General features: G+C 44.3%; 7 protein-coding genes and 1 long non-coding RNA gene across 12 annotated transcripts; 5 read left to right on the top strand and 3 right to left on the bottom strand.

The window, feature by feature from the left end:
* Nucleotides 1–3,334: 3,334 nt before the first annotated feature.
* On the bottom strand, nucleotides 3,335–23,514 carry LOC139328026 (uncharacterized). The gene is made up of 3 exons (XR_011601690.1): nucleotides 23,393–23,514; nucleotides 10,962–11,111; nucleotides 3,335–3,715 (listed from the first exon to the last, which is right to left on the bottom strand). It is a non-coding gene; the product is annotated as an uncharacterized lncRNA (long non-coding RNA).
* A 2,404-nt stretch (nucleotides 23,515–25,918) lies between these two features.
* Nucleotides 25,919–29,340, top strand: pou3f3b (POU class 3 homeobox 3b). The gene is made up of 2 exons (XM_070958105.1): nucleotides 25,919–27,799; nucleotides 28,148–29,340. The coding sequence occupies exons 1-2, from the start codon at nucleotides 26,588–26,590 to the stop codon at nucleotides 28,244–28,246; spliced, it is 1,311 nt and encodes a 436-aa protein (XP_070814206.1). The 5' UTR covers nucleotides 25,919–26,587; the 3' UTR covers nucleotides 28,247–29,340.
* A 19,807-nt stretch (nucleotides 29,341–49,147) lies between these two features.
* Nucleotides 49,148–57,602, top strand: mrps9 (mitochondrial ribosomal protein S9). Its single transcript, XM_070957609.1, has 11 exons — nucleotides 49,148–49,265; nucleotides 49,592–49,774; nucleotides 51,759–51,821; nucleotides 52,215–52,245; nucleotides 52,339–52,418; nucleotides 54,614–54,699; nucleotides 54,785–54,860; nucleotides 54,961–55,129; nucleotides 55,242–55,350; nucleotides 56,108–56,277; nucleotides 56,843–57,602. The coding sequence occupies exons 1-11, from the start codon at nucleotides 49,167–49,169 to the stop codon at nucleotides 56,932–56,934; spliced, it is 1,158 nt and encodes a 385-aa protein (XP_070813710.1). The 5' UTR covers nucleotides 49,148–49,166; the 3' UTR covers nucleotides 56,935–57,602.
* A 238-nt stretch (nucleotides 57,603–57,840) lies between these two features.
* Nucleotides 57,841–71,321, top strand: LOC139327697 (SLAIN motif-containing protein 1-like). 3 transcript variants are annotated; one of them, XM_070957612.1, is made up of 10 exons: nucleotides 57,841–58,408; nucleotides 59,889–60,025; nucleotides 63,629–63,772; nucleotides 63,853–63,966; nucleotides 65,642–65,791; nucleotides 66,392–66,434; nucleotides 66,517–66,876; nucleotides 68,106–68,152; nucleotides 68,253–68,586; nucleotides 69,332–71,321. In XM_070957612.1, exons 1-10 carry the CDS (start codon nucleotides 57,984–57,986, stop codon nucleotides 69,405–69,407), a joined length of 1,830 nt encoding a protein of 609 aa, XP_070813713.1. In that variant the 5' UTR covers nucleotides 57,841–57,983; the 3' UTR covers nucleotides 69,408–71,321. The 3 variants fall into 3 exon arrangements, with proteins under 3 accessions (XP_070813713.1, XP_070813712.1, XP_070813714.1); XM_070957611.1 differs by lacking the exon at nucleotides 66,392–66,434 and having other exon boundaries at nucleotides 68,003–68,152; XM_070957613.1 differs by lacking the exons at nucleotides 63,629–63,772; nucleotides 63,853–63,966; nucleotides 66,392–66,434 and having other exon boundaries at nucleotides 68,003–68,152.
* A 798-nt stretch (nucleotides 71,322–72,119) lies between these two features.
* Nucleotides 72,120–80,286, top strand: fam171b (family with sequence similarity 171 member B). Of its 2 annotated transcripts, none has more exons than XM_070957912.1 (8): nucleotides 72,120–72,517; nucleotides 73,441–73,674; nucleotides 74,895–74,987; nucleotides 75,234–75,392; nucleotides 75,536–75,706; nucleotides 75,852–75,968; nucleotides 76,078–76,201; nucleotides 76,330–80,286. In XM_070957912.1, exons 1-8 carry the CDS (start codon nucleotides 72,313–72,315, stop codon nucleotides 77,651–77,653), a joined length of 2,427 nt encoding a protein of 808 aa, XP_070814013.1. In that variant the 5' UTR covers nucleotides 72,120–72,312; the 3' UTR covers nucleotides 77,654–80,286. The 2 variants fall into 2 exon arrangements, with proteins under 2 accessions (XP_070814013.1, XP_070814011.1); XM_070957910.1 differs by having other exon boundaries at nucleotides 72,173–72,517; nucleotides 74,895–74,991; nucleotides 75,238–75,392.
* Nucleotides 80,287–80,353: 67 nt separating this feature from the next.
* Nucleotides 80,354–82,351, bottom strand: zswim2 (zinc finger, SWIM-type containing 2). Its single transcript, XM_070958175.1, is given in 9 exon segments — nucleotides 80,354–80,490; nucleotides 80,493–80,557; nucleotides 80,961–80,981; nucleotides 80,983–81,064; nucleotides 81,067–81,164; nucleotides 81,526–81,649; nucleotides 81,652–81,741; nucleotides 82,031–82,153; nucleotides 82,201–82,351. Coding segments are annotated over 9 exon segments (891 nt in total).
* A 5,629-nt stretch (nucleotides 82,352–87,980) lies between these two features.
* calcrlb (calcitonin receptor-like b) lies at nucleotides 87,981–93,495 on the top strand. Of its 2 annotated transcripts, none has more exons than XM_070957708.1 (12): nucleotides 87,981–88,052; nucleotides 88,653–88,803; nucleotides 88,967–89,080; nucleotides 89,253–89,365; nucleotides 89,452–89,546; nucleotides 89,734–89,860; nucleotides 89,952–90,105; nucleotides 90,187–90,247; nucleotides 90,361–90,427; nucleotides 90,976–91,194; nucleotides 91,496–91,537; nucleotides 91,672–93,495. In XM_070957708.1, exons 1-12 carry the CDS (start codon nucleotides 87,984–87,986, stop codon nucleotides 91,876–91,878), a joined length of 1,419 nt encoding a protein of 472 aa, XP_070813809.1. In that variant the 5' UTR covers nucleotides 87,981–87,983; the 3' UTR covers nucleotides 91,879–93,495. The 2 variants fall into 2 exon arrangements, with proteins under 2 accessions (XP_070813809.1, XP_070813810.1); XM_070957709.1 differs by having other exon boundaries at nucleotides 88,970–89,080.
* A 6,296-nt stretch (nucleotides 93,496–99,791) lies between these two features.
* LOC139328062 (collagen alpha-2(V) chain-like) lies at nucleotides 99,792–111,464 on the bottom strand. Its single transcript, XM_070958176.1, has 47 exons — nucleotides 111,397–111,464; nucleotides 111,091–111,135; nucleotides 110,885–110,938; nucleotides 110,721–110,774; nucleotides 110,177–110,230; nucleotides 110,039–110,066; nucleotides 109,836–109,889; nucleotides 109,546–109,590; nucleotides 109,407–109,460; nucleotides 109,265–109,309; nucleotides 109,130–109,183; nucleotides 108,883–108,981; nucleotides 108,731–108,775; nucleotides 108,538–108,636; nucleotides 108,348–108,401; nucleotides 108,150–108,257; nucleotides 107,962–108,015; nucleotides 107,757–107,855; nucleotides 107,284–107,337; nucleotides 107,059–107,157; nucleotides 106,854–106,907; nucleotides 106,705–106,758; nucleotides 106,561–106,614; nucleotides 106,276–106,329; nucleotides 106,098–106,142; nucleotides 105,880–105,978; nucleotides 105,655–105,762; nucleotides 105,442–105,495; nucleotides 105,253–105,306; nucleotides 105,071–105,124; nucleotides 104,884–104,937; nucleotides 104,673–104,780; nucleotides 104,505–104,558; nucleotides 104,279–104,332; nucleotides 104,014–104,175; nucleotides 103,818–103,925; nucleotides 103,611–103,718; nucleotides 103,395–103,448; nucleotides 103,189–103,296; nucleotides 103,015–103,068; nucleotides 102,815–102,922; nucleotides 102,577–102,630; nucleotides 102,383–102,490; nucleotides 101,300–101,654; nucleotides 100,940–101,130; nucleotides 100,551–100,793; nucleotides 99,792–100,466 (listed from the first exon to the last, which is right to left on the bottom strand). Exons 1-47 carry the CDS (start codon nucleotides 111,462–111,464, stop codon nucleotides 100,320–100,322), a joined length of 3,966 nt encoding a protein of 1,321 aa, XP_070814277.1. The 3' UTR covers nucleotides 99,792–100,319.
* Nucleotides 111,465–112,409: the final 945 nt, after the last annotated feature.

Here is a 112,409-nt window from a genome sequence, read left to right on the forward strand (position 1 = left end):
TGTCTTTGCGTAAAATACGATCTGCGATTCATTCCCCTCTGAACCAAAATCCGTTTTTCCTCACCTCTCTTCTGGGCTCAAAACCACGTTTGAGGTTTATTTTCGGGACCTTGCAGTCGCACCTTTTTTTTGCAGCAAAGTCAGCAGCGCACGCACACATCTTTCCTGGCTATCTCATTTTTTTGAAGAATCTGCTGTCTTTTAAGGCAGGTGCACACTCGCATCTTCAGTCGCACCAATTCTTTCCAGAGGCCCGAAGTGGAAAAACCACCTTTGACGCAACGGCTGTGAACTTGGTTTTCAAGACGAAGAACTGGTCCAAAAAGTCGGCTTCTGAGAGTCGTCTGACCTATTCTTGGCAAGAATTATATAATGTCTGCAAAGTAAGTGGGTGGTGTAGTGAGGAATGTTCAGGTGAAGAACAGAATATCAGCACTATACAAGTTGTTTGAGAGACGAGTGTCTGAACTATGAACTTAAATGAGGCCGTGTGCAGGATAGGTGCGGTTTACAAGTGGGAGGACTCATGAAACTCCGTAGCAGTGTGCTGTCGAGGTGTCGATGTAAACATAGCTGCATGAGCCCACAAACAAGGTGGCATCTTGTTGCATCAAAATACTGCCCTACCTCTGAGTCTTAGCTGAATATGAGCCTTACGTCAATCAGACCTTGTAGCCAGTTCTCTTTTATCAACGCAGCTTGGAGAGCCATTAAAGTCAGCAAGATGGTTAGCTATGTTTGGTTATCTGTGAAGGTGGCATTTCTTGATCATAAGATAAGTCAGATGTATCAGTGATGTTTTAGCCAATACTTTGTCAAAACAGCCAACACTGTCGCTCCTGTATGTCAGTGAAAGCTGTGAATTCCAATATGGCTGCCAGAGGGTGTGTTATATAACCTGAAAGGTCTCTAGCAGGATTATTAGTGCCAAATATTATATTCAGTGCATTCTGGTTGCAAAGTTTGTTCCACTCAGCTGTCCCATGTGTCAGCAGCACCTTTTCCCCTCCAGGGGACAGCAGGACTGACGCTGACAGATTGGACCCCCCATATGGCAGGCAGTCCGATCCTGCGATGAATGAACTGCCGGCTACTCTGACCTCCGCCTGCACCGAGCACGCACTGAACATGTGCTGCTGCTGGATGGGAAGAGCTCAGCGGGGGGTTGACTCCTTCCCCTCTCCCTTCCCTCCATTCCTCCCGCTCCGACTTTCAACGTTTTCTCTCCTCTCCGCCGGAGTCAGCGGTCCATCTCGCACCACAGATTGCCTGTGACAGCCGAGCTATTTCAAGTCCGGGGTTTGAGCTAAATTGGAGTGAGCAATACCACCTGTGCCTGCTGAAGGGCTGCTCTGGTTCGCGTTGTTGCTCCGCAGAGAGGGAGGAGAGGGGTGGCTGGATGGCGGGATGGGGAGGGCAAGGGGGGGGGCAAAAAAGCTGCTACCTGCAACCATCAAAGCCTCTGTTTCACATGCAATCTGCCCAGCTGGCTCCCCTGTGAGGAGGGGTGAGCTCAGAGCAGAGCTGGATGTTTGCTGCTCTCTCACTTCCATCCTCTTTATTCCTCTCTCCCTCATGCTCTGCTCCCCACCTTGCTCTCTCTACAGGTGCGTTTCTTCCTCTCTCTGCTCTCGCTCTTTCTCTTGCCACCTCTTCTTCCCACCTCCCTGTCTCCTCATGTATCCGCCTCTCACATTTTCCCCTCCTCACACTTTTCCAACCCTCTCCACTTCCCTTTCCACGACAGTCGTGGAGGAAACGTGGTAGCTCTTTGGTTGTGGATGGAAAAAATGGGAAAGCTGTGACGACCCACATCTGCAAACAGACCAATCAGAATACAGCGTGGAATGACGTCACATTGTTATCACGCGGTATGTAGGGGAATTTAGTCTACCCCTGCACAAACCTCAGTATTAGGCTGGGACCACCACTTTAAGCAGAACTCATTCCTCAGCATCCACCACTCGTCTCCTCGCTGCATTCTCTCTTTTACAGGGGATGAAGGTTGTCGCGTTCTAGCCTGCGGCACTATTTTTAGGCACAGTTTTGCACTCGAGGTTGATTTTTAACTGTTTAAAGTCATATATTCACCCTTGATTATTTTTTTAGCTTTGCGTTTTAGGATTACACGTCCGCTCAGGGGCTGCCAAAAAAACGCTCCGTTCATCTTACGCTTATGTAACACGTCAAAAACCTTTTGTGGAACCTCTAAAATGCGTGGCAGCCAAATCGAAACAACCTTTGGTTGTATTTACATCATTAAAATGCATATCATGTCAATCAAATATCAATACATTAGTCTTTTATGAGAATTTTGAGCATGAAAATGATGAAATCTATTCCATGCATTACCTTCTAAGGCTCCGATTAGAAGTACACCAAAGCTTTCAGCTGAACTGAGAAATACTTCCTGTCCTATGCTAAGACAGATAAGCATCAGCTTGTAAATGTTTACTGTAATATAGAAAAACTGTGACCATCATTTGGCAGGATCCATTGTAATGATTTACTGTTCTCGCACAAGCTGAGCACATTTCTGTGGATTGTTGAGGTGCTGCCGTTGAAATAAGAGATTCACAACAGCAAGAATTCGACCCATGCTTGAAGCCATGCGATAATTAAACTCAGACAGACCAATATTGAGCTAAAAATGGTTTCAGCTGAACAAGGCAGAAGTAAATTTTGGTGTATTTTTTATTGGCATTTTGATTTGTCAGCGTTCCAAAGCCCAGTAGGCATTTACTAAAGTGCTGCACCGAGTCGGACCATTAATCATTACAAACTCATACATGAAAAGTGTTCAAACCAACACAACTTTATTTTTCAATTCAACATCCCAGAGTTTATAAAAAGCCTGAATTTGAGTCTTGGAGTCATCACATGACCTACTGTAATGTGATAGCAGGTGGTCATGTGTGGGGTAAGCTGTGAGTCCTGTGGGAATAAGCAGGAAATGCTGCTGAAAACCCTCAAAATTCAGTTAGAGGACTTTTGAGCTGAGATTTTTTGTTACACACATTGTTGCAAAAGGTCAAAAAAGTATATAAAAGTATAAAGTATAAGTACAAAAAATACTCTATAAAACTGGTATTTGTGACTAAATGAGGTCAAACCAAAGTTATAAAGAGATTTCAATATTATTAAGCGTTTAACACTCAAAAACCAGCTGTCATCGGACTCTCATTTAAAATGTTGCCGCATCCTGATTGGAGCTGATTGTCACATCACCTGTTCCCAACTGAGCCCCGCCCACTTCGAACCTGTAAGGAGAGAGGGGAGAAAAAAAAATCTGAAGTAAAATAAGCAAAACTGTTTGAGAAACGTGAGCGTTGGTGCAGGATAGCATCACTTATGGTGAGAAGCTGATTGAGAAAATAAGTTTTCAGGTCCTTTAGTTCAAAATGTATTTTAACGCTTAAATATGTTTGCAGCTATTCATACAAGTTCAACACCGCTGTCACAGATGTGCAGCCAGAAATGTCCCCTGTAGGTGGAATTAGCACACGTCTTTGCTCCTTTGGTCCTCCATGTTGGCTGATGAGAGCGAACTGAGAGGAGGCTGGGACTCCATCCTCCACCCTCCTCCTGGGCAGGATACAGTAGGCATCATTTAGTGGAGAGAGCGGTGGAAACGGTGTGGGGGTTAGCCATGAGGTCGCCACACTTACTGCACGGCCGAGCTCATTTCCACTGCTGTCCACAGCCCGGGCTTCCCCTCCGAGAGAGACACAGAGAGAGAGGTGCAGCCGGTGAAATGGCTCATTCACTTTCTGATCACAACCCGCCACTCTCCCCCTCACACACTCAAACCGACACACTCGCTGCCTTCACCGCGTGGTTATTTGCTATTTTCGGCCCTCGCTCCCTCGATGTCATGAAATACTTCCTCGGATTTGACGGTTTGTGATCGGCATTACTAAAGCACGCTCGCCAGATTTCATTAAAAATAAACTTGTGTTTTAAAGCTATCAGTGCATCGTGCATCCCAGAGTCAAAATGTGGACAAACTAATATATTTTTATATTTTGAGCGGACTTAAACCAGCAGAAGAAACCCAGTATACAGGCAGCCAGTATCACAATCATGCTAATCCCTTTCTCAAACTAATCTGATAAGTACAGCTAATGATATTTCAAAGAGTAGCTTGTGCCAAAACGGGCTATAGCTGTCACACACAAGCTTGAATGTTTTTCCACTTACACACACACACACACACACACACACACACACACACACACACACACACACACACACACACACTAGGATTTATGTGCAGGCACCCCAGAAGGTACGGCAGTGCTGAACCAATCCGCTTTTGTTGGCTTGTACCTCTGCCAACTCTCACTATGAAGACGTCTCAATCAGCCAAACGGTCAAATACCTTCGCTGCACGGCGTGTAATACATTTACTTACGTTTTAAGCATTTAGCTAATGCTGCATGCTGTACGGGGCCTGAGCTCATTCGCTGTGAGCTCAACAGCACAGAGTGGCAGAAAGTGGCCAAGTTTGCCGTCAAGCAAAACTAAATTGTCACAATGTGACGTCATGGGGTCCAAAAACACGGAGCAATGGCAGATTTGGAAACTTTAGAAGACTTCCTGCAGCAGCTACAGGTTCACAGGATGTCTCGCAGGCCATCAAATAAACACCTGTTCAGCCTCAGAATGCCTGCTGGGATTGTTTGAAGCCTCTGCACTTTGACGAAAGATGAGACAAAATATTAAAGTTACACAAAAGAGGTAAAAAAAAAAAAAAAAAGATGAAATGTTTGTTTCTGTTGAATACCACCAGATAAACCATCCTCTGCTGCTTGCAGAGGAAGGTACACCTGCAGGTTAGTTTCAGATTTTTTTTTTATTTGACATTTGACAATTCTGCAAAACCCACAGTGCATTCAATAATTCCTTCTTTTAACCTCCACTGCAGTGCAGTGTCTCCACACAGATTTCAGTCCTGGTAGATTTGGCACTTGTGGTTACTGGTAGTAGCAGCAAATGTGATTCAGTACGAGAGGTCACATAATTCTGGAGGCAGCCAAACAAAGTCCAAACTACGATAAGAAGTCAGGCAATAATTGGACTTTCAGTCTGCGAGCAGCCGTGATTTGAGTCTGCAGGGCACAGTGAAACTGAAAAGGAGTTCTTCATCTACCAGCTCACCGGGGCTGCTCCTTCTTCTTCCATTACTATTTAAATGTCTTTAATTTGAAGCTGCAGCAGTAGTAGGAAATGTTTGCTTTAGCAGTAACTTAATACAGCAGTTTTTTCCAGCAACATCAGGTTACTGCAAATATTTAAATTCTGCAATACTTCATCAGCGGGCCATAGTCTCAATCACTCTTATGTTAACTCATGCTTTAATACTGTTAGTTGTACAAAATGTTGCATGCATGCAAGCTGCAAAGCATCTAGATATCATTAACAATCCACAACACATCGTGACCCAATGATGTTTTAGTTTGGTGAAACAACCCCTCAGTGTTATAGAAACACACACTGGGTGAAACGAGCCGTTTGTCTTGGCTTTGATTGCACCCTGACCTCCACACCCTGACTTTCTGCTCTGCTGCATCAGGGCTCACCGCTTCTTGAGGTGCAGAATTGGCCAGTGTGGACTTCATTCCTGGGGATTCTGGGCTGGATGAAAGGGATTTTTCCAGGCATCACATCCAGACAAATGTTGTGTTAACACACTCACCACAACAATACCATTTTATGTGGTGGCCTAGCCATCACAAACTGATGTCATTCCATGTAAAGGCTTCAGTTCAGGCAAATTTTGGGCCCCCATTCCCTTCCCTCTCCATCTCTCCATGTAAAACATCCTCCTCCAGACACGTAATTCTGTTAATTCCAGGAATCAGTTTCCATAAATCCCTCCAGTTGTTCCCTGTTCACAATCTATTTGTGCGAGGAGGATTTGGCCGGGCGACTTTCATCTGTGCTCGTTCCATTTGGTTGCAAATAGCACAACAGTTGCTGCAGCATATTTTGGGGAAGTGTTTTATTTCTTTAAATCTTTGCAGATTCCAAACAAATGGAGCCAGAGTATCGGAGTGGTGTGAATCAAAGTGTAAAATATAAATATACACTCGAGGACCAAAAAAAAAAGCTTGTATTGATACCAAGACTGGCCCATTTCATTGCATTCCTTATGCATTTTCTTGAAGCGTGCATTTGTTTTGAAGACGTTCTGGACTTCCAGAGACCAGTTTCTACTCTCAGAGCTAAAAATCGCTCTTGCTCTGATTCTTAACTTGTCTCCGATACGTTTTCCCACTTGGGCACCAAGTGGCTCATCCAGGGATCAATACCACCACACACCACAGCCCTGTACTCACTCTCCAGCCTGGCAGTAAGGGATTGCAGGGAGCCGGTGGGTCAATGGCCGGGTCCCGGTTGGTTCATGGGCGTTCGTTAAAGAGCGGTCGACACGGAGTTAACGGTGTCAGCCCCGATACTCCCGCCGGGGCCGCTCTCTTCCTAATGACCAGCCAATCAATAGCCGTCTGCCCTCAGCACTGACCAATGAAATTGACATCTTATGTTGACACATCGTACCGGAGGGGACGTGGAAGGTTTTGTCGAGCTACAAGTCCAATCTCATTTATGGATGTGTGGCTGCGGTGGTGGAAGTACATGATAGTGCTGGTTTTATGATGATGGTAATGAAGTATTATCGACTCATTGGTTGGATATGTACAGTTTGCGTGCAGGGTTAAAGAGTGATTAAAACAGGAAAGGAAGAAGACAGTGGCATATATTCAGTTGTTTTTGTGGCAAAATGAGATATTGAACATGTCCAATTTGAAAAGGTGTTTTTTTGAGTAATTCTGGAAGGTTTCTGTGAGCAGAAACAAACACTACGATGCCACTCTGCATCAGCTTTTTGCACTTTTGTTTCTGTGACAAATTCACCTGTGTCTCTGCTGGTGAACTTGTTTTTTTTTTTCCCTCTTTTCTCTTTTGGGGTGAGATATTTTTATCAGCTCCATGGGGTTTCTTTCTCTCAACCGCACAGTGTGTATTTCTGCCTCCCTGTCTCTCTGCTTTTGTCAGCTTTTGGCATTTGCAAATAAACCAAAAATATTTGTGTGTAAATGAGGCCAGGAGCTGTTTGAAAGTAGTTATCATTGGGAAACAGCCCAGTCTTGTGACACCGCCATCCATCGCCGCGTGCTGCATCATGGTTTTGTTGTGTTTGTGCGAGCGAAGGGACAGGAAGTGGACGAGTTGTGGAGATGAAAGGGGATTCAGGCCACGTGGCAGCGGCCACACTGGAGCCTCAGTCCTCTGTGTCTGTCGCTGAGTCGCCCCGTCGGTCCATCTGTCCAGGCGCCCTCAAAGGGACGTTTGTCCCGCCACAAGGGTCATTCAGAACGCGCACACACATACAGATGAGGACAGAAAGAAGCACACCCTCTTCTGACTGGACAAATGGACACTCGGTGACTCTGAGAGAGGCACTTCAGGTCCACTTTAATCGCCGCAGACAATGAAAGTAGAGGACTTTGTTTTTAAGACTTAACTGCGTAACGTAGAAACACTTAAAGGACAAAACAGACATAGAGCAAAGCTTCTGTCATTCTGCTTTTATTATCATTAAATGAGACAAGCATGAACATGCAGTATTCGCTGTTTTGCAGTCAAGTGTCTTTCAAAAGTCCATTATTTTTTCTGACAATGTCAAGGAAATGCATTGCCACGGTCCTGTGAAAACCATCATCTCCAAAAGGTAGTCCTTCCATAAGCTATGAAAAACAGCCCCATTTTTAGCTTTGTGAAGAAGCATTTTGATATAATCTGATAAGCATTTAAATGCTTTCATTAGTAGATTCATTCTCTCAATCAAGAGAGGAATTTTATCTGTGACCACTTATCCTCCAGTTTATTTGGTAAATTCAGAACCACCATATTCAGAGATATGTGGTTTTAACTGGACGGCGATGACCTGTAATACGTCAGAAAACATTTGTACTGCTTTAGGTTCTACAGTCCGACAATGCTCTACAAACAGACAGAAGAAAACAGCAATAAAAACGATGCTTTTCTCAACGAGTTTGGAATGAAAAACCTCCACATTTTATGCATAAGATCCTTCAAATACAGCACGAGTGTGTGATTTGACATCATGACACAGTTGCAAAACTCCACATTTACCTTGCTTTTGATGTATTCATGCTCAGTACAACACTCTTCACATGGCGTAAGGTTAATAAAAATGGTGTGCATGATGTGGAAAATTTCCAGTTACATAAACTCCTAAGTCCCACCTCAGATGTGCAAAAATACCTTACGAAACAGTATGAGGAACTGGCGATAGAGTATTTTCAGTAGGAGACGTGACAATGTGACATCATGCTGTGGGGAAATGAGCACGAGCAGAGATATGTTTAAAAAAAAAATAAATAAAAAAGAAGAAATTCTACCGGCTCTATCCCTGAGCTTCACTGACAAAAATGTCTTTAGGTGGTGAGGATTATGGATTAATCTATAATAACTAGTGAAGGAAAAGAGAAAGGAAGGAAAAAACAGTCTCCCGAGCCCCGAGTCTGCCATACCACCGTGAGAAATACTGCCTCATCATCTAATGTTTGCACTAATATTCCCAAATTATATCGTTTAGACCTGTATCAGCGCTGGAGAATTAATCATCGTTTCTCTGACACTGCCCGTCCCCAGAGTTCATTAAATAAACTCCACCCCCCCCCCCCCTTAATTTCTACAACTTGTGGAGATTTTTTTTTTCTTTTTTGGTCCCCTCGCCCAACCCCACCCCTCCATTCCTTGATAATCTGTTTATCCGTAAGTGTCACATTACATTTGCAAAGCAGCTGGGGGGACCACTGCCATCTTGTATGGAGGGGCTTGAGTGTGATTACCCGGCCTCATATTTGGCGCGCACTCAGACTTGTCAAATCCTTTGATCTGAACTGTCTTCATAATCACTTCAGAAAGTCTTCCTGAGAGCGTGAGGGCTTTACAAATGTGCTTCCCACTATCACAGGGCTGCACTCTTTATTCCCTCAGTGTGTGTGTGTGTGTGTTTTCTGATTCTATGTTTAAGTTTCTACTTTTGTATACATGTGGGATTGGCTCTTTCCCTGTCTTCTTCTGTGTGTTTTTGTGTGTTTTCTGTCCTTCTATTGGGAAACAATAACTTGATATATACATATATTTAGTTTTGTCTCATCAGCTTCATTGATTTTTGTAAATATCTGCTTATTCTGTCGGGACAGGAGCAACTAAAGACTGGGAAAGATGTGGAACGCTCCAAAACACCTGTTTGGAATATTCCACAGATAATCAGGCTCATTGGTAACAGGTGATAGCATCCTGGAAAGGCTCAGTCGCTCTAAAGCGAGGATGGAGCGAGGTTCACCACTTTGTGAATACGTGATTGGATAAAGGATGTTAATGAATGAGCTCAGGATCACTTAGTTGTTGCCTGTAAGGGAACAGAACAGCAGACTAACCCTAACCCAATTCTACACCTCATACTACTACTGTGTACTACAGTTAGCATGCTTGCACTCCTATTAGCAGCTATCTTTGTTACGATGCAAAACAATCATGTTTCTCCAGGATTTGATGCTTTTTGTTTTTCTGGCTGAATATCTTTTGCAGCGGACCGTGTGCAGAGTCACTTCCTGTTTATTTGTTGCGTTATATTTACTCCTTACTGTTTGATTTGAGGGTCTGGATTCTGTAATTTACGCTCAATAATGTAAAGTGCCCTTAAAAATTCCCACGATGCAACACGTGTACGCTGCGGTCTTTCTGCCAATCCAACACTCCAAAGTGGCACGTTTTACAGATGTGTAAATGTCAGCGATGGCGTAAACTGATGATCATCCACAAGCATCTTAAATCTTAATTTCCTGCTCGCTGTAGATTGAATCGCTGAGCGTCAATCAGGCACAACTGCTGTGGAGCCGCCACCTGCGCATAGCTTCTCTAACGATGGTGTCACTGAGTCCATTGCATTGTGGGATTTACACCAACAGCAACTTTTATTGTTTTTTTAGTTTGCGTACTGATATATACTATAGTAGTACTATAGTATACTTGTATTTATTTTTACATGATGGTCTTACAACTTTTACTTAAGCATATTTGTCACAGTAGCAAGTGACATCGTCAACATGTCCGATACAAGGACCCTGAAACTGAAGCAGCTAAATGGAACTCGGCCATCCTTACTTTTATCATTTCCCTGCTGTGGCATGTCAAAATATCTGGATGGAGTATTTTTACACTGCGGTATTAGTGTATCTCTTTTCTCTTTGCACATTATTGCACCTGTTAGGGCGGGACCAATTCCACCTGTTTTATTCAACCTTATGAGCTTGTTGACACATGTTGGGACACATTTCATCCAGTCTGTCCTCTCACTCTTTCTCTTGTCCTCATCACTTCAGTTCAAGTAAGATTTAGTGGCAGGACGATTGAAATATGCTGCCAGAGACGTGAGGGCTCTCATTAGCTGTATGTAGCTGCACGTCTCCCTCTGTATTCGAGCACTGGTGGCGTTGCAGCATATTTTTAATATCCTGCTCCTGCTGTCTCTCCCTCTGTCTCCTCGGTCAGACCTGAAGCCCTCTCCCTCCTTCCCTTCCTCCCCATGCAGCGGATGGGTGGATGGATGGAGGCCGAAGCGGCAAGGGTGGCGACGGCGGCAGGGAGGTGAGGGGGTGTAAAAGGAGCGCCCCCGCCCCCTTTCGTTCTGCGCTTCAACAATAGCATTTGCATATTTTTATACTCTGTCTCTCGCCCTCTCTCTCTCTCTCTCTCTCTCTCAAAGAAAACAGCCTGAAGCGTGAATACTCCAGCAGCGGGCGTGCAGAGGAAAACGGAAGCTGGGGAGACGGCGTGTCCGCTTTTGCTGGGGGAGAGAGACCGTACACACACACACACACACACACACACACACAGAGACGCACACAAGCTAAGGCCCTTACCTCCAGAGGTTGTGCATCAGGAGGAGGATGGGGGGACAAGGAGGGGTGTCATAGGAGGACCAAAGTTTGGTGTGTGTGTGTGTGTGTGTGTGTGTGTGTGTGTGTGTGTGTGTGTGTGTGTGTGTGTGTTGCCAGGGGACCGTGGCTCTCCTGAAAGAGGAAGAGACAAAGAGAAAAACAGACATTTGAGTCATATGTTGCACTCTTAAAAAAGAAAATGGTGAAAGTGTGTTCACGTGTTACACTGACAATATGCAAAACCAGTGAAGCATAGTCATTCAGTGCATTTGAAAGGTGCTTGTATTTGAGATACTTGTACTTGAACATGAGTATTTCCATTTGTACTTTTGTACTTTAACAGCTAAGTCACCTTACAAATTAAGATTTTACGCACAAATCACAATATGCTTGAAAAATATGACTTCAGTAAATAAAAATCAGCTCCACCTCAACCAGCTACAACAATAAAATACCACTTACAGCTTCAGTACTAATAATCACATTATATGATATGAAGTAATGGAACACTCTCAATACTTTTACTTGTGCTTACATGCTTGTACTTTTGCTGGTAATGGAGTATTTTTACAGTACTTCACTGAAATACAGGATCTGAATACTTCTTCCACCACTGATTACTTCATGCTTCTATGACACTCCACCTCAATTTTGTACTTTTTCCACTTTATCTACCAGCTTTACTACTAGTTACTTACAATTTTACATAGAAAACACGGAGAATGCTTCATTATTATAACCGAATTGTGTGGTAATTGTTTGTCTTTTGAATTATTTATCTGACTCAGCATATATTTTTGCGATGTAGTGCATCCAGGGTGCTCTTGCATGTTGTTCTTTTTCGGTGTTTCCATTCTGGTCCTTTTTAATCAGAGCCCAGATTGACCTTAAGGTAGTGTCGGACAACTTTGCTCTGACGGTTCGACCGGGCCGAGTGCACCTGAGTGTGTTTGTGTCTGCTCCGTGTCTGATGAAGATTCTCAGGATAGAAACGCTGCTCTATCAAATGTCATTTACCGGCTGCTATCAGCTCTACCTGACTTCTGCATTCAGCTTGTTGCTTGATCCGGCTCCTACAAACAGTGCATACAGCGTTTCTGAGCGTGCATCAATACAATAATCTTGTATCTCATAGATAGACTGAAGGATTACATGTTCTTTCTTTGGATTAAGAAAACTCTTCGACTTCTTACACCAAATAATTACATTTCCAAACAGAACTGGTCACTTTTGACACTTAAAATCACAATCTGTGGCATTTCCACGTGGTTTGCACAAGGTTCACTTTGTCCCAAAACTGATTTCAGCAAATATTTGTTGACGCCCCCACCACTGCCTGTCGTTCAGCCTATAGCGAGTTCATGAAAGCTCTCCCATTTGCTGGTCCAAACACTCTGCATCTGGCAAGTCTTTACTGGGAACATGATGTGTTTTCAGTTTGTATGGAGTCACCAGAAGAAGAAGAACAGGGTACTTAGCATAAGCAGCAATGGCCCTGCTAGCTGAGAAGAGATGCAGCTAAGAAACTCAAATGTCAACAACAGAAAGTGGATGTAAGAGGACGAAACAGTGCCGCCCACACTGGTTGATTGACAGGTGCAGTAACACAGCAGTGAGCCAGAGAGATGGTGACAAATGTTTGAAATGAACTGATTATCTTTCTGAGTTTTCACCAGAGCCGCTTTGTTTCCAGAGCATGTGAGCGGCCATTTTCCTCAAGCCTTGCTTCCAGAAACTTCCTGAAAGACATGAAACTAATTGGAGAAAGCGGAGCAACTGAGAGAAACTTTTTCATTTGAAGAAAAATAACCACTGCCTAGCCCCTAACCCCTAAACCCTAACCCTGAAGCCTCATTGACTTCAGGGCAGCCCAGTGGCCAGAATAAATCTTGGCACCGTACATCTCTGCAAACCACAGATATAATAAAACTTAGGGTTAAGAAAAGGTCACAGTTTGGCTAAAATGCCAGCTTTGGTTGCCACGAATACGCCCGGAAAATCAGCTGATACACGTCACTTTGATACCTGTTGTAGGAACGTTGATATGATACGTACAGAACTGAACATGTCTGTGGTTTGCAGGAACGTGCCATGCCAACATTTTATTGTGGCAACTTGGCTGCTGAAGGGTGTGAATCTGCTTGTGAATAAAGATAAAGTTAATACTGGAGCTGTCAGTCACCCCAATTGAGTAAAAATCTGAGCTTTGCAAAAAAAAAAATGAGTGCAATTCCTTGCGCAGCGGCAAGAATGACTGCTGCCTTAACCTTGAGATCAGCTGTTTCCTCAAACATCTTGCGTACGAGCAGACCTTTAAACATCAGAATATGGATCACAGCTCTGACACAGACTCCCGCGGGTGCAGTTTTTTCCAGAAGAGGACTCAAAGACATCCAGCCAGATTACTGGAAGAACAGAGCGGCGTTACGTAACAGTGTCATTCCGAGTTTGAGCTGCAGAACACACAGGTTGGGTAAATGTAGGCTGAGTTTCTGTGGCAGATACTGACGATGTATTGAGACGTGTGTTAGTCATTGTCGGGAGGATTTGTGTTTGTGGACCGCTAATCCGAAAGGTCTACGACAAACACAGCCACGCACACCAGGGAGGACTGATTTAAAACACCATCGCTCGCACAGTCGCCAACCACAGGCGGAACCGCTGAGAATTGGCCATGCTTTGCTAAGCTTTCGTCTCACACCTACAATCTGAAGGTTACAGTCTGAGAACAAGACGCACAGCGCTGTGCAGAGGAGAGAACGGCGCGCTGCGTGTAATTTCATTTTACATGACACCCTGCATTATCTCAAGTTCAGTCATACAAAGGAGGCGTCCCTGTGGAAGACCTTGATTTGGAGGTTGTAGGAACATAATACAAGCTTTCAGTCTTTTTTTTTCCTATTGTGACAATGAAGACATCCACATGAGCAGCGATACTGTTTGAGGCGATATATATTAATACCAGCATGTGTGGTGCCATATGCTGCCTTGAAAAGTAGCAAAAAAAAAAAAAAAAAGTGTTTTGTCCCGAATTGACGGCACATGACGTTTGTAATGTGACACTACCTTTCAGGCAGTGTGAAAAATCCCCGAAAAAAAAATATCAAGACAGAAAAACCTGTTCGAATCCTCAGAAGGCCAGATTTTAATGTGATCCTGCTCGGCTGAAAACAAATCCTGGTGTTCGTCTTTGAAGCAGCCAATGGAGACGCGCGCGCACGTGTGCACTTCCGCGGCGCTCGTGTTCACACACACAGTCGACGTCGCTTCCTGGAACGACGAACTGACAGAGCACGACCAAAAGCCAAAAGCTGAGAGGGATATTTGACTTGACAGTCCATGCTGAGGCAATTTTCCAACATGGTTGAACAACAAAGTTCTATTGTGTTCTCATCTGTGCTGCATTGTTTAACTCTCCTCTAACTACCCATCATTTATACAAGCTAAAGACTCCCCTTTCAAAGTGAAAACCCAGCTCCGAAACAAAAACACAGGAAAGAGGTTAGTAGTGTAAGAGTCCCCCTCCAGTCCTGTGACACACACTGTTTCCTCGCCTGGTTTGCAGTCTGCACTGAGGCCTGCTGGTGAGTAATGTGTGGTGGGTGTGAGCTCAGAGGGGTCGGCGGCCAGCGAGCAATCCCCTCAAAGCCGCTTTTGTGATGCTGCTGGCTTGAATGCTCGCGCCAGGCCTGGACGAAGAAGCAGGGAGGAGATGTGGCGGCGGTGGTGGTGGTGGTGGTGGTTGCGGGGGGGAGGGGCTAGCAGCAGCTCTGTGAAGCAGGGAAGAGACAGTGTGCCTTTAAGTGTGGCCAATCAGACTACCAGTGTGGGCTTTGCAGTCGACACACATCCAGAAAACATGTCTGGAGTCTCTGTAAAGTTGAAATTTTATCAAGTTCTGTGAGCACGAAGGAAGTGCAACAGCATACTTTCTAGTTTAAAATATGCAATGATTGCATGAACTAATGAGAAAGGGAGTGAATTTGTAGAGGTCCTGCAAAGCAATGCATTAGCAAAGCAATGATAGTGATAGCATGTTCATTTCTCTCTAAATAAATTTGTAATAAAAACTGATGACCAAATAAAATCAAAAGAGCTCAAAAAAGAGGGGTTCAGGGTTTTAAAAAATTTTGTTTTGAACATGCACTTAAGTAACTGGGGTAGCAAGATGCCAATTGACTAATTTCCACAGGGAGGGTTTTGAGAGTTCTCCTCGAGTCTTAACTCCATCAGGGGGAACTTCTCACTGAGGTCGAGTGCAGGTGTGTGTGGACACGAAAGCTCACAAAGGTATGCTCGGGTCAGAGCGTGGAGTCCCGATGTGCATCTCAAATATGCGTGGCTCGATGAGCAACAATCAAAGTTAAAGGCGTATGAATAATTCAAAACTCAAGAGCGAACAAACAACAATCGTCAGATTTTTCTCCTGCTGACGCTAAATCCTGATTGGTGCACAGAAGTATGTGACTTTTTCTAAACATGCCCCACTTACTTCAAACTCAGGCAGAACACTGAAAAAAAACTAAAATACAGAAACGTTTCTTGTTAAACTCTTAAAAGATTAGAGGATATTTGTGTGTTTGTGTCAGATTGAATTGCTAATAGGAAGAAGCTTGTTGAGAAAATAGGTTTTGTCTGGACCAAGGGCCTACTAGAGGACTTTTTGGTGCATATTGGCACAAAAATATGCTAGAACCAGAGCTCAGGGTGCTTTAGCATAGGACAAACCTTAAAATAAACTGCAAGTAATGCAAAATGGCTAGAAACAGGGATTGTTACATCAAATTCAAGATGAAAACAAAATCCAGAATTGACTCAAGATCATTGAATCTGAATGAGGGAGCAAAAGTTCAGCATGTAGAATCATAATGGGCTTTTTATACCCGCAGCCACCCATGCTGAATACCTCCAACATGGCCGACAGAGGGTGAATTGCATCACCTAAATGCCCTGCATGTTTGTCGCTTCCAGTTTCCCCGTTCTGTATGTGTGTATGCAAGAGCTGTAAGCCCAGGGAGGGGAAGAGGGAGAGTCATTTGGAGGAAGATGTATGTAAACCCATTTCCAAACAAATGGGCCTGACTGCACGGCAACAGGGAGAGGTGCCATAAGCGTCCGGCGTGCATAATGCCCGCATGAATCAAGACTTCCCGGGTGCTGAACGTGACCACACAAGCTCGTGTATGAATAGCACATGTCAGCCGTGGCCGCATATCATCAACAACAGTCGGCGACCCCAACAGCAAGGCCCCCGTCCTGAAGTTGGGAGCCACTGATCATTATTATAGACGCCGTGAAGCCGCAGCTAGCTAGCCACGCTCAGCCAGTCGTACATGTTTACTCAGTGTGTGTGATGGAGATGCAGAGCGATATAATATATGCAAAACCTGCAACGCCTAATGCAGGGGTCTTAAAGCGTGGCCTGAGGACAAACAGGGGCCCTGCGGAGGCTTTTAAAGGACCATGAAAATGTGTTTGCAAGTTTTAGCTCCTTCCCAAATTAAGCTTCAGGCTTTTGCTGACTTTCCCTTCAAATATGTGGTGTATTGTTTGAGTTCTGGATGTATTTTTCCAACTCTTGCAAGCAGCCATTGGTTTCCATTCATTTGTATCCAATATGGAAGTCAATTAGCACACTTTTGAAACAAGCGAAATCACGTTACCGTGTTTGAGTGTTCTGAATGCATTTCCCCTATTGCTCCAGGCAGCCATTGGTTTCCATTCATTTCTGTGCCGTCTGAAAATCGATTAGCATTAGCTTAAAACTTGCTGTAGTTCATAATCCGTGACAGTGAACATTAAGCCTGCATTCATTTTTCGTCTGCACTGCTTTACCTCTTAACATTTACATACAGTGTCTGTGAATAGGTCAGAAAATCAGTCAAAATCGATGTCTGTCTCGGACAAATATGTATTAAAATCTGCAAAACTGTGCAACATACTTTTTGAAATGGCCATTAAAGTCAAACGCATACATGTATACATCATACAGGAATGACTGGAAGCTAATGGATGCCTGGGGTGGTGGGAGAAATACTTTGAAAACACAGCAGCGTGATTTGCTATGACTAAAATTGCAAGAAATTTGTCATGCATGGGCAAAAGAGTTGCTCAAGAATTCATCATAATAATCCACCTAAAACATAATGATCTTTTAAGGGATGAACAGCAATGAGCATACAAGCAGTTAGCCTACATTTGCACACAAACTCCTAAATATTACAACTTTCTAAATGCTGATTTTGGAATTTACTCCACTTCATGCTCGCATCCTCTAACCTGCACTGGTCCCATTAGAGCTGCAAATTTTCTGCTCATTTGGTAAGCATCATGCATCATCAGACGAACGCCGATACGTGATGGCGAACAGTTTCGTGCTGTCTGTCTCTGCGTATGCATCACACCTGCACCTCGACACATGCACTGCATATACTGTACAAACACATGCACACACAGGCTGGATAAACTTGGCAGCTTTGTAGGGATACTGTGTGCACACTCACAGACACACTGGATGCTATAGAAGCCAAATGTGCAGCTTTCTGTGGAATATTCCTCTGGTACACACATTTAGTGCATGTATTACACCATACAGGCAGGCTGCCTTTACCCTGAGAGGCCTGGCTCTGAGTCAGGACCCCGCCAGCAACTCCAGCTAACCCTGGTACCCCCTAGCATACATGGCAGCAACAGTATGTGTGTGCAAGCATGTTTCTACAAATGTGTTTGCATGCATCTCTGTGTGTGTTTGTGTGTGTGTTTTTGGGGTGGCAGGTTTGCCTCCAACGCCACACAACGAGGCCATCATTTATCCCTGATTGGGACCAAGGCAGCAGCGTTGAATTTGCGCTACAACGCGGCGCCCATAAAGACCGAGAGACGACATTTCCTCCCCATTTCCCTCATGAATATCAAAGACGGAGGTACTGCCACCGCCACCACCACAGCACATAAGGAAAAATTACAGCCCTATTATTTTATTTGCATTACCTATAATAGGCAGCATATTGGGTGGTGTATTTATTGCCTTATCAGCACCGGCTTGGCTGTAAACATTTGCTGATTTATTAGCCACGCAGGCTTTGCCCAAACATCACACGTAATTACTCAGCAAACAGTGCAAAGACGGTATCGGGCATTTTTGTTGTTTTTACCGCTTTGTGGGTTTGCGATGGATTGACCAGACTTAGCGGAGAGAAAGCGGGCAGCTTTGGTGTTGGAGGTTGACGCGTCTATTACAGATGGGGGATCTTAGAGGCTAGTTTTCCTGCTGCTGGCCCGGACCCAGACATGCCTACAGCTTCGACAGGGAATCAGAGAACGGCTGTTATTTGTACAGCTCTATATCCAGAGTCACTCCTGTTGGGGATGTGGTTAGTGTTGTTTTTTCTCTACCTGAGCGCCCGCTTCCATCCAATTATGTTGTTTGTCTTCTCAAAGGCCTCAATACCTCTAGCTTTGCACCCCCCCACCCTCCCCTCTCTCTCTACTCTTCCGCACACACCGTTCCACAAAGTTAGATAGAACTAGATCCATTAAGTTGGTGAAATGAGCAAAAAAAAAAAAAAAAAGAGAGAGAGAGGGTTACCCTAGATGCGCCCGTTCTTCTGTTATCCAATTTTACTGGGATTTGGAGTGATTTGCGCCTGGCTCCCCGAGGGAAATAAATACTTTGATTAATGTAATCCTGGGCAGGGAGGTGCCACAAACCCCCCCTCTATCCTCAGGGAACGCCACTGTTGAACAAACAAAAACAAAAAGCAGCGACTATGGAGAGACATGCACAGCGGCTGCAAACCAGGCTGCTGCAGCAACCAGACTTCTATAGATTTGATTTCCTGCGGATTTAGTTTATTTATTAATTACTCTGCTTAATAACACAATATCATTCTTGATTAGCATGTGTAATACAGTCTAATAGAATAGAAAAATACCAGCGTGTCCGTCCACTGATTTGCATACACAATAATGCTGTTTTGATGCTGCTGCTGGAGGTGGGGGTGTTTAGGCATGTGTGTCCATGCTGATGTGTTTTACATCTGTGTGTGTGTGTGTGTGTGTGTGTGTGTGTGTGTGTGTGTGTGTGTGTGTGTGTGTGTGTGTGTGTGTGTGTGTGTGTGTGTGTGTTTGTGTGTGAAGGAGAGAGTTACAGAGAGAGAGAGAGAGAAAGAGAGAGAGAGAGAGGGATGTGCCGAGACTGTGAGGCAACCAGCACCCAATGTGCAATGGGTGGAGGGATGATGGTGGGGGTGGGGTGAAGCTGAAGACTGACAGACAAAGTACCCAAACACACATACACACACACTCTCACACACACACACACACACACACACACACACACACACACACACACACACACACACACACACCTCTCTCCTCTCTCTCCTCCGCCCCTCTGACTCTGAGAAAGCTGCACTTCATCTTATCTTTGCCGATCTGTCCTCCGTCACTCACCTCCTCACTAGCCGGCACTAGTGGGTCTTTTTTCTGTGTGTGTGTGCAACTGCATTCAGACCAGGCCATGCCAGCCCCCCCCCCCCCCCCCCCCCCCCCCCCCCAGACACACACACAAAAAAACTAACCCCAATGCAACTTTTGACCTTTCTTCTCCAATTAATTCACACCTCACGTATATTCCTGACGCCACCACGTTCAAATAAAATTACAAATTTCAATCTGTTGCTTGTTCCCAAATAAAAAATTAATTAATTTTTTACCTAATTGAAACACTTTTCCTGTGCTGAAACATTTACCTTCATTGGAAAAAAAAAAAAAAAAAAAGAAAGAAAGAAAAATTAATTCAATACCAAAACACACACTAAAAGAAATCGCTAATAAAAAGCACACATGTTGCAGACGCCCTGTCCTCTAAACTTAACCTATTTTAGGCCCAATTATGACACCCTTATTGATTTCCAATCCACGATCAATACCAACTGTGCTGATACATGTCTGATGGTGAAATGAGCACTGAGCACCACTGGAGAGCCCTGTGATAACACTAAACATATAATCTTTACCTGCATGTCAGCCCATTTGCAAGCGCTATAGGTCCACAGCGCTGCACGTCTTAATGCAGGGCAATTACTAACCCCACGCAATGCAATAAGAGGTGTATATGACTCCATACTGGCCTTTATTAATAGAATATTAATAAAGAGCCTCTGTCTCGTTTGAATGGGTCAAGAAAAAAATCCCATTCGTGTCTGAAATTGAAGGCATGTTTAATGCTTACACTGGTATTCAGTGTAGCCCATTTAATTAACGGTATAGTAGCTACATTATCATTAAGTGCTCCAAGTTGGATTCGGCTTTAAATCAACGTTTGGCCCTGACGTGAGACACACTCAACGTATGTCGTTTCAGATTAGTGACTGGACCAAGGGGAAGAAAATAAATTATGGAGCCCATAGGCAACTTAAGTGGGCCATAATTAAAACGGCAAGAATTGCGTCAGTTTAATCTGAATATTGTAAGCAGGGGCTGCGGCGGAGGCACCTGCGCCGGCTGCGCACACCTTTCTGCGGCTCACATAAATCCGCTCGTCAGGTGTCATACTGTAAATTCATGGCGGCTGCAGAAAGTGATGAGACTGTGAGGATGTTTTATGAGGGAGGAAGATTAGAGTCATGTTGAACTGGTTTCTTGTTCACATTAGACGTTCTCATCCAACTTTTGAATATGATTATATCCGATCATCTTTTTTTGAATTAACTCACCTTTAAAACACTCCCTCGTCACCTCACCCGATTAGTATTATTATTATTATAAATTCAGATGTGTGTATCAGTGCAGCTCGTGGTGTGTTTCCATTCAGAGAAATCCATGAAAGCATCTTGATGAATTAGACAATCTGCTCCTGCAGGAATAAATAAACGGCCTCCTGCTACCAATAACCGTCACTGTACAGCATGACAGAATGGGTGCATAATGCAGAGTAATAACGCACAGGGCTGCTTTGATGCTTTGTTGCTGCTGCTGGTTTTAGTGGCGTTGCTGGTGGCGATGATGACGATGATGAAGAGGAACGCCGTAGAGTGCCGGTCAAGCGATGCGGAGAGCAAATGCACCAATTCCCGGGATGATTCATGAGTCCTGCCCAGCCCTCATTTGCTAATAATTCTTAAAGTCACCGGTTAGTCATACGTTTCCACACAGACCTGCTGGCTCAGACTTATGGCTTATAGGCTCCTGCAGATGGCGACTGGCTTAAAACAGCGTGCAGGGCCTATCTAATCACACACTGTTTTGCATACCAACGAGGGCTGTCATTGATAGGCCTGGACTGATCGATACAAGCAGGTTTTCTTCATGCAGTTGCTGATGCTGATGGAGTAGAATACGTGGGGAAAGAATAAAACAAGTGCGGGTCTAGCCTGCAATAAAATAGGGTGGGATATCTTTAAAAACTGGATAATTAAATTAAGGTGGTTTAATTGCCTCTGGGATTGAGGGATGAGCCAGAATATAGTCTGAGCCCTCATTTTATTTGCCTGTTTAGCCAGAGTCAGTGTTATTATTTATGAAACAGCTGATGTGCCGCCTCGGTGTGTGACATTGTTTTTCCCTCACTGACCCTCGGAAATCTGTCCCCGTCCAGTCATTTCCTCCGCTGATATCTTAATTACCAATCGTGTCATCCGGCCATCACTTCGTGTCTGTTCTGGAGACCATAAAATGACAGAACGCACCTTACGTCAAGGACCTTTGATTCAGCCAATCAGCTCAGCAGAGAAGAGTGTGTCAAACAAATAAATTAATAAATAATTAACATAAAATTATTTAGAAATGCGACATAAAATGGGCTTTTTTTTTTTTTTTTTTTTTTTTGCAGTGTAAGCTTTTTGCATCATGAATGAGCGCGACACCTGGCGGCAGTAATGATTTTTTTTTTTTTTTTTTTTCATTAATGATCGAGCCAACAATGACTCCCAAAATCTGTTTCACCTCAAACCCCTGACTCCAGCTACCACATCCTGCAGCAGGCGCCACATGGAGGCTTCCAGTGATGCTCAGAGGGAACGAATTTCTCCTAACTCCGTTCACAGGGTGTCAAAAATGATCATAATTAGCAAGTGCGTCAAAGCTGTGCGTCAACGTTTGGCTACTTTTCCATTACGCACCACATAATGAACGCTTCTGCTTATTTAAAACATCGCGATAACTTGCAACCAAGTCATGATTTGGCTCAATCAAACCAAAAGTGCCTTAAATATTTCTTTATTTATTGACGCTGTCAGTTTTTTTGTAAGACGCATGATGAAACCCGACGCGTAAAGCAGATATGATCAATATTCGTTGATAATTGTGCCAAAAAAAATCAGAAAATGGCCGTAAAAGCAAACGAACAACTTGTTTTTCAGATGGAGTGGTGTCGTTACAGTAACGCGTTACCGCCCCAGCACCGGTGCTGCTGGCCCGGGACACCGAGCCTCTTTTCATCTCGACTCCAGTGCACAAACATACAGCTTAATGCGACTAGTGTTTCCCCCCTTTTATGGGGCTCACCATGGCTACCAAGTGCGGGGCTCAGCAATGCGCTCCCCATCAATGAAGGAAAAGGAGTTAACCCGTGAGAAAAAAAATAACCCTCTAAAAAGAAAAAAGGAAAAAAAATCGCGAAAACCAAACGACTTGTCCCCACATTCAGGTTAACGTGAATCCTCCTGGACTTTGAAAGTTAAGACAGACACTGAAGCGATTGTCTATGAACCAGACCTCCTTTAAAAATATGCTGCTTTTTAGTTTGAGTTTTCGCTCCTTCATTCGCTCCTTGAACGTCCCCAACACCCAAACAGAAAAAAATACAGCACAAACCGCTCGGCACTCATTACAATCACAGGCTTTTTAGAAGCTGTCTGAGTCGATGGGTGCAGCTAAGCACCGACAAGCTGCTGCGTGTAAACTTTAAACAAACTTTGCAGCAGCAAGATCGATTTATATTAAACGATTTCATATTGCACTTGCCTACGCGGTCCCTCTGGAGGATTCAAACGAGGGGTCTCTCTCTCCGCTCCCTCTCTCTCTCTCTCTCCCTGCTTAAAATGTGATTGATTGCACTTTTCTCCGGTGGACATTCAGTACAAAACAGCACAGCCTATCCATCTGCCCGCTATTTATATAAAAGGCGCAAAAAAGGGAGAGTCTGGGGCGCAAAAGCAAACAGCGGCGAGCGTATTGATTTTTACGCATCCAGTGGGGAAAAAAGACGCATTTGCGATTGGTTTTAAATATAAGTTACAGGGAACATGAGTGCAAATTGGGCTCAGAAGTAGGCTGAAATATCACTTAAAGCAACGAGCAGTCTATGAGGAAGCACATCATAGGCACAGTGCAGCAATGCGCGACAAGGCGATAAAGTCGAACATTCCTCAAGCGTAAAAAGAAATCCGCATAGATGATTGTTGACTTACCTCGTGTCCAAGAAAAGGGAAATAGCTTCACATTGTTCACATGGCGCCTGTAAATGGTTATCTCCCCTTCCGACGACTCGCTGCTCCCTAAGATTTTCTTTCCTCTGCCTCAACTGAGCAGGAGCACTCCTCGGCTCCCGCTATTATTTTCACTAAAATATATGAAAATTTATGCAAATGAAAATCAGCACTAACTGTTCGTCTCTTGTTATACTTGGGGATGATTTTTTTTTTCCTCTCCCCCCTTTCTTTCTTTCTTTCTTTCTTTCTTTTTTTCTCCTTTTTTTTTTTTTTTTTTTTTTTTTGCATACAAAATAAATGAACTCCCCCAGCAGGGAACTTGGGGACCTTTTTATAATAAGCAAATAAATAATAAACACATCATATATCAGAGAGGGCTGTTTTTTTATGGGCGCACGGTGATTTCGCGCAGCATTTCTGATTTTGATTCCTTTTATATACATGTTATGTATATATATATATATATATATTTTTTCCTCATTTTCAGGGGGTTATCATGCGTAAGGAGCCCTCTTCTCAGTACCCTTGGTGTCACGTTTCTGCTGGCCGCCTGAGACGCCCTTTCAAAGCGTGCAGTGCGGATTGAACAGCAGTAATTTGGAGCGAAATCCTCACTGTATATTAATGAATGGAGGGCCCCATGGTTCTGGCCCCTAGCCTGCCTATTCAATGTAAACAAATCCACGAGGCTCCCTCGGTTTTGAGCCCAGTCCAAATTAAATCTACTGGGATGAAAAGAAGAAGAAGAAGAAGAAGAAGAAGAAGAAGAAGAAGAAGAAGAAGAAGAAGAAGAAGAAGAAGAGGGGTGGGGAGGTGGGTGGGTGGAGGGCACTGGCATGGAGTACACAACTCCTCCACTGCTTTATATTTGCCCTTAAATCCCTTTTGCAATGAAATCTGTGCGCCATCTTTGAGTTGGGGAGCTTATGATGTTTGGGGTTAAGGCATGACATGCAGTTCTGACCTTTAGACAAAATACAGTTAATCCTGTCAGGAAATCACCTGCCACGCGCTTTGTTTTGGCCAGGTGGACTCAACAGGCTGCAGGCACCCTAACCCAGGCAACGGCCTCAGTGGGACCTGTGTCTGGGGCTTATTACCACCCATGGGTGCGTTCATATAGGCGCATGGGTCCCCCGCACTAACAAAGGCCCATTCATCTCCGGGGTAATGTGGTCACCTTGAGGGATGGTGCGCATTTTAAGGGCCATATCGATGGATGTGTTTTCTCTTTCCTTAAGCGGACGCTTCCAGCACCGCCACCCTGCACGCACGAACCCCCAAGGACTGCTCAATTTGCCCTTGTTTTGGTTGCCACTTTCTCTTTCACTGTGCCTCGGTGAGGTCGCCTGTACGCGGGCGTTTCCGCATGGAAGCGTCCCCGCAACCTTTGTGCGTTAACTCCTGCGGAGCCGCGGCGCAGGGCTGCGCTCGGCTCTCGGCCGCTGCGCCTTTTTCTGCACTCCAATCGTGACATGTACACTTCCTCCCTCTGCTGTGTTGTACATACGTGCTGCTGCTCTGGGGTTGAGGGGGCAGTGTCAGGTTTTTGTATTAACAATCACGAGCCTGACGGAGGTTTCCTACTTTTATATGCTCATAAACAATTAAGTCGAGCTGGCAAAAAAAAAAAAAAAAAAAACATTTTTGAAACGCTAATCTGGCCATTTTAACACACAGTGCACGTCATCTCGCATTGTAGGTTAATATAACAAGATAAAGCGTTGCACCATTTAGTGAACCTTTTTCTTCTTCTTTTTTTAAATTCATTAAGTCTCTCCCGTGTTTTTCATGGGTGGCCCAGAGGGAATTAAACCCCTAACCGTGGCAGTATGGAGGCCTTATTCTGTTACACAATCAGTTCAGGCTAGCAGATAATTATAATTGTTACCAATAGATCTTATAGTGTCAAACGCGCGCGTGCAGGTTTTGAATAAACTCTCGGGCCTTGCATTCATCCTGGATGTGTTTGCAACCAGAATAACAGATAATAAGACCACTTATGTACAGTTGTTTAACAGTTGCATCTATTTGAGCACCTGCATCTTGATAACATGCATTTATATGAAACTTTATACTTTAAAGTAGGTGTATTTCCGTGTAAATAAAGGGGAAATATTCTGTTGGAGCGTTTCTGGGGAGGAAAAGAAGTGATCACGGTGATACTTTGAGAGGTCAGAGTTTATCAGCCATTTTTATTTACCCCTTCACCCCTGTTTGTGTACTAATATCTCAGTACTATTTACTACCAAGTTGTGTTCCCCGTTCTGTTTGGACTCCAATTAAAAATCAGCCAATTGGAACAGCCGGAAGGAGGGCTCGTGAGCCCGGAGCAAGGCTGGCGAGAGCTGCCAATCACACCCCGGGTAGCCAATCAGCGGGCACGCACAGGGTAAACATCCGTGCGTCGTCGGGGTTGGAGGGGGGCGGGACTAAAGCGCCTGCCGGAGAGAGAGAGAGAGCGAGCGAGAGATATAGAGAGAGAGGTGGAGAGAGAGAACAAGCGAATGAGAGAAGAGGCTTGCAAGCAGCGCCGTACACTGTTATACTGGATTGTACTTCAACGGGAGTTTGCGGTTTGGCAGGTTTATATACATCAAAACAGAACAAAGAGATAGGCTCAGTGCTATAAAAGAAGAGAGAGAAAAGAATAAAGCGAGGGAGAAATCTCGGCGACTGAATTACAAAAGAACCGAGGACACTCTGCTAATGTTTTTCACATCCAAAGGGGACATAAACTGGGACTTTGTACATTGTGGAGAATTTGCAAGGCTTTTTGTTTTCTGCGACCACCAAAAGTTTGTTTGGGACAACGCGTTTTATTCTGCTGTATATTTTAATTTTAATGTCCACAATTTCATCCCAGTGCGAAACTTTCTGAACGGACTGCACATGGTTTCAAAGGGCTTTTGAAAAACCTGGATTTTTATCGCCGATATCCATGCACAACTGTTTGAAGTAGAATGTTGTAAATACATGCGGATTTTATTCAGTTTTCTGCCACAGTTTTTGAAGCTTTTTTTGCGTTTTTACGCACGTCGATGGTATTTGCCAAAAACCTACCCATACTTTTAAAGTTTGAATAATTCATGAGATACAATTTGCCTGCTCGAAAGAAGTGACTGTAAAAAGGGAGGGGGGTTATCCACAAACATATTCATAAGGGTTGACGGAATGGCCACCGCGGCTTCCAATCCTTATCTGCCCAGCAATAGCATCTTATCGTCCGGCTCCATCGTGCACTCTGACTCCGGAGGTGGTGGCATGCAGCCGGGCAGTGCTGCGGTTACCTCGGGGTCTGGGGGCTACAGGGGAGACCCCTCAGTCAAGATGGTACAGAGTGACTTTATGCAAGGCGCAATGGCAGCGAGCAACGGGGGACACATGCTGAGCCATGCCCATCAGTGGGTGACATCCCTCCCGCACGCCGCAGCGGCCGCAGCAGCAGCCGCGGTTGCTGCAGCTGAAGCCGGATCGCCCTGGTCGTCGAGTCCCGTCGGGATGACGGGCAGCCCGCAGCAGCAGGACGTGAAAAACTCCGGCAGAGACGATCTGCACACGGGCACCGCGCTGCACCACAGGCCCCCTCACTTAGCTCCCCACCAGACTCACGCCGGGGCTTGGGGGAGCACGACTGCGGCTCACATTAACTCCATATCCGGGGGACAGCAGCAGCAGCAGTCGCTGATCTACTCCCAGCCCGGTGGATTCACTGTGAACGGGATGCTGAGTCCAGGGAGCCAGAGTCTGGTGCACCCGGGCTTGGTGAGGGGGGACACCCCGGATCTGGACCACGGCAGCCACCATCACCACCATCACCACCAGCATCCGCATCACCAGCACCACGGTGGCGTTAACAGCCACGACCCGCACTCGGACGACGACACGCCGACCTCGGACGACCTGGAACAGTTCGCCAAGCAGTTCAAACAGCGGAGGATCAAACTGGGCTTTACGCAGGCGGACGTCGGCTTGGCTTTGGGCACCCTGTACGGGAACGTTTTCTCTCAGACAACCATTTGCAGATTCGAGGCTCTGCAGCTCAGCTTCAAAAACATGTGCAAGCTCAAGCCTTTGTTAAACAAGTGGCTTGAGGAGGCCGACTCGTCCACCGGCAGCCCCACCAGCATCGACAAGATCGCGGCGCAAGGGAGGAAGCGAAAGAAGCGCACATCCATCGAAGTGAGCGTCAAAGGGGCTTTGGAGAGCCACTTCTTAAAATGCCCCAAACCCTCAGCCCAGGAGATCAGCACCCTGGCGGACAACTTGCAGCTGGAGAAGGAGGTGGTTAGAGTGTGGTTTTGCAATAGGAGACAGAAGGAAAAACGGATGACGCCCCCAGGAGTGGCACAGACGCCGGAGGATGTGTACTCTCAGGTCGGCAATGTGAGTGCAGAAACACCGCCCCCCTCCATGGACTGCAAAAGAATGTTCAGTGAAACATAGAACAGCACACAAGAATATTTTATATGAAATTAAACTGATTAAAAAAACACACAGACTATCGCCAAGATAGCCAAATTTTTTGATACTGTGATTGTGAGGGAATATGAATGAGACTGCAAAATGTGTTATCTATTTTTCACCAGAAAAGAGAAAGAGAAAAAAAAAAACAGCAACCTTTTCCATCCCCTTTTTCCTCCCAACCCCCCTCAGAAAAAAACGCACCGTTAACCTTCTTCCAGGCCCTGAAATGTCTTAACCTAAAAGGTTCCTTCTGCTTTTTTCTTTCAGGGGCATTTTTTAGTAGATTACTTAAAAGATGCAAGTGAAGCGAGCGACCAGAGGGTGACAACCACAAGTTCATTCCACCAGGTAATTTTGGCGCATTAAAACACATCAAGAGGAAAACCCCAAGTATTGTTTTTATTTCTCTTCCCCCTTTCCAAAAAAATCCAAAAGAAAAAAAAAAATACCCCCCTCATTATCCTGTGTTTGATTGAAGAAACAAAGGAGCAGGCATTTTGTATATTTCGAAATGGGACTGATCCGCCTTCCCCTCCTCTCCAAGCCTGACAATAACAGAGGGGGAAAAAACTGCAACACTATGAATAAGAGTGGCATCCACGACGCTTCCATCATGATTTCCAGCTCTTTGATTTTCCTCTGAGGTGGACTGCATGGTTTCATTCACACGCGCGCGCACGGAGGATTTGGGGATTTCTTCTTCTTTTTTTTTTCTCACGTTGGAGGCCCTCGCGAGCCCAGAAAGAAAAGACAACCAGGACCAGGACTTGATCTCAAAGATCACCTTCTTCTTCTTCTTCTTCTTCTTCTTCTTCTTCTTCTTCTCCTCCTGTTTTTTTAATTATTATTATTTAATGGACTTTGACACCGTGAGTGGATTTTTCTCCCTTTTTTTCAACAAATAGAGCATAAGACATTTGAAAAAGACTTCAACTGCACTTATTTGAGAAAAAAAAATCTGAAAATCTGTTGCCAAGTGTGACTGAGTGGGTGCTGTGGATATACTATTAATGCTGCCCTTTCTAAGCAGTGTTCTTTGGTAGGTTTTAATAAACAAAACTCTGTAAAGCCGGCAATATAGATCACTAGATCAGATACTGATCTGACTTATTTACTTTATATTTTTCATCAGAATTACTTGTTTTAATATTTTATTCGGAATACATATGAATTATTCCAAACGGTAATTTATTTCCCCTCCTCCCCAGGAACTTGTGTAAGATGCTTTCCTCCCCTCCTTGTTTTATTTCCATATTTTTTCTTATATTTTTTGTTGTTGCCCTTATTTGTTTAATTTTGTATTCTCGTTTCTTAAAGGAGCACAAATCACCATAAGCTGACATTGACCGTTGTTAGGTAATAAGGGTATATTTTGATGTGATAATTTGATTGTAATTTAATTTCAGTAGTGGTTCCGTACGAGCTGATTGAGACACAATAAATTTGTTAGAATGAAATGCAATCATCTTGTGTTCTGACATTTATATTCTTCTCGTATATTCTGGGCTGTTTGTGGAATTACCCTGTGTGCTATGTTTTGCATGCACAGCAGCAGCTAATGAAGAAAATGGTGGACTATTTTGTCCCAGATGAAGCTGCGAGCTAAGAATAACCTCCATTAGAATAATGCAGACCAAAGGCTCTTTGTTGACTGAAACATGAAAATACTCCTTTAAAAGTAAAAGAAAAGCGGGGTTTTCATTTACTAAAAATATAAAACAGAGAAGTCGGCGTATTAATCCAGCGTTTAGCGCTTCAAGAGCTCATAATTTATCGCCTGTAGGCTTAAATAAATGTCCACCAGCGCTGTTATCATCATCCCATAACTGTATATTACCATTTAAATGAAGCATCGCGGTCACTTGCAGGCCTGCACAATGGCTCGACTGTTTGTTTACATCTGCTGCCTCTTGAGGCCTTGGGCAAAAGGCAGGAGCCCCAGCCTCAGCCTGCAGGATGGAAATTTAGATTTGGTGTAAAAAGACACAGAGAGAGAGGGGGGAGAGGGAGAGCATCGGGGATTGTTCGAGGAAGAAAATCAAACCGGACACCAGCCAGACGCGCCAGAATGCGCGCGTCCTCATGTCCTGCCTTGCATGTTATGTAATATTTAGGTTGCAGCGTACAGTCCAGACAGAGCAGCGATAAACACATCATTATTAGGCGGCTTTACGAGCGCCTGATCCACGCACTGCAGTCTGCAAAATAATTGATTTACACTCAGTCAAATAGTCCAAATTGAATTTGGTCGCTTGTGAGATTACGACCGGATGCCCCTCATATCCAGGTCCACCTCGAAAAGGGGGCCGGCACAGGCTCGCCAGGTGCGTTTCTCAGGTAGACCCGGCGGAGCCTGACGCGCTGTTTTCGGATGCGGGGCACTGGGTCACAGAGCTTATCGATCCCGTCTGTCCAAAGCTGAGCAGCCCACAGGCTCAGCTGCCTCTCCGCTGCACTTTACCGAGGATGAGACGGTGAAGTGCTGTGTGACGGGTCGAAGGCTGCAGGTTCATATCAGGGATGTTGTTTCAGGACTCAGAGCGGTTGTTGTGTTTGCCGGGCAGGTGCAGAAAAAACACCATTCCTGATGAGTTGTGTTATTTAATTATTATTATTATGTGTTATTTAAGTGGTTTTTCTCAATGCTTTATCTGTGGTGTCATGGTTATTCTTATTTTATTTTACAACAGGACTACTTGTCCCTACGGCTGCACGAGGCCAGTGTGTTTCCTGGGTTTCCAACTTTCTTGTTTCTTGACTTGTCTTGCTCGCCTATTCAGCAAAACTCAACAAAACGTGTCCTCGCGCTGCAGGATTTGAATTTCGCGGATGATTTCCCATACTAGTTGCTTAGCAACTGAATTCAATGATATAGAGAAGTAGGCATCATTTTTCTTTGTCTCCATTAGGAAAAGTGGCAGCAGAGACGCGCTGTATGTGCAGCACCCCCACCCCACCCCCCAAAAAACTTTACATTTTGTGATTTATTTGTGCGCGTGTTGCAAGCACGTGCGGTGTTTTGCAATGTTAAAGGCTGCTTAAAGACAGACTAATTATGAGGCGACATAAGGCTCTCTTTATTTAATTGCATTTATCTTAAGTATTTGGCGCGTGCTGATGGAGCAAGGCAGAAAAGTGTGGAAAATAAAGCCCCCGTGCAGTGAGGCTCCACTGTGGCCTCGTGCTGCCTACCTGTGCACCCCCTCATTAAGATGCGGCTCCCGCGCTCCTCTGCTATAAAAACCCGATGCAAAGTCACATGACGCGCCAAGATAAGCCAACGCACAAGACCTTCACCGCACAGAGGGAAAGCTTTGAGGCTTCCGTAAACAGCAGCACCTGAGCATTTACATCCCGCAACACAGCTCATGCAGAAATATCCCAAATCTTGTAGTGAGAAATGTATTTATTTCTCTCTTTTTTTAACCAAAGGCGACACATGCACCAAGAAAAAAAAAAAGAAAAAAAAAGAGTTTCAAATCTCATAATGGGTTTTGGTGCGCCTATTCTCCAAAAGCTTTGCCTTTTTCATGGGTCTTCAAAAACCATGTTGGCAGCAGCATGTGTGTGTATGTGTGTGTGCACCGATACGTTCAGGCCTTAGGAGCACTTTTGCTTTCCCTGCTATTGATTTAGGACGCCAGTGGCCCAACAGGCTCGTCGCGCCCATTGGCGCTAATTAAAGCCGCTCGTTGTCACACCACTCTGCTCTTTAAAACAAGACTTCAGCAGGGACTTGGAGTGCAGGGACTCCGGATCGGTCCCGTAAAAGCTAACTTTTAATGCCTTGCTGTTATGAATATTTCAGGTGGCTGTCAGTCCCTGCCTCTGACAGTGTTGGAGCCACAGAGATCTAACACACATGATGTCTAATGACACAAATTGATATTTTATACAGAAATCAGAGCAAATTCTAATCAGAAAATAAACATCTGTTCCACTTTACACTGTGGCACGATTGTAGCTTCAGGCCCAACTTAAGTGCCTTTAATTAATAGCTTTTATACTCATCATATTGCTTCAGAAATACCGTTTTATACTTGTAAGCATCATGTTTTATTATGAGGCTACACCTTTACAGTTACATATTCCTATATAATGCGCACTTTTTAATTACACACACAGGCTGAGGCTTCTTATCTGTGTGCATTTGAGCCATCTGAAATAGGCTGTTCATATTGGAGATATTTTGTGCTCCATCATCCGCTGCAGTTCCTCTGTGTCACTGAAACACGCTGAATGTATGGCGTCAGGCTCTTTTCCAACCTGCTGAAACTGTGCATCCACACAATGCTACCCCCCCCCCCCCCCCCCCCCCCCCCCCCCATACTGTATTTACTCCACGTGTCGAGCGCATGAATATGGATTATTCTGAGCTGTTCTCCACAGGGAGCCTTCCTCTTCCACGTCCACATGGATTTATCTGTGCTGCGGGAAAGAAAAAAAAAAAGACGCTCAGAAAATCTCCTGTCTGGTTGGTGACTGCTGACTTTTGATCACCATTACTGCTGTTATTTTACAGTAAGTGTGGTGGAGTGTTTCTTGGATTCATCCCTTGTTTGTGTCGTTGTCATCGTGGCAACACGATAAGATGCTTTTTTTTCTTTTCTTTTCTTTTTTTTTTAAGAAAAAGATTATTCCGATTTACATTATTTTTACTTCCGGAATCAGCGTCTTTATTTAGTTAATTTTATTTAATTTAATGAAAATCTAAATTTCCCATTTGTTATGCTTCTTGCCACATGTTAAAATTAATGCATATATACACAAATTGGCCTTTCATTAGTGTTTAACTTGTGCACTATTATTATTATTATTATTATTATTATTATTATTATTATTATTATTATTATTATTATTATTATTATTATTGTTTATATAGTGCACGATATTTACAGGGCACTTTCTCTGTAAAAAGCAATAAAATTTAGGAGAACATCTAAAGAAAGGATTATAACAGGCCTCCATGTAAATGTGGCTTATCAAGTCGTTTTAGTGGCAGCAGCAGCAGAAGAAGAGGAGGAGGAGAGAGAAGAAGAAGAAGAAGAAGAAGAGGAGAGAAAGACGAGGAGGACGTTTTCAAATATGACGTGACTCTCGGGGGTTTCCTCTCTATAAATTGTGAAGGTCATGGTTTTGTGAGCAGGCAGGATGGATAGGTAGAGGAGGGGTGAATGGAGTCTGCAGGCAGCTCAGCCACACAGAGGTAATGTGCTTCAGCATCTCATCTGCCTGTCTGCATTTCAAAAGCCTTCATGCTGGAGTCTAATGTTTCTCCTCTTCTTCATCTTCTTCTTCTTCTTCTTTCCAAATGCGGATTTAACGCCTGTAATTCGGCAACATGAGTGATTTTGTTAGATTCAGTTTCCACGTCCCACAGCCTTCCTGCGCAAATATCGACCATTTTCTGCGTAGATATTTAAAGTAAAGGAAGAAACTTGACTGCAAACATCACAATGAAGCTTTTAAACTGCGGCCACAATGATGGAGGGAAAAACATAATACTACTGTGGGAGTTTAGAATGACTTTTAATGTTCTAGTTTTGGCTTAATGTCGCTCCAAAATGTTTTTTTTCTCCCCTTAAATTAGTAGTGACGTTTTACCGTTATAATCCCCTTCATATATATATATATGATATTTTGTGACATAGCAATATATATAAATTTTCTCATATAATAATTTCCCATTAATATTGATTTTTACAACTTTCAGACTTTTTATACACAATCCATCCTTTAATTTCTAGTCTGTTTGTATCCGCGCGCGGACATTGTGCGGACTTTATGAGCGCCTGATTGCATTTATTTCACTTTTCCCATAGACACACACACTGTAGCACTGTGGAAAGTAGAAATAATAGCGGTTTGGTCTCTGCTGTAGGTCAAGCCAACACACACGCGCGCGCGCGCGCGCACACACACACACACACACACACACACACACACACACACACACACACCTGAACCAAATGGAGGAGTTGCTTCACGGCTTGTGTTTGGACATGTTTAGCTGAACGCATTATTTCTCTCACAAAATACATCCTGAAGAAACAGTTTAGTCTCTCATTTTCTTGTTGTGGCAAAGAAACAGTTTAAAATAGTAGAATCACTTGATTAAAATCCTAAAAAAATATGGTTTATTAATGTTTTCTGTCATTAGAATTAAAGCGATTGAATCAATAATTCCTATAACGTTATTTCCAGAATAAAATACTTCATTCTAATCCATAGTCAATCCAGAACACCCCCCCGTCCTTCTTAATGAAATGCACAGCAGAGGAGCGCTCCTCTCCAGTTTCCCTGACCTTGCAGCGCCACCCAGTGGCCGTCTGGGCTGCCTCCACAGTTCAAACGCTGCTGTCATTATCTCCACCAGAATCAGCTGCCTTAATCAAAGCTAATTAATCAAGATGACATTTTGATGGAGTTTGGATGAGGAGGACTTAGGTTTTGGAAGAGTTTGTAGCCGCTTTGCATGTTTTTTAAGGCTCTGTAGGCTGTAAGGCTTGTATGTTAATTTTCCAGGAAGTCTATTTTAAAAGTATTTGATTGAAAATGTTGCTTCATCAATTCAATCAAAGTCTATTTACCATCATTTAAAACTGCCCCACTGCACTTTTTGCTGACTACCGTGTTAAACGGCGCAGATGATCTTAGCCAAGTGGATGAATATCATGTTCATGTATTTGTATACATGTTTTTTTCATTATTATTTTTATTTTAGAAGCTAAGTTTTCAACTTTGGGAACATATCAGATGATTCAGTGGGTTTTAATCCATCACTTCATGTGAAAGAATGAGCTTCATCAAACATGGAAGTCTCCAAATCTCCAAATTTGGTGAGTTTGAATTAGAAAAATCTACTTCAGAAGCTTAAAAGTTTTTTAAAAAAAGATGAAAAGCTGCTTTTCTAGGTTTCCTCGACAGCATGCTCGGGCTCAGACACCATTTTTAAACCTTAACTGGCTTCCTGCAGAACTCTGTTGTGCAACTTTTCTGTTTTTTTATGCAGTTTTGTGTCTAAAATTAATTCAGTCTCACACATGCAGCGTCTTGTTTCAGCCTGGGTTCAACACGTGCTCCACCCGCGCTGATGATCCCCCATAAAAGACGGCCGACTCTGCTTTATCAGTTGCCATGGAAGCCAGGAAGCTAGTTAGTGATCTTTCACATCTCCCCCTGTTGTTTATTCGTGTGACGTGAGAGACAGCTTTTCAGTCTGCGCACATGTGTTGGGAGAGCATTGTGCAAAGAGCCATAATACCTTTTGAGGATTATTGTGATTTGGGCTACTTTGTTGGTGCTGATGGCATCCGTAATCACTCCCATGGGTGTCATTGCTGCAGGGGATCGTCTTGTTAAGTCTTATATGCAATATTTCAGTTGTTGAGGAAGAAATGATATCGTTTAATTAGGTAAAAGCAGAAAAAATAGGACACTTGTAATCAAACATGAAGTGAAAGTATGTGCAACAGATGCATCAAAAGTAAAAGCTCTGAATTGTGAAGTTATGCATTAATCTGAGCAGTTGTATCCCTAAATCTGGCAAGATGGTGCATTTCTAGATATATTTCATTTAGAAATGCAGCAAAAAAAAAAAAAAAAGATGCATCTAATGGAAATCTCCTCAGAACAATCTTCTCAGGACCTGGCAGCATGAGTGGCATGTGTCCATAAAGTTATCTTTGAACAAATTTCCCAGTGAGGGTTAGCTCAGCCTGTGATGCAAAACGCCTTGGTCCCTACCCACAATCCCTCTCAACCCAGAACTGAACCCAGCTCCACCCCGCGTCCAGCCGGGCCCCGCATCTCGCAGCGTGAGCTCCGCCGCTTCCAGAGCCTCGTGTCAAAAAGCTGGTCAGCATTTCAAAGGAGTCCGAACATTCGCAGAGACTGACGCCCACAGCCGCCGACGGGCCGGTGCCAACAATCGCTGTTTGTGTTGGCTCCGGGAGCCATCATACAGAGAGAGGGATTCAGAAGTTGCCAAGTAATGACTTGGTAACGTCGAAAAAGTAGAAGAGAAGAAGCGATTCTCCAAAGATGTGCCAGGACTCTCTGTTTATGAGCACAAGCATCACATGGAGGATGACTTCTTTCTTGAACAGAGAGATTCGGAGGCAGATGTTTTTGTAGTTCAGGCTTTGAGGTAAAGGTTTTGAGGGACATTTTTTGGCATTTGGCAGCTTTGCTGTTGAGTTGGATGAAGGCACACACATCTCGAAATCATCTGAGAACAATAAGATCAGAATCGGTTTTGGCTTTCTGGGCTAGTCGACAAATTCAGTAAAAGTTATCCAGTATTTTTCAACTCGGCCCCCTATTTTATATATTTTGGGGTCTAAATGATTTATAGGTACAAGAAGTTTTGGAATTAGTTAGTTATTAGTAGATCATCTCAGCCAGCAGCCACAAAATGGGCTGCGATGGCTGCAACGTAATCCTTGGGGGCCAAATACACCCATCAAAGTATGTCCTCTTCAAGTGTGTGTTTTTCCACTGTCAGGCTCAGATTGTGACTGACAACATTATGGAAAAGATCCCAACAAAGACACACCTGTTTCCTAACTACGACTAAAACACCAAAGCAACATAACACCACAAACCAACTAACCCATGGAGGCAGAGGCTGACCAGCAACGCCCACGTTCTGCGAGGTAAAATGATTGTTTTTGTCAATGGAGTCTGGTGGCTTTGAGGAGAGCCATGTCACGGCTGTTTCTGGTTAAACAAAAAGGATCTTACTCTTTAACAGGAAGGTTTGTCTCTGTAGGGATCCCTTTCACAATGTCATCAGACACTTGGATTGACAGTCTGAGCCTGTCAGTCACAAAAACACACTTTCAGTGGATGTATGTACTTTGACGGGTGTGTTTGTCCTCAAGGATTGCGTTGCAGACATTGTAGGCTGCTTTGGAGCGGCTGTTAGTCATTTAGATGGCAAAATATGTAAAAAATATGGCAGAGGTTTAAAACTAATGGAATTACCCTTTAAAGCATGGGTGTGTGTGTTTTCTTTGTGTGTGTGTGCCCTGTCCTACACCAGCGAGCGTCCCGGGTGGTGACGGATCTCAGCAGCAGACGGATCGATGGTCGGGGACAGAGGCAGGGGTCAGCTGGTCCTCAGGGGTCCGCCGGTGACATCTCCTGCTGCAGCTCGCCGGCCGGCCGCCAGCTCGGGTCAGCTATCCCAGCAGGCCGTTCTCTCTGGCAGCAGTTACCAAGGTGACAGCATGTCAGCACAGCCCCGCAGCGCCGCTGAGGGCGGGAGGGTGAGGCGGAGGGGAGTGAGCAGGGAGCCCGATGCATCACCGGCTCTGATAGGTTTGTCAATACTGCTTAGATCCAGGGGGAGCCGAGTCCGTGGTGACACACACTGGGCCCCTCCAGAGAGCCAGCACACACACACACACACACACACACACACACACACACACACACACAGCTGACCTGCAAACACACACAAAACACATACAAACAAGCATGCACAAAAATGAGCATCCACATGTGCATACTATATGTGTAACATGCTTTTTGGCTAAGAAACAGCTGCACAGGCATACCAGGATACACCCACCAATTTGGAGCTGTGGTCTTATTTTCATACATGCATTTCCACAAATTCTCCCCATTTAGGAGGACGATCTAGTGAATTGAATTAATTTCCTTCAGACTTGGAACTTTAACTTTAACCACTCCACGTCTAACCCTGAAAAAGCGACTTCGCACTAACCTGTAATGGTTTGCCTTGTGGGGACCTGCTTTTTGCCTCTAAATGGGCAGTGAGTCTCCACCATGTGACCTTGTGCGAACACATGTTTTTTTTGTCCCTATGATTAATAGAAGTATCCTTGCAAACACACATATCCTGTACATTACATGCACATGAACAGTCACACAGGCATGGTGCAGGATACACACAAATATTGTGTTGGGGTCTTATTTGCTCACATTATTTGGTCACATTTTAGTCCCGAAATACAAGAAAGAGAGGAAAGAGATACATGCACACACACGCACACACACGCACAAACTTCTTTTTGTAATTTAGGAGGACATAATTAATTCCCTCGAGACCTAACCTTAACCATCACCGCTACATGCCTAATAATCCCCAAATAAGAGGTGAGTCCCCACAATGTTATTACAGGAATACAGTCCACCTGCAAGCATTCACATTAGTGTTTTGGCAAACACACATCGCACACGCACACACACACGGATATCGTGTTGCATGCTGATATTTTAGCATGAAATACAAGAAAAGCAGGAAGCGAGTCACATGCATTCACTCCCATTCATCAACAGATTCAAGTACATTGCTTTCATTCCCTGGAGACCACAACATACCAACCCGACCCAACCCTAAAATCAGTCTTACTCTGACCTTAACCCAAAAGATACTCCAAGGAAGTTTTGAGTCTGGAGTATGTTCATACTGGAAAACTGAAAAAAAAATACACATACCTACTAAGAAGCTTACTGTTGATGTCAACTACTGTCCCCCAGAGCAATGCACAGAAAGGAAACAGAGGTTTTACTCACAGCTGCGAAAGGTTTAAATAAATTGCAAATGCCGGTGAGACAGAGAAAGGCTTCACGAAACTAGACATATTGAATATTTGTTTTTTAAAAAAAAAACATTTTGCTTTAATTTGTGAAGTTTCACGGTCGCTGTCGTTGTAATGTCACAATGTTATTGCTGCCAGATGGTGCGCACGTTGCATCATTTCCTGTTAGCATAAAACAGTAAAGCATGTCAATTTCTTGTCAAGTGCAAAGCAATATACTATAAAGAGTAGTGTACACACATATATGCATCCTGTAATGTGCAGCATGGAATTGGGATGCAGCTCATGTCTCAATCCTGAAATTTAACGGCTGACCTCATGAGGATTTGTTTTTGTTGTTTTTTTTACCAAAAGGAAAATAAGTCGTCACAATGCAGCGTGCCAACAGATTTTTGTCCCCACAATGTGATTTATAGAGGCACACCTGCAAACACAAACACTCCCATAGGCGTGCAGCCTGTACGCACACACACCTACATAGCAGAATAATTTTGCCATGCTCTTCTGAACACATCGACATTTAGCATGAACACACACGCAGCCGTACACTACTGACAGAGTGATTGTTGGAGGAGGCCGGATGCGTGGATTAAGCTGTTGGTGCAGGAGTCGACGAGAGCGAGCTGGCAGATAAAAATGAGTGTACCGTGTGCTGCAGGACCAGAGAAAGAGAGCGAGGTGGAGGAAGAGAAAGCACGCTCGGGCCGTCTGACTCTGTATCTCATTAACCAAAGCGAGAGGGGGATTGGAAAAGCAGCACCAGCCACATTCACCTCAGAGGGACTCGCAGTGTAACCATTTCTAGGCCGTGGATTTAATAGATTACTAATGATCAGCCACAGGTATTTCCAAGTTAGACATTAGAGGCAGACGTCCAAAATGAGATCATTTGCTAATCCACGCATTTCCACCTCTGTGATTCTTGAACCACGCTTTGATATGTGAATGGGAGCAGGGTGTGCATGTTGGGATTCGAAGCAGTTAGTGTTGGAATGTATAGGGGAGGGGAAGGTTTACGGCTAATCTGGCGCCGCTATCTTGGTGTGGTGAGGTGTTGTAAGCACAGAGGGAGAAGGTGTGAGGATATGTGGAGCGCTCATGATTCCTCGTCGGCTCTATATCCAATCTGACCAATCCTCTTAGCAAGAGAGAGTTGAGCTCTGCCCTCCCCAGAGAAGACTCTTTTCCATTCAACCTATTATGTCAATGTTTAATGCCTAAGGAGGGAGAGCAGAGAGGTGAAAACATTATGACTGTAGCCTTGGCAGAGCTTGTTTGCAGCTAATACCACAGTGCTGAACCGCTCCTGTCAATTTCTCAGGCTTGTTTTTGAAACGTCTGCATCCGCCGCAATTTGCCCTCTTCCTCCACAACAAACGCGGGCTTTCGAGCAGATTCTGACTTAAACAATTTCACGTGCGGGGCGCCTAAATGCTTGTCTGCGTGGCAGCAGAACACGACTTCCACATTAGCAAACACAGAGGTTGCTTGTACTCAAACACGGGCGCCATTCGACTGGCTTCCGCTGCCGTTTAAAAGCTTTGCTCGCTGAAATAAAAGTAATTAATTGGTGTTATACACCAAGGACATAATTATCTTTTCCAGTAACTGGCACATATTTAATTACCAGTAATTGTTCCCCGAGCCTTGTTCAAAAGTGTTGCGCGCCAGACAGTTCTGATATATTATACACTAATCCTGCACTTGATACTCAGTCAATTAGGAAATGTGTGTCAAAGAGCAATCATGTAAACAGCATAGTGGAACACACACATCCTTCTGAGACATGACGCCTATGTGGGCCTTTGCCAGTGTCCTCACACACACACACACACACACACACACACACACACACACACACACACACACACACACGCACACATCTGTCTCACTGCTCTGCACTTAGTTTCCCTCCTCAGGGTACAAAATCCCGACCTATCCCGTTCCCAAGGTGTTAATGCCTGCCAGATTGGAGGAAAGTAATTTGAGATCATTTTGCAACAAAGGCCGCAGATACTGATTAACACAAGGGCTACTCTCCAGCCAAGTGCCGTGGTCCCATTTAAAAAGCGTAAGGAGCTAAATTTACTCCCTTGTGCCTTGGGGTGCATGGGGCCAGAGGCTGCAGTGGGGCCCTTGAACATGAGAACAGGGTTTAATAAGTAAACAGGAGAGGCAGAGAACAGTGCTTCTGATCAGGGCTTATTTGCCCAGCCGAGCCCCTGGTATGCGCTACTAGCTGATTAGCCTTGCCGATTGTACCTTGTAATTGCAGTGCTTTGACCCCCTCTAGGCAAATATTAGATTTTAGTGGTTTAACCTTTCCAGTCGTCAGAGCGGGATAAATTGCCCAACCAGATGTTAAGGAGCCCAGTGGTAGTCCGTAGCCCTTCTGATCAGCAGGAAAAAAAGCTTGCAGATTGAGCCTTTTCTTTTGAATATTGTCTCAATTTCCTCTGGCCTTTCAAGCTGATTTTTCGCAGCGGTTTCCTTCCCCGAGAAGTGGTCATTCCTCGATCCTTATCCCGTCGTCTGATGTCAGGTTACAAGTGAGGCATATTATTTAAAATCAGCCCAGTCACAGTCATTAGCGGGGGGACAAATGATCAATGAAAAGATCAATGGTAGATATTAACCTGGCAAGTAGTCCCTCAGTTCAATCAGGCCAACAATTTGTCACCTGGTGAGGTGCAACGCCTCCATTTGAGCAGGTCTTCCTCCAAATGCTATGGGGGGAAAATCAGACATTTTTACAGACAGAGAATCTCAAAATGTTTTTGCAGTTTGTTCAAAAAGAGATCTGAATGTCTAATTTTGGAGGAAAACAGCAGCTGCTCTTATTGTTAGATTCCTTTCCTCAGCTAAAATCATTACATTTCAACCAAAACACTGCCAAGACATCTGTGGTTAAATTTTGATAGCACCCGCCCTCTGCTGAAACCAGTGAAGTTCATTCGTTCCTTTGGTCGTCCGACCCCGCACAGAGGGAAGATTCTCCTGTGAGAAAGCAACACTGCAGCGCACAGACAACAACAAACTACAGACATGGCAGCAGGGTGTCGATGCTCTCAAACTGCCTCACACCCCAGCTCTCAGGTCAAGCAAGCAGCAATTATACAATCCCATTCCTCGGATACAAAGCATTATTTTCCGCCAAATCCCTCTCTGTAATAAGGTGGTGATTGATGTGCGACTGCATGCGAGAGCTCGCTCGGAGCGTCTGACGGATGGAATTTCCCCCGACTTTTCAGATCCAGTACGACATTTAAAAAATTCACCCAGATATGTAAATCTCCCTCCACCGCAGGCCGAACAGCTGTGCCTGGTTTCGATCATGCTTCAAGAACCTGTAGGTGTCGACGCAGCCAAAACAGAAAGTGGAGGAGGTCACAGACACTGGACCAATTAACATAAACCTCCATCTCTGCCTTACAGTACAGTAACCTTCTTATTTCTAATCTTACATGCAGTATAACCTCAGAACTTCTACAATGTGAAAAAAGTGGACGGTTCCCAAGTCTGGTTTCTGTGTATTTAAGCTTTCACACATGCTTGTCTGAGTCTGTGGGCCTTTGGGGATCCCCCGCCGTCCAGGGGGGTTTTTGCAGACTGAGGCCAATATGGGAAACGCTTTCGGACAGGATGGGACGGGACGAGGATGGCGGAGAGGTGGCGGAAGTTTTTCTTGGGTTGTTCCCAGCCGTTTCCAGAGATCTCGGGTTTCTCTCCATCCAGCTTCGGATCCAGATCCTCTTCCTCCCTGACAGGCCAGGCAGGGTTGCGTCTCCAGGCCCCCCTTTCACCCCTCATGTAATAGTTTCCTTCCTCCCCGAGCCTCTCACCTGAAAAAAGAGTCGGATGGGAGACGGGGAGGGAAATAGTCATCTTTTCATCCTGGGGATGGACTGAAGTAACCCTTCAGCTGGAGAGGAAACCCAATACTGCCTCCAGGTCGCTGTCTGAGAGGACAGAGAGGAGAGGGCAAGGGGAAGGGGGGGGGGGGGGCAAAGTGGTTCCATGTGAGAGGTGGAAGTGAAGTCTGGGAAAGACAGGGATCGACACCCTGAACACCCCTCCTTTTCACCCCCAACTCTAACCACCTCACAGAGTCCCATCCTCTGGTCTGGACAAGGCCTGATCAGAGTTTCAGGAAGCTCTCGGCTGCTGCTGCCTCCAATCAGAAGCAAGAGGCAGCGATGGCTCCACGCATGGATGCAACCTTCCTTCATGTCTAAATGAAACCCTCTTTAGCCTCAACCTTTAAGCCAACATGGACATGACTCACTTTAAGTGCTGAGGAAACTGAACATTTGGATATCTACATCGTGACAAATGGGCAAATCCGCCGAAGAAGATCATGGGATGTGATCGAAAGCATGAATGAATGAACCAATATAAATTATTTAATTGTCCTGTTTTTATTTTTTAATTGTGTCAAGTGCATTATTTTAGCTAATTTAAAACACTTGAACACTTGTCTGTGTTTCTTCTTCTTTGATTTTATTTGAATCTGTTTTATTTGCCATCTCATTTCTCTGAAATGTTCATCCATCCTGCTCTACTTTTCCTTTCCCGTGCTCTTCTCCTCTGGTTGATTTCTTCACTAGCCTTTGCTCCGGTTTCATCCTCTTCTCCACTCTCCTACCCCTCTGACGTGATCTTTCTTTTGTTTCATCTTCATGGTCTATTTATGTCTCATTTCTGTTCTGTGCACTTTGCTCTCTGCATTACATTCTGTTTATTTGCATTGGGTGCTGTTCTATCTAATTTCTGTGCTCCGTTTTCTTCTAGTCAAGCCTGTGCATTTCTGTTAGGCTCAGTCACAGTCAGCTCTGTTTGATTCTGTTTTAATATGAAGCCCTCTCAATGCCTCCTGAACCTGCTGGTGCAACAGAAGCAGCAGCAGCAGCAGCAGCAGCAGCAGCAGCAGCAGCAGCAGCAGCTCCAGTCTGTTCAGGTAGCTTCCTCCCCTGTGGAGCTGCTCTGAGGAGGAGGCCTAATATCTGCAGACATCTATGGCCACCGCCCAATCTGTTGCACGCTCCATTCATTTCACGCACTGCCAGAAGTGCTTTGTAATTATCCTGATATTGATGAAGGCTGATTCCAGCAGGTAATCGCTGGCAGTTCAGCTGTTTTTACGCATCTCAGCAAAATGTCTCTATCCATTACCAGTGGCAAATTAATTTCCACTCAATGACCATACTTGTTGATAAACTACGAATTGGTGTGTGTGTGTGTGTGTGTGTGTGTGTGTGTGTGTGTGTGTGTGTGTGTGTGTGTGTGTGTGTGTGTGTGTGTGTGTGTGTGTGTGTGTGAAGGGGGATGAGAATGGTTGGCATGGTTTGCCTCGCACAAAGATAACTGTGGGTGTTGACGCAATGGACCTCAGCACAATGCTGCACATGCCTCAGTATTACTATATGCAGTATATATAGTATATATATGTATACATACTGTTATTGAAGTAAGAGTAGTAGTGGCAGCATTCTATATAATAGTACTGGCCTTGTAGCAGTGGACACTGTAGAAATTACTATCAGCAAACTAACAGCAAAAGAATAAGAAAAGAAACAGGAATAGGAAAAGAAATTAACATGGAAATTGTAATGTGAATAGAAACTGGAACAAGATCAAGAAATGAAATAGGAACAAGAATGAGGATGTGTGATAGAAATGGGAGTCAAATGTAAAAGAAATCGAAGGCGAGGGAGGAATAAGAATAGAAATGTCAAGGGAAATTGATATGAAGATGGAAAATAGGAGTAGGAGTAGGAATGGGAATACAAATATTAATTGGAATAATAAACGGGAAATGGGATGACTGAATTGGCGTAACAATACTGATGTGATAGAAAGGGAAGTATCATAAGTATAGAAATGGGAATATGAATAAGAATAGAAATGAGGAAAAAATGGGAATGATGGTGTGAATAATAATATAAATGGAATAGGAATAGAAACACAACTAAGAATTGATCTGGAAAGATGACTGGGAACAGGAATAGAAATATGAATAGGAAAAACAATATAAATGGGGTGATCAGAATGGGAAAGGAATGGAACTAAAAAGAGGAATAAGTATTGAAATTGGAGTTGGAATAGGAGTGGAAATGGCAACAGAAATACAAATGGGAATAACAATAGAAATAGGAATAGATACAAAAAGGAGGGTTAGAAATGGGAAAGAGAATAAAATGGAGGGATTAAATGTTTCATGTGATTCATTCACACTAGCAAATGGTGCTGGTTGTGTGTGTGTGTGTGTGTGTGTGTGTGTGTGTGTGTGTGTGTGTGTGTGTGTGTGTGTGTGTGTGTGTGTGTGTGTGCGCGCGCGCGTGCAGGGTACATACAGACTGAGGAGACTCCAGAGTGAAGCCAGAGTCCCTCCGGCCCTTTTTGCTGCTCCCATGCTGAGGCTCCACAATGACTCTGCATGTCCTCCAGACCACCTTCTCCAATCACTGGCTCTATTTCTAAAGGAGCGGAAGCCAATCAGCATTGGTGATGTGGATCGACACACGAACGGAGCGGAGCGATGCATGTGATGGTAATAGGTGGATATGAGGGACAGCGTGTTTTCTAGAGTGCCTTTATTTCGCACATTAAGAGAAATCTGTGGACTTTACGTTCTGAACGGCATTAAATGGTTTCAAACTTCATTCAAATCCCACTTCCTCTTTTGTTAATGCATCCCGAGGCCTTTGTGTTCTGGAGACAACAAAAGATGACAATCACTTAAATCTTACATCATGACTTCCCATCCTTCCTTCATATATTCAGATTTCTGTGTTTGCTGTGTTATAAACAAATATATGCTTCATAAAGATATGCAGCTCAGTGTCGTAAAGATGTGTGATTCATGCTATAAATGACCACTTACGCTTCAGCACGCCATTACAACCTGCTGTGATGCTTTGTGGAGTACTGGAGATCCCTTCCGCCACAGCACTAAGGGTAAATAAATACGCTTTAAAAGAGTAAATGAGCTTGAGCAAAGTGGCCCTTTGAGTCCCCATGTTTGTGGAGCAACCATAATGGATTCTTTAGAGCTGTGAACGGTTTATAGGCATGACAGCCATGTTTCAGCACGATGGGCTTATCCCTACGCAAGGCGCTAAGGATATTAGGGAATCAGCGTAAAGCAGCATGGAAATGATGACTGGAGCAAAGCCTCAGCTCGCTGGTATTATAAGCCCTCAATTCTCCAGCACTCCATCCTCGGGAAAGAGAGGGAAGGAGCGGACTTGGCACAGCTCCACGGCGTGATACCCTCCATTATTTCTTGCTCCATCTCTGTTTTAGCCGTACGATTAAAAGGATGTCACAAAATCTGGGGACGGGACAAATTCAGAGGAGGTCAGTGTTGCCTATTGTGGTGTTTCCTTTTCAAGACGATGCAGGAATCCCTGTCGTCCATATGGAGATCTGTTGGAAGAGCTGGATGAGAGCCAACTCTCTGATGCCTGGCACTGAGCTACAGCCTCATATGAAGCACTGATGGGACATGCCAAGCATGAAAAGAGACGCCCACAGGGTTCCCTAAATGAATCTACGTCACTGTTCTCAGTGTGAATTCGCCATCTTCACAGCAACTGTCATTGTTTGGCTCTCATTCACAAAAAAGTTCGCAGTCGTCACAGCGTCAAAGTAAGTTTACCTAACTCCACAGTGAGCTCACCAAAACGAACGTCTCCACCCAATCCACCCACGGTGGCTCGCCTGTCAGAGAAGGGCCACGGCAGAAGGATGATTTATGTCCCACCTCTCACCCCCCACTGTAAATTAGAGACCATGGGTCGAAACAATTTTTCTTGGTGAGCAGGAGCACGCTTGTGGCTAAAAAGGAGGGCAAACACTGTTTATCATCTGCCCGACGACAGCCCTCCTCGGGGCAAATTAACCACGCAGCCGTATCGACTGGCACGGGCCGGGAGTCAGTGCCCCTTCACTTTGATTAATCTCCCCGTGTTCCTGTTCCAACTCTATCAAAGTGATCTAAGTGAAGACACACAGCATTGATCTGTAAACACAGCACAGTACTGTACTGAAAACACACACACACACACACACACACACCGAGAGCCACAGTTACTGGAGGTGAGCCTCTCAAGGTAACATTAACCAAAGGAAGTCCTATTTGAATGGATTATAACAGGCCAGCACCTCTTCAACAGTGGAAAATGTCATGTTTGCTTATTCCTGGATATGGTTATCATATTTGATGGAGGTCACTGAAAAGTTATGACAGTGTTTCACACATAAAGGTCTTAGTGCCCCATGAAATGATAGAATGACACAAACGATGACAAAAAAAGCATCACCTACACAGTAATAGCTAAAAGCGCTACATGCTAAGTGCCTAATGGTTCCCTGCAAAGCCAAATCACAGCTACGCACTTGTCTTATCCTTTGATTTCTGCAGGAAAAGAAATCAAGAATTCATCAGACATAAATATTAGATGCTTCTCCTTCTCACCTATGGGCAGCGTTAACTCGGAGGTGAGAGAAAGCATGACAGGACTGTACATGTGTCTCGAACTGGCCGTGAAGCCAAATGGAAAAACCTGGCGAGCTGCACGAAATGAAGATTATTTTCATCCTGATCTGTAAAGTTTGATTAAGGTGGCAGATTGTGCTCATCTATTCAAGGAACCCCCACAAAATGTTGTGCTAATCCATTTCTGCACTGCCCAGCACCGACTGCACCACATATGCAAAACAATCTGTTTTACGTGTCGCCTTGCCAGCGTGTTTGGCAGACAGTGACTGAGCATTTTTTATTGTGTTATTTCTGATAACTCATGTGGATCGGCTGCTTTAAATCCTGTGGCGTGACATTTACAGTGCCGTTCCTATTGTCAGTGATTTCACACAGAGGACAGATGGTGCTTACATCAGTTCGCGTTAAACCGGACGGAGCATCAGAGCCTTTAAAAGTGCGAGCGGATGCCTTGGGTCAGAGTGATTTCTGATCATTGTGTGTGTTGGCAGGAAATGTTTGTGTGCAAAAAGAAAAAAATGGTGATTGTGTGGTGTTTAAGACTGAAACAGTGGCAGAAAAAAAGATGTGCAACTATAGAAACCAAGCTGATCTTTGAACAAACAAATTCTTCATTAAGTCGCTGGTCTCTGAGTAATGCAGAGTCAATCTTGGAACCCGTCGGCATCCAGGTAACGGATGTCCACACCAAGACTTCCTCCTCTGTGCAACGTGACTTTCAAACTTTGGTTAATGGTCCAGTGTGGAAAATTTAGTGGCATCCAGTGGTGAGGCTGCAGATTACAGCCAACTGAATACCCCTCAATAAAAAACGTGAAAAACATGCCCATTGTCCATTCTGGACCACTGTAGAAACATGGTGGACTCCATGGAAGAGGACCTGCTTCATCTTTAAATATGCAGTGCTCATTTGAGCGTAATGAAAGTGCAAAGATTCTTGTTTTATACGTGAATGGAAACATACATGTACATGCAATATTCCATTTTTGTCATATTCTGCAAATATTTAAAGGTAAAAGAGTCAAAGTAACACTTTCTTTTTTTCTTTTTTTTTAACTGCAGGCACACGTTTTAAGTGGTTTTAGCATTGAAGATTAAGGCGATGGCTGGTGTTAATTTACAGCCTCAGACAAAGACATGAGGAAAAGCTTTAGTCTGCTGGATCGCTGCAGATTTTGCTTTTAGCTGCAACGTGCGGTCAGCATGTTTTGAATTTCCAGGATCGCACTGAACACAAGTTTTCAATGAGCTTGGACGTTGTGATGTGATGTGGACTGACGTCTGAGAGATTAAAGACAAAAGATGAGTGATTGAAGCAGCCGATGTAAGTCACTGTACCCAATTGTTTTAAAATGTACTGTCCTTGTTGGAATTTAAACATTTTTATTCATCTCATTTGTCATTTTGTGCAGATTATATAATTTTGCGGTCAGCTGTCATGTGGCTTGGATTATCCACATCACTTCTTCTTTTTTTTAAGAGATGTTTTAAACCTTTTTTAAATTAATCTTCATACATTTCCACATTCCCTTTACATTCCTGATGTTTTTTTTAAATCTGAATATTTTACCACAGTTTTTATCAGTCCCTTATTTGAGTTGTCACGGTCTGAATGTACAATAGATTAAATAAAACGGCCTTGTCTGCTGTGTCTGTATCTGTAGAAATATAACTTGTAAACACACTTATAATTTAAAGTCAATGTGGTGAAATCTATGAAGTGGCTGTGGAGGGAATGTCCAATTTCTATGCTCATTGAAGAATGCTTGAGTACATGCAACAGGATACACAGAAGTCAAAGCTTTTGAGAGGCACTCAAATGCAACATCTGTGCTGCTTTAGAGGCAACTGGTTCAATTTGTTTGAGAATAAGAATTGAAAAACGTGCTATATTGCGTGTAATACACTAAATTCCCTTTGTAGATTTTGAAAACGAATTAAAATAATATTTTTTCACCAAGCTGACCACTAAAGCTGAGAAATCATGTTTATTTTTCTGCCTTTTTGTTGTAGTTTTTGTAGTTTTTTATCTAGATATCTGACATGATGACCAATAAAAGCTTTAATGAAGCAGTAAAAAATAATCGTCATTCGGTTATGAACAATAATTGCAGAACATTCACAATTTGTTGTCATTTTTATTATGAAATTCATCTCACGTGTCTCTGACGTATTGATACTTCCGCCGATGACGCCAGTGCTGCTGGCAAAGATGGCGGCGCCCGGTGCGCGAACCGTACGATTGTTTTTCGGAAAATATGGGAATTGCAGCTGGAATTTCAACAAAGTCACGTCGCAGTTAAGCCGACAGGTGAAGTGCGATTTTGTTTTTAAGACATTTGCCAGTTGTGTACGTAAAATAAACGTTAACTCGTCAAGATTTATCACAGTGCGCAAGCACTGACGTCCTTGAGTTAGCATCCTGTTGCAGCTTCTGACAGCCAAAACTGGTTTGACGGATATGTGAAATTATAATCAACCAGCGTTGCATTTGGTTTTAGCGTGGTGTGATAAACTTTGGGTTATCATAAATTAAATGACTGGACCCTTAACTAGAGCTCGGCTATAGTAGCTGCTCCAGATATTTTCCAAGGTGGCATGTTCTGGCTAACGTGACACATTTCTACATAACTTCAGGTGCAGAGCAGGCAGATCTGTGTGAGCTCTGCCCTGCACAGAAAGAACCTGGCGGCTGCAGGGCCAGAAAAGTTCACGACGGAGTTCATCCAGAAGCAGGTGGAGGAGTTTAACATCGGGAAACGGCACCTGGCTAACATGATGGGAGAGGACCCCGAGAACTTCACCCAGGAGGACATAGATGTAAGAGACAGAGGGCATTGTCATTTGCATCCATTGCGTTCATTTCATGAGACCTTTAATATTTACTGTTCTACACTTTGAGGAAGTGTCATGTGTTCGTTCTACATTCATTCGGCTCATCTTCCATTTTTGTGACTGCGTAAACAAAAACCCAGATTTAGAAAGCCACATTAGTTCAGACAGCTTCTCATAATTTAATGAGAATTTGGTTTCAGCGAAGTTGAACTTATCTGAATAATATTTCAAGGTAGAAAGTGCAAAGTCTGCTTTGATTTTTAAGCACTGAAATGGGTTCATTGAAGATCTGCTCAATGCGTTTTCCAGAGCATTAAAGCCATAAGCGGTCAAAGCATTTAAACATTGATTAGTCTCCATCTTTCACCAGCAGCAGGCAGGTGGGGCCACCTCTGGCTAATCCACCACATCAGGAATATTAGCAACGCCCTCAAACACACACCCACACGCTGATCTCAGATTTTGGCACTGCACTGGCCCTCATTGCTCCACTCACTTAGCTTGATTTCCCACCTCCCCCTCGCGCGGTCCCCAGTGTCCCTCACAAATAATGAAGAGAGCTGTTGGCGCCAGGCTGTGAAAACCAAAGTGACGGCTAGCAGCACAAACTCAGATGTGCGGAGGCAAAGAGGAAAATTCGGGAGGACTGGATAAATCCCTCCACTGTGGTTTGGAGTCCAGACTCTTCAGGTGTGACGGAGAGAAAGAGCGAGGAAAAATCTGATGTTTACAGCCAAATTACTTCTGGCAAAAGAAGCATAAATATCTCTAATGACTGGTTGTCAACTGTTAGTTTGAGCTTCCTTTTGGCTCCCTCTCGGACAGTTTGTTGATTAATCGATCAGCTGATTGACAGAAATGAATTATTAATGTCATCTATGGAGCATCATACCAAACATCCCCTGGTTCCAGCTTCTCGAATGACAGAATGTCCTGCATTTATTTTTCTGTTATGTCATTGCAGATATTTAATTTGTCGCTAATTTTCCAACATTTTGTCAAGAGATTCAAGGAAACATCACTTTACAGATTAGTGCTGCTTTTTAAATATTAGGATTTGCTTGATTCGATTGTCTCCTTGTAGTTTCTGAGAAGCTGGAACCTGCAAACGTTTGGCTTTTTTTGGCTTGAAATTCAGTCCGTCTTTGCCCTCTCTGGGATCTCGGCCATATTGTGCTGAGGCTCAGGGGACACACAGGTGTGTCTTCATCTGTTCCCTGCCTGTCTCTCCCTTTCCCTCTTTTCTTTGTACCCTTTAACTTCTTCCTCTTCCTGCCTCTCACACACACACACAGTTCTCGGGCCGGCCCTTTTCCTCCGGCTTTCCGTCGTTTTGACAGCCTTAAAGGCAGCAACCTGCGTGCAGCACCTGCTGCCTCGCTAATTGAACCGCCGGAGAGGAGGAACAAACGACAGAGGAAGAGGAGAGGTGGTGGGACGGAGGAATGGAGAGATGAACAGACTGTCTTGATGAGTGTGGCGGGGGCCAACACACTCCCTGTCTCGCTCTCTTCTATCACACACACACATTTCCAGTGCCATCTGTAGCCCTGCTAACAACACGCACACACCGAGTGGAGGCTGAACTTGGAGTGAACTGTTGGACGTCCACGGTGTCCTCTGCTCACTGTCAGCCATAAACTTGTGCCTTTTTCTGCTTGTTTCCTCCTCGCCACACACACACACACACACACACACACACACACACACACACACACACACACACACACACACACACACACACACACACACACACACACACACACACACACACACACACACTCCACGCTCGCCTTTCCTTGAACCCGCCAGCAGCTTGTGCCTCCTCTTCTGTCACTTTCGCTGTCGTCCGTCGGTGCGACCTCTGTTGTTCGGACATGTCGCCGTTGTCACAATCCGCCGTCGACGCGTCTCTCAAACTGCCGTTTCCTCTCTTGTTGTTTATCCCATCTTTTTTTCTCGCCCACAGAGGAGCATCGCCTACCTCTTCCCCTCCGGCTTGTTCGAGAAGAAGGCCCAGCCCCTCATGAAGGTACGTCTGTGCAGCTGACCACAGGGCGTTGTGGAAATAATACTGGAAATATGATATTTGTGTTATTATCCAGCTGTTTTGTACTGCACAGGGCGTCAGAAGTGAGCGATGACATAAATGCATGAATTCTGGGTATCAAATCGATCGCAAATAGCATAAACATGTGGAATATGTGAGCCAGTATTTACTGTTGGTGTGAATAACTCACAGCAGCTGGACCTGCTGACCTCAGTGGATGAATCACTTCAGTAACTCCGGCGTCACTCTTCACACATTTACTGCTCGTTGGGCCGTGACGGCGTCGATTTTCACGCTTAAAGAGAGCAAAAAAATAGTGCGTTGTCGGCTTGTGTGCGTGTTTGACTTCAGAATCTCCTCTGCTTTCGTTTCCAGCATCCAGAGGAGATCTTTCCAAAGCAGAGGGGTATGTTTTTATTTGTTTGGCTTGAAATTGGTTCCAGGATTATGAGTTTTGTGTCAAGTGCTTCACAGCTGGTCCTCTGTCCTGTCTTTAAAGCTGTCCAATGGGGGGAGGACAGACGGCCGTTCCACTTCCTGTTTTATACCGGCAAACAGTCCTACTACTCCCTGATGCATGTGAGTACTGCTGCTCCTGCAGGCTCCTCCCTGAGGTAAATCTTCATCCAGCTCCCTGGTTCTTCCTTACCCGCCTCCCCCTGCACCCTTAGGTCATCTCCTATTCAGATGGAGAGGGTGGGGGGGTCCCTGAGGGGAGGCAGCATCAGATCCTCTTTTCCACACAGAGAGCTGCACCTGAGCAGAGTGCGGTAGGGAGGGAGGAGCGAGGTGAGCAGGGGTCAGAGGTGGTCCGGTTTTAAGGTGGATCCTCACCTCTGAGCTCCTCTTCCTCCCTCCATCTTTTGCTTTCACGCTCGGCTTCCTGTCCTCTGCCGACCTTGTTCAAAGACATTTCACATATAAGAGGCGTGCGCCTGTATTGAAAACACAGAGAGGTGTGATGTCTGAACGTTGGTCCAGGCTCACACACACACACACACACACACACACACACACACACACACACACACACACACACACACACACACACACACACACACACACATTGTGCCCTGCAGCTGCAATCTGCACCCCCTGCTGTTGGTTTAAATAGGTATGTCAGACATGTCTGAGGGCTCGTGCTGTCTGTCTGCAGCTCTCTTCTACCCTGATTTTTCCTCCTCTTTCTCCTCCTTTCACTCTTCTTGTGTCCATTCCAGGGTTTTGTTTTTTATTTTTTTGAACCGTTATCACCAGCCGTCCCTCACACACACACACACACACACACACACACACTCTCACACACACACACACACACACACACACCCCTCAGGAGTGTTGCCAGGAGGGGGCAGTGGCGTGTAAAGCAGCCTTCCTGCTCGGCTGCTCTCCTCTGGCTGGCATGGGGCTCAGCCAGCGTGGTGCATTAACCTGCTCGCTGCTCCGCTGAGCCCTTTATGGCCACAACCCCTGGGGGAGCTGAGACCCCCACTCACCCTGCACACCTTCCCCCTTCACTTTAACCCGCGTGCAAACAAACGCACGACACCAGAGCCTCTTTTAGTCGTATTTAAGGGCTTCTCTGGCAGCGAAAGCTTGAACTGGAGGGCCTTGCTGTGCATACAAAGACTTACTGAATAGTCCGTCTCTGTGACAGCCTCGACTTAAACCTGTCCAGATATTGGCCCTCTTCCTCTCTCATCCAGCCAATCCATGCAAATTATTCCTCGCCATTGTAGTGCCCTGTATTTGCAAACGTGTAACGCAGCCCCCCCCTCCTCCTGCCTTCTCTTTTTTTCTGATTTTCTATTAAGCTTTTTTTTTTTTTTTTTGCTCAGAAAATTGGTTTTTGCTTGATGTTTGCTTTTTTTTTACACCCCTCCTCCTCCTCTTCCTCCTCCTCTCCCTCCTGCTCCTCCTGCACCCCTCTGTCGCTGGTCGGAGTGGCAGCGGATTAGGCACACTCTATCAAGAAGGAATTAAACAAACATCTGGTGAATAATTGACGGGGAAATGAGTTCTCACCCAGGCGCTGGGCGGCTGAGGTGGGGTGTCTGCCTCCGGGACGTGACCAGCATGCCCACCCTCCCCCCCCTCAATCCTCCGTCTGTCTCCGGCTGCGCCCGTCGATGCGGCGCACTCGCCCTCGGGTTACTCCCAGAGCGAGAGCGATCTAATAATGAGTGAGCCCCGGCACTGTCCTGCCATTTATTGGGGTTCAGTTCAGTCCTGAAATGTAGAACATGAGCGAATGACGTTTTTCTTCCTGCGTCCAGGAAGTGATCAGCAGATCACAGAGGGCAACATTAAACACATGTTTTTTTGATCATCTGGACACCAGAATATTTCAGGATTTTATTGAACTGTTTCATTGGAAATTAGCTCTCTTAAATCATCAGTTTGTTCTGTGCAGGGCCGTCTTCCCTAAAGAATGAAAGGTGACGCCCTGATACTGTTCAAAATGGAAAGATTTCCACTTTATGAATATAAAAACCTGTATCAGTGGTTCAGGATGTGCATCGGCGGCTGTTGGTGTATGTGCATCCAAACATGACACACACACACACACGTGATTATAAAGTGTTCAGCTCCATAAACGTGGACACTGAGCTGCTGCTACATCCTCCGCCCATCTGCTTTGATGCTTTGCACCCTGGCTGCAGGTGTTTGCTCCCATTCAGCCGCGTGATTGTTCCTGAGGCCCAGCTCTGATGTTGGGTGATCAAGCCTGGCTCGCTCCAGAGTGCCCTGATGGGCTTTGTTTTGCGTTTCAGGAAGCATACAGCACGATCCTGAAGATAGAGAAACACCAAGATCGTCTGAGAGCCAAGGGTCTCTTAAATGAGGACGTCAAGCAGATGTAAGTCAAGGAACGACTTTTGTCAGCGCTGTATCTGTCTTCCTCAGCTCTTAACCTCTGTGGACTTGTGTCTGTCTTCCATCAGCTCGCTCAACACAAGCAGGTGGCTGACGAAGGAGGAGCTGGAGGTGCTGCTGGTGGAGAACATCTCCACTCATGACGTAAGTTCTCTCCTCGTCCGTCCTGTCTTTTTGGAGGAATGAAAGACAGCTGAGGTGGAGTTTTGCAGACTTAAACGAGAGAATTTGTTGTCTCCTTCAGTACGATCGCTTCCTTCAGCTGATGGGACGCCTGCTGGCCATGCCCCACTGCGCCACAGAGGAGGAGTTTGTCCTGCGTTACCGCCAGCAACTGGAGGGCCAGTCCACGAAGCAGATGATGCCGGCGCTGGAGAGGGACGACAGGGGGGTGGCCTTCAGCACCGCAGACGGTAGAAAACTTGCTTCTCCTCCAAGCAAAATCGTTATTTTTTAACATTAAGTTTGGTGTCATTCGTCAGCCTGCATGATAAGGAAACAGACGTAAGGTGTGCTTCCTCTCAGGTCGCAGGAAGACGTCCACCTGCTCCGTGGTTCTTCGAGACTGTGGCTCAGGACGCGTCACCATCAACGACCAGGACTACCTGCACTACTTCCCCGTGCTACAAGACAGGTAGGACAGGCGTGCACAGACCCTTTCCACATGGCAGGCTGCTTCATTCACGGACACAGTCTCCTTTAAAATGCAAAGCGTGATGCGTTCGACTCCCCCACGACCCCCCCCCCAAAAAAAAAAAATTAAAAAGCAGCTTTTTCACTCTTCACAGCATCGCCTCGTTTTTTATTTATCTCCTTGTAGTAAGTTAATTACACAGTTGAGTGAGTGTGTGTGTGCGTGAGTGTGTGTGTGTGTGTGTGTGTGTGTGTGTGTGTGTGTGTGTGTGTGTGTGTGTGTGTGTGTGTGTGTGTGTGTGTGTGTGTGTGTGTGAGAATGTCCAGAGCTGGTGTTGTCACGCAGTGTGAGGACGGGCTGTAATTGGAGCAGAGAGGTGACAATTGACTTTGTCAGCAGCCATAGGCCATTCAGCCTGAGACGCCATCCAGAACACACTTTCTTTTCTCACACGCACACACACACACACACACACACACACACACACACACGGTTTTATCCCATTCCTGCTGAGTCAGAAGTTGCTCTGTAATATGTGGTGGTGAGATTGTGAAAGAAAGCTTTTCACAGCGCCGGGATCCTCTGTGCTTGTCTGAAAAGTCACCCAAGCAGACATTAAATTAGCTAAGCCTCCGCCGTTGATACTGCTATCTGTTAAATAGCACGCGCTCCCGCTCCGCCTATTCAACCACACTTCATTCCTCCACCTCTTCTTCTTCTCCATTATTATCTCTCTGTTTATCCCCTCCCCTCTCAGAGCGCAGCTGATGTTCCCGCTGCAGTTCAACGGTGTGCTGGGACGCTTCGACCTGGAGTGCAAAGTGAGCGGTGGCGGGCGGTCCAGCCAGGCGGGGGCGCTGCGGCTCGCCATCTCTCGGGCCCTGCTCAGCTTCCTGTCTGAGGGGGAGATGGAGAACATGAGACAGGGTGGGTGCTTTTACTCTGGCAGTTCTTCATGTTTTTATCTGTGTTTAATGATTTAATTTCCTGTTTTCACCTGTCGGCTTTAATTCTTTTTTCCTTTCCTTTTAAGGAACTTTATAGCTTATAATGAAAGTTTACTATTATTTCTATTACTGATTAATACCAGAAATATTTTACAACAAATTGGAACAGCCTGTGGTAATGAAGACATTGGTGCTGCCATGGAGCACCTGAAAGCACCTTTCAAACACCGCTCTGCAAAAACAAACTGCATGAGGAAGTCTGAAGCCACTGCAGAATGATTTTAATATAAATTAAGTCAAGCAACACTAAAAACTGACACTATGCAGCAGTGGAAGCAATGCAAATGACACTATTTGTAGTTAATGTGCAAAGAACATACTAAATTATCATTTCTTCATCCACATTATCATAATTCTAGTAGGTTCGCCGTCTTTCAAAAGAGCTGAAAGACAGACTTTTGGAAATCGTTGCTCTCACGGCGACAGACTGAGATGCATTGAGACAAAAATTTCCATCCAGTTTCATCCTTTTTTCTTCATCCCAGCTGGCCTGCTGACCTCTGACCCGAGAGTGACGGAAAGGAAGAAGCCTGGCCAGGAGGGAGCGCGAAAGAAATTCACCTGGAAGAAACGCTGAGGAGAATCAGCTCTCCTGAACTCAAATGTTAAGCTGGCTCGTGGTATTAATGTGTTCCCATGAACAGATTCCCTTCCCACCTGAACCCCTCCTCACTTTATTTAAGCTCTTGGAAGAAGGAATAGCTCGAATGTCTGAGCAGGTCGCCATTTTTTCACACTGCAGTCCAGGAAGCTGCATTGAGCCTGTTCAGCCAGCAGATGGAGGTGTTTATCAAGGAATAAATGAAAAGGCTGAATGTATTTATCAGGCTATCAGACAATAAAAGGTTTTTCACAAAATACACCTTTTCTTGGGATTTTTTAAAGTATTTTTCTTTTTCTGTCATTATCAGGGAGTTTAACCATTTTACGTGTTTTCTGCACGTTTTCTGATATCACAATGTCACATATTTATTTTCTTATTATTATTTTACGGTTTAAATTATTGATTGATTCTTCAGTCTTTTCACTACGCTAAACTTTTCCAAACCTATGTCATGCAAGAAATTGTCCGCCTCATGTAGTAACCAGCTTTGGCCACAAGATGTCGCCTAATGACCGGAAATTTTTGCAGGGGCGCCTCTGACGATTATAAACCTGTAACAACTGAGCTGAGATTGATTAAGTCATCGATTGAATGGACGTTGATCAGTAAATAAATAATGTCTGATGTGGTGTGTCTGCTTGAAACATGGTAAAATATGTGGTTGTAATTAAATGTTACAGGTTTACATTGTAAAGGTCTAAAATAGATTTGTTTTGGATTTTTGCCCACAATTTAGCCTGACAGGTGCACCGTCCACCTGTAATCAGGCTCGTGGGTTAGGAAGGCGGAGGCTGGGGTGTGTGTAGTGGAGAGGTGGAGTCTCATAGTCTCCCATTGGGTGACGGTCCAGACAGGCGTACTAGACAGATTACTCCCGCTTCCAGAATACAGAAACCAGTCTGAGGGCGACGCGTGAGTCTGGAGCGTCGCAGCAGCTGGGCCCTACCTGTCCTCCATCCCTCATCCCAATTGGAGGTGCGGTAGCGGCTGAAATTACGCGTGTTTTACTGTGTTATGATCCAATGGAGGCAGCGGTACTGAACCCCGCGATGATGACCGAGGTGGACTGCAACAGCAACACCCTGAACGCCGAGCTGGAGGTGAAGAAGCTGCAGGAGCTGGTGCGGAAACTGGAGCGGCAGAACGAGCAGCTGCGGACGCGGGCGAGCGGCTGCTCAGGCGGGCCGCATGCGCTGCCTCCATCCCCGGCGTACGTGCTCGGCGGCGCAGGTGGATACTGCCTCCCCAGCCCGCTGCCCACCCTGCTGTGTCACTCGTCCTTCGTGCCCCCGGAGGAGCCTTTTGACTATTTCCTCCCGCACACCGGCGACGATGGAGCGGCGGAGGCGGCGGAAGCGGAGGACGGATCCGAGCCGTCGGTTCTGGATGAGCTGGAACTTTTGGACTTGAATTCTTTGTCCTGCTCAGATGACTCCGAGGAAACATGGTAACTATCCAGTGTTTGCATTCATTTCCAACCATTTGTTGCGTTTCTTCTCTGAAGTCATGGCTCCTGCGCGCAGAGGTGATTTCTCCTCATTGTTTGTGGGCGTGAGCTGTGGCACCAGCCTGTCCAGACTCCTGCAAAAAAACGAGACAAAGCAGCACACCTCAGGAGAGAATTAGGCAGCTGAGATCAGGCCTGTCATCAGGGCTGCACCAAGCTGCCAGTCCTTCTCTGTGCAGCAGACAATCATATGAAAAATGCCACACAGGCGATCAAACCCTAAACCACGACAGTGCCATGCTTTAAAACCCCAGTCTCCATGAGATAGCGTGGCTGTTTGGCTTAAACCTCTCCAAAAACCTGCAGAAAGACACTTCAATCCTAATGTCAGCCATTATGATCTGTTATTTATGGACTCTTTCCACTGAAAAACACATCTGAGGTTGTTGCAAAGAGGCCAAATCAAAAGGAGGAACTGAAATGTTGCTGATTTGCCGGATGAAATGACAACAGGAAGCCTCTCAGTCTGAAGAGCTGACTGCTTTTGTTGTGTAATAGGGCTTTAACTAAGGCTGCGTTCATTAGCGACTAATTGATTTAGCTTTGTCAGTTAAGTTGGTTAGTACAAGTGGTCTCACCAGAACCAGTGATGTCTGCAAATAGCTTATAAACTTCAAGATATTCAGTCAATGAGCTTTAGAAATAGTTCTGCACACATCTTTATCTCACTGGCCAGTGGTTAATTATCTATTAGTAGATTTATTGATTTACCATTTAATTGCTGTAAAGCTCACTAAATAACTTGGATGTTTATGGGCCAGACAGTCACGAAGGATATAACGTTCAGCCTCTAATATTTTGTCCACCCCATTTACATCAGTGGAAACACAGGAGACCAGAGTGAAGAGAGTAACTGATTCTGCACCGCAGCGCGTTCAGATTCATCTTTTATTGACTGTATTCATGTCGCAGGCGTTTCCCGTCCCCGTGTCCAGGAATAGCAGCTGAGGTGAGTTTCCTGCGTCCCCTCCAGGTCAGGCTCACCTGATGTCAGCCAGCGTTTTAATCTATAATTCAGCTCCCTGCATGTGGGCCCCGCAGAGCAGAATGGTGGAGGAGTTGAGGGCTGTCAGAATAATCAGATCCGCTCTGTTTGAACAGAGCTGCTCCTCTTCATCACATCTAAAAAGCTTAGCGTCACCTTGAGCCAGGGGGAGAGATTCCTCTGAGTCTGTCAGGAACTGCGCAGAGGAATCGTCCCAACTGGGTGATTTTATTGTACTTTTTATCCAGTGAGGTCTTGTGCTTGCACAACAGGTGGAATAAAAGCAAATCTCTCCTAAAAATCTGGAGTAATTGACATCCACATGTTGGCAGTGTGCGTGTCTGAAGTTAGCATTTAGCTCAAATGGCTGCAGACTTCATGCCAAGTCTCATCCAAGCTCTGCCGCTCAGCATTTCAATCTGCGTCTCTTTCCAGGTTGTACGTGTCCTCAAAAGCTCAAGAGTCCACGGGCGACTCCCTCACACCTCTGCAGTGGTGCCGGCAGGGTCTGGACGGCCCCAAATCTGAGGTGGAGGCCGCCAGGCGATCGCTGTCCCTCCGACTGGAACAAGGTAGGTTCATTTCATTTTAACCATTCTAGGCCTCATCAGCATCACTCGATGAGGTCTTGTTGTCTTTTAGTGTCACACGTCGTCGTTCACCCACCCTCAGTTTTTTGTTTCGTCAGTCAAACGTTGCAGACTGAAGCAAAGGCTGAAGCAGAAGATTAGTTTGCAGGCTGCTGTTCTCCTCCAGGCTATTTTAAACTGATGAACGCAGCTTTTAGGTGTCGTGCCAAAAACACAGGAGCGCACTGACTCACACGACTCAAATCTTGGCCGAGGAGAAGTGCTAAAGTGCTTCTCGTCTAGACTTCACTGCAAGATGCTCTCGCTGACTTGGGAAGGAAGCAGTCTGGCACCAAAATGAATGTAATTATCTTGAGTTTCAGATCGCTGGGTGGGTAATCTGTTTGGGTCTGTATCAATCATCTTACAGCAGCTATGGAGCTGCTACTACAATGGATGTATTTGGGACTAAACTACCAAGCAGCCTTTGGGAGGCTTTTTGCCATCATTTACACGCAGAAAAACAGTAGAGGAAGTAGTTTTGGGTTTTGAATTACATTTTTGTTAAGTGAACATCTCGTCAGCAGAGGAAAGTCACTCCCACCACTGTTCATGTGCTGCTCGGCAGTAATATGTCATTGCACATTGATTGCCTCCAATTATTAAGGGTTTTGTTTCAGACGTGTGAAGGGTTCTTCATGGAAGACAGTTTAATTGTGATTTTTGCATGTTTTTTATGTAGAGATTCATGTCAGTACCAGAAGAATATCCCCAAAATCAGTCAGCCCTAATGTGCATTCGCTCATGGATTAACTGTGATTTCCAAAAGTGTAAAGGAGCCGTTGTGCCCAATCTGTGCTTTTATTCCTGTTATTTAAGCACATTTAGAGGTGGCTGTGGCTCTGCAGGTCAGCACTTTGGATAAAAGCTCTGCACTTACAGCACTTCGTACAGCACTACCTGCATTTGTTGTGGAGTACATTACATTCACATTGTTGTGCTGATACTCTTGCTTGGCCTCCATGTATCTCCACAACGTCAACTTTCATTGGCTTATGAGCAAGCTGTCTTCAGCCAGGTAATGACAAAAAGTGACTATTCAGAGAAAGTTTTCCTTCATGGCCACAATAAGCAGGCCGAAGCCGGATCACCGTCATCACTTCCCTGCGGCTAACGGGCCTCAGCAGGCCCTTCCAGGCTATAATCCGTCCACGCCTCACAGCATTAAGCAGATCAGGCCTGGATCACCTGACCTACATGTCTGCTGATGACAGGCATCACTTAATATCATGCAACACTGAGGAAGAGGAAGTGATACTGAAGAACAGCATTGAGGAAGTAAAGCAGGAAGAGCAGCGACTGTGCTTCCTGTCCCATCAGCTGACAGGATATCTGGAAAAAATCGATCGCCTCACACGCCTGAATATCAGCTCTTTAAAAATAGATTTCATGTCTTGAGATAACGGGCAGCTGACGTGGGAGAAGCAGATCGGGGTTTTGAGTCTGAAGGGATCCTCGAGCGATGGATGGGTGTGTTTGACTGTGAGGGGGCTGCGGCTGAAGTGTGAATGGAGGCGACAGCTCCCACGGCCTCGGCCGAACAGGCAGCTTAGCACCTCAAAGCCTTTAATGAGAGGAGACGGCGCTCGACTCACCTGCGTGGGCGCGCTTGTGCCTGCGTGCGAGGCCGCTCTGCCTCCCCACACTTTGAAAATAAAGTCATTATCTGCGGCGCTTTCAAAGGAGTGCATCTGTGCTCAGCTGCTCTTTTGCCTTCAGTCAGCGGCCGGCTCACCGAAGACTCTGCCACCACCACCTTTATAAAAAAGAGAGTTGGTGTAACGCCTGATGTAAAAATAGAGGGTGCTGTATGATTGTAGCCCAAAATTTGTGATTTTCAGATTCACCAACAATGACGAAATGTACCAAAGATGCTCACAACCCATGTGAAACAAGCACCGATCTGACAGATTAACATTGGACTGATTGGACGTTAAATTGCACTGTTGTGCTGCTTGGCGTCCACATACTTTTGGCGAGCTCTGACGTGGGTCACAGTACTCGACCTCTGACTTGGCTGAGTCCTCTGAAGTTGCACCGGCTGTGCGGGTTGTTGCATCAGAGGCGCTGAGCCTTCCATCCACAGCGCTAATGGTCTCTCCGCCGGAGCCCGAGCATCACTGTGAGCGGCGGAGGAGTCCTCCCACCAGCTCGGCCCCGCTGTCTCCCTCGCCGCCTCGGGTTGAGCGCAGTGAAATGGAGAGCTGTTGCCGTGGCAACCGTTTACATGAAAGAAGCGCACCCCCTGCTTCATCACTAAGTGGCTTACATTCACGCTGACAGGTAACAGAGAAAAATCCTCCTCCTGGATCTTCAATAGGAGATGCACAATGCAGCACAGTTTTATTCATCTTTGTTCCCTTATTGCCTCAGTGTTCACATCACAGGTGCCGCAAAGCAAGTCGAAGTTTCTCTCCTGCATCTGTGTTTGTCGGAGACGCTCAGCACCAGGTACAGCTGCAGTGTGAGCAGCTCTGTTGTGTTGAATGCAGCTTTGTTGTGGGGCTGCTGAATAGAGCGGCTGGTGGCAGTCACGGCGCTGCTGAGGTAACGGCTGCACAGTGCTGCCCCCTCATCAAAGCCTGTGCGCTGTGCATGAATATTTCTGTCTTTGCATTGTTGTGCCGGAGCCAGCTTCTGCTCGTGGAGCTCTGAGATGAGAAAGGGTCTGTTTTGAGGTCTATTTTAAGACTTGTGTTCATATTCTGTGTGCGAGGATGCGGTCTGCAGAGGCTGCACACACTGGACTCTCAGTGAAGAAAATCCCCATTTTAACTGCGAGAGATGAAATGGTTAACATCTGCTTTTCTAAATGGATTGAGCGCTCACAAATGATTTGTGTGAGGGCCCACCATCAAAGACAAACATGATTCAACACATGCATTAAGAGGCTTTTTGCCACCTTTTCTTATTTAAATTTGATGAAAAGTACAACATAAAAGGAAAGATGTCAAAGAATACAAAGGAAATAAAGAGGGCAAAAGGGAAAAATAGAAAGCCTCTTATGATGTGCAAAGTAAACAATGGAGTTATTGGTATGAAAAACTGGAGTGTGTTAATATGCATGGAGGTGTGAGAGCTGAGCTGTGCAACACAACCAGAAGAAGAATCAACTGTTACTTTGAAATGAGGAGAAGAAGAAAATGTGGCCTGTTGCATTGCTTTAACAGCACAGCGGGAGACGAAATTTTTCTTAGTGGCAAGAAGAAAGGTGGTGCATGAGGCGGGCGGTGTTAATATGGAGACAATCGCACTTTATGTCAGTGGAGGTGCAGTCGGTAGAGAAACAGAACCAAAGAAGCGAGTATCTGTTAGAGGTATATGGTGGCAGATTAGTTTTTTTTATATAAAAATCATCCTTCATTGACTCATTTGCACTGATCGAAGCACATTTACTCGAGTACTTGTACTGTATTTTACTGCACTACTCGTTACTTGTCAGATTACTTCTCTGATTCTTCTCCCATAAACTGATGTAGAAATGTTGAACTGAGGGTACCTTGTTGTTAATATCCCCTCTGCTTGTCCTCCGCACCCCCTCCTCAGTCTCCAGGTGGCGTAGCTCCCTCTCTAGCCCTTCTCCCTCCTCCTCACCTGGCCCTCCTCTGAGCCGGGTGGCCGGAGTGTCAACCATCAGTGCTTCACCTCCAGCCAAACCCTGCTCCACCCCCCAGTCTTCTGAAAGACACGGTAACCACAAAACACATGCATGATTGTAATGGAGATGATGCTTAAGAGTGAAGTTTCAAATTCCTCCTCTCCTCCCTCAGCTCCATCCCTCTCCTCCCCGCTCCACCCGGTCCTCCATCGCACGCTGAGTCCCGTAGGGAAGGAGCTCTCCCCTGTAGCTGAAAGGACTCCCACCTTCCTCCCTCACCACCGCAGTAAGCCTCAGCGCTTTCATATCAACACATCTCACTTCCTGCCTCATACGGAGCAGGACATGAAACTGAATATGCTTCTAGTAATCAGAATACTAATGTGTAGGTGAAGACGCCGTACAGAACTGGGTCAGCCACAAGCTTTTTAGATACTATTTCAGCTCATGGAAGTCGTGGGAGTGAGGAGAATATATTTTCCCCGCAGCATTCGAGCGATGCTCCACTCGCAGAAATTAAACTGTGCCACAGCCTTTTCTGTGCATTATTTGTGATGGAAAAAATAATGTTCCAGACACAGCAGAGGGCAAAGCTGCAGGGAGAGAGTGAGGCCACATTGGAGGACTGTTCAGCCTTCATGGAGCAGCAGAAACGAACTGCCACGGGGAGTCGCTGGTGGCTTTTCAGCCCCGGGCTCACTTCCATGACGGCGCGAGTCCTAACAGCAACTTTTCTTTTTACGTATTCTGCTTTGTTCCAAACATAAAACTCCCTTTCATCTCTCTGCCACACTTGTTTCATCAGGAAGATGTTGTGACATTTAGAGCCATAGTCAAGCTCTTAAAAATACCAAGTCTGAATTCCACCAACCAAACTCCATAACGATTTTTGAGTATTTCAAAAAAACACACCCAATTCATTTAACTAGTGCTATATTTTCTGGAAATAGTATTTGTGAAGATTGTCATCATTGTCAGCCTTCTTCATACTCCCAGCCACATAATTATGGCCATTTTGTACCTAAAACAGTGAGATTAATCTTATTACAAAGGCCTTGCAATGCAGAACATCTTCTAGCCAGTTCTAGCCAGCCAAGGTTTCTGCTCCTCGGACCTTCCTCAGATAAAATTAATTTCCCTGCTACCCAAAGCGCAGAATATAAACTCCCCAAAGTCCCAGAAATGAATGAGGGATTGCATCACCCGTGAGTCTGATGATTTGTCAGGTACATTTTGAGCTGCAAAGATTAAACAGCGAGTTTGATTCACGCACATCAAGAAGGAAAGAAACCTTTCATGGTTTCAGGTCATCTTTTAGATTTTTCTTGGTTTCTCAGTCCAAGATTTGATGTATGGCTTTTAATTCGAGGTGCTAATAGTCTGGAAAAATCCAGGATGAGAAAGATTCAGCAACAGAAACCCTGTTTGCCTCACTGTAAACAGTTAGAGACTGTTTGTTCAGTGGAAAGCAGTTCAAGTGAAGCACCATTAGAGTTCAGTGAGAAAATGTAAAATTTGGGTGAAAAATGACCCAAAATCTTTGCCTGAGTGACCACATAAGAGCAAGAAAAGTCATTAGAATAATACAAATGATGGAAAGGATTATTTTAGCGAGCAGTCACAGTGTGCAGATATCAGGGATATCATTGACTGGGGAGAGGTTGGTATAACCTCTGTCATAATATTCCTGCCTCGCTGGTGCTTAATAGGCTCTAATTCTCAGAGCCAAGTGTCATCCTCCATTAGTTTGGATCCTCCATCTTTGTGTAGAGGACACTCAGAAGACTCGAGGGTGCTTTTCTCATCACTGAGCCGCCAAAACAGTGCCAGTTCTCATTTGTTTAACACCGGCGGTTGTGTCGCAAACGAGCCGGAAAGGTAAGATGAGATCAAGGGGAGGTCGTCGGTGAGGAAAGCTGGCAGATTCTACTTTCTTACACCGGTTTTGCTTTCCTTTGAAGGCCGCAGCCTCCGGCGCTCGACCCTCAGCCCCCAGTCATCTGTGGACAGCGACCTCGGTGCCTCAGAGGTGGATGACGACTCCATCGCTCTGGGATACAAACTGCAAGACCTCACTGACGTCCAGGTTATGGCCCGACTGCAGGAGGAGAGTAAGTTATTGACTCAAACAGCACCAGGCAGGGAAACATGCAGTAGTTTAGCTCTGCCTGTTGAGATTTGTCAGCCCTAATGACAGGATTTCTGTCCCCAGAGCAGCTCTTGCTCTGAGAAATGGTGTATAATTAAAACTCCAAATTGTAGGGAATGCAATTGCAGATGGTTGCAAAAACGTGTGCTGAAAGCAGATAAGTGTTCATTGCAGAAATAAAGTGAAGAAAGAAACAGAGGAAGCGACTAAAGGCTGAACTGAAGTGGCATAAAATGAAATTGGATTTGGGTGTTTTAAGCTGCGTGTCGTCGTTGTGTTTCATAGCAAAATACTTTTTCACTGGCGTACATTGTTCAACAGTCCAAACCTCAAAATTATTCCAAATAAATGATTAAAATGAGTAAAAGGAAGCTTCACATTTGAGAACCATGAAATTTTCTACATGAAAATGAGCACACAAAGTGGCGTGAAGCATAAATACTTGAGTGTAGTACATGTACCTCAAATGTGTATTTACTGTCAGTACGTGTGTCTCATTTCTTCTGCTGTCCATCTGTCTCTATTGTTCCCTCCCTTCTAATATTTTAACATATGGCACCAGATCTCAGAGCTCATCGCTACTTCAGCTTCATTAACCCTAGGAGGTGATGATTGTGTGTGTTTGTCCTGGCCATGTGTGGGTGTGTGTGTGTTTTGCACGCTGGTCCTCATATGTCGCTCCCTCAGGTCTAAGACAGGACTACGCCAGCACATCATCGGTCCTGGCCAACCGCCGCAGCCAGAGCTTCACCTTCCAGCTCAGCCAGCTCAGCGCCGGCCCCGACCTGGAGGAGGAAGACGAGGAGGACGACGAAGACTACGGCCTCCTGCCCCCACCGCAGCCACGCCTCACCCGGCTGCCGCACTCCCACACCTTCTCCAGCATTCGAGACTGGCGAAGAAGCACAAGTTCCCTGTCCACCCCTCCTTCCACCCCCTCCACCCCTCCGTACCCTTCCGCTGGGTTCGCCATTCAACCTCAGCCCCTGGGACTGGGACTGGGCAGCCTCTGCGCAGCCGAGCCGCAGGGCTTCAGACCAGGATCAGGTGAGGGAAGACGCTTTTGACATCAGTCGGTGCAGATTCTTCCTGCAGTTGAGGCGAAAAGAAGGCTTGAAAGAAACCTTAAAGCAGTAGATCAAATTACTTTTTGTAATGTAAGGGGTCTGCTTGTGCAGAATTATCACCAACACAGCATATTCTGTCAGCTCCACAGTCGTTTTAGAGTCTTTGAGCTCATTGTTTTGGTTTTAAAGACCACAACTTTCCTGTAACTACCACACTCTCAATTGCATCCTTTTCAGACGCCACAGGCATACAAATCAATGTTGGCGACTACAGAATACAATAAATCATACTTTTTCTAGGACAGAATGAATCAAAACATTGATCCTACACTTCCCATAATGCAACTTAAATCTTCAGAGTCTCCCTTTAGTTGTTAGTGGAAAAACAAAATGCGGTAGAAACATGCTAGCTTAGACCTTGCTATCTTTTCTATGTCCCATGTGATTGCTGTCAACAGTACTAATCAGTTATCTCTTTGTTTACATGTTTTGTACGTGAAATACTTATGTGTGTATTTGTATATATGTGAATGCCGTTGGCCGTATTGTTTTGGGGAAACCTCGTCATGGCGTCCAGCCGAATTTGAGAGTAAGTCGACATTGTTTAACACTTAAATGAGATTTCAGTCTTCTAACCTCATGAACATTGAAAGTTTGCGATTGAACATTAATCCAACTTCTGAAAGCACCTCCGTTAAAACCATTAATTCATAGCTTTTTTGTCATGATTTTCTCATTTTGAGGTGGGCTCTTTAACCATCCATCGACACCTGGACTGACCCACACAGATGTCCTCGCAACTTAATAATAACTCTGTCTAAGCCTCTTGTACAACCGCTTTAAAGCTCTCAGACCGGCGTGTGTTTCCGCTCCGAGACCAGAGAGCGTTTGATGGGATTAAGAGTTAGGAGTGTATATCTGAAACTGCTGTTACGGTGAAGGAGATCACGGGCGGCTTTACGAGCTGTCTTAAGGGATGGGGTTGTAATAAAAGTACAGGCAGGTATAGGCAGAATACAGGTGTATTTCTATACTGAAATCAGCCCTTGTGCATCTCATATCTTCACGTGTTTCCATTTGTGTGGGTTTGTCTCTGTCTCTGTTAGATAAGCTGCGGAGGAGCATGCCTAACCTTGTCAGAGCTCCCAGCATGCCTAGTGTGCCCATTCCAACCAATCCTAGTGCTTCCCCTTGTTTGCTTCGTAACAGCCAGAGTTTTGATTCGTCCAGTGGGCTGACTCGACTGCAGTCCTCCAGTAAGATGCCACTTCTCTCCTTTCAAGTGTTGTTTTGGATTGAGGTTCATTATTACGCATCACTAATTACAGCTTTCTTTTCTGCTTGTACATCTGTTAGTCCCCTCCCCAGGCCAGCTCCAGAACAGGGTCCAGAGCGTCGGGAACTTTGCCTCGTTGTCACGGCAACCACTGAAAGCCACCGCCTACGTCAGTCCCACCATCAAGGGCTCGGCCTCGATGCCGACCTCCACCAGCCTCCAGTCTCTGAACTGCAGCAGCGGGGGTAACAGCGGGGTGGGCAGTGGGATCCCTCTTCTCAGTAAAGCGGCTGGTGGAGGGGGGACACCCACTTCCACCCCGACCACCCCCCGCAGCAGCCTGCCCCGCCCCGCCTCCTTTGTTGGCACCACAAGCTCCACCCCTCGCAGCAAGGTGGCCCAACCGGCACGAAGGTAACCCCTCTTTTATTCCTCCAGAAACACAAATTTATTATTCCTGGATTAAATATTATATTCAATAAAGGTTTTCAATAAGTATATGCACTAAAGTGGACAGCTGTCTTTCAGTTTTTCAAATGTGCTTGTCCTCTTTATTATTATTATTAACACATACTTTCAGGTGTTCCTATTTATGGGAAGATGGAAGAAAGGAAAGGAAATATACACAATTAGAGAATGAAGTACTCAGTGACTTTTTGATGGATTGTTATCAAATTTGATATTGATGATCCACGTCAACTTTGAATGTGTCCAATGCTTTGATTTCTGACCAAATACCTGCAGAACTAATGACATTCCCATCAGCCTCAGGTGCACTTTGTGTTTACAGCTAATGTTAGCATGCTAACATGCTGACCATGGTTGACATAATTCCTGCTCAAAAAGCGATTGTGCCTAAGTGCAGCCTCCCGGCGCTGCTAGCACGGCTGTAGACTCTTCTGTTTACAATAATCATCAAAGGAGTTAAAGAACCCGCCAACTAATGTTCCAAATTGACTTTCTTTTGCGATCCATTGCTTTAACAAAATGCGTCTTAAACAGCAACATCAGATCTTATTTAGCAGCTTCTGTACCAGCAAATCAGGTAAAACTGGGCTTTTGACTTGGTAAGTATGCCCCTAAAGCTGTAGGTTTAGTAAATAATTTCTTGTCTGTCTTGTCAGCTGATTTTCAGACGTTTTTTTGTTGTTTCCCTCAGTTTACTGACACCTCCAAAGAGCTTGTCCACCCTCAGTGCCCTTCGTGACAGCACCTGGAGAGACGGCTGCTACTGACAAACGGATGAAGCGGTGCAGTGGCCCCCTGCTGGCTGGGGTTCGTCACTACGCCTCAGCAGGAATTGAGACGTTTGAATGGGTTTGACCAAAAAGTAACTGAGTTGACCTTAAATCTGAGATCCTGCATAGAATAATCCAATGTTCAAACAGTTGAGGGTCTTCACGTGAACTCATCCATTCAGTTCTATGCAGAATTTCTTCGGGGAAGGCGGGTTGTTTCTTTCTGGATTTGAGCGAACGCACGTTGGGTCTCACTTTACTGACACCTCGACTGAGTTTGGTTCGTGCCAAGAGGGAGTTGTTCCCTGCTGCTCTTGTGCAATAAACCACCGTCTGTAGGGCACCAGTAACACTAACCTATTAACGAGGGCTGCCAGTTTTTAATCAAACGAGTCTCACAGTACTGCATTTATTTCTAGAATTATTTTGAACAAAGTTTTTGACGAATCAGGTGTTTTCCCTCTGGCAACAAGCGCCAATGATGCTGCTAAAATGTCACCAGTTCCTGTTCGTTTGGGCACATTTGCTCTAATTTTTACAAGACATTAAAGTATGTATTCGTGTACAATGCTTAACTATCAAATGTGCATACATGTAAGTATATAGAAATATATAGATGCAATATTATTGAATTTTAAATGTGAATCTTGACCAAAAGGAAAATGTCTCAATGTGTTTACAAAATTGTCTCACCATGGCATCACAGAACTTTGTGCATATTAACACTTTCAAATGGATTAACGACCTATAAGGGATCTGTTCTCGTTGCACTTTGTATAAATCTCTGAACTTACTGATATTTTTATGTTGTGTTTACTAATGTTTGCACTTCTTCTGCATTTTATCTTCTGGGTTTATGGAATAAAGGAGTGAAGGACTTGTTTCGGGGGATTTCACGTCACAGTCAGCATAATGTAGCACCCTTTGTTTGTAATACTCCACCTGTGTTTTTAAACTGCAACCACATTTCATATTTCACAGAAACCTGAGACTTTTGTTACCTGGTGGACTGAATGAGTGAAGCATTTTAATAAAACACACTGAACTTAAGATGACTTCAATAAACATGCAGTGATTTAACATTTAACATCACGAGGCAGCAAGCTGTGGTAAAGCTATTTCGAGTGTGGTCGTTTTTGCAGAAAGAGGTCAGGAGATATTCTGTCTTCAGTTAAGGATTTTTATTAACACACTGATAAAATAGAGAACATGTACATGGATCTCAGTCTTTCGGGAAATCGCAGTCTGCAAGCAGTTAGCTGCAACCACCCGCCAGAATGAGAATGCCTGACTTACGATTATACAGAGTTTTAAAAAGAAATGTGCAGCTATCTGATTGGTCAAAACAGGTGGTGATCATCGTGGTTTAGACTTTAGTGCTCCCTCCTTGGTCCACAGGCTGGTCCCAGCCTGTTGGCACACGACCCATCCAATCCATAGGAGACAGCGCCCTGAAAGAGAAGATAGCTAGACCCCCCTTCTATATGTAAATTATGTGTTACCTGACACGAGATATCTTAAGTTTCGTTTTCTGTGTTTTCTGAGGTTACTGAAGGTCACATTGCCTGTGTGGCTATGTGTGTGCAGCTTATAGTTACTGGAGGGCATGTTGATTGTATTACTATGTGTATGTAGCTTATTAAGAGATGAGAGTAAATATGTAACTCTAACACTATCAGAGGTGAGTTGTTCAAATGTTGCCATCTAGTGGTGGAATTTCAGATAGCTCAGTGTGGTTCATAACCAAAAGGTAATCTATTGCCTCCTGTAATAATCAACTGTTTATATGATGTGATGTTTCTTCAGTTTTCTGCATTTCTTTTGATGCTGGAGATAAAAGTCCTACCGTGGGGTATAATGGAGCTCCTTGTGTTCCAGGTGCTGCCAGTCCTCATGGTCACCTGCACGTTTATACATGTCAGAGGTGCTGTTATTCTGAAATAACAGGGGGGGTAACATTTACTGGATGTAACTCGTTTGCAAAATCCATGACTGACAAAACTGAGACACCACCCACCACCACTCCCAACTATAGGTACTTTAAATCCTGCAAAACAAGTAGCTTTGATTTTGTTTTTAAATATAGAAATCAGGATGCTTATTATATTAATTAATGCTTACTTCATGGGATGAAAAACAAAGAGGATGAGAGCACTGACTCTGTGAACAGTACTGATGTTGAATTAATAATGTCTACTCTTCCTCCACTTATAAATGCTATAGTCATTTAGGTAGTAGGTAGTATATTTGAGTAATGCGAATGCCAGTAACAGTAAAACTCCACAAAATGATTAAGAGTAAGATAAAGAATTCCTTTATTCGTCACATTTTTTACACACATTGTCTGGCCTGAATTCTAACAGGTTTGTTTATGTGACTTGATTGGTGGATTTCCATATTTTTGACAAAGCAGGGGAGATAAAAATAGGCAACCCCGGATCTCAGTTTACCGACAGAGGGCCACGCACACTACGATGATGTAACAGCGTCTCCCGTCCCTTCCCAAAGATGATTACGGCAGAAAGACCACTCACTCTGTGGCTTTTTGGCCATCAGTTTCTTTCCAAACAATAATTGTTTCGTCTATAAATGTTCGAAGAATGGCGAAATGTCCTGTTAATCATGCAGACGGCCATTTTTGCCGGTGAAGCGGAATAATATTTTTCTCTCTGAGTGACACATCTTCCTATATAGAGGATCTTCGGCCACACGCCCAGCCTCAGCACCAGCTCATCCTTTCTCCATGGGGCTTTTCCCCCGTATGTGCGCACCGACGTTACAAGAAACCGTAGGAGGGATGAGGCCTTCGTGATCCGGACTAACACCGCTGGACCTCGTTCTCCTCCTCCCGAGCTCGTCTGTCGCGGTTCGGTATGTCTTTGAGCCTGCTCCCCCTCTCGCCATGCCCGCTGCTGATCGCCACCTGCCGCCGCCGCTGCTGCTCTTTCTGCGCTCTTTGCTTCTGATTTCCTGCCTGGATGTGGCGGTGAGAGCAGCGGAGGAGGGCGGCGGCCTGCCCTCCTCTTCGCCCGGGGACAATGGCCCCACCGTCGCGGTGGGAGACCCGATCGCCACCGACCCGCCCAGCCCGTCGGCTCTGATTGCAGGTAAACAATCGGTCCGCTTCGGTCGGTCATTGTTAGAGAAAATGGAAATTAGCTGCAACGAAGTGACTCATAACGGATTCGGGTAGCAGTGCTGTGCACCCATATTAGACTGTTTGTTTTAGTTAAACAGAAGCAAAACAAACTGGTTTCTACCATTAAGTTAAAAGTCTTTAGTGAAGATGAAGACATGCCAATGTTTAAAGTAAACCTGTCTTCATTAATACTAACCTTTGCTCTCATTACTGTCCTAAACACCAAGCTATTGTCTGAATGATTGTCTGTTTCCATTGATACTTCACAGGCAGTCTGCCCAGCAGGATTGAGATGTATAATGCAGAGGTTAGGGGGATTAGGGTTTTTATCTTTTTGGCCTGATGTAGGTATGTGATGTATTAATGGGGAGCGTGGTAATCCTGTGCTGCACTGCTGATACAGTAGGTAAACCTGTGCTCATTGATGGCCTTCTGTTTACATCCAGTGCGGGCATGGGTGGTGGGTTTCTTTACATCCCTCCAAAAGCACCCTTGAATGCTTTATAGAGCAGTGATACGAGCAGTTATTATGCTGTCTGATCCAGATGAAAGAAGCAGATATGTAAAATGTGCAGAATGCACATGTAAGTGACAGCCTTGGAGGGGAAGAAACACGGCTGTGCAGGGTAGCTTTTCTTCTCTGCCACTTGGTTTTGATGTATTTTTCATTCTCCCACCGATTCGACTGTGCCTGCCTCATCACTTTTTCATGCTGAGGGAAAGGTTACTGAGTGCTGCTGAGAGGAAGCGGCAGAGGCTGGTCTGCATACAGATAGAACTCATGCACACGTGTTTCCATAAAGACACGATTTAGTAACTCGATCCAAATGTAACCTCAGTTACATTTTAGGGGCATTTTGAAAGTCTCAATCTAATTACTGTTGTCTCCAGAGTCACAGTTTGCCCTGAAGGTCCTGGTGAGGGACATGGCGACCCGTCAGCCGCTGCCAGGTGCTTCCGTGGATGTTTACATAAACCACACCCTGACGAGCTCTGCCCGAACAGGGGAGAGAGGTGAGGTTCTGCTCTCGGTAGCGTACAGCCCAGGCCTCAGTCTGACTCTGCTGGGCAACATGGAAGGCTACGTCCCCAGGCCCCTGCCGTGGAGCACCACCAAGAGACCGAGTGAGTAACACCGACAGCACAAAGTGACATTCAGGTGCCAACAAGTGTTCATATTAACCATATTCGTGGACATCAGGGTGGCAAAGATTGGTTTGCGTTGGGGAGCTATTGTTGACCTCCACTCTGCTGGTTAACCTGACCAGATCCAGGGTCACAGCTGACCCTGACCTCCCCTTTGAAGGAGGTGAGTTAAGAGGATTTTCCAGTGAGTATTGATCGGGGCATGAGGAACAAAAACAAGTAAGGCATTTAGCTGATAGTCTCACTCAAAATAACATGCATTGCTCTTCATAGATGTATACTATATTAGCTCTGTAAATAAACTAAATTTGCAAGTTATGGTGTGGGAGGCTAAAACTGAGGGAAAATCAAGCCATTTGTAAGCACTTATTTTCAGTAATGCCAGCCAAGGTAGTCACACGACTGCATTATTCATGTCATTACAGATGAATGAAGTGTCCGCGACAACAAACAACTTGTCACTGGGGTTTGTTCATGATGAAGCAGTTTATGTTGCCAGTGTACAGTCAAGTGTAACTGAACACCGTGTCCTGTAGTCGTATTATTGATTGCCTCCACAGCGCCACGGAGAGTCGAGAGCTCGGGGGAAACGTATCCCTGCCTCAGCAAACTGTCTTTGTCCTGCACCGACTCAAAGGCAGAGGGGGGTGGGGGCTCTTTAGCTACACCGATCTCACGTTGGTGTTTTTTCTATCCGTGTTCCCGCCTCCTCTTGCTGGTCTGGCACAGTCGCGGGGAGGGGGTGTGGTGAAGCAAAGGTGGAGCAGGTGTTACAAGGGATAAAAATCAGAGGGATGATGAAAGAGCGTCATCTGTGGAGACCTGCTTTGCTGTGCTTTATCAGAGGCGCCTCCCTTTTGTGCTGCTGAGCCAGACAGCTGAACCCTAAAAAGGGGTCTGAGGTAGTACTGCCATCTGCTGGTGCTATCACAGGCCTACATGACATACAAGCAGCTTCTATATCCATAAACCAGAGGGGAATGGCAGAAGAGCTTGACCTCCCTCTGCACTTATTATCTATCATTACAACCTAAATCACATATATTTTAAACTAAATGTAAGCTGTGATTTTTTCATTAAATCTCACATTTGCATTACTCACATTTCTACCTCTACCTTCTAGTTTGTCTTGGGTAGAAATGATGAAAAAATACCAGTATGTGAGTTTTGTTTCTGACCTTTTGTTTGTCTCCCCGCAGTTTTCTCTTCTGTGACGCTGCTGCTGCTCCCTCACAGTCAGGGAAACATCTGGCTGTTTGAAGACTCTGTGCTCATCACCGGGAAGTTACCTGGCAAGTTCACACACACGTTAGAGGCTGGAGCCAATCAGAGCTTTGATTTAAAGCAAAAGTCACCCCTCAAATCTCATTTTTAGGCCGCATTTTACATTTAAGATAAATTACAGACATTAAACCTTTGGCATCCTGTCATATTAGATTAACAATGCACCTCTACTAAGAAACACCTGAAGCTATGTTCTATATTTAAACATGCTGCATTGTGCATTAGATGAATCATGTGCCATCTTGTTTTCACAGACAGCTCCTCTCAACCCAAGGTTAGGTTCCCAATGAACCTCCTCACAATGTCTGATAAGACCAACATCTCCTCACTGACGGCGTACCTGACAGTACCACAGCACCACCTAGCTAAAGACTGCGGCAACTGCACTCCAGGCATCATCAGCAGCAAATCAGGTGGGCGTTGAATACGGCAAGGCCTCATGAATGCTTACAGCAGTTTATTCTTAGTCTAATCTAACGATTTGGAGGATACAAGGGTCAGTCAACTTTTAAATCTTTCAACTTAATATTTACCTCACTGCTCCTCGTGTCTGCAGTGTTCAGACGTGTCGAGCTGAGGGCGGTGGCAGCCATCAATGTCCTGCTGTATTCTGGTGGTGAGGAGCTCCAGGTTCGAGGGCCCATTCAAATGCTCCTGCCCCTGGGACACAGCACGCACCTCAGGGCTGCTGACACTGTACCAGCCTGGGCCTTTAACCTAAAGACAGGTAAGAAAAAAGATTATAGGAAAGCCACTGAATTACTTGACAAAATAAGACTGACACATAGAAAGAGAAGTGTGGTAACTCAGTACTTGCAATTCACAACACCTGCTGTAATGTATACTAAAACAAATTTTCATGGTGTTTGAAGGTGCCTGGGAGAATCAGGGTCTGGGAATAGTGAAAATGGTTGGTGATGAGCTGGTTTGGACTTACACTGCTTCCCATCTGGGCCACTGGATCGCTGCCCCTCATCCCTCATCAAACGGTACATCACTCCTCTGCCTTCATTAGCTCATACAGACAGCTTGTGTAGCAGTCTCATGACATTTGTACTGGTAATTGTTTAATATCTATCTATAAATATGACCCTTTAGATTACCGGGGACATGGAAGCTCTTTCGATTTCTTATCCTACCACACCTATCTGTTGATGGGAATACTGGGAGCAACGCTAGCTATTGTGATTGGATTTCTGTCCTTGCTGCTGTGTCACTGCAGGTAAGAAATCTCCTCAATCGTTCAGCTTGAATTTAAAGTATATATAGCAATTTTTTATATTTTCTACTTCATTTGTCATTGAGGAAGTGAAGTTTACGATCTCTCTCTCCTGTTTCTTCCATATCCAGAAGTTTCCATCGACAGCCCAGGAGAAGCAGAGCACGCTTTTCCAAACTCACGGTGGTGAAGAAAGACCAAACCACCTCCACCCACATGGAAGAGGGTCTGTTGTTCCACTCTGGTGACAACAGCCTCGCTTCCTGCAGTGTCCAGTGTGAACCCTTGTCTACGCCGAGGCACAAAGCCAACTACAACATCTACGTGGAGGATCCAGGGAGTCGCCCGGCGGCTCCTTTTTATGAGAACATTGCTCTGGATCGGATCAAAGGTCCCCAGCCGTCATCCCACTACATCAACAGTGAAGAGGTGGCTCGGCTTCGGGAGAAGTCAGAGCAGAACCGGGCCAACATGAACTCTGACAACTTCTTTCAAGATAAGTTGGTGCATATCTATAACCAGCCAGTGGCTATCATTCAGGCGCCGGAGCTTTTCAGTGCTCAGGAGCAGCAACTGTCAGGCTGCAAGTCTGCTACCTTCCCCCGCAATGGAGTTGAATATGATGCTCACTCAGAGCCTGCGAGCAAAGACAGCTACACCCAGACACTTCCAAAAGTCCCTCACCACCACTCCCAAGGTGGAGGCAGCCCACAGCAGAGCAGCCAAGACGAGCCCCAGCCTCTGGAGACCCCTCCCCAAGGCCAAGGCCCTAACGCTGCTGTGTGGGGACGCTACAGTAACCTCCTCGAATCCTCCGTCTCTGTGCCTGGGACCCTTAACGAGGCAGCTGGGATGGAGGCCTTCAGCAGTGGGCATGGCGTACCCAGCGAGCTGCAAGGGATTTCAGAGCGCACCTTGCTCGAGCTAACACGGGGCAAGCCCCTGTCGTCTCACCCCAGGGCCTGGTTTGTCTCCTTAGACGGGAAGCCGGCTGCCCAGGTTCGCCACTCCATTATTGAGCTCCAGAGCCGCCACCGCCCACCGAGCAGCAACGACACCAGCCTGGACTCAGGGGTGGACATGAACGAGCCTCTGCAGAACATCCGCGAGACAGAGCGCGACAGGCCTTCGATCAGGGCCTCTTCCCTGCCACACCACAGCCGAGGGGGGCGTTACGGTGAGGAGCAGGACCTGAGCAGTAGTGAGAGTGGCACGACAGCCACCTGTACGCCAGAGGACCCTTACCTGAGGAACATTTTAGACGGGAGCAGCGGAGCTATTCCCAACATTCCCGAAGAGCGAGACGGGATGGATACTTCCAGCGCTCAGGAGGACAGTGAGTCGAGAGGTACACCACCTCCACGACGCCTGAGGAAGGTGAGGGAGAAGGGGAAGACGGAAAAGAGGAGTGCCAAGCATGTCCGCGAGGGGAGACCTCTGACCAAGCGAAGTTAGAGCATGGTTCATTGCAAACATCCAGAAAAGCATTTTTTCATCCATGCTTAATTTCAACGTCCCATTATCCATTTAACCCACAGTGAGCTATTTTCATCACAACATCCCAATGAGTTTTTACCACTTGTGCTCACACAGGCATTGTTGTTGTTGAGTTCTGTGATTGTACAACTTTGCCAAAGAATGCATGAGCTAGCTCAAGAAATAAAGCCCGATCTGTGTCATGATGAAGCATTATGTAGCTGCTGTTAGACAAGTTTGTGCACCATGTTCTCTCATATTCCCCCGAATCTGAAGACCACCAGCGAGATTCTTCACAGCAAAATGTCCGTGTGAACACGATATCCCACAGCCCCCAGTACTGGCATTATAGAGGTTGCCTTCTTACTGCCTGTAATCATTAAACATGATTACAAAAGACACGGTATTTGTCTATATTTAGTAAAATCCGGTGAATTTGCAGGATGGACACAGATACAGGTCTATGTGTAGTGCACTTATCCTCACCATAAATGCCTGCTGTAAATTGAATAAGACATAGAAGCTTTCCCAGTTTGTAGTGCTGACGTCTTGCTTTAATCATACTGCCTCATTTTACTTAAAAAGACACTCTGGGCTCCAGGAAAAGACTCAGTTATGTCACTATTGGAATCAGCTGTGCCAGAAAAGTTGAAATTTTTAACTCATGGCACGAAATACTCCTTCATGTCGGAGTAAAACGCGGATGTATATTGTAAAGCTAAGCTGCCCTTTTGAAGTGATCACACCTGATATTCAAGGTTTTAAGCCTACAGTTATTTTAGAATGCATGAAAATGAATGTTTCTTTGTGTGTATGAAAATATCTTGTGTTTCACTGTAGAGCTAACATTACATCACATTCGATGACTTGGTGACTGAATGATTCATTTTTGTCCAGACAATAATATCCCAGGTCTTCTACACTATGAATACAATCTCAAACCACATCCATGGGTACCACAATAGTTGGTGCTAAAACATGCCAAAGTTTCATTTTCTGGGATTCATTAGTGAGTGTGGGACAATGCAGAATGCCTTTCTGAGGCCATTCCTGCTCCTGTTAACAACCTGAGGAAGGAGGAGTAGCTGATTGGTTGGAAGGGTGCTATTGAAATAATTAACTGCACAGCTCTGAGGTAACAATTTGATATACTCATGAATATGAACAATTTGCAGGATTAAGGAGGCCAAAAGCTTCTGCTTAGCCCCTCAAGTTACGCATTATCATTATTTTCTGTTTTAATAACAAACAGTATTACCCCTTAGAATTATTTCTTGCCAATGTGAATTCGGTGCCTTGGAGTTTTGCTTTCGCGACCCGTATTTCCAAACCTCCTCATGCTTCTGGCTGATCGACATGACCGTGAGATTACTTTTTTTTAAATTGAGAGATGTGACTGAAGAGAGAAAGATGGTTGTAAACTGATTTTTCAGTTGAAAGTTGTTGTTTTTTTTAAAGTTGGTGCGGAACATGTGTCAATATTTTTGGATGGATTGCCTCCTGATGAATTGTAATAACTCCGGTGATCCCTAAACTTTCCATCTCCTGCCATCATCAAAATCTCAATTAGTCCAGTAATTTATGTGGCAAAACACTGACAAAGCTACATTCCCCTTAACCTCAGCTGTGATTAGCGTTTTGTGCAAATAAGCAAACATTAGCATGCTAACATGCTGAACTAAGATGGTAAACGATGTAAACATTATTACTGCTTAACACCATGTTGACATGCCAGCTTTTGTTTGGAGTCACATAAAGCACACCACGCTTTAATATAAGCCCACCTGGTACACTGGCACACCTCATTCCCAGAAACCTATCAAATTTTCAGTGTGTAAATACTACAACAACACAATACTGAATACTTTTATCATTGATCATCCATGATAAAGTCTGGCAAAACACTCACTACAAATACTAGAGTGGTCCTACTAGCAATATGTACCATAAATCAAAGTTTAAAATGAAACAGCCACAATTTTGCCATATTTAGTCTTCCGTCATGGTACTACGATAACGTGATGAGTTCATTTTGTATGTATATAGTAAAGCAACATTTTATGTATTTTGTGGCTGTGATTGAATTTATTTTGTGCTGTTTTTCTCCCGTCTGAAAGCAAAGGACTGAGAGGCTGAATGGTGCCATAGGAGCTTTGTTCTTGATATTCATTTTCTTTGAGGTTAGCGTAAAGAGTTGATGGTCTTTTCAAGGGAGTGTATCATAAGCCTGAGCTTTGTAATTTTAAGTGTAGCAGCAAGGCGAACTCTTAATCATTCAGTGTGCTTACAAGTGACCAGACTCTCTCCTGATTGTCAGTATATTCCAGCTTACGAGGCAACGGGAGGAGTAGGTTGCGAACACTTTGTGCTGATAATTATTGACAAGCAAGTCAAACCTACTGCCACTCCCGTTTTTAAAGTGATCTCGCTGAATGTATTTGTATTGATTTTAATGTGTTCTATAGTGTGATCCTCTTGTGTCCGGCCATTGAACCTCATGGGCTTTTCTTTACTCCAGAACGGGCACCTCTTGTGTTTACCTCTGTAACGATGGTAGTGTTATTAGTCTTGCCTTTCTGTGCACTAAATTAATAAACTTACTTGATACCAATTATGTTCCGAAGCTGTTTTCTTTCTTTTTTTCCAACTTTGATGTATATATTTGATGATGACATTAAGTTAACACAAGCACGCGGTGAAAAGCGTTACCTTTTGATGGCAAGGCAGGGTTTGGACACACTGGCCCTGATGAAAATCTTGCAGACAGATCTGACACTGCTGTCCCTCATTCAAGAGCAGAGACCCCGGCTGGACCCCACAGGCAGACAGCCAAACATGTTTTCTGGTAGAGGGTCTGCAGCAAGTTCTTCTTCTAACCTCTTCCTATAAACTGTATATATATTTATTGAGCCTCTAAGTTTCACCTTACTGAAATCATTCTTTTCTTTTATCAAGAGTCATAATTTGTAGTGCTTGAAGCCTGAGGCGTGGGACGAGCTGATGCTGTACAAGTGTTATTTCGAAGCTGAAACCAAGCAACTTACTGTCTGTGAGGTGAATGCTGTGGGTGGCAGCCATTCTTTGAGCAGTGCTCACATGGATGGAAGTAACTGAGGTAAGAGGATCAAGAAGACGAGAGGAAGAACACAAATGTACAAATATTTGACGCAATTACTTGTATACATGATAATATGCTTATTACATTAGATTGCCACAAAGACTCAAATTGCTCATATATGCTTTTCTACATTTTCTCGCCCCAGCTTAGTTACGACTGCTTGCTTACTTGAAACATTTCCCAGTGACAGCAGACCTGGCAGCTGTGACAGACAACTCCCAGGTGTCTGTCTGGCTTCTCTCTTTCAGAGGCAGTGAAGAGATTTGCTCCCAGCACAGAGGGCATTTCGCCGTTTCTCCCCTGCCTGAGAGTCTCTGGTGAGCCGCCCACACTTTCATGTCAGAGATGTGGACACTACTGCCACAGCCAAACCTGGGAGAGTAAGGACAGCACGTGAGAGCCCATAAAAATCTGTCAGCACAATGCTGCAAATAAGGATTTTCCCTATAATTTCTTTGTTTGAAAGAAACATCCTCTTCTGCGAATACCAGGAGATTTCAACTGAATTTTATAACTTCCGCAAATCTGTGCTGGTGGTTTCCACTGCACATGCTGTATGTCAACAGATGGATGTGCTGTATTTGGACCAGTAATGCTGTATGGGGGTCATGTTCTGGCCAGTAGTGCAAGAAAAGTTGACGAGAACATTTTACACCACTCTGAAACGCGACTGTACTGAAACAATAACAGTGTGAAAACCCCGACCCCGGTGTGAACACAGCCGCCCACACACCTGCAGCGAGACACAAGCTGTTTTATCTCCAGCAGCTCGTCTTGACAGATAGGACACACATCCTGGGCTTGAATCACTTTCCGGCAGACACTTCCAGCCTCCCGGCCCGTGACTGGTTGGCTCGGGGTCCATTTTCCGTCCGGTGGGCTTTAGTTTGGTATAAACCATGGAGCACCTCCAAGATCTGTCTCTCCACAAGTCCACGTTGAAATGAATCTAGAGCAGAGTTATTTTTAACACGGCATGTCAACAGGAGCACATGTACAACGGTGGGTCAGGTCTTTCAAATTGCCTGTGAAGTCTACACGAAGCAAATGTTTCAGTGTTAGACCTAAAATACTCGCACAGCATAAAATCTGATTAAGTGAAGTCTAGTCTGTCAGCATTGTGATGTTCAAAGACACGTTTAGAAGGATTTTTTTTTTTTTTGCTGCTCAACTGCAACAAAATACCAGTGTTTGCCTCACAATGCTGCACATAAATAACACATGAATAAAAAAGAGACCATAAGAAATATCATTGCTTAAAACCTCCTTGTGCATCAATCTTTTCCTGTGTGTTTTCGATATGTGTTTGCATGGCTCCTGCTCTCTTGTGAACACAGGGCAAGTGCATGTATGTGGGCAAAACACCATCCAGGGTGCAAGATGCATCATGAATCACTGAATGATTTACCCTGAAGTCCCTGGCCTCTCCCTCCATCTCTGAGCAGAAATCCTGTTGGGCTGAAGGATTTCAGGAGAAATAGCGTTGTGTTGAGGGCTTGGTCTTGGTGGAAAGTCATTGCATTGCTGACTGTGTTCCTCCAGGCACTTTTCCTGAACATCCTGTCAGTGCATAATAAAGATATTTATCATCATCTGCCCTGTAATAACAAAAATAAGGGTAAAGAGTGTCTAAAATACTTGGATCAGTGGAATGTAACTAAGTAAATTCACTCAGGTGATGTTTGTATTTTGACACGTGTACTGTGAGTATTTCCACTTTATACTACTTTGAACTTGTACACCATTGCATCTCATATAGAAATACTCTACATTTTACTCCATGACATTTATTTGACATTTTTAGATTAAAAACGTGATTAAAAAACATGACATGCTTATATATTATGCAATACTCTTCTACTAATTGAACCAGCAGTACACAAAGTATCTAAAATTGGCTCCACATTTAGGAACTACAACATTAAAATACTCTTATGTGAACTGTGTTAGCCGAACACAGGACTGGAATCAATGCAGATCTAGGCAACAAGTTTATTTCAAAAAGAAAACACAAAAACACTACAATCTTGAACGGGAGGGATGATCTGTGGCGAGGCTGTCTGGAGGTGAAAGGTAACAAAAGACTGGGGCTGAGGCGAGAGGCTGAGCGTGGAAGGCAGGAGAGTGAAAAGGCCGGTCGCTCAGAAGACAAAAGAAAAAACAAGTGGATTATAGCAAGGCAAAGTTTCAAATCTGAGCGTCAAAAAACCAGTAGGTGATCAAAAAGGCCTGAACGTTACCACTGAAGAATCAACAACGAACTGGCGAAGAATGGAGAGAGGAACCACGTTTTTATACTGCAGTGATTGGAGTAATGACAGTCAGGTGCGCAGATTGCTGAGGCGGAGCAGGAGTGTGGAGATCAGGAGAGTGAGAGGAGCCACGCCCAGCCAGGGGAAACCAGATGGGAGGGGGATCTGAGGACGGGGGCAAAAGCAAACAGGACAACAGACACCTAACAAACTGATGACAAGAATAGTACAATATTCCAGAACAATACAACACTTTGAAAGGAGCCATCTGATTTATGAGCGCTTTTGTTACTTCGAATGCTATGTAAGATATATGATTATATTTTTATTGAAAGACTTCTAGGGATCACTGTCGTTGCCTTTCAGCAAACACCAGGAAACACATGTGCCTTTGTATCTTTTAGCTCCGGTAAACACGAGAAGGTACCTGGGCAGGTACGGCTTGCTACTGAGTCTTATTAATAATTTCATGTTGAATATTACTGTACCCGGAAACAGTTCGGAATTCCTTGTGTATTTAATTTTTTTTTCTCCTCTGTCACATTGCCACACGTTATCCAATTTTAAGCGAGAAACACGACGATTAACTTGAGTGTTGACATTACGTTGTCAGTATAATATTTATTCGGCTAATTTATCCAGCTGTAGACATTCTAACTACTTCCGGGTTCATGCAGCGTATTGTGACCTCAATGTCTATCGGGACCTGTCGAAAACAAAAAGTAATTCTATCAGTTTAATACATTTTTAATAAACACATCTGGAAAAAGTACCTGTATCTTTTTCAGTCACTAAATTCCTAAAGACAAGCAGAAACTCACTTGGCAGAGTAAGGTCCCAGAACGCTGTAGCCATGGAGTTTGACCTGCAGAGGGCGCCATTGGAATAGAAACCCTCTTGCTGATTGGTCCGTTTTGTTCTGCCCGTTCTTCAGTTATGTAATGAAAAAGGACCTCTTTGAGTAATATACTGTAAATTTCCTATACAATTATCAGCCAGAGCAATCTTTTGAGCCCGGAACCCAATTTGTTGAGCTAATAGGATTATTAGTGGGGGGTTTTACTACCATGTAATGCAAGCTTTTATTAATAAATGTTCCCAATTTGACCAGACATATATAAACAGACATATATACAAAAAAGATAAAGAAGCAAGACCTACACAGTCACACTGAGTGATAGATTGTCCTCTATGCAACAAGGTTAATGCATTAAGTTACTTATGATAACAGCCAGGACATTAAAGTTGACTTTTTTTGTTCTTTTTTTAAAATCAGAAAGTTTGTATTATACATAATTTAAATCATACAATGTAATGGTTATCAATTATATCAACACTTTTTAATGTCCATTACAATGTGGGGATGTCCTTCTGTCTGCCTCCACAAAAGGCAAGCATGTGATGTCATCCACAGCCTCAGTCAGTTTTTATCAGGACAGCTCAGTGTCGTTTCTGACTCTGGTGTGAAACACACACACTGAAGGACTACTCTTGGAGAAATCACGAAAACGGCGTCACATTGTTCTTTTCCCGCAACAGTATCCTATCAGCTGAAGGATTACTCTCTGCAAGAGGTGGCAAAACACAGTGTTTTATCATTTTCTGTTGCTGCAAAGGTAAGTTTCTTTAATAGTTGGAGTTTGTCAGCATGCACTGTTACTACTGTTCAAGCACAGCGCTGAAAACAGGTCAAATGTTCCTCTTTGAATGCCACATTGAACTAGAAATGTGACGCTTTATGTTGCAGGGAACATGGAAGAAATGCACGTGAAGGTGTTAAAGGGGAGAGAAACAAAACCATAGGTTCAAAACTATTTTTCAAAAAAAGTTCAAGCAATGTATCTCTAAACTTTTAGACTTTCTAATTCTTATTATTGTAATTAATGCAATAGTTTTATTTGAAGAAGAGTATATGATGATGAGCATGATTTCCAAATGCATACCTGCCTCTATATGAGTGTTAAACAGTGAGCAAATTCATATTATAACACCATATATTGAGGTTTCCAGGCACTCTAGGTGTAAACTGTTTGCCAATGCATTGATCTGACATATTTATTAATTTCTTTCAAGCAAAAGAATGTTTCCAATAAAACGAGTTAGCTCAACCCACCTGCAATTCTGTCGCCTAACAAGAAAAGTCTGCTCACATGGTGGACATAAAGTGATGAAATGGGATTTCCCGACCAATGTGTTTTTAATAAGGGGAACTTCAAATGGTAAAAAGTGTTAATCCTCGTGTTCTGGGACAGATGGCCGACACAATAATGGAGGAACTTCACTTTGAGTTATTAAGTGTCTTTGTGGGTCATTAGAGAGATATACTGTGTGTCTTTGGGTGTGTTCAAGAAGATATTAATCTTATAAGATGACAACGATTTCCTGAATTTGCAGTAGGGGGAGATGGAAATTAATCAAGATTGCTGTTTTGTCTCACTGTATTCTAAACTGTTTTTTTAATCGAAATGAGAGGCGAAGGATTTGTGAAGAGTGTCATTCTGATGTTGTAGCATGAGTGAGAGGACAAAGATTTTAGAAAGTATGCTCATCATTTCGACTCATCAGACTGCCTTTTCTTCTATGTTGCAGGTATTTTCACTTTTTTGGGGGGCGACCTCTTGTTCCCAAACAATAAGCCTCTTGGGTGATCTGTAATTGCTTTAAAAATGTTTGCATAGGAAGCAGATTAAATCTCTGCAGCTGCGATGTCATTATGAAACTACATCTGTTAAATAAGTTTAGCTCATTTGCAAATGTCAGATTTTTCCACAATACCTTCCTCTTAGTCTTTCTCTGTTTGAGGGATCAATAGATGTTTGGGATTATGACTAAATTTAAAAAGGGACATAGGTCTATTATATATAGACACAACATATTTGTACCCATGACAAAAATATTACAGAAATTCTATATTTCAATCTAAAAGACTGTGCTACTCATAACAGCCTGCTAATATTTACTATTTCAAAACACATAAAACCTTTGCTATGCTATTTCTTATATTGATTGCCTCATAGAACATAAACTTTTCCATTTGGGCTCATTTCTCCAAAAGGCATGAGCCCAGAGGGATCATACTTTTGAGTGTGTGTTTCATATTTTTTGTGCACGTTTATGACTACATGCTCGAGGACTTCTCATGATTGTGGTGATTCATAATTTTTGGAAAAACCTATTTTATGGACCGCCAATGGCTGCTGACTTATTTGTCAACATGCCCCCCAGAGCTCTGCACTCCACTGAGTGCACTCCTCTGGTTTGTTATTGGAGTTCATCACTGGCACTTAATAACAGTGGCTGTTCAGGGTGTAGCCAGTAGGAGATATGGGGGGTGATGCCACCCTCCTTGTTTGCACAATGACCGACATGTTAAGCTGCCATCCCCCCTTGTATGTCTAGTCTGCCTGACTTGCTGATCTTTTATCTGACTGAGGTTTCTGCAAGTTAAAATCTATCACCAGGACTCTGAAATATCAGTCCTGTGTCTGTGCTGTGTATTGATAAACACGCTGCTGTCCGTGGTGCTGAAGCAGCGGATGGATCTTTTTCTCTTAGTCCCGCCCTTCTATAATAGTCTCTAAATTATATACTTAAATACTCAATTCACTGTCAAAGTGACGACATGCTGTACAGTCACAGAAGAGCGAGCGGATCACAGAGCTACTCTGCTGCCTGTAGTATTCCTGTGATGTTCCTATAATATTCCTATGATCGTGCTCCCATTGGGCCATCATCCCTGTTAACAAATCACCAGTTGGGTGTAGCTCATCATGAGTCATTAATGTTTCCCAAAATAAAACTTCAGATCATGATCATGACTCATGCTGACAATATCTATTTATGCTGCTGTGAATTAATTTTAGTATTTTTACGACCGTTACAGGCAGAACCGTCATAATTTCCACTGCTTTCGCATTGAGCATCACACCTCTTGCACCAAAGCAGGACATGTCATCTGTAGTCTGGAAAGTGCACTTCATGACCAAATAGCTCCTGTTTCCACTCATCTATTCGAATGTGTGTTATTCAAATGTCAAGGAAGTTGCTACTAGCACACCCTATTTTAATATTTTAACATTTGGATCAGCATATGAAGTCTTTAGTCAGCCAGTGAAAGCATCTGTTTGCTGTATCTGAGTGGGTTTTTAGCACATGCTCTCACTGCATTCGCCATGTTGATGTCTTCAAGCTAAACCTTGGTTAAACTTGCTCAACATGCATAATAAGCATGCAGGAAGGAAGCTGTGGAGAGCAGAGGAAGCAAAAGGCCAAATCTGTAACCCTGACGTCCAAAAGGGGAGTCCTGCCACTACAAATGAAAAACATGGGTTTGTCCTCTTGTTTACATGAGTTGTGATGAGGGCAAAGGCAAGGGAGCTGGATATTGTTTTAAGTAAATGCAAGTTCGAGTGAAACTGACCCTACATCCACTATATTCTCGTTTCCATCCTAAACTTCTAATGTAAAAATAAAATGCTGCTGAGCTCTAACTGAGGAACACAAGATGAACCACAAGGTATTTTTTTTATAATTTTGCAAGTACAAATTGATAAATTACACTTGACACACACAAAAAAGCCAAAAAGCTAAAGCCTTGATCGGACAGCAGAGGCGTGACAGTGCTGAGCATGCGAACTGGAGTTTGGATCCAGCTCCTGTCAACACATCGTGTGCTGGATCACTTTGGCAGCTGCTGCAGCTCAGGAAGCTTCTTCTTTTTTTTTTTTTTAAATTGTGCTCTGGGGGAAACTATTTGGGATAGTGCTAACATTTTTACCTGTTCCTCCAAATAGCACAAAAATAACTTCAAATGAAACAAAAATAGGAGTCAACTGGACTGCACTTTCATATATGAGCCTTAAAGTGTGTTTATTGTTTCACTGCAGTGAAACCGATTAATAAAATTTAATACATTTTGTCAACTTCCCTCAGATTCCCCATGATGATCAGAGCGCAGATGGATCTGAGCGGCCTCGTGTTTTTCCTGGTCCTCCTCTGTCTCAATAAGGTAGCTGTGGTCTCTGAAATATACTTCTTCTTCTTTTTTTTTAAACTAAATATGTCACTTTCACATAATTCCAGAGAAATATTTTTGTTGTGTTTTACAGCATGACAAGCATAAAATCCATAGTTTAAAGCTGGAAATGATCACAGCTGTTGCCACATGGCATTGATGATAACAACATGTTTCTTTAGGCTTCTGTGTTGCCTGTATTTTGGCCACACATTGGTGAATCTCCTGTTTTTAGAATATTTACACCCATAACTACATCTGTGCAGCACCTACAAATTATCAAGTCCCTTCCTGTCATTAAAACCTCTTTCTTTGATTCGTCAAGCACTCTAAACCTCCTTATATAAATAATGGTCAAAATCCAAGCAGCAGAGGCTGAGATATATTAAGTTTTAGGCTTTGATTGGGTCAAACTTGATCCTACACTTCCCATAATGCATCTTCAGACCTCTCTCAGAGCCACAGAAGATATTATACTACCGTCTGTGAAATATATTGAGTTGAGTTTCCCTTTAAAAGGACTGGAATATGCTTGGAATTAAGTAACTTGCTTGGCAGTTGCAGTCTCATGCATGTTTGTGTCAATCATCTCAGCTGCTCCTGGCTACAAGCCCTGAAGATGACTATCAGGAGCATCTGAATCACCGGGGTGAACATCAGGCCACACGGAACCAAATCGCCATGGCCCAGTACGAATGTTTTCAGCGTATCGTGAAGGAATCCCACCGCAAAACAAAAACAGCAGGTGAGAAGATTAGAAAACCCTCAACGGCTCAGTGGAGGGGCTTTCCTTTTTAGCATTTTCCAGTGTGTTCAGTGCAGCATGTAACTGTGTGTGTGTGTGTGTGTGTGTGTGTGTGTGTGTGTGTGTGTGTGTGTGTGTGTGTGTGTGTGTTCTTTGATGTCAGCAGGGAAAGAGTGTAACGCGACGTGGGATGGGTGGCTGTGCTGGGACGAAACTGAAGCTGGGATAACTACCGAGCAGAGCTGTCCAGACTATTATAACGATTTTGACCCTCACGGTAAATTTCTTCGTCTGTCAGTTCATCAACCATCACGAACTTCATTAACCTTGAATATTTTAGTGTCATGTCCACACAGAAAAAGAAATGTGAAATCGATGGAAATCAATGAGAGTATTTCCCAGAATGCTCATCTATAACTTCAATATAAGTTGCCAAATCTCCTTGACAGCGGTGGCATCCAAAGTCTGCACGGAGACGGGCAACTGGGGACGCCACCCAGAGAGCAACAGGACATGGACAAACTTCACAAACTGCAAAGCCAACACCACAAATCATGGAACAGTAAGAATAAAAGACATTAGATTATAACAAGACACCATATAAAACAGTTTGGACTGTAAAGTTGTATTGATTTGGTTGTCTTGCAGGCGGCAGCGATGACTCACTTCTACTTGGTCATGATTGGTCACGGCCTGTCGCTGGTATCATTGCTGATATCATTAGGAATATTCTTCCATTTTAAGTGAGTGTGGTTCCCTTTTTATGTGCAAACAAAAGTCAGTGTTTTCATGCTCCTACTTTCAAAACTGGAGCCTGGAATCATGAATGTTAATTTCTTGTCAATGAATTAAGTTCTGTGTTCATCTTGCAAAAATGACTGCTGATTTGTCAGAAAACGAGTCTAATGTGTGCCCCCCCGCTGCCCTCAGGAGTCTGAGCTGTCAGAGGATAACCCTCCACAAAAACCTCTTCTTCTCCTTCGTGCTAAACTCAGTCATCACCGTTGTCTGGCTGACGACAGTGGTGAAGAAACAGGGCCACACGTACAACGATTCTGTGAGTCACCGCTGCTCTTTACACTAAGACACTGCTCATCAGTTTCATTTCGATTAAAGCCACGACCTCTCGTATTGCTTCTTCCTTCCAGGCGAGCTGTAAGCTGCTCATGTTCATCCACCTGTATCTGCTGAGCTGTAACTACTTCTGGATGCTCTGTGAGGGCATCTACCTGCACACTCTGATTGTTGTGGCGGTGTTTGCAGAAAAACAGCATCTCATGTGGTATTATCTGCTGGGGTGGGGTAAGTCAGGAGCAAATATTCCACGATACACACTTAACTGTCTCACACTCAAATAAAAAATGTTCTATATTGATTGTGCAGGTTTTCCACTCGTGCCAGCGGTGCTACATTCAATAGCACGCCACTGCTACTACAACGACAAGTGGGTCTTCTCAATCATCACCTCCATGCATGACCATGTCTAAAGATATCACTGAGCCTCAGTCACGTGTTTCCACACACTGTAATATAATGATCTGATGCGTGCGTTCACAGATGCTGGGTCAGCTCAAACACTTCCCTGCTGTACATTATCCACGGCCCCATCTGCGCTGCTTTGGTGGTAAGAACTGAACCCCTGTGGGAAATCCAGATTTACTTTTAAAGAAAGAGACCACAATGGAGCATTGTACATCATGAGTTTTGGGTGAAAACATCTCGAATGACAAGTTAACATAAAGTTTAATTACTATATTTAAAATTTGGTTGCAAATCCTTCAGAGTCAGTGGTTGTCAGCGGACCCTTCGTATCACATGACTGTAGTACTGTAATGTACATCAGTACATTTTTGCCCCACCTACAACATTAAAGTGATGAACACATTAATGCATGATTGATTATAATTCAGTGATATAATATACAGTATATGATTGTGAATGGGCCATTCTGCATAATGAGTACTTTTAGTTTTGGTACTTAAATGTATTTTGATGCTCATACTCAGGTACTCTTACTTGCATAAGATTTAAATGCAAGACTTTTACTTATAACGAAGTAAAAAAAAAGTATTCCGAGTACTTCTTCCACCTTTGGTGATTTCATTTTGGCTGCAGGCTTTTCATTTGAAATGGCTGGCTGTCCTCACCAAGACCAAATGATGTTGATTCCAGGTGAATCTTTTCTTCCTGCTGAACATCGTTCGTGTTCTCATCACCAAGCTGAGGGTGACGCACCAGGCCGAGTCCAGCCTCTACATGAGGGCTGTGAGGGCCACCCTCATCCTCATCCCCCTGCTCGGCATCCAGTTCGTCCTGCTCCCCTACAACCCCCAAGATCACTGGGTCTCTGAGATCTACCAGTACATCATGGAAATCCTCATGCACTACCAGGTCAGCACAACGCTGCCAATAAAAAGCTGCAAAAACGCACTAAAATACTACAATTCTATTGGTTTTGTCCATTAAAACTCATTACTTTCACGACTGCATGTGCAGACTGGTTGCACAACTGTCCAGTGGCAAAATCCTCAATAATTTTTCAGTGGTGGTTGCAAATATTACAAATATTTCTGAATTAAGAACAAGAACATGTGGCACTGTAAACTATATTTTTTGCAGCTCTTCTGCAGCTGTTTGAGCTTAAAGGATTTTAAATGTTGTGTATTTTCTCACTATTGTTTTTCACATGCAGGGCCTCTTGGTTTCAACAATATTCTGCTTCTTCAACGGGGAGGTGAGTCATGAGCTTGACTCGACTACTTATTGCTGTCAATCATATTTGGAGGCTAGATTGTCATACATACAATCTTTTCTCAATTAGTTGCAGTCTTCCTTAAAATAAGATTCTCTTTGTGTTTCCTCTTGCAGGTCCAGAGCGTTTTGCGGAGACACTGGAATCAGCAGAGGATGCAGTTCGCCGGCACGTTCGCCAACGCTGACTTCTTCCGCTCAGCTTCCTACGTGGCGTCGTCGCTCACAGAGGTCCACCGCTGCTACAGCATCGAAAGCCACACCGAGCACATGAACGGCAAGAGCTACTCAGACATATTCAGATCGGACAGCCCTTTCGTGTGAGGTTGGCCCTCCATATTTGGCACCTGAGGCCCTTTGACTCCTCCGAGATGTTACGAAGATTGATGTTTTCTTGGAGTTATGCGACTGTTCGTGGCGACTGAGTACAAATTTTTCTTTAATTTCATGTTTTTTTCCATCTCCCAGCCAAAAAAACACAAATAATTGCCTTTTTTTTCACGAATATTCCCAAATCAGAAGGAGCTTGAGAGCGAAGATGCTGAATATTCATCATTATTTCCGTCCCACGAATATTCAGAGGGGCTCTTGCTGGATATAAGGAAAACCCAATGAATCAACCAGCCTCAATGTAAAACATTAACACAAGGAATTAATGTTTTTTTTGTATCGTGTGGAATGAACTTTACGAGACCTCGATGAACAAGAAGCTGCTCTGTCCAGCTCAATGCTTTGATCTTGCAAAGAGAGAAGTTCTGATTTTTTTTTCGGGCAGTTAGCCACTTTCTGTCGAAACTTTATGCCTTCAAGAACAAAGTACAATAATTTTCTGTGGTTAGTACCATAAAGAATTAGACATGAATAATGAAAAAAGTACAAACATACATCCAAAAAAGAGGAAATAAACAGCTGGCTTGCTTTGCTAAATGTCCTCCTGCTTTAGCTACTGTTGAATTCAAGGCACACAGATCAGAATTTTGGATGAATGAGGAGAGCTTTCTATTTATGTATTATTTCCTTTAGCTAAGTTAAAAACAAATAATGAATTTCAAAATAAAATGTCAGAAACATAAGCTTACATTGTCACATCTGGCTCGACACTAGCTGCAGTATCTTTCAAGCTTGTGCGCCGTTTGGCTCACTGTGTTTGTTGCTTCTCATCTGAATATTCCAAAATGCTGGAGAGATGATTGAGAGAGTCACAGAGGAAAATATGACTGAAAAGTGCATGTTTGTACATATATTTGAATGTGTATGAATATGACATATATCAAGGCACAGAATATGAATTTCGTATTTAGACATTTTAGTCCATGTATAATTTTCAAGTCAACTAGGAACACAGCATCGTATATTACTTACAAGTCCACAAACTGCAGCTGGTTTCTTAACAGTATAAAGAGGGAAAATGACACGTTACATGTTTTCAGATGAATTATCTAAAGAGTTTGGTGTCTACAAAAGAAATTCAGCAGGAACTGACTTACTCTGATTCACTGATTTGACACCTTTTACACTGATAAGTATTAGCTGTAGTCATAATGCATTCAGTAAATCCTCGACATGCGTCACCTTCACTTACCGATAAAACTTTCCTGTCAGAGGGCTGCTGGTTTCAGCCTTCCAAAACAGGAATTACAGGCTCATTTATGTTATAAATTCTTTAGTTCCTTTTACTGAAGAAGGCCACGGGCCCAAAAGGTCTGCAAAAACCTAAGTGAACCTTGAATTTAGAATATATTTTCCCAGATGTCAAACACAGACGTGTGTTTTCCCATTTTTGAGCCGTTTTATGCATCTCCTCATGTTTGAAGATTATTTCAGTCTCAGTCTGAATCTTGTTTTCATTTTTGTAACATAGTTTTGTCAATAAATCCAGACAATGATGGTTCATGCTGAAGTAATAATGCTGTAAATAAAAACAAGCTGTTTTAAACTGAGATTCAGATGTAAGAGTTGCTTTATTTGTGCTTCTTTCTTTTTCACCATTCCCGCTTCATTCCCCTCAAAGACAAATGAAAGAAAATATGTGCGTTTTCTTTCCCACATTTAATTAAGGGTGGGATTTCCTTGTCTGACCTTAGAAAATGTCTCCCACTGAAATGAATATTGTTTCCAGACAAAGCAGGGCGTGTTACTGTCTGTTCCTCGTCCAAAACATATATGTGAGCAGGTACAATTAGGAAGTCCCAAAGGAAAGGTGCTATATCCATCCTCTTCAGTGCATCATTTATCAAATTCAGAACAGAGAAGCTGGCAAAGCACTTAACACGCCGCTTTTCTTTCAAATGTTAAATACGTCCATCTGCAAATACATGATGATCAGAAGCATGTGTGCATTGAAGGCAATATTTACGAGCTACTTGCATGCCTTTCGTAGTCATGACCTCAATCCACAAAGGATTCTGGTATCCGTGGTTTTGGACAGTGCATGGGGCATCACAGAAATCATGACGCCATCCCCTCCCATGTTATTTTGTGAAGAAAGCTAAACATCTGGCATTTTAACAACGCAACGAACCACACTCTTAACTCGCATCCTGTTGCATGAATATAAGAGATGGTATCCTGTGTGGTTTCCTTTTTTTAAAAAAGAGATAGAAATATTGTTGAAAGTTCAACTTGAAGCATTAAAGATCTGTTTTTGTTGTTCACCTATCACAACAGCACCACACAAGTCCCACCTCCCTTTATTTACCTCAGTGGAAATCAGAGCAGTGGATGTATTGCAGGCTTCCTGTTTCTAAGAATACATTGCCATTGAACTCTTGATCCGTCGGCGCTTGTGTGCTGGTAACAAACACTTCCTCAGTCTCATGACTAACACTTGTTTACTGCCTTCACTTCCGAATGCTTCCACTGAAACTTAAAGCATTTGGCTGATGTTTTGTGTCCACAAGGGTTTCCAATGTGTGAATCGGTAGCAGTTCTGTATGTTTGTCAGGGGCGTTTCCACAGGCCATGACTGAATAGAAACACAATATGCCACATGGTGACAATCCTGCAGAAATGAAGTTGTCATAAAAGATCCCATACATCTGCTCCACATAGCCGTGGCCACATTTATCTTTAATTTGGCATTTACCGTGGCTGATGCACAAATCTGGAGCAACAAACAGACCGCTATGAACTTTTGTAACACATAGTGACTCAATATGTCATTCCGCCTTCCTGATGACTCCAGACGGACCCACAAGTCATTGTTTCATTGTGCTACTGTTCAAAAGGTATTGTGCATTTAGTCGATAATCTTACCTGAAACAAGTTCCTCCTCATTCATTCCCACCTTGATTTCAATTCATCGATATTCATCACAGAACAACATGGTGGAGAAACTGGAGCTCAGTGCTGTCGGTTCATTTGGCGTTCAGAGTTTGTGGGCCATTCAAATGGATTTTTCCTTCCCTAATGAAGGAAACTTCCCAATCCCCATTTATCACGAGTGAGAGCACAATCTCGGAAAAACCCCTTGAACGAGATATGATGCGCTTTAGCTTCCTAGCAACAGTAGAGGTGGTATGTAAGGAATGCAAAGGGTGAAAAAGTTGAGCTGCCACAGCTGATTACAGACACCACCAGAGAAAATCAAAGCAACAAGATGTCACATCGTCTTTTGCAGTACAACTTTGCAAACACTTGATCTGATTAGAAACGGGCCTGATGATACTGAATTCTCTTTTAAAGGAAGAATGACCCAAACTTAAAACAATATGCTGCAGCTGTTTCCTCACTGACATTTCTGGTTAAACCACACTCACCACGCTGTTGCACACACACATACCATACACACATCTGGCTCATGGCGTGATCTGGCCACTTGTGCATGTGGATGTCTCACTCTTGAGAACAATGGAATGAGTTCTTGGCCGTGCTCGAGGGTGTGGAGGGCGTGCAGTACAGGGGTTGGGGTGAGCAATGTGGCCCGGCTGTATGGATGTGACCCGGGCCTGGGTGGGACCGCAGGAAGTCTGCCGTTCACTGCGCAGCCCTTTCAGACCGCTGCAGGGTCATGAATTATCTGAGCAGCTCATCACTGAGTGATGTCAACGCTTGGTTGTCTGGTATTCTGGCTGCTTTGGTGTTTCTGGAGGGACGTCATGATCAAATGTGTGAATACATCATGTGAAGAGTTCATTTCCAGAACTCTGGCCAGGGGCGTAGCACTTTCTTTCATCCTTTGCAGCTGTGGGCTTCCATAAATGTCATCACCTTTCACACCAGCGGCAAGAAAAACCTGCCTGATGTCTATCATCTCAGAGATTTAGAATTGAATTTAGATTTGTAATGTTAACCATGATACAGATTTGACACAGCAGTTTTAAGCTTCTGAAAACCTTCATTTGACATCTTGGAACATTGCAGCATCACCACAGTTGGCCAACCTCAGCCATATCTTAACCACACTGTATTTCCCATGCGCAGATAATGCAGACTTAATTTATGATAAACCAAAGTGACAAAGTGATATTTTGACCTGAAGATGGCCCTAAATGGAAAGTTAAGGGATCACTGAAGTTATCAGAATTTGCTGATATTTATTGAGATACTTCATTAAACCCAAAATGTTCAGCCTGTTCGTGGTGCTACAGAAAAAGTCAGGTTGTGTGTGAACCAAATTTCAGGGCTACCAGTCTGATGCTTGATGATGAAGGTGATCTGCTTTGCAAGCATTTTTTTTCTTCTGATCATATTTCAAGTCTGGCAGCAGCACATCGAAGACATCCCTCCCTTCCAACGTCAGGCATTTGATCTCAAACTCTTCAAAAACATTTCAAACAATAAGCTTATTACAGCTTTAAAGCACCCAGTTCCTACCAAGCAGGGCGGCGGGCCAGTATCCACTTGTACGAGGTGCGCCGCCACTCTCGTCTTCAGCATCGTCCTGCCAACAGGAACTCCCTCGCTCCTCTCCCCGTTTCCTGCCATTGTTCTCTCCGCTGCCACCAGGCACAGGCTCCTCCCAGGATCTGGGAAAAGGTGGGATGTTAAAGTGGCCCATTTCCCTTTTGATCAGCTTCGACCTCAGCTGGTGGAGGAGGGGTGTGTGTGTAAGAGTGTGTGTGAAAGGCAGCACCCATATGAAGAGCAGCTTTCAATCACAAAATTTTGTGATGTCCAGATTTTGAAAACCCAGTTGTTTGTCCTTTTAAAAAAAGTGCCTCTGCCAAAGCTATACAGTACTCTAAATTTATTATTTATGATAGATAAAAGTAATTAAATCTCGTATTTATTTAAATTCCAATCTGAATTATAGTTCTATTTGTGACTAATTAATCGTGTGGACTGCTGTTAGCCATGTTAGCTGCTGCAGTTTATGTTTACAGAAGTTTCTCCTTATTAGTCATGTCAGTCTTGTTGTGTCAAGCACTTTTTAAGCCACTGGGCACCCCTTCAGCATCATTTTTCAACGTGCAAAATAGTCCATTAGACTTGTGTAGACATGACGTGGTATTGAGAGTGAGAAAAGTCTGCATGTGGAGGAGGTTAGACGACTGAAAAATAGGACCAAAAGTGCACCTGTTTCACAATGCTGACAATATCTTTATTATTTTTCTCCACAGGCCTTATTTTGAAAGTGTCAGGACAAGAGTTCTTCACCAAGCATTCACATGTGATGTGCTGAGAAGGAGTAGTGGCAGGAGTAGGAGTACATGTTGAGTCAGTGATACAGGGTCATGTTGTCTCCCTGCAGTAACTCTTTATTGAATGAAATCATGTATAAGCCTGGGAACAAAATGTAAGTGAAGAGTAAAGGCCAGTAGAGAGAAAATACTGTGTCCAACTGGATTCATTTTGCAAATGAGTGAAGGCAGACAGTACATGGAACATCTGCATGACTACAGGCAAAGAGGTGACAGGTGTGCAGGTACTGAGGGATGTGGAAGGAAGCTGCTATTGAAGTGGACGGGGTGGTGGGGTTTGGAGTGAGCAAGCATTGGAAGTAAAAGGTGTGGAAAACAAGCAGTTTCAGTCAAAATCCCACATGCAAATTGAGAAAATGCCCCATTTAGAAATGCTTAACATCGAATAAACTGATCATTGTGTTGGTTTTCAGGCAAACATTAGTGGCTTGTATGTTCTTCCCACATATTCCCACCACTTTGTCATTTTTCATGCCACTGAGAATAATTTCGGCCACTAGTCTGATCCTTTCTCATGATCCTTTTCCAGTTTTCTTAAAGTGTTTTGGAGGGGCGTCAGTGAGGTGGGGTTGGAGGGTGCACAGGAAGGAAAAGGAGTAGCTGGGAAATCTCATCGAGGCTCCTCAGTGAACAAGAGACACCCCAGTCAGGATCTGGGCGTCGTTGCCAAGTCATGTCAGGGTCGCAGACTCCAGCGGTTCATGTTTATTAGGTGAAGCAGGCACAAACGCATCACGTGGAACACACTATGGGTTTGCAGAGAATTTGACGTGAACTACGTCGGAGCAACTTTAAAGTTCATACATGCAAGCAGGGGAGATGAAAAGAAGAGAAAGAGGAGGATTTAGCCTCTGGGCTCATATATTTCCTCAGGAAATGAGAAATGACTTCTTCCTCTCTGAGATGAGCAGGAGGCTAATTAAAACTGAGCAGCCTGTGTCTGTGGATGAGACCAGGCTGGAATATCTCAACAATTGCGGGATGGATCATCTGAAATTTGGCTCAGATATTCATAATCTCCAGAGGATGAATCGGCCTGACTTTGGTGATCTCCTGACCTTTCGTCTCGTGCCATCATTAGTTCTAACTCATACCATTCCCATCAGCCTCAGTTGTTCCTTGTGTTTAATGCTAATTAGCAGATGTTACCATGATGACATCCCAAAGCAGGATAGTGAACAATGGAAACATTGGACCTGCATGGCATTAGCATGCTAGCATTGTCATTGTGAGGATGCTGATAAACTGAAAACACCTCTGTGCCGAAACAGCCTCACAGAGCTGCTAGCATGACTCCAGACTCTCAGAGTTGAGTTATAAAGTGCTTTATGGGAAAAAACAAACAAACAAGATAAAGCCACGAGTGACAACAAAACATTAAAACAGGCTTAGCACTATATTGAGGATAGGAAATTAAACTTATATAACACAAAAACTCATTAGAATGAGGTCGGACATGAGTATTTTACAATAAGTGTGGGTTTCCAGGGCCTATATATTTCTCTCTCACAAATTAGTGAGGAGTATGTATCATGACTTTCAGTTCCAGTGAGGCAGCAATCAATGAAAATGTTATTAAAATCATTTAAAGTGGATTTGACTTGCAGGGAAAAGTGTGTTAAAGGTGTTCAGCGAGTTCTGGGCAGTTTTGGCCATTTGGTGCCTTCAATGGATAAATCGCCTTGAACAGGGTGTTTCTCTCTGTCTCAATAGTGCAACAACGTGAAGTATAAGTGCACTGCAGTGCTCACAGAAATGACAGTTTAGACTCTTGCACCACCACTTTTACCAAAAATTTTCCATGCCTGAAATGAAAATAGCAGCCCCAGCTAAAAATGACCACCTCGACAGATGTGGAGCGAGCCTGGGCTGCAGGAAACGGTGAGAGTGTCACGTCTTTCACCGAGCACAGAGACGAGAGGTCGACCCAGAAACATGTGCTGCCTGAACTTTGGCTCTTTTTCTTCCTGTCAGGACGCCTTCTCTCTCCCTTTCTCTGGGTGCTTTTTTCATTTCGTTCGCTCACGCATGCAGGCAGGCACACACTGAAATGCTGGACACCTTTTCAAACTGAAATACAGACACAGATACAAGTTTAGTGGTTTTCAAGCCCCACAGCACTGCTGGGTTTTCTTTTCCATCTAATAAAGGACTTTTTCACCTGGGATCTCAGGTGAAAGCAGTTAACTGTGATTTGATGGCTGTAGCGAAAAGCATTGTCTCCATCTAGTGGTGAGATGGTTTAATTTCAGCCTTTTTTGAGCTCGTTTTAAAGTCATTTTAAAGGCAAAATCTTGCTCTTAATGAGCTGGAACCGAGTGTTAATTCAACTTTTCTAGCTTTAAGGTGGGGGAGAGTACAGTCACTCCAAAGAAATACATTTATTCCACATCCAAAGTCAACAACAAACAAATAATTTGCAATTTACAGTCATATGTTGCATTTACAGAAGTTTTAAAAGGAGATACAAAGGTTTCTGTTAAATGAGTAAATGAGTTCCTGCACAGAACTTAATAATTTAGGTTCAAGCATGAGTTTAATCTTTTATTTCAGTAAAATTAAAAACTACAGTCATTGCTATATCAAGGCCTCTGGACATGCATTGACTGGAAAAAAAGCCAAGTGAAAAGGCTTGTATGCTTTTTTTCACCGTAAACCTTCTTATGTAATCCACTCTAAGTTTCCAATAAACACACAAAATCCCTTAAAGTGTTAATATTATTGGCTGTTTTTCCAGTTTCTGCAAGTATACAATCCATTGAAACCCCACTTTGTTTTTCTTATTTAGGTTTCATGTAAGCACCTCAGTCATTTTTTCCACCCACATGCATTTCCCTGTAAAGTACTGCGCTTTAGATTGTAAATGCAATGATTGGTGAATAAATTATGTCAGCGTCCTACCAGTCACATGGCTCTCATCTGCAGGCAGACACAACAATACACTGTACTTCAACAGCTGATGGGAAATGCAGCCACTTGTGAAAAATGGCAGCAATAAAACATCGAACCCTCATCGACTCGTACGCTCACACAAAGACGAGTCCGCATATTATAATTTCTGGTGATGATGTTACTCCTCTAAAAAAGGCTATTTCTGTCCATCTTGTGCTGGGGGTTTGTGTTTTATGAGAAGCACACAGGGCCGATGTCCAGGCCAAACTCCTGATCGGCCTTTCCAATATCCATGGGGGCCAAGTCCACCACAGGCAGCCTGGCCGAAGTTTGAGTCCTGTACTCAATCACTGTCTTGCCCCACTCTCCATTTAATTTCTGAGGAAAAAGAAAGCAACATAAATCAATATGAGTGTCTTCCAATCGCTTCACATCACATCTACACATTATGTAGTGGCTTACCGAGCAGCCGTCCTCGATGACGGTGTAGCGGAGACGGTTGTTGCCCTGCGCCCTCAGCTCCTGGCCGTTGGAGCCTCTGAGGACCAGAGCTTTCTTCAGGCTGCTGCTCTTCTCATCTTTGTAAGCCACACTGTTCCTGCAGTGGTAGGTGATGTTCTGGTGCGACTCTTTGGACAAAAGCTGCAGCAGCTTCAGCTGAACCGCCACAGCGTTCGGCTGGTCCTCCTTATTTCCATAGCGGAACTGAAATTAGATGTCAGCGTGACATGATTACACCCAGGGCATGTTGTATTTCACACATTTCCAGGCGTATAGATACTATTTTTTTGCACTAATTGCAAAACAAAAACCCAAAAAAGATATCAAAGCTTCCACAAAATTCTTCTTACGCTCATTCCATTGTTCATGTCTGCTCCAAACCAGACAGGTTTGTTGGCACTGGGACTGGATTTTGTCCACCAGACTTTCCCAGGAATGTTGGCTGGATTGCCAGAAACACAGGTTTCCCCACTTTCCATGTTGCAGAAGACCTTGATGGCATCCTTTGTGCTTCCCTGATTTGGATCAATCCAGTACTCACCTGCGTCAACAATACAAGCAAAATGATTGAGAGGAGTTACATCAATAGGTTGGGCTACATATAGTGTGTGGTAGTGGTTTAAAAATATTAAATATTTATTATTTATTAATATTAAATATTAAAAATAAGCAGAAAACTGCAGGAAAAAGAGGAAAAACAGGAGCCTCACCGCTCTTCTTCTGCGGGTAGCACTGCTTGATGTCCTGGCAGGTTTTGGCCGGGTTCATCTTGCTGCCATCGGGACTACGGAGGTTTTGCAGATGTCCGCTGAGGGTCTTCAATGTGGCATGGACTCCGGTCTCCGCACGCAGGATGGCCTCGTTCTTATTGGGAAGGGCTTCATCTTCGTTGAACTCTGGAGGCGGAGGAAGATCAGCCACATCGCCCTCAATGAATTCCGCGGCTTCTGGCACGCCACCGTTCCCCTCATAATCGTAAGAGGCAACAAACAGGTCTTCTGCAGCCGCAGTGGGGGGTCCTGGGGGGCCTGGAGGGCCAGGTGGACCAGGTTCACCTTGTGGACCCTGGCAAAGGAAAGATGAACAGGAAGTGTTTGGATATTTGGATAGTTCCTAATGATTATGTTGACCCCTGACCTTTTGTCTAGCACATGTTTTTGACTTGATGCCAGTGTTTATCCAGATAACAGATGACTTCTTCCCCCGTGTGCCAGTCACTGTTTACAGTCGCATTAGCAACTTGAGATACTTGAATGATGTCAGACAACATCCTGCCATCATCTCTATAAACACATATTTGCATAAGAATGCAGATAAAGTATAAAAAGATGGCAGACGATAGGCGCTCCGCCTCTTTTGCTCTCCACACAGACTCTTTACCTGATTGCAACCCAAGCCTGCTCAAGCATGATTAGTCAATATTGTTTGGACTACAAATGGAAACCGGCACCTGAAAGATTCTGCATTCATACACAGTTATCTGTTCAGAGATTTATCTTTTTGAGGCTACAGCTTAGACAGGCCTGATTTTGCTCAAAACATGTGAAATAGTGTCAAAACAAGTATAATATTTGCAAAAACCAATGAACAAAAGCAATGTTCCCCCAATTTTAACAAGCTAAACCTTAGAAACCCTTTATCTTGGCCATGCCACTCTAATAAAAAGGGTTTTTTTTGTTTGTTTTTTTATCTCTTTATCTTTTTACTGATGTCACAATATTGCACTCAATATTCTTCTCTCAGGACAATGCCAACAAGCCAAAAGTAGTTTACCAAAAGTAAACTAGTGTCACCTGTTCCCCTAATTCTCCACTGGATCCTCTGCTTCCTGGAGCACCCATTGGTCCAGGGTGTCCAATGTTTCCTTCCTTTCCTGGAGGACCCACCACTCCTGGAGGACCCTGTACAGTAAAACAGTGAGAGATTTACACTGTAAAATAAGTCAGATCCTCACTGTACATTCCACATGGTGCTTCTATACACTTACCCTTGGCCCAGCTGGTCCCACAATACCCGTAGTTCCTGGCTCTCCTGTGGCACCCTGAAATAGAAAAGACACCGTCAGTGTTGTGTTTGAGTGTCTGTGCTGCACTGGCCACATATGCACATTAAAACCACCAATAATATCAGCATAGGCCCAAATTCCATCTTCTTTAACATTAGCAGTCGTAGTATCTCAGTCATCAAAAGTAGTAGTAAAGTAGCTGTCTGCATGTTTTGCTTACAGTTGTTCCTGGCAGACCGTGGAGCCCAGTGAAACCTCTGTGTCCTTTCTGACCCCTCTCTCCTTGTTCTCCAACTGCTCCTTTCTCTCCCTGAGGTCCTTGAGGGCCCTAAAATTAGACACAGGGTGACAATTCAACACAAGTCATTGCGAAACAGCACCAATTTATTCTAATTGTTTTTCTGATTTGACATTACTTACCACTTTCCCCCGTACTCCAGCTGGTCCTGATGGTCCAGCAGGACCTCTGGCACCCTAAATCCAAAACAAGCAAAGGGACATGACAGAGCTGACTTTGCAAGCGGGATAGGATGCACAGAGGTATTGATATGTGATTGACAGATGTAGCAAATTAATCTCAATTATGGAACTCACACTCTCGCCTTTTGGTCCTGGACCACCCGTCAGTCCCACAGGACCCTCAGTACCTGGAGACCCTGTGGCACCTGCCAAACCCTCTGGCCCAGAATTACCTCTGTCTCCCTGCAAACAAACACACCAGTGTTGAGTACACACAAAGCTGAATGCATGGCACAACCAGTTCACCACTTAAAAAAAAATTATGCACATATTTAACTTACCCTTTCTCCTACGAGACCATCCTGCCCAGGAGACCCCTCTGCTCCAGCGATACCCTTAATTCACACAGATAATGAAATGATAAGCCAAAAAAAGGGAAAGTGTGCACATGTGATGACAGTGAAGTACATGTTAATAAAGTGCTGATGAGCTCTCACTCAACAGTAGCTAAATGCTACAATAAAAGCTGGATGATGACTGAGGCGGGCAGGACGCACCTCAGGGCCGGCGTCTCCTCTTGGGCCTGTGGCTCCTGGTAAACCAACTCCGCCAGGAGGACCTGCGCCGCCAGGAATTCCAGGAGCTCCGGCCTTTCCTGGTGGACCCTGAGAAGGCAACAAAAGGTTAAAGCTCCCATGAAGTAACAAAAAAAGCTTTTCATGGCTGTTTCATGGGAACTTTAAATGATAATAATGACCACATACAGCAGGACCAGGAAGTCCCAGCATGCCTCTCTCTCCTCTGAGTCCAGGCTGACCCACGACGCCTCGCTGCCCTGAGAGGCCAGCGGGTCCTGGAGGCCCATCAGGCCCCTGACAGAGAAACACAAAAACAGACAAGCAGTTGAAGCATCTCAGGATTCACTTGTGTGTCTGCTGCGACATCAACACAGCATCTTACCGGAGGACCGTCCTCTCCAGAGTCTCCTTTCTCTCCAGGGTTGCCTGCTGGGCCTGGAGGTCCCCTCTCTCCTTGACGTCCTGGAGCTCCGTTCTCTCCCAGAATACCAGGAGGACCCTGTTTTCCTGGAGCACCAATAGGCCCGTCTGCCCCAACAGCACCCTGTAACACACACACACACACACACGATCTTCCCTCAGTCCACATTTTGGACATGCAAATGTGATTTTATCATTTTGGTAAGTATTGAAGCCAATTAACTCACAAGAGAACCAGGTGTTCCAACTCCTCCAGGCAACCCAGGGAAACCAGCAGCGCCCTGTGGGATGAAAACACTTCTAATAAAATGCATTTTAATGATAATTATGATAACGATGCTCTTATAGTTATTACATGTTACGGAGCACTTTAGAATAACACTGATGACACACCACACTAAGGTTATAGGAAAGAAATGGACTTGTCATGTCAAAATATGGATCTCAACTCACCGCTTGACCCTGCGATCCTCTGCCACCTTTCAGTCCAGTCACACCGACAGGTCCCTGGAAACACACACACACACACACACACAATCCACAGCAAAAATATGTGTTAGAAGATAAGATAAGATTAAAACATTGTGGACTTTCTTTGCACCCCTTCATGTTTTTGCGTACCTGTTCTCCAGATTTCCCAGCCATCCCCTGTGGTCCAGGGGATCCTCCTTCTCCCTTCAGGCCTGGCTCACCTGTTTCACCTTTGACCCCAGGCTGGCCGTCAAGACCCTGGTAAAGAGGTAGGAAATTAGTCAGATTTGAATTGAGCCTGTATTGGTTTATTCACCGACACATGACTGCCACGCTTCAGCTGTCTTTAGTGGCCACTTACAGAGGGTCCCTGGAAGCCAGCAGAACCAGTTGGACCAGGCTCACCAGTAGAACCCTGTTGATATCACAACACACACACAAAAACAAACTTTAAGAAGAAAAGGAAGCACAGCCATTCAAAGAAAACCAAATTTCTCCTCAATTTAATGTCAAAAAATAAATTTTGCATAATAAAATGATCTGCTGACAGCAATTCCTCTCGATCCACGGCGCCCTGTAGGTCCTGGTGGTCCGGTTTCACCCTGAAATAAAGGAACAGTTAAGTCTTAAGAGATCTTAAAACACAGCAAAGCTTTTCACACCATGTCCGAGCTTTTTTTGGACGTGACCAATCACATTTCCAGGTTTAAGTGACACACTCGCAGCTCACCTTCTCTCCATTGGGTCCACTGGGACCAGCAGGTCCAACAGAACCAGGAAGCCCCTTTAAATAAAATATATGAGAATATCATATCAGACCGAGAGAGACTCAGTTGTAGAGACTCAGTTGTAGAGACTCAGTTGTTAAATTATCTGACAGTTTAACAGTGAATATGTTTTCAGTCTTGGTGGGACTCACTCGTGCACCGTCAGCTCCAGCTTTACCCTCAGGTCCTTTCTCTCCAACAGAGCCCTGTTAGAAGAAATCAGCCTCATCAGTGGCTCAGGTTACTTTCCCACAGTAAAAACCCCAAAACACCTGCTCACACATGATGCATCAAACATATAAGGACATATAAGAAAATGGCATCTCTGCCTCTTCATGATCTAACTGTATTCTTCATTAACTTACCGCATCTCCCTTTGGGCCTGATGGTCCTGATATGCCTCGCTCTCCCGGCATCCCCTGAAGTCCTGGACCTCCTGGCTCTCCAACAGTACCCGCTGGACCAGGGTTACCCTAAAATAAATGACAAGGTATCACAGGCGCATGGCACAAAAGGCATGTACCAAATGAAATATTATGCAGGGTTTGGTGCTTCAAGTCTCACTCTCAGTGATTTTAGGGTTGTAATACCTTTGGTCCATCTGGTCCTGGTCCACCTGGACTACCTTTGGGTCCCTGCAGCCCATTGGGCCCAATTTCACCTCTCTCCCCTGGAGGACCTCTTTCTCCCTGCACGGACAAACAAATAAAAATGAAATAATGAACTTAAGGGGATTTAAACGTTGAATGGCTGTGAAACTGAATTGATCAGGGGTGAAAACAGGAAATGGCAGCGTAAGTGGACTCACCCTTGGACCTGTACTTCCGGCAGTTCCAGCCTCTCCGGCAAGACCCTGGAAAAAGCAAACATCATTCAATGTAATAAGATAAAAATAGCTTCTTTGTGGACTCATCAAACATCATTATGCAACATATAATTATAAAATTATTGTTAGATCTCTTTAATTTTTGTTTTATTTGTCATACCTCGTCACCTGGTTTTCCGGGCTCTCCAGGTGGGCCTGGCAGTCCGGGCAAACCCTAAAAAACACCAAATCAGGTTTTATTTCATGTGAATCAAATATATCTTTAGGTTTTTAGCCAGTGATGGACAAAAAAAAAGGCGAATCAAACCAATAAATACACACAGAATCAGATCATTTTAAAAGCTAATTGAATCATAAATCAGTACAAAATAATGTATTTCAGTAATAAACACTATAAAAATTCTGATGGGGTTTTATATTTATGTAATTATGGGATGCAGTGTACCTGGAAACCGTTCAGTCCCTGTGGTCCCTGCTCTCCTCTCTTTCCTGCAAGACCCTAAAGAAAAGCAAGTAGAAGATAACAAAATCTAAACATAATGTCATCCAGCTGATGATGATGATGATGATGATGATGTCAGGTGCTTACAGCTGGGCCAGTTGAACCGACAGCGCCTGCTTCTCCATCTTTTCCATTCACCCCCTGGAAGATAGAGACAGTATCTATGAGTACATTTAGTATTGATGTATGCATTTTTTAGTACAAACGGTATGATTTCAATCATTAAAGTAACTTGCCCTTTGACCTGGAGGCCCCGGGCTGCCAGCCTCTCCAATCTTCCCAGCATCACCCTAGATATTAAGGATTTTAAAGCAAATTATTGTATTTAATAAATAAATCAGCAATAATCAATTTTGCATGTTTAAAGTTACAATTCCTGAAAACCTGCAGTACACAGGTGGAGTTTTTCCTTCAAATATCTCCACTTTGAGTCGCACTCACAGCGAAGCCTTTTGGTCCGGGCAGGCCCATCGGTCCGACTGAACCTCGGTTTCCAGTAGAACCAGCTGGGCCTGGTTTGCCATCCTCTCCTGCTAAACCCTGGAAAGACCAACAGAAGTATTAACATATGCTGCTCACCGTCCACACAGTACGCCAGGTCTGCCAAGAAAATGAATTTTCATTTAGTTGTTTTGATAAGTGGTGAAAATAAAATGTTTCACGTACAATTGGTCCCTGCTTTCCCTCTGCTCCCTGGGCTCCAATGAGTCCCGTCAGACCCTGTGAAATGAGACAGAAAATAAGACGCACAGTCACAGAATTAACATTCCTCATATTTACCATGATTTCATGTCATTTCAGGTGGATTTTCTGTGATTAAAGTCCTGTTTGGGCAGGTTTTGGGGAAGCTCGGTGAGAAGAAATGTCTTGAAATGCACAGTGGTGCATAATAGGTGACTATACAGAGGTATTAATCTAAGTACAGTCTAAGTCTATGTAAACCCTCAGTAGCCGTGTTTCCATCAGCATATTTATGTTTATATATTTATATCTGATATTCCTTCCAAACTAGCTGATGGAAATGTGCCTACTTTGCATTTTATTATGTTTATCATGTAAAAAAAAACAAAAAACAAAAAACACAATTTTGAAATAGTGTCTGAATTAAGTCAAAGTAAAGTAAAACATCGGATGTTCACCCGAGCTCCGGTCAAACCCGGCTCTCCGTTACGTCCTGGATCTCCGGGTAAACCTTTGGCGCCGGCTGACCCTGGCAGTCCTCTCTCGCCCTGGGCTCCCTGTTTGACCAAACATCAAACGTTCAGAATCACAGAAAGAGATGTTCTCTTGATGATGATCAGAGGATTTGTGGTTTATAATTCTGTGTTTGATGTAAGAACTCACCTTTTGGCCTGGTAAACCATCTGCACCTGGGAAACCTCTGTTTCCTGGAGCTCCCTAGAACGCACAAAAGACACTTCTTTAAAGAAAATCTGCTGTTTCCAAATCAGAGTTTTGGCTTTCCATTGAATCTCCACAAGCCCTGAGATTGTGAAACAATCACAAATAAGATGAGGTAAAAGTTGACTCACTGTCTCTCCTGGAGGTCCTGGAGGACCGATGGATCCACCATCACCGCGGGGTCCACGCTTTCCATCCTCTCCCATTGGGCCCAATGGACCTGGAGCTCCATGGTCACCCTAACATGACCCAGATATCAATAATCCTCATTAAAAATGATCTTTTAGGGTCTCTCTGTCAGGATAGTGAGGGGTTTTTTTTCAGCTTACTCTTTCTCCCTTGATTCCAGCTTCTCCTTTGAATCCAAGCACTCCAGCATCTCCCTGTCAAAGGCCAGAGAAGCTGGAGGTCAAACCACCATCACACAGACACATTCAAAGATGGAAGCAGAGACAGCATCAAACTACCAGGCCAGTGAGGTATTCATCAAAGAACATGAGATGTAATGAGAGCTCGTACCACTTGGCCCTTTGGTCCTGGTGCTCCTGTAGTTCCCTGGGGGCCGGGGGGGCCTGGCGGGCCCAACAGCCCTGCTGGACCAGGGACACCTGCGAGACCCTGGGATGGATAATGTCACAGAATTAATGAAAAAGATCAGCTGACAGCAGATGTGCTTCAAATCAGAGCTCATAAGTTCTGCGGTTCCACTCACGGTCTGGCCGCGGGCACCTGGAGCTCCATCAGTCCCTTCAGCACCCTGTTCAGAAACAAAACGTTCACGAATAATCCATCCAAAGCCTCACGCAGTGCAGCAGAAGGTGGCATGTTTACGATAAAAGACAGAAGGATGAGGCTGTAAGTCACCTGCTGTCCTGTCGGTCCAGCTGGTCCAACGCGACCGGCATCTCCCCTGGCTCCCTGCCGTCCTGGACTTCCTCTGACCCCTGTTGGTCCTGGTTCTCCCTGGCCCAGACAACAGATTCATGTCAACTTCTCTGGCTTTTTAAAGTGTTTTTTTCTTCTGTTCATCTTTAAGAGCTCAGTATTTTGACATGGTTTGGGGTGATAGTGATAAAACAAAGGTTTTACACGACAATGCTAACAATCCCACCTTCATTCCTGGGCCCCCGGGAAAGCCTGGCACTCCAGCGATTCCTATGGGACCCTGTAGTTAAAGAAAATTTTGTAAAGTAAAAGTCAAAACAGCATTTTCCATAATCTCAGCTCTGTAGATGGAGGTCCTTACCAGAGGACCTGGTTTGCCAACATGACCCTCTGCACCACGTTTTCCCTGAAAGAGGAAGAGAAGGAAACCGCCTCAGTCCTGAAACACCATCTTATATTGTTGCACACTGTTCAAACGAATGAAGACGCTGTGTTTTCCTCACCACAGGACCAGTTGCTCCGGCTCTGCCTCTCTCTCCCTGCATGCCTGGCGGTCCCTGAAACAGAAGCCGGGCTCAGTATGTGTGTGAATGACAGTGTGTGAAAAGCTCTGCCTGTCTGTTCGCTGTATGTGTTGCCTACCACTGAGCCTGGAGCACCCATTGCACCCGGAGTACCCGATGAACCCTGCAACAAAAGAGGATTTTACTGTTGGAGTTGGTTGAGGTGGATAAGTAATAATAATCAATTGATTGTTTGGATTGTAAAAATAGTGCAAAATGTAACAATGACCCAACTGTTTCATTCATTAGACCTCACATAGTCATATAGACCTCTTTTAATTAACAGCGTGAGTGGAGTTGTCCAAAAATATTCTATTAATGATATGAATTGGCCACTTTGAGAACCAGAAGGTCAGACGAAACTCGTACCTTGGTTCCAGCAGCTCCAGACTCGCCCTTTGCCCCCGCAAGACCAGCGTGTCCCTGTGGGAGAAATCCACAAACGAGCAGGTTCATGATGTTTCTTACATGAAAGCATGAAAAACACGGACAGAAAGTGAGGATTTTGTGAGTTTGGATCAGGGAGCATGCATTGTGGTGACTTACCTTGTGCCCTTTCAGTCCTGGGTGACCTGGGAGTCCTGGGAATCCTCGAGCACCCTGCATTTAAAAAAAGGATTAAGTCAGGATGAAGTCCCACCTTTTCCTCCATGGCTTTGGCCAATCATGTTGCCTGGTTATGATTCGTAATACAAGAATTGACTGTTTACTGGAGATCCTGAAAATCCTGGTTCTCCTGTGGCGCCTGCAGCTCCAGGTTCTCCCTGAACAGAGAAGGTGAAATGATAGTTTGTAAAAAGATCTTTACTGATAAATTAGTACAGATATTAAAACAACAATAACAGGACCCCACTGCTGCTTTAGATAATAATAATGATGAGAGCTTAAACATGGCGGAAGATGTATTGAGTACTGAAGTGATTGTGATTTAAATCAGAGATTTCTTCAGCCTGAAACAATAAGGAAGTTTGCTGCATGAATTATGTAAAAACGTAATTTTAGAATGACAGATTTTTCCATTTCTTGTGAATGAAAAAAAGGTCTCAGTGAGGACTAAGCACTGAAAAGGCATCATATTTTAAGAACTGGTCATGGTTTGGAGGTAAAATCTTAGCATGCAAAATAACTTTAGCTGTCTAAATTATAGTGGGGTATCAAGCAGTAGAAAAATACTTCAGTATTGTAGTTAAGTACAGTACTTGAGCTAATCTGTTTAAAGGGATAAAAATAGCATATAATGTAAGCCTGACTCACATCAGGTCCAGCTTTTCCCGGCAACCCATCTGGTCCACGATGACCTGGCTCACCCTGCGAACGACCACAAGGAACAACTGACACCCGTTTTTCACTTTTCAGCACAGTTGAATTTCAACATTACAGGCTGAGAAACAAGTTCAGGCACTTTGAAATCTTCCTACCATTGGTCCTGGATCTCCAACCTCTCCTGGAACTCCCTGGCCACCGGTTGGACCCTGAACAGAGCACAAAAAGTCACTTAGGCTGTACAGCTGCCTACACAACTTACTTTTATGTTCTCAATTCATCAGCCAAAGAATGATTAGTCTGGCAAAAAAAACCTCAACCGATTATGTCAGTGAATCTTTGCTTGGAGGCCAAAACTTACTGAAGATCCAGTCGGCCCTGGAGGTCCTCGAGGTCCTGGTTCTCCCTGAAATAACATTTCACACACGGTTCTTGAAATTATACATGATCATCCAAACTTTTCATAGATTTGAAATTTAGGGGGGCTTTGCAGCGCTCACCCTTGATCCTGATACCATCCCAGCCAGACCAGATTTCTCATTGAAACCAGTCATCTGAGAGACTAGGTTTCCCTGAAATGATTTAAAAGGACTGTTTAGCATCAGAAAAATGATGAGAACAACAACAACAACAGTGCAACAGTCTATTGACTCTTAGAAAAACTTACCCCGGGGTGGGTGGGATGGCCTGGGGCTCCTGGCTCTCCTGGATTTCCTGGCACACCAGGCTCACCATCTAATCCTGGAGGCCCCACAAAGCCCTGCAGGTGTTACAGTGAAATATGATGCATAAGGGACAACACGCTCTTCTTCAGGTGATAATTTGATCTGATCTGATATAAGGTCGGTCCTTAAAGATGAAACAATATGCAAGCAACCATTGCAAGGAGAAAACCTGCAGAACGGGGGCACAGGGGCACTGTTGGATGTTTCCACTCGCAGATTAGCTTTGAGATCCACAGTGTCGAATGTGAGGAACAGAGCTGCTTGTTAACTACAGTCTATCAGTCAGCAGCAGAATTCATCCACACTCACCCGTCTGCCTTTAAAGCCTCTCGGTCCAGTGTGTCCCTGAGCTCCTGGAGGACCCTGAAGCAGAAGCACAAGTATAAGAGATCCATATTTCATGCATGAGATTTGTATTCAACCTTAAAAGCCTCTGTGTTCAGTTAAAAATGTGTTACATTGCATTGCAGCCATGTTAAAACTAACAGCTTCGCAAAATAGGTCCATCAGTCTTTGCACAGAATTCTGAAGAACGTGCATTTTTATTTTTTTTTAGAAGGCAGGTCAGCAAACAATACTGGCCTGTGCTGCAGTTGCTGCACTTTCAACATCCATCAGAGGTCTGCAGGATGTTTTCCAATCAAGAACCACTATTATGATTCTTTAGTGCCATCTAGTGTCCAAATTAGTGCATTGTTTCAAAAGGCCTCCTCTCATCTCATTTAATGCATTTCTTTAACTCTATGTATTAAACGCTGTTCACTGAGACACGCTGGCATATGTCAGAGTGAAAACAAGAACAACAGAGGGTAAAAGCAGTAAAAACCCACCACAGGTCCAGGAGGTCCAGGGAGTCCCACCACCTGAGAGTAAAAAAACACGATGTTATCAAAACCAGTTGATCTGAACTCCCTTTTTTATTTAACGGAAGCTGAAATATATTTTAAAATGTAAA

The sequence above is a fragment of the Chaetodon trifascialis genome, chromosome 24 (assembly GCF_039877785.1).
Source record: "Chaetodon trifascialis isolate fChaTrf1 chromosome 24, fChaTrf1.hap1, whole genome shotgun sequence".
NCBI classification, from domain to species: Eukaryota; Metazoa; Chordata; class Actinopteri; order Chaetodontiformes; family Chaetodontidae; genus Chaetodon; species Chaetodon trifascialis.

Bases quoted from the DNA above. Each gene is read 5' to 3' on its own strand.
- pou3f3b (XM_070958105.1), top strand. From the start codon at position 26,588: ATGGCCACCGCGGCTTCCAATCCTTATCTGCCCAGCAATAGCATCTTA. The intron at 27,800-28,147 runs GTGAGTGCAGAA...TTTTTCTTTCAG, and splicing joins TGTACTCTCAGGTCGGCAAT to GGGCATTTTTTAGTAGATTA.
- mrps9 (XM_070957609.1), top strand. From the start codon at position 49,167: ATGGCGGCGCCCGGTGCGCGAACCGTACGATTGTTTTTCGGAAAATAT. The intron at 49,775-51,758 runs GTAAGAGACAGA...TCTCGCCCACAG, and splicing joins TCACCCAGGAGGACATAGAT to AGGAGCATCGCCTACCTCTT. The intron at 51,822-52,214 runs GTACGTCTGTGC...TTTCGTTTCCAG, and splicing joins AGGCCCAGCCCCTCATGAAG to CATCCAGAGGAGATCTTTCC.
- LOC139327697 (XM_070957611.1), top strand. From the start codon at position 57,984: ATGGAGGCAGCGGTACTGAACCCCGCGATGATGACCGAGGTGGACTGC. The intron at 63,773-63,852 runs GTAACCACAAAA...CTCCTCCCTCAG, and splicing joins CCAGTCTTCTGAAAGACACG to CTCCATCCCTCTCCTCCCCG. The intron at 68,587-69,331 runs GTAACCCCTCTT...TGTTTCCCTCAG, and splicing joins GTGGCCCAACCGGCACGAAG to TTTACTGACACCTCCAAAGA.
- fam171b (XM_070957912.1), top strand. From the start codon at position 72,313: ATGCCCGCTGCTGATCGCCACCTGCCGCCGCCGCTGCTGCTCTTTCTG. The intron at 72,518-73,440 runs GTAAACAATCGG...TGTTGTCTCCAG, and splicing joins CCCGTCGGCTCTGATTGCAG to AGTCACAGTTTGCCCTGAAG. The intron at 76,202-76,329 runs GTAAGAAATCTC...TTCCATATCCAG, and splicing joins TTGCTGCTGTGTCACTGCAG to AAGTTTCCATCGACAGCCCA.
- calcrlb (XM_070957708.1), top strand. From the start codon at position 87,984: ATGATGATCAGAGCGCAGATGGATCTGAGCGGCCTCGTGTTTTTCCTG. The intron at 88,053-88,652 runs GTAGCTGTGGTC...CAATCATCTCAG, and splicing joins TCCTCCTCTGTCTCAATAAG to CTGCTCCTGGCTACAAGCCC. The intron at 89,547-89,733 runs GTGAGTGTGGTT...CGCTGCCCTCAG, and splicing joins GGAATATTCTTCCATTTTAA to GAGTCTGAGCTGTCAGAGGA.
- LOC139328062 (XM_070958176.1), bottom strand. From the start codon at position 111,464: ATGGTGAGCCTGGTGTGCCAGGAAATCCAGGAGAGCCAGGAGCCCCAG. The intron at 103,069-103,188 runs GTGAGTTCCATA...TTTTGGATTTAG, and splicing joins CAGGACCAAAAGGCGAGAGT to GGTGCCAGAGGTCCTGCTGG. The intron at 102,491-102,576 runs GTAAGTGTATAG...TTTACTGTACAG, and splicing joins TGGGACCAGCTGGGCCAAGG to GGTCCTCCAGGAGTGGTGGG.